This window comes from Neovison vison, chromosome 6 (assembly GCF_020171115.1).
Source record: "Neovison vison isolate M4711 chromosome 6, ASM_NN_V1, whole genome shotgun sequence".
Taxonomy (NCBI): domain Eukaryota; kingdom Metazoa; phylum Chordata; class Mammalia; order Carnivora; family Mustelidae; genus Neogale; species Neogale vison.
The window spans coordinates 218,176,504-218,298,399 of NC_058096.1; the positions used below are offsets into that span (position 1 = coordinate 218,176,504).

Here is a 121,896-nt window from a genome sequence, read left to right on the forward strand (position 1 = left end):
GCTGGATCAATGACAGCTCTAGTTTAAATGTTTTGAGGAACTGCCATTCTTTCTTGAATTGTTTAATCCCAGCGCTCAGCTGGCCGTCTGGTGACGCAGCGCTCCGCACCTCTCCCTGTGCTTATCACAAGTGCTCTCCCTCGTCCCCGTCCCGTTTTCCCCAACCCTTTCCCCCTCTTCCGCCCTACCTAGCAGTTCGTTCTCTGCAGTTAAGACTCTGCTTTTTTGTTTTTTGTAAGATTTTATTTATTTATTTATTTGACAGAGAGAGAGAGAGAGATCCCAAGTAGGCAGAGAGGCAGGCAGAGAGAGAGAGGGGGAAGCAGGCTCCCTGCTGAGCAGAAAGCCCATGTGGGGCTCGATCCCAGGACCCTGGGATCATGATCTGAGCTGAAGGTAGAGGCTTAACCCACTGAGCCACCCAGGCGCCCCTGTCAAATCCCTCCCAGGTGTTCCAAGACTCTGCTTCTTAATTCATCTCTTTCTCTTCTTTCTCCCCTTTGTTTGTTTTGTTTCTTAAATTCCACAGAGGAGTGAGATCATAGGGTACCTGTCTTCCTCTGACTGACTTCTCTCACTTCGTATTATACTCTCTAGATCCAACTGTATCATTACAAATGGCAAGATTTCATTCTTTTTGATGGCTGAGTAATATTCCTGTGTATGAGTGTGTGTCTGTGTGAGTGTGTGTGTACCCCGTCTTCTTTATCTGCTCACAGGTCGAGGGACTGGGCTGCTGCCATCTCTTGGCTCTTGTAAATAATGCCGCAGTGAACAGAAGGGTACAAATTATCCCTTTGAATCAGGGGTGCAAATGACCCCACTCTCCATTGCGGCTGCCCCAAGGCACATTCCTGCCAACAGCGCACCAGGGCTCACTTTTCCCTACATCCTCACGAGCAGCTGTTATCTCCTGTCTTTGTGGTAATGGCCATCCCAGCAGGTGTGAAGCAGTATCTCCTGGTGGTTTTGATTTGCATTTCCCTGACAGTGAGGGACCTTGAACACGTTGTCGTGTGTCTGTCAGCCATTTGGATGTCTTCTGTGAGAATACTTGCGGTTTGATAGCCAAAGGTCTCCAGACGTTGTCAAATGTCCCCTGGGTGGGAGGCATAACAGCCCCCCATGGAGAACCCCTGCTCTAGAAGTTTCCCTCCCGTCTCTTCTCCAGACATGATTCCCATCGCCAGAGCATCATTCTGATTTCCATCCCTATCCGTCCATGAGTCCTGCGTATTCGGGAACCTGTTGTGAATGGAAATATACAGCCTCCCCCTGCGTGGTCTCTGTAACTCAGTTCCTCCTCTGTGCAATAGGTTGACAACTGCCGCACCTCACAGAGACACCATGAGAACCCAGTGAACCCATCTGGTCGTGAAGGGTGGGGCTCAGAGAAAACATTGCATAAATGCTGTGGTTTCCTGTTAACACTCTTAGCCCCTGGCACCCTTCGTCCTGGTTCCCTGATGCCTGGCATACGGTGGGGTGGGGGTTGGGGGTCAGTAAACATTATCATGGCTGTTGTCACAGCCTTCAGAGTGGACAAGCTGGCATTCTCCTACACGGAAACTCCCTTCTCAGGCATCACCCACTGGTTCCTTCTTGAGCTTTCTCTACCTCCACCTTTTTTATGACATTTATGTGTGGGGCGGTGGCAGGGTAGGGGGATGGTTGGTTCTTTCTGGTCCTGGAAACCCACTCCCCCTGCTGGTGCCATGATGACACTATGGGGTTTCTTCTCCCACTTCTCTGAGTGTGACCCTTCCACCTCTGCCTTTAGCTCCCTTCCCTCTCTCTGCCCCGTTGGTCTGGACCAGGAGCCAGAGGCTATTTTGCTTGGACTCTGATCCCATGGTTCTCGCCACACACCTGCAGAAGGACAGGCAGACCTGGAGGTCTGGAGGCCTACGCCATCATTCCTAATTCTCAGGAGGTCCCACTGACGGACGAACCTTAAACACCCTCACCACAGGGAGGGGGACCTCGGATCCCACCCCATCCCTGTCATTAGCACAGGAACCACCAAGACGGGACTGGGGGGGTGGGAGGGAGGGGGAGAGACAGAACAAAGAGAAGTGAAGGTGTTTATAGTTAAGATGATTACGGTTCCACAATTAAACAATACTAATATAATCATCCTAAGCAATTAAGACTGTTTGTCGTGGGGGATGGTCAGATCCCAAATGGCATCATCCAATAGAAAGGGACCTCATGTCACCTATGTAATTTTAGGCTTCCCAGTAGTCGGGTTAAGAGAGTAAGGAGACATCAGGTGCAAGTAATTTCCATCAGATATTTTATTTATCCCAACATATCCAAATATGTATCATTTTAGTAAGTAACCAGTGTGAAAACGACCAAGGAGACGGCTTACGTTCCTTTCCCTACACTCTGTCTCCGGAATCCAGAGTGCGTTTCCAACAACAGCACATCTCATTTCAGATGCTGGGTTTTTTCCCCTGAACTACTTGATCTGCGTTGACGTTTTGTAAAATCCCGGTCGAAAGAGGACATGCACCTGCCCGAGCTGTTACAAGCCCGCTGGCAGAATTTCCACGAAAACTGAGATGAAACGGAATTAGAAATTCAGGTCCTCAGTTGCACCAGCCACCTCTCGAGTGCCCCAGAGCCACGTGTGGTTCTCTGTGGGAGGCCCGATCAGGTGGTACAGCCACGGGACCCGAACATTATCACAGAAGGTTCTGCTGGACGACAGTCTGGCTTCCCACCAGGGTTTCAGACCGGGGCACTGCTGACACTTGGGGCCGGGTAACTCCCTGTTGAGGGGGCCGTCCTGAGCCCTGTAGGGTGTCCACCAACATCCCTGCCCTCTGCCCGCTTGACACCAGTAGCCCCCTTTCCTGTCGTGACGACCAACAAGGACCCCCAACATTGTCCGTTGTCCTCTGGAGGAAGAAACCAGCCCTGGGTGAGAAGCACTGTTCTAGATCAAAGCTGAGTTCAAACCCTAGCTCAGCTCTGTGGGAGCTGAGGGACTTTGGGCAAATCCTGAAGGCTTGGTGTTCTCATGGCGCCATGGAACAGCGAACAGCGGTCCCCTTACAGAACGGCGGGGAGGGTGAGACCTGGCTTCAGCGTCCTGGTGGAGCCATGCCCGCTTCCAGTCACTTGTGTCCAGTCATACTGGGTGTCCAGTAAACAGTAAACAGTAGCTGTGATCATGCAGTGTGAACCTGAACTCGTTAGCCCCGTGTGCCCCCTGGAGAGCAGGGCAGCTCCTGGACCTTGATGACGCTCATGCGTGCTTATTGTCACATTCTAGAGCAAGAGAGTTTGAATCGCTTTTTGAAAAACATTTTATTTATTTGCCAGAGAGAGAGAGAGAGCGTGCACAAGCAGAGGGAGAAGCAGGCTCCCCGCTGAGCAGGGAGCCCAGTGCAGGGCTCTATCCCAGGACCCTGGGATCCTGACCTGAGCCGAAAGCAGACACTTAAGAGACTGAGGCGCTCAGGCACCCCCAAATTTGAATTGCTTAAAGGAGAAGGGCTTGGGGAATCCAGGGGTCTGGGAAGTGGTCCCAGCTGTGTCATGGATCTGTTGCTTTGGGGAGCGCTGTTCCCCCATCTATGAGGTGGGGGAAGCGCACACAGTGATCAGCCTCCAACAGGACCCACCTGCTTGGCCTTTGTTTCTCCAGGATAGTTTTCTTAAAGAAGGGAGGGTGTGCCTTCGTATAGAGAACCCTGAGTGGGGCTCAGGACAAAGGCCATACTCCAATTCCCCCTTCTTGCCGCCTCCGGTCTTTGCTAACCCCAGTGTCTTTTCTGCCAACCACTCCCTTCCCCTCTCGGGACCTTGCCTGGCCCAGACGATCTGCCTATCCTTCAGGTCTTAGTGTATGTGGCCCTTCCTTCAGGAAGACTTCCCTGATTGCCTGCCCCCTCCCGGTCTGAGGGTCTGAGACAGGTCTTCCCGTCAACCTCGACCCTCCTGTCGCTGCTTCAGCCCGATCACCTGTGCCTGTTTGTTGTCCATCTCGGCCAGGTGCATGGCCAGAGCAGAGCTGGGGCTCGGGGCTCATCTGTCCTAGGAGTGTGAATAGGAGCAGGGTGAGGCAACAGGAGAGTATGTTAGCAGGAAGTTACACCGAGCGTGGGAGGACCTGGGGGTTTCTGACAAGCTTGCCTTAACCCCAGGACCTTGGAGCTTGGCTCTGGGTATACAACGCAGGAGAGGAGCGCCTGGGTGGCTCAGTCGGTTAAGTGTCTGCCTTTGGCTCAGGTCATGATCTCCAGGTCCTGGGATCAAGCCCCATGTAGGCTCCCAGCTCAATGGGGAGTCTGCTTCTCTCCCTCCCCCTGCCTCTCCCCCTGCTTGTGCTCTCAAATGAATAAATAAAAATCTCAAAAAAAAAAAAAAAAAAAAGAGAGAGAGAGAGAGATGCAGGAGAGATGTGAGGCCATGTAGGGTGTCCGCTACCCCCTTCCCAGCTTCAAACCGGCCACCTGCCCGTGCCTTCCCCTGGAGGTGAGGATAAACCCCACCTGTCAGGCCGTTAGAGGCTTGAGGGGTGGGGCAGGAGGGGAGGGTCTCCGCAGGGCAAGACGAAGGAGAGTACGGGGGCGGTCACTGAGGAGCATGGCACCTAAGGAGCATTGCTCTGGTCATCTGCACTGGGCAGGTGGTGTGGGGCCGCATTTTCGGTTGTACAGCCTGAGCCCGGGGGGTAGAGGCCTGCGGAGACTACAGAGTTTTCAAGGAGGAGGCAGGATCCCCGATCCCTTTGCTGGAGCCCTTGCCAGTCCCTCATGCTCCTCCCGGCCCCCGGGCAGGGACAACGGAAGGGCTCTGCTTGGGTGTGAGCGACTGCAGACCCCAGGAGGGCCATGTGGGGCGGAGGCGGGAGGGGGCAGGGGTAGGGGCGTTGAGGGATGGGGTGGAAAGGTACAAGAGGCCCAGCCCTCCGCTCCCCTGGCAGCGGGCCGTTCCTGCGTGGGAATGCAGTCTCCTGTCCACTCCCGCACATTCCAAAGCGCCCCGAGCCAGACGTGCCTCCTCCCCCCCAGGGAGGGTCCACCCGGCTCCAGTCTGGTGGTGCCAGCCCCCTGAGAAGGAAGGTGTCTGGTACCCGTCAGGGCCTTCAGAGAACGGGATGGGTCCCTGCCCTGGGTCCCTGTCCTCTCTTCAGTCCAGAGGGACCCACAGTTGGGGGGGCGGGGGGGTGGGGGGGAGCCGTTTGGGAGCAGCCCCAGGAGCCAGGCCGGGCCGGTGGGTGGCTGTCCCCTCCTGCCCCCGCCCCAAGGGTGTCAGTCTGCAGGTGTTAGTCACTGGCTACATGGACACTGAGAAATGCCAGCTGACCTTTGCGGGCCGAGAACCACCGCTCCCCCAGGGGCGGGCCCTGCCTCTCCAGGGAAGCTCAGCAAGGCGTGTCCTCACCACCCTCCCTGGTGCCGGCAGCCGGGCTGGGTTCAGTCACTGGGACTCCTTCAGGGGGTGAGGAGCGCAGGTCGGGAGGCAGGAGCATGGGCTGGGAGGGCCCCGGGCACCCGGGCCACCCGCGCGGGCACCTGCTGCCTCTGGCTGTGAGCTTCCTCCTCCTCGTCTGTGGGCCAGGTAAGCCGGGTGGGCTGGGGCCCGGACAGGATAGGAGACGGGCAGGCGGGACAGGTGCCTCGGTCTTCCCCCACCCCCACGGCCACCTGGGAGGTCTTCTGCTTTCTGGCGAAATCCGAGGTCACAACTGGCCAGATGAGGCAGGGTTTCCTCTCCCCCCACCACCCCCGCCAGACCAAGTCACAAAACCACCGCGTCCGGGATCGCCATGGACACAGCCCGGCATTTGTTCCTTCCTGTGCCTGCCTTCTCCTCCCCTCACAGGACTGCTTCCCCTTGATGCCTTGGCTCCTGGTGCCTGGCACGCAGGTGGCAAATGAGCCCATCCCAGCGCCAGGCTTCCAGAAGCTCCAGGGTGCTGGCGGGCCAGGCAAGCGGCCGCCCAGTCACGGTCACGAGGGTCGCGAGGCTGAGCAGGAGCACTGACAGCGGGGAGTCTGCCCAGGCGGCCGGCGGCATTGGGCTTGGCAGGGGTGTCTACGGGCACGCTCAGTGGAAGAGAGGGAAGGACCGTCCTGGCCGGGAGACCTGTGTGCACAGAGGCTGGGAGGCAGCTTCTGCCAAGTGTGTTTGGGTTAGGTGGGTGTGATGTGAGCGTATTTGGGCTGCGCGATAGGGGAATGAGCAGGGCAGGGGCGGAAAGCGAAAGGCAGGCTGGTCGGTTAAGGGGAGATGGGTTCTTAGGTCCCTCAGGGAACTTTGTGGGCCTGTTGGTCATTTGGGGGGGAATTCGCTTGGGCCTTATCCCCTCGAGGAAGCCCACCGGCCTCAGGGAGAGGCAGGGGTCCAGCGTGGTGTGTTTGCCCACTGTGGGGAGAGACCAGGCCCTCTCTGTACAGAGAGAAGGTCCACAGTTCCCCACCTGTGGCCTCTGGGCTGCCCAGCCCTTTGGATTGCTTTACCGTAGCTGCTTCCTTGGGCAGAAGAGCCAAACCTCTTGGGCGTGCAAGACGTGGGAGGGGCTGTAGAGAGGGACGTCTGCCCTCTGCCAGGTACATAAGTACCTGTTCGTGTACTTGTTCCAGGAGAAAGGACTGTCCTCGATGTTTCACTGGGAAACGGGGGCCACCAGGCCATGAAGGGCAGTCGAGAGGGGCTTCCCCACCCTGGAGGGTCATGAGACCCTGGACAGTGGCTGCCTGGGAGCCGCCCTAACAGAGCTCCCAGAGCAGGTGGGGGCGGCTTCCCAGCCCCCCAGCCCTGAGTCACCGAGGCCCCGTTCTCTGGCCCCGCTCTCTGGCCCCGGGGAAGAGCTTTGTGGTTAGATGTCATTGTAAGACATCCACACAATGACCTGAATGGTGGGCGGGTTTGTACCCGGCAACCCCACCACCTCCAACCCCACAGGGCGTGTCCCCCTGAGCTGTCCCCAAAGCACGCAGCCACAAACAGAGGCTGCTTAACAGCTTTTGTCCCCCAGGCTCACTCCCAAATCTGATGCCAGGGTGCTGTTTGAGCTGTGTCCCCAGGAGTGCTGGTCACCTGGACTGTGGGTTGACACCCCTCCCCATGGTCCCATCATTTCCTGGGCCACCTCTCAGGGCCAGGATTCCCCTGGAATCGATCCAGACACCCTCCAGGACTTGTGACTTAAATGCTGGAAAAGATTCCCTTAATCCTCGGGCAGAGATGAGAAGAAATCTTAATCTAGCCCTGACAGGCTGTGTGTTCTTCGGGGGGACACTTAACCTCTCTGAGTTTCCATTTCCCCCAGGAATCATTTTTTTTTTTTAAATTCCAGAGCTGGAGGAAATCCATTCCTCACTCACCTCTCCCTCCGCCTTGGACCCCATCCGACTTTTTCCACTTTCTGTATCCCATGCTGTTTCCGTCCTTGTCCCAGTGGCTGAGACTCTCCAAGATCCCAAAGGACCTTAGTAACCTTCATTTTATACTGTGCACATCTTATGTGCTGGGGACTCCTCTCCTGGAAAAGAGGAAAGATTTGTTCGTGTTTCCCCTGAGCCTCAGAAACAGTCCCCTTTCTTCCCAGTTACTGGGTGACCTCCCCTGAAAAGGAAGGTGAGGGGTCCAGGCGGGTGAGACTGCCCTGGGCTTCTACGAGTCCAATTTGTCACTTGACATTCGCAGGGCAGCTCCCAGTGGGCAGTTTGAGCAGGTGAGTGAGCTCTTCCCACCTTCTGGGAGAGTCAAGGCCAGACCCAGTGGCCTCTACGGACCATCCCCACCCTTGACGTAGACTCCTGGCTGCCCATCCACGTTCTCTCTCCACATCTGCACGCTGTCCTGGAGGCAAATGGTGGCGATGGGTCTCAGCCTGGCCCTCGCCTTCAGCCCTGGCACGTGCACAGGCCAGTTTCCTGTCACTCAGATGTCCCCTGGGTGGGAACGAGGCAGATGAGAAGAGGGAGTTGGAGGCCGGAGTCCTATCTGGGTTCTTGACACTGCCCTCCGCTCCTTGCCCCTGGGGGATGGGTCTTCCTCATCCCAGAGTCTAAGTCGTTCCCTATATTCGGATGACAAAGATGTAGCACACCAGAGTGGCTAACAGTACGGACACCGGTGCCTGGCCAGAGAGCCTGAGTTCAAATCCACCTCTGCCACCTCCTGGACAAGCGACATAACCTCTTTAAGCCTCCAGGGTCTTATCTAGATAATATAAGAACAAATGTGCGATTGAGTAGTTGTAAAAATCTAGATTAAATTAGGAGATGTCTCCAAAATAGTGGTTCTCAACTGGGTGTGATTTTTGCCCTCTGGAGGACAATGGCGGTGTCCGGAGAGATTCTTGGTTGTCACAACTGGGAGGGCAGGGGTTGCTGACATCTGGCAGGTAAAGCCCAGGGATACTGCCAGACATCCTGTCCTTGCTTCTCCCAGGGCATCCTTTTTGCAAGAAGACTGCTCAGTGCCTGCTGTCCTCTGTGCTGGGATTCTTGCCCTGGGGGCTATGTCTTCTTGGGAATACTGGCCTTATCTCTGTCAGGGTCTCTGGAAACATTTACACATTTACGCCAGTCTCTGGCCCCTGAGACATGCCACTGAGACCCCTCTGAGCTCCATTCCCCAAAAGTGCATTCATCTCTTTAATTGCTTATGAGATGGTAACCTGATCTACTCAGTCCTAAAGGTTCTTTGCATTCTAGATCTAGCAAGCCTTCACAATCCTGACCTTTACTCTGTTTTGAGGTTTCAGTCCTTACCTATTGGAGGACAGAAAGCCAGTGTGTCACCTTGGCTTTGAACTCTGTACCAGAACCTTCTCAGAAAGAATTCTCTTTTCAGAAAAAGAGTGAGCTGATGTATGTCCCATGGCTCCTTGTATCTTCCATTGCCCCGTACAAAGACCATCCCACCAAGCTCAATGGAGGGGGGAGGAGGGGTAGCTGGTGACACTCAGGTAATGGAGAGAGGCGTCTGTACCTTGGATATGAGAAAAAAATGATCTTTTTTTATATTACCTCTGCATTTGGTCGTCGTAGAATCCTACGATGCCAGGGAGCCATGGTTGGGTGCCTTTCTATGGGTCAAACACTGTTTGCATATATTAATTAATTCGTTCCATAGTAAGAACTTCAAAGGGTGTTAGAGAGTCAGTGGGGCAACGTATGCAAAGAAAGGGCCAGGCACAGAGATCTTGACTAATTTTTTTTTAAAAGATTTTGTTTATTTATTTATTTGACAGACAGAGATCACAAGTAGGCAGAGAGGCAGGCAGAGAAAGAGGAGGAAGCAGGCTCCCCACCAAGCAGAGAGCCCGATGTCGGGCTCCATCCCAGGACCCTGGGATCATGACCTGAGCCAAAGGCAGAGGCTTTAACCCACTGAGCCACCCAGGCGCCCCTTGAATAATTTTTTGATTTCATCATGATCATCTCTATGTCCATCATCTTCTGCCCCCTCTGATGGACGTGGCCGCTTTCTGCAGGACAGATGATCTGTAGACGTATAAGGAAGCTGGAGTTGTCATTAGCTCAGCACAAGGTTTCTGTGAACGGCAGAGACTTACTGTATGAATGGACCAGGGAACTTTTACTCTCATCCCATTCCTACGATACATATGCTCGGGTTGTGCTCTCATGAGTTGAAGTCATTCGTGCAACAAATGAAGGCAAGTTACTGATGTGCAGGAGAGATGCAGATTCCAAAGGCAGTTTCTCTCCTTTAGAAGCTTCTGGTCTATTGCAGAGGCAGCTTCTACCCTTCAGAAGCTTCTGGTCTATTGCAGTATGTCACCACATAACTGAGATACAGTAGCAGTGAGGCTGAAGAGTCACACTTTGGTGCTGAGAGCAGACAAGAGGGTCCTCCCACTCAGGAAGGACTCCTTTTCCGTTCTTGGATCCAGTTTCCACTGTGACACCAGGAGGGTGTCTGAGAATTCAGTTCAATTCCGACACTATCTATCTGGAGGTAGCATCAAGATTCCTTGGGTTGAAGGCTCCGTCTACCAGACTGCCCCTTCCCCTGACACCAGATACCAGTTGTAAGCCTGGACTGTTAGCTGTGCTTCTGAACAGTCGGCTACAAATGGGAGTTTCCAACAACCCCTCCAGCTCAGGATGCCAAGTGCAAGACTAGGTAACTGACTATAAATTAGAGGTTCCCACAACCCCTCCTTGGGGGTTGCTAGAACGGCTCACAGAATTCAGAATACTAGGTTACTGGTTTCTTTCTTTCTTTTTTTTTCTTTCTTTCCTTCCTTCCTTCTTTTGATTTTATTTATTTTGGAGAGATTGCACAAGTCAGGGTGGGCGGTGTTGGGATAGGGTAGGAGAAACAGGGGAGACAGGGACACAGGGAAAAGCAGACTCCCCTCTGAGCGGGGCCCCCCCCCCATGTGGGGCTTGATCTTAGAACCCTGAAATCATGACCTGAGGCGAACCAACTGAGCAATCCACATGCCCCAGGTTACTGGTTTCTTATGTAAGGATAGAACTCAGGAACAGCCAGGTGGAGGAGATACAGAGGGCAAGGCATGGGGAGGGCTCAGACCTTGCATGCCCTCTGCAGGGCACCACACTCCCATCTCCACATGCTCCCAACCAGAAGCTCTCCCAGCCTGTCCTCCTGGGTTTCTATAGAGGCTCCATGACACAGGAATGATTAAATCATCAGCCCCTGGTAATTGAGCTCTACCTCTAACCCTCTCTCCCACCCCTTGGTATCCGTCCTCCCCACCCTCCTGTAAGCCCCCATCCTTAGGTGGTTTCCCCAAAGCCACCTCATTAACATAACAAAAGCCGCCTTTCAAACTCTCACCACTTAGGAAATTTCCAAGGGTTTTAGCAGTTCTTTGCCAGAAACCAGAACAGATACCAAATATATGCATTTCTTATTATAAAGCATGTTATCACGACTTCAAAGAAGACCTTCTAGCAGAGGAGATAATTAAGCTGTGTCTTTTTAAAATTTACATTACAGAGGGGAAAAAAATGAGCAGTGACAGTTGATGTGGAAATGTTTAGAGCAAATGGTCAAGAAATTATTCTAGAGATGTCTTTGGTGCCAAAAGGTGATTTCTTTCAAGCACAGAGACAGGACTTGTGGGCAGAAGGAGCTGCCCAGGGGTTGTGGCGGTTGGCTGATTATATACTTTCAAGTTGGGAGGGGCTTTGGGATAGAGTCAGTCTCCAAGGTTTCCAGGACTTTGAGGAAGTCATTTACTAGACTAAGTAAAATCTTAGTCATGAGATCCTTCAGATGTCCATCAATGGGCCCTATGCTTGAAAGGTGATTGCTAACATACATCTTGGCGGGGGGTAGAGATAGAGGAAGTTCCCAAAGGGACTTTTATATGTTCGAGGAGATTTACAGGTCCTGTAGGTGGGGCTAATGTTAGACTAAGATTGCCTTTTGCCCATAGCCAAGTATTAACATGGAGGCAGCTGGGATCCTAGAGGAAGGTCACTTGCCTGTTTCGAGGACTTGTCAAGGGACTGTAAGTTGTAAAGAAAAACTTTTTTAATGTTTACATTTGTGTCCATATTTAATATTTACAGCTTCTCTCTTACAAAGTTAACGATAAAGATAATCGAATTCAGTCACCATTTAAAAATAAAGTAATATACTAATCAACAACAACAACAAAAAGCAGACTAATGAAAACATTCCCTAAGACACTAAAATGATTTTTAAATGAACTAAGAAAAATCAAAAGTTGAATTACCGACATGTATCTTTCACAATACAGTTATAAATTAGAAAGTCCAGGAGTTTGTCCCAAAACAGAACCTTAATCCTCGTTTGCACAGGAGTAGCAATTTCTAGTATACAACCCCTAAAGGACATAATTATATTGAATAATGACCTTTTAAAAAATTATCATAATACCTTTTTAATTTTTTTAATTTTTAATTTAAATTCAATTTCATTAACAGTGTATTACTAGTTTCAGAGATAGAATTTAGTGACTCACCAGTTGCATATAACACCCAGAGCTCATCACATCACGCGTCCTGTTCACGCCCATCCCCCAGTGACCCCCCCCACCTCCCCTCCAGCAACCCTCAGTGTTTCCTAGAGTTAAGAGGCTGTTATGGTTTGCCCCTCTCTGTTTTCATCTTATTTTATTTTCCCTTCCCTTCCCCTATGTTCATCTGTTTTGTTTCTTAAATTGCACATATGAGTGAGAGCATATGGTATTTGTCTTGGTCTTTCTCTGATTGACTTATAAGTTGTAAGGAAATTACTTCTGTGTCCCCACATCAGTATTTATTTTCCTTCTCAGACTTTCCTGCAAATTCCAGTGGAAGGAATATGTGCATACTGTAGAACACGTAGGAAATTCAGTAAGGATCATGGGATAGAGTAGCTTGAACCGAATCTTGAGTGATGAGTAGAGATTAATCAGTGAAAGAAGAGAGTGGTAAGTACGGACAGAAGAGAGAGAGGAGTGCAGAATTATGATTTGTTTGGCTGGGGAAGGGCAAGAATGTCTCTGTGATTACCGAAGGCCATGGGAAGGATGCTGTGGGAGGTACAGGTGGGGCCAGTTTTCTGGACCTCAGCCCTCTTGACCTTTGTCATTCCCTATTCTCTGCAGGGCTGGTGTGAGCCTCTGGGGCTCGCGGCGGCATCTCTGGCCTCTGCCACTAGGTGGCAGCAGAGCACCATTTGTTGTAAAATCCCCAAAAGGTAGCACCTTGACCCAATCTTCCTGGGGAGGGGGTGGGGGTCAGACCAGGTTGAGAGCCAGTGTGAGAGGGAGACGCAAGATGGGTCATTAGGGACACAATACACTAATGGATGAGGTTTGAAGGAGGGGAATGATACAGTCAGGTTTTTATTTTAGGAAAATTCCTGTGGTTGCCCTGTCCTTTCTCTTGGGCAGATTTGTTTCTTCTCAGTCGGAAAGGTTGCCCAGTTTCCCCCCAACTTCCCATGTACACAGCAGGTCTTCTAGATGTAGGTTTGTCCGGCGGAAGAAAAGAGATCCCAGTCGGATGGCCGGTCAGAAAGAACTACAGGAAGCCCAGGGGCCCCCAGCAACCTGCTCTCAGGAGACGAGTCTTAGACCTGCCCCCGGAAGGCAAATGCTAACCCGTCCTGCCCCCTTGGGTCCCGTGCTCCTACCCTATCCCCACAGGGGCCCACGACACTGAGTGCACACGGACACACACAGGCACCTGTTTGTGATGTGAGGTTCCTGCAGGTGTGACCTCAGCAAACAAAAGTGCCCTGTCTTTTACTTCCCCAGCTGAGACCACGACCAGAACCTCCACTCCTGGAAGAGAGAACAACCTGACTGTCACCTCGGCCTCCAGCCCTGAGAGCAGGGTGACAGCAGATGCTCAGGTGTCCTTACCCCACCCAGGACACAACACCAGCACGGCTGCCCCTGGGGGCTCCGAGCACCCCACGGCACCCCTTCCCGGCACCCCAACAGCCACAGCACAGACCCAGGCAGGCTCAGTTCAGTTCACCAGTGAAGTCCGGCACACGCGGCAGGAAGAGGCAAATCCTAGAGTGGCATCAAACGTCGCGGAAACCGCTGTCAGCCCTTCTCCTGCTGTGGACGTCCCTGGGCTCCCCACTCTGAAGAGCAGCCCCCACAAAGGAACTTCACCCAGAGAAACCACGGAAGCGAGACGTGGCCCCGTCACCCATCGGCGGACTGTCCCCACTGGTATCACGGTGACAGGAAGCGGCCATGCGGGGAGCAGCTGGGCCAGGACCAGCCGCTCCCCAGAAAGCCCAGCCTCCTCTGAGACACCCGCAGGTGTGAGTCCGATGGCGAAAAGTGTCCCCGTCACCTCTGCAGCTGAGACAGGGACAGACACTAGTTCACGTACTCCAGGAGGGACACACTCGTCACCTGAGGCCTCATCTAGAGAGACTCCAGGCGCCAGGGAGCCGGCGAGCCCAGGACAGACTCTGTCCCACACTGGACGTCCCTTGGCCTCCCCTGAGCCTGGTTCTGAGGGAGACACCGCGCTGACCTCCCGTGTGCCTCTGCTGTCACCTGCTTCAGATCTGCGTGATCAAGGGTCAGGCTCCAGCACATTCTCAACGCAGAGACTTACCGCTCCCCTGATCACAGGGACCCCTTTCCTCATGACACCAAGAAATACAGCAAGTCCTGGAAAAGTCACAAGTCCGACCTCTGCCCAGGCCCATCCCTCTCCCTCGAGGGAAGGGGCTGCGGGGACGCTGCCCGCCCTCAGCACCTCCCCGGAAGCCCCAGACTCAGCCAGGACTCTGGCTTTGGAGCTGTCAGGTGGCCCCACAGCCCTCAGCACCACCAGTGTCTCCAGAGTGAAACCTTCCCTTTCTCCATCGCCCTCCTCTGCCTTGGAGACCCACACAGACTCAGCGGGCCCTGAGTTTCCTACAACTTCTTGGTCATCTCGGACCTTCCCCTTTACCTCCGTGGCAGCGAGGTCACGGACCCACACGCGCACACTTCATCATCCCACTGCCCTTCCCAACAGTGCCTGGCTGGAGACCACTCCCAGCCTTGAGACAAAGTCCCCTTTGGCACCAAGTGCCCTTCCAGCCGCTGCCACTCATCCTGCTGCGACGGGTGTGGCTCCAAGATCGAGCGTCCTAAACACCGGCTCCCTGGGCGGAATGTCTCCGAAGGAACCTTCAACGGCCACGTTCCCAACACAGAACACGAGAGGCCCAGCCGCCGTGGGTGCCGCAGCTTCCAGCGGGGTGCAACCCGCGAGGGGAGACGGCGGCGACCGAAAGTTGGGAACTACCCAGCTTCTCCCTGGAACCCCCTCCCCATCTGAGACATCCATGTCCTCCTCGCCTAGGAAGACCCCAGCCAGTACCAAGACGGGGAAGAGCCCCACCATTGCCCCGGGTACGTCAGCCCCATCAGTGGGGTCAAAAGATGGTACAGTCTCTCCATCCAGCCCCCCGCCGGCATCAGCAGACTCATGGAGCGTCAGCCTCGGAGCGCACACCCGTTCAGAGCGTCCCGGTGCAGTGGTGGAAACCGGCTCTGACCCACCCCTCACCTCCGCCTCCAGGAAGACCACCACGGCTGTATCAATAGCAAAGATGGACACGAAGGAAACGTCTGACTCTTCTGGATCACCCCCCGAGATGTCCGTTCCCGGAAAGACCAGCCCCCGTGGTACCTCCTACGTCACCCCTCTGGGTCTCAGAGCAACACAAACAGCTCATGTCACCTCCTCCCGCCCAGTGAAGGAGCTCAGAACCGTGGACACCTATGCAAAAACAGAGTCCGCCAGCCCAGTGACGCATCCTGAAAACCCCAAAACCCCAAGGCCACCTGGTCCCACCAGCCCAGCCACAATAGCAGGGACCAGCACAGACACAGCTGAACGCTCCACTGGATCCCAGGGCTCAGATCTGGCAGAAAAGTCCCCTGGATTCGGGACACAGTCAACCCCAGGACCAGCGTCTGGAGTGGCCACTGCCTCCCCTACCTCCAGAAGCAGCACCTGGGAACTGACCTCCGATGCCGCAGGTGAGTCCTTGACCCCGACGACCGGTAAGGAGAACGCAATCACTTCTTGGCTGTGGGCTCTCACTGCGTCTCTCCCTGTGGCCACGTGGCTAAGCACGCGCTCCACGGAGGACACAGCCTCGACTGCGCCTGACATCTCAAGTCCAAGTTCCTCCGAGACGTTTGCTACGTCTACCCCTGTGCCTTCCTATGAACTTTCAAGTGTGGGGGGAGACAGCAGTGCTCTCCCAGGAAAGGCTTTGACCTCTATGGGCCAGCCCCTGGGAGGGGGTACAGACACGGCCTCCCAGCAGCTCACCGTGGGCCCAGAACCAAGTGCCCCGACGTCATTGGTCTATCCATCCCCCGATATCACAACCAGAGATGTCACAACCTGGGGGACAAGAGGCAGCACCGGTGTGTCTAAATCCGGACCTCCAGACCCCCCCAGCACAGAAGCCGGGCAGAGCGGATCGCCCCCCCTCCCCGCCGCTCCAACGACAGAGCCCACCTCCCCAGCGGCACTCACCGCTTTGACATCCGAAGAGGGATTCACAGCTTCAGAGGCAGCAAGACCGGTCAGCCCCGTGTCTCGAGCTGAGACAAGCTCACCCCCACGGTGGTCTGCCGAGGCTCAGCATCTCACTGCCCGCTCCGTGGAAACCAGCGGAGGGGTGACTCGGACATCTAGCCACGGAAAAGCCACAGCCGAACTAGGAACAAGTTTAGCTGTCAAAGGGAATTCATCTCTGTCTTTAACTCCAAGCACTCCTCGAAGGCAAAGCGGCCCCTGGTCAGAATCTTCAGTGACCATAAGCAGATTGGGGCCAGGATCCTCTTCTTCAGCCTCTGCTGTGTCCCCCGAGGTGACCACTGCATTGGGCATTTCCCCCGCAATGGGGGAAACCGCTTCCTCCTCAGTGTCTGTACTGCAGGGCACGAGATCTTCCTCGTCTCCTCCAGGGGCCACATCTTCCGTGGACACTGGGGAGGACGCGGGGACAAGCTCTACCATGTCACAGTCCAGCTCATCCTCTGGATGGGGGGTCAGTTCCTCTTACACATCCCTCCCCGTTAGCAACAGCCCTGATTCTTCTGATCTGTCCCCCACAGCAGTGACCCGGGCCTCTCCCTTAGATCCCACAGCCTCAACTTGGGTCTCTTCTTCAGCATTTACCAACATTCTGGCACAGACCAGCCACCCCTCTGACAAGACTAGAAACCCAGGGCTAGAGGACAGCAGCCTCGGAGTGGAGACTGACCTGGCCAGAACCTCATCAGGACTCTTAACCTCTTCTGAAGCCGAGGCAGAGCCCCCCCGGACATCCGCCTCTGTACAGTCAGGGGCCCCGCTCCACAGAGGTGAGACTTCCAGGTCAGGAGGCACCTGTTCCTGATCCTGACAGCTTGTCCCATTTATGAGTAAGGACCGGCTGCCTCTGCCTTCTTGGAAATGGGTTTGTTTTCCTTGGTTGGTCAATGAAGATGGTAAGAAATCCCTTCCCCTTTTCTGACAGCGTACTTTACTTCTATTGCTTCAGGATTCTGGCTGCAGGGAAATGTCCAGTCTATATCTGTATCTGGTTTTCTAGTTCACTGTAGCCTGCATAAACCCAGACTGTGGGATTGCTCCTCCGTAATTCGCTTTGTAGCCATTCCTGATGCATAGCACATGTTTTAGGAAAAAAGATGTATTTATTTGAGAGAGAGAGCAGCAGCAGCGTGGGGCAGGGAGAGGGGCCGAGGAGGAGGAAGAGGAAGAGGAACAAGCAGACTGTGCAGTCACTGTAGAGCCTGACACAGGGCTTGATCTCATGACCCTGTAACAGTGGTTACAGCCTTCACTGTGGAGGCCACCAGCCTTTACATTTCAGCCTGCATTCTTCCTATGTCTGTGAGGACTGGGGCAGAATCTGGTTCCTCACAACCTCTTAGATGGAGGGAGATGAGTACTTCTCAGGATTCCTGCATGGGCACAGACTCAGCATGGTCTTCTCCCAAATGCTCTGTGATGCTACTACTGAAATCACTGGGGCTGAGTTCACTTCCTGTGACAGAGTCCCTAGCCCAGATTTACTCAGTCAGTGGGTAATACTGACATTCCCTGGTGGAACCAACATCGATCATTCTATCTCCCCTCCCATGGCAGATTCTTTACATATGACCTTCAACACACCAACAAGTCTATCTAGGACTATAGCAAACAGCTCTCTTACTCTGAATACCACAACTGCAACCTGCTGGGAAGGGTCCCCTCTGCTGAGACTTGGGGTTTTTCACTCTCTGAGATGACCACTTCTACAGAGAATTAGAGGATCCTTCATAGGCAAGACCTTCTTTTGGAGAACAGACCAAATCTCTGTCTTCCCTGGTGCCTGCCCTAAGTTCAACCTCAGTTTCTTCTGTTTCCTCCAAAGCAGAGAGATCCAGAACCCCTAATTCTCCTCCACCTGCCTCAGGACTGACACTATCCACATCAACCATAAACATTCAATTCCAGAAAACTACAGCTTCCCCAGGCACTGGCTTTCCAGATTCCTTCTGGTCCCTGAGCACTGCTGTGGAAGAAGACAGGAGAAGCATTTCTTGTGTATAGACATTTGAGGGAATGCTAGGCTGATACCTCAATCCTCTTATCCTTCAGGGACTCAGGACTCTGAGACAACCCCCACTGGGGAGCTGAGTGAGGGAACAAATGGAGCCACCACGTGGTCACTGGGTGACCCTACATCTCTGGTGACGATCATCAGCCTGGGTATGTATGATCATCTTTGTGTATTAAGCTTACCACTGGTCTCTGGAGTAAAATAATTGATTGCCTGAATCCTGTGCACTGGTACATAATCAGAACTTTCTGCTGTGGTATCCAGGGGCTATTGATAATATATTTTTTTAAATTTTGACTTACTTAATTTAAATTCAATTAATTGATATATAGTGTTTCATCAGTTTCAGATATAGAGTTCAGTGATTCATCCATTGACTATGACACCCAGTGCTCATTATTTTTTTTAATTTAATTTTATTTTACTTTTTCAGTGTTCCAAGATTCATTGTTTATGCACCACACCCAGGGCTCCATGCAATCCATGCCCTCCTTAATACCCACCACCAGGCTTACCCATCCCTCTACTCCCTCCCCTCCAAGACCCTCAGTTTGTTTCTCAGAGTCCACAGTCTCTCATCATTCATCTCCCCCTCTGATTTTCCCCCAACTCCCTTCTCCTCTCCTCCCAGTGTCCTCCATGTTATTCCTTATGCTCCACAAGCAAGTGAAACCATATGATAATTGACTCTCTCTGCTTAATTTATCTCACTCAGCATAATCTCCTCCAGTCCCATCCATGTTGATACAAAAGTTATATGCCCTCTTCAATGTCCATCATCCACTTACCTCATCTCCCTACCCACCTCCTCTCCATCAACCAATATTTTTTTTGGAGCGCTTATTGATTTCTTTCTTTTTTAAAATACTTTTTGTTTTTGTTTTAGAGACAGAGGGTGTAGGGGGAAGGGCAGAGGGAGAGAATCCTCAAGCAGGCTCCTCACTGAGCACAGAGCCTGATGTGGGGCTCCATGCCAGGACCATGAGATTGTGACCTGAGCAGAAATCAAGAGTTGGATGCTTAACCACCTGAGTCACCCAGGTGCCCTTAGATTTATTGATTTCTCATAATGAATTGCTTCTCCTTAGTAATTTGTATATTGAAGAGCCAATCTCTTCAGCCTTAGGAAGAGATACAGTGTTTCTACAAATGAGTTGAGCAATTGTGAAAGGCCTTCCTAACTCAGACACCATCATTAAAGTCAGGGATTACCATGGAAAGGGGAAGACACACTTGAGATGCCATTGGTTTACTCTGTGGGACAATTCATAGTTATAAGATGATTCTAATACTATCCACTGTTACAATATTCAGTACATGGCCTGCAGGTGAAAGGTGTTCATTTAAGGTGCTTAAGAGGATGAATACAGCTATCCTGATGCCTGAAAGCATCATTTGACATTCAATGTCATTTGACATTCAATGACATTCAATGTCAATTTGACATTGACAATAATTTTACCTTCTATGGTAGAAGGTAAAAATGTTCTGCCTTTTCCTGATGAGAGGTGAAAGAATATGCAAATACATAGGAATTAATGTGCCTTGATCTGCCTCTTCCCATAACCTGTTAAAACCAAGCCACAGAGCTTTAATTAGAATCACGATTTTGAAGTCTGGGGGATAAAGGCAGGTATTAGACTGAAATAGAATGATTGAAGGCTGGACCAAGGAGGAAAAGCAGAGCAAAAGGTGGAAGAGTTTTCCCTCATTCCCGGGTAGAATATTTACCCTCCATTAAGACATGAGATATGGTATATAGGTCTGCATGGAGGCCACACTGATATAGAAACATAGGATGCCAGAGGAAGCTCTGCAAGCCAATAGACCAAAATCATATACCAACATTAGACACAAGGATGGACAATAAGATTCCTGCCACCCAGAGGAGCAGAATATTTGCAGATTTGTAAGGAGAAAGGAAAGAGAATCAAAAGAAGAACTGCTTTTTTACTTCCTTGTAAACTTCCTAACTAAAGAGCTGTTTCAGTCACAGGCCTGTCCACCAGAAGCCCAGGAACATCTGAGGATATCATAAACCCAAGCTCCAGCGAGCCCAGCAGCAGCCACAAGACCAGAACCACTGTGGGAACTTCCTTTAGGGAGACTACAAAAGAGACTGCCTCCACAGACGTCGTGGTGGGACCTGCCACCCTTCGATCCCTGACCACAGGAAGTGGCAGCACCAGACTCCTTCACTTGCCCACACGAACTGTGGTGCCAACAGAGTCATCTAGAGAAACAGCGGTAGTTACAAATAACACCTCATACTCCCCATATCCAGCTGAAGCTCGGGCCACTACATACTCTAAGACACCAGAAGGGACAAGCCAGTCAAGAGGAACAATGTCTTTCCCCCACCCAGAGTCAACGTCCACAGGGACTGTCCAGCAAGTGAGCTCAGTCCCAACTTCTAAAACAACTGAAATGGACTTGTCCACATGGCTTGGCTCCACGGAGGGGACCACAGTGGGCACGAATTTCCCTTCCAGCAGAACTTCCACTGGCCTTCAGCACTCTGCAACAAGTTTATTTGTAACCCCCAAAGTGGCCACGAGCTCAGTGACAAAGAAATCTGAACTTGAAACCATGACAAGCATCAGTACCATGGTCACTCCTTCCATTGCCTTCAGTAAGAAGGCAGTGACGGCTGAACCACAGACCGGTGGATCCGAGGGGGAGGCTCATTCATCCACTAGCCCATGGTCAGAGCAGGCAGCTGGGTGGGACCCAACACTGAGTGCCTCCCCTGCAGACCCAGACACAGCTATTACCACCCCCCGTTCTGATAGGTCAGAAGGCTCAGCCACTATCGGCCTCATCAGCATGGCAAGAGAGAAAGCTCACTCCTCTGCATTGGCTACCTCCCCTTTCATAGGGCCCAAGTCTGAGTCCATCACAGGATTGGAGACCCCTGAAACCTCACCTCCACCTGCGGCCCTTTCTGTGACATCATCTCCTACAGAACTAACAAGCAAGGGTGGGGCCCTCGCTGTGGAGGTCATCACCTCCAGCCCCGGGGGAACAAGGTCAGTTTCAACTGTAATGCCTAGCCCAGAGAGCAAGTCCAGGACCTCAGACAGCACCCAAGCACCAGGGACCTCTCCATGGACTGTCACAGACACAGCAGCCTACTTCCATGTCACTGGTTTGCCCGGAGCCAGTTCTACAGGGACGACACTGGCTTCCTCGGCAGCGGCCATTGCAACAGCTGAACAACAGGCAAGTATGTCTGTGGGTGAGGTTTATTCATCTGCTGTCACATGGTCAGAGAAGACAACTGGGAGTGATCCGATTCATGGTGCATCTCCAGAGGCCACAGACACATGGCATCTAACCACCAGACAACGAACCACATCACCATCGGTGACCTTTAAAAGCCAAGCCACTACTGGCCTCTCCTATGGCTCGGGACGAATACTGAGCTCTTCCCCGTCTATCACATTTCCTTCGATGGGGTCTAAGGCGCTGGTGGCCATCACAAGTGTAGTAGCTGGTGATGCTGCCTCTACAACTGGACAACGATCACAAACCTCATCTCCTGCAGAAGCGAACATCACGGGTGTCACTGTAGCCCCTACTCCAGATGTCGCCACCACCATCACCACCGTGGGAAACAACTCAGTCCTGACTACCACGTCCAACCCGGAGAGGAGAGTGAGCACCCTGGTCACAGAGACCAGCATGTCTACCCAAGAGCGTCCTTCCAGCTGGTCACCTACAACTGCTTTTGTCCCAACATCAAGCTCCTGGGCCGTAACAGACACAGCTTCAATGTTGGAAGCCACAGGTTCCGCTGAAACAACTTCTGTAATGGGCACGTTATCCTTAGCATCTAGCACTGAATCAGGCTCTTTATCTACTTCCCATGGCCTTGGGACCGTCCTTGGAACCACCCTGGCCATTCCATCTCCTCATGCTTCAGCTGAAGACACAAAGTCCACAAATATGAGAACATGGCGTCCTTCAGACACAACGCCATCTATGCCCATCTCAACCACTTCTGGGATCAAGAAGATGAGCCCCTCATATCCTCATTATGTAAGCACAAGTGGGACCAATGACCATCCAAATACAAAGACTGACCCCAAAATCCCCCCTCCTATTTCTCCATCGGATTTTCAGCCTACTCTGGACTGGGCTACTGGGAAATCTGTGTCATCATCCACAGCCACTACCTCACTTCCTCAAGGGAGCACAATGCAAGAATTACCTGGGGAGAACAAGGTCAGCCCAACTACCTCACAGCTGCCAGCCGTGACAGCAGAAATTAAGAGTGGGTTCACACCTACTGAGATGGTAAGTCCTTCCAGAGTCACTTTATCAGGGAGGACAGATCTCATCAGCAAAGAAGCAGAACACAGTTCTCACCAGTTTCCTACCACAAAAGCTATAACCAGGGAAACCAAAGTGCTAATCCCTGGAGTTACATCACAGGGCACAAGGACCACGGGTGCATCAAGAGCCTCCTGGGCTGAGACTCACTCGGCTGGGACTCGGGGTTTTACACGCTCACTTGTGACCATTAGCGTGGACACAAGTTCTGAGGATGTGTCACAGACAAGCCTTTCCTCTGACCATGATAACACATCTCCTTCCCCACTGGTGGCCTTGCATGACACGATGTCACCTTCTCTAATTTCCCCCACATCACAAGCCAGGGACCTTTCTCCACCTGTTCCTGCCACATCACCTGCCACACTGGGGACCACCAGCACATTGAACACAAGCTTGGGACCTGTGACAAGTCCACATTCAGGTTTGAACAGCACCTCAGGTGACACCCAGGTAACTTCAGAAGTGTCCACTGCTACAGAGGGACTCCATCTTTCTGGGAACACAGCAGTGACCAGTGTGGGGAACATCACGACTGCACAGGAGTCCTGGACCTCTGCCCCAGTGGGATCTGAGACACCCAAAGGCACCACTGCAGTAGTCGCCTCTTTGCTCACTGGGGACCCCTCATTGTCCACACCAGAGGCTGGCCTTTCTCAAACCACAGAGTCTGAGACACAGTCAATGTCATCCCCTGGTCTGGAACCACAGGAAACCAGCACGTCCCAGCACACCACCGAGGACTCGGAGACAATGAGTGTCCTTTCACCGGCGTCAACTGATACTACTGCGGGGGACTCTAGGACCCACGTCATGTCCTCCAGCAGGACATCCATCCCTGGCACGGCTCAGTCCACGATGTCACCAGACATCTCCATAGGAATCAAGACCAGACTCTCTACCTCCTCCACCTTGACAGAGTCCACAACTATAGCCATGGTCCCCAAAACAGTTGCCCCTGGGGCTACATCACAGGACACAAGTAACACGGATGCATCAACCATGGCCTCCTGGGCTGAAAGTCACTCAGGAGGGACTCAGATTTCTGCAAGCTCAGAAGTGATCCTTGGCGTGGATACGGGTTCTGAGGTTGTGTCACGGACAAGCCCTGCCTCTGAACAAGAAAACACATCTCCATCGCCCCTGGTGACCTCACGTTCCACGACGTCGCCTTCTCTCCATTCCCCCACATCACAAGCCAGGGACATTACTCCACCTGTCCCTGCCACTTCACCAAGCACGCCTGCCAGGCTGGGGACCAGCAACGTGTTAAGCACAAGCTTAGGACTTGGGACAGGTCCACCCTCAGGTGTGAGCAGCACCTCAGGTGACAGACAGATGTATTCAGAAGTGTCTCTTGCTACAGAGGGACTCCACATTTCTGGGAACACAGCAAGGACCCACTTGGGGACCATCATGTCTACACAGGAGCCCCAGTCCTCTGCCCCAGCGAGATCAGAGACACCCAAAGGCAGCACTGCAGTAGTCACCTCTTGGCTCAGTGGGGACACCTCATTTTCCACACTGGGGGCTAGCCTTTCTGAAACCACAGAGTCTGAGACACAGTCAGCGTCATCCCCTGACCTGGAACCACGGGAAACCAGCACATCCCAGCACACCACCGTGGACTCAGAGACAATGAGTGCCCCTTCTCCAGTGTCCACTGGTACTACTGCAGAGCACTCTAGGACCCACGTCATCTCCTCCAGCAGGACATCCATCCATGGCCTTTCTCAGTCCACGATTTCACCAGACATGTCCACAGGAATTAACACCAGGCTCTCTACCTCCTCCACCTTGACAGAGTCCACAGCCCAAGCTGTGGTCCCCAAAACAGTTGTCCCTGGGACTACATCACAGAACACAAGTAACACGGATGCATCAACCACGGCCTCCTGGGCCGAAAGTCACTCAGAAGGCACTCAGGTTTCTGAAAGCTCAGAAGGGACCATTGGCGTGGATATGGGTTCTGAGATTGTGTCACGGACAAGCCCTGCCTCTGACCAGGACACCACATCTCCATCCCCCCTGGTGCCCTCACTTGCTACGACATCACCTTCTCTACATTCCCCCACATCACAAGCCAGGGACATTACTCCACCTGTCCCTGCCACTTCACCAAGCACACCTGGCGGGCTGGGGACCAGCAGTGTGTTGAGCACAAGCTTGGGACTTGGGACAAGTCCACCCTCAGGTGTGAGCAGCACCTCAGGTGACAGCTGGGTATCTTCAGAAGCATCTCCCAATACAGAGAGACTCCACCTTTCTGGGAACACAGCAGTGACCAGCTTGGGGACCATCACGTCTACACAGGAGTCCCGGTCCTTTGCCCCAGTGGGAACAGAGACACCCAAAGACACCACTGCAGTAGTCCCCTCTTCGCTCACTGGGGACACCTCATTTTCAACACCGGAGGCTGGCCTTCCTCAAACCACAGAGTCTGAGACACAGTTAATGTCATCCCCTGGCCTGGAACCATGGGAAACCAGCACGTCCCAGCACACCACCATGGACTCAGAGACAATGAGTGTCCCTTCACCAGCGTCCACTGATACTACTGCGGGGGACTCTAGGACCCACGTCATCTCGTCCAGCAAGACATCCATCCCTGGACCTTATCAGTCCACAATTTCACCAGACATGGCCACAGGAATCAACACCAGGCTCTCTACCTCCTCCACCTTGACAGAGTCCACAGCCCGAGCCGTGGTCCCCAAAACAGTTGTCCCTGGGACTACATCACAGAACACAAGTAACACGGATGCATCAACCATGGCCTCCTGGGCCGAAAGTCACTCAGCGGAGATTCAGGTTTCGGTAAGCTCAGAAGTGACCACTGGTGTGGACACAGGTTCTGAGATTGTGTCATGGACAAGCCCTGCCTTAGACCAAGTCAAAACATCTCCAACCCCCCTGGTGCCCTCACATACCACGACGTTGTCTTCTCTACATTCCCCCACATCACAAGCCAGGGACCCTACACCACCTGTCCCTGCAACTTCACCAGGCACGCATAGCACAATGGAGAACACTGGCACATTGAACACGACGTTGAGCACTGAGACAAGTCCGCCTTCAGGTGTGAGCAACACCTCAGGTGACAGCTGGGTGTCTTCAGAAGCGTCTCCCGCTACAGAAGGATTCTACCTTTCCGGGAACACAGCATTGACCAGCTTGGGGACCATCACATCTACACAGGAGTCCCAGTCCTCTGCCCCAGTGGGATCAGAGACACCCAAAGGCTCCACTGCAGTAGTCCCCTCTTCGCTCAGTGGGGACACCTCATTTTCCACACCGGAGGCTGGTCTTTCTGAAACCACAGAGTCTGAGACACGGTCAACATCATCCCAGGGCCAGGAACCATGGGAAACCAGCACATCCAGGCATATCACCGTGGACTCGGAGACAATGAGTGTCCCTTCTCCAGTGTCCACTGATACTACTGCAGAGGACGCTAGGACCCACGTCATCTCCTCCAGCAAGACATCCATCGCTGGCCCTGCTCAGTCCAAGATGTCACCAGACATCTCCACAGGAATCAACACCAGGCTCTCTACCTCCTCCATCTTGACCGAGTTCACAACTATAGCCATGGTCCCCAAAACAGTTGTCCCTGGGACTACATCACAAGACACAAGTAACACGGATGCATCAACTACGGCCTCCTGGGCCAAAAGTCACTCAGCAGGGACTCAGGTTTCTGCAAGCTCAGTAGTGACCGTTGGGTTGGACACGGGTTCTGAGGTTGTGTCACGGACAAGCCCTGCCTCTGACCAGGACACCACATCTCCATCCCCCCTTGTGCCTTCACATGCCCCGATGTCAACTTCTCTACATTCCCCCACATCACAAGCCAGAGACATTACTCCACCTGTCCCTGCCACTTCACCAAGCATGCCTGCCGGGCTGGGGACCAGCGGTGCGTTGAGCACAAGCTTGGGACTTAGGACAGGTCCACCCTCAGGTGTGAGCAGCACTTCAGGTGACAGACAGATGTATTCAGAAGTGTCTCTTGCTACAGAGGGACTCCACATTTCCGGGAGCACAGCAGTGAGCCTCTTGGGGACCATCACGTCTACACAGGAGTCCCGGTCTTCTGCCCCAGTGAGATCAGAGACACCCAAAGACAGCACTGCTTTAGTCACCTCTTGGCTCAGTGGGGACACCTCATTTTCCACACCGGGGGCAGGCCTTTCTGAAACAACGGAGTCTGAGACACGGTCAGCGTCATCCCCTGGCCTGGAACCACGGGAAACCAGCACATCACGGCACACCACCGTGGACTCAGAGACAATGAGTGTCCTTTCTCCAGTGTCCACTGGTACTACTGCAGAGGACTCTAGGACCCACGTCATCTCCTCCAGCAGGACATCCATCCATGGCCTTTCTCAGTCCACGATTTCACCAGACATGTCCACAGGAATTAACACCAGGCTCTCTACCTCCTCCACCTTGACAGAGTCCACAGCCCGAGCTGTGGTCCCCAAAACAGTTGTCCCTGGGACTACATCACAGGACACAAGTAACACGGATGCATCAACCACGGCCTCCTGGGCCGAAAGTCACTCAGCAGGCACTCAGGTGTATGCAAGCTCAGTAGTGACCATTGACATGGACACGGGTTCTGAGATTGTGTCACAGACAAGCCCTGCCTCTGACCAGGACACCACATCTCCATCCCCCCTGGTCCCCTCACGTGCCACAACATCGCCTTCTCTACATTCCCCCACATCACAAGCCAGGGACCCTACTCCACCTGTCCCTGCCACTTCACCAGGCACGCATAGCACAATGGAGACCACTGGCCGATTAAACATGACTTTGAGCACTGTGACAAGTCCACCTTCAGGTGTGAGCTTCACCTCAGGTGACAGCTGGGTGTCTTCAGAAGCATCTCCCTCTACAGAGGGACTCCACCTTTCCTGGTATACAGCAGTGACCAGCTTGGGGACCAAAACGTCAACAAAAGAGTCCCAGTCCTCTGCCCCAGCGGGATCAGAGACACTCAAAGCCACCACTGCAGTAGACCCCTCTTCACACACTAGGGATGCCTCATTTTCCACACCAGAGGCTGGCCTTTCTCAAACCACAGAGTCTGAGACACAGTCAATGTCATCCCCTGGCCTGGAACCACGGGACACCAGCACATCATGGCAAACAACCGTGGCCTCGGAGACAATGAGTGTCCCTTCTCCAGTGTCCACTGGTACTACTGCAGAGCACTCTAGGACCCACATCATCTCCTCCAGCAGGACATCCATCCCTGGCCCTGCTCAGTCCACGATGTCACCAGACAACTCCACAGGAATCAACACCAGGCTCTCTACCTCCTCCATCTTGACCAAGTCCACAACTATAGCCATGGTCCCCAAAACAGCTGTCCCTGGGGCTACATCACAGGACACAAGTAACACGGATGCATCAACCATGGCCTCCTGGGCCGAAAGTCACTCAGCAGGGACTCAGGATTCTGCAAGCTCAGTAGTGACCGTTGGGTTGGACACGGGTTCTGAGGTTGTGTCACGGACAAGCCCTGCCTCTGACCAGGACACCACATCTCCATCCCCCCTGGTGCCCTCACTTGCCACGACGTCACCTTCTCTACATTCCCCCATATCACAAGCCAGGGACATTACTCCACCTGTCTCTGCCACTTCACCAAGCATGCCTGCTGGGCTGGGAACCAGCAGGGCATTGAGCACAAGCTTGGGACTTGGGACAGGTCCACCTTCAGGTGTAAGCAGCACCTCAGGTGACAGCCTGGTGTCTTCAGAAGCGTCTCCCCCTACAACGGGACTCCACCTTTCCGGGAACACAGCAGTGACCAGCTTGGGGACCACCACATCTACACAGGAGTCCCGGTCCTCTGCCCCAGTGGGATCCGAGACACCCAAAGGCACCACTGCAGTAGTACCCTCTTTGCTCACTGGGGACCCCTCATTGTCCACACCAGAGGCTGGCCTTTCTCAAACCACAGAGTCTGAGACACAGTCAATGTCATCCCCTGGTCTGGAGCCACGGGAAACCAGCACGTCGTCCCAGCACACCACCGTGGACTCAGAGACAATGAGTGTCCCTACACCGACGTCCACTGATACTACTGCGGGGGACTCTAGGACCCATGTCATATCCTCCAGCAAGACATCCATCCCTCGCCCTGCTCAGTCCACAATGTCACCAGACATCTCCACAGGATTCAACACCAAGCTCTCTACCTCCTCCACCTTGACAGAGTCCACAGCCCGAGCCGTGGTCCCCAAAACAGTTGTCCCTGGGACTACATCACAGAACACAAGTAACACGGATGCATCAACCATGGCCTCCTGGGCCGAAAGTCACTCAGGAGGGACTCAGGTTTCGGTAAGCTCAGAAGTGACCATTGGTGTGAACACAGGTTCTGAGGTTGTGTCACGGACAAGTCCTGCCTCTGACCAAGAAAACACATCTCCATTGCCCCTGGTGACCTCACGTGCAACGACGTCGCCTTTGCTACATTCCCCCACATCACAAGCCAGGGACCCTACGCCCCATGTCCCTGCCACTTCACCAGGCACGCCTAGCACAATGGAGACCACTGGCACATTGATCATGACTTTGAGCACTGTGACAAGCCCACCTTCAGGTGTGAGCAGCACCTCAGGTGACAGCCTGGTGTCTTCAGAAGCGTCTCCCACTACAGAGGGTCTCCACATTTCCGGGAACACAGCAGTGACCAACTTGGGGAACAAAATGTCAACAAAGGAGTCCCAGTCCTCTGCCCCAGTGAGATCAGAGACACCCAAAGGCATCACTGCAGTAGTCCCCTCTTTGCTCACTGGGGACGCCTCATTTTCCACACCGGAAGCTGGCCTTGCTCAAACCACAGAGTCTGAGAAATGGTCAACATCATCCCCTGGCCTGGAGCCATGGGAAACCAGCACATCCCGGCACACCACCGTGGCCTCGGAGACAATGAGTGTCCCTTCTCCAGTGTCCACTGGTACTACTGCAGAGCACTCTAGGACCCACGTCATCTCCTCCAGCAGGACATCCATCCCTGGCCCTGCTCAGTCCACGATGTCTCCAGACATCTCCACAGGAATCAACACCAGGCTCTCTACCTCCTCCATCTTGACCGAGTCCACAACTATAGCCATGGTCCCCAAAACAGCTGTCCCTGGGACTACATCACAGGACACAAGTAACATGGATGCATCAACCACAGCCTCCTGGGCCGAACGTCACTCAGCAGGGACTGAGGTTTCTGCGCGCTCAGTAGTGAGTATGGGGGTGGACATGGGTTCTGAGGTTGTGTCACGGACAAGCCCAGCCTCTGACCAAGACAACACATCTCCATCCCTCCGGGTACCCACACGTGCCACGAAGTCGCCTTCTCTACATTCCCCCACATCACAAGCCAGGGACCCTACGCCACCTTTCCCTGCCACTTTACAAGGCATGCCGAGCACAATGGAGACCACTGGCACATTGAACACGACTTTGAGCACTGTGACAAGTCCACCTTCAGCTGTGAGCAGCAACTCAGGTTACAGCCAGATGTATTCAGAAGCGTCTCTTGCTACAGAGGGTCTCCACTTTTCTGGGAACACAGTAGTGACCAGCTCTGGGACCATCACTTCTACACAGGAGTCCCGGTCCTCTGACCCAGCGGGATCAGAGACACCCAAAGGCACCACTACAGTAGTCACCTCTTGGCTCAGTGGGGACACCTCACTTTACACACCAGAGGCTGGCCTTTCTGAAACAACAGAGTCTGAGACATGGTCAACATCATCCCCTGGCCTGGAACCATCAGAAACCAGCACATCCCGGCACACCACCATGGCCTCAGAGACAATGAGTGTCCCTTCTCCAGTGTCCACTGGTACTACTGCAGAGGACTCTAGGACCCACGTCATCTCCTCCAGCAGGACATCCATCCCTGGCCCTGCTCAGTCCACGATTTCACTAGATATGTCCACAGGAATCAATACAAGGCCCTCTACCTCCTCCACCTTGACAGAGTCCACAGCCCAAGCTGTGGTCCCCAAAACAGTTGTTCCTGGGACTACATCACAGGACACAAGTAACATGGATGCATCAACCACGGCCTCCTGGACTGAAAGTCACTCAGCAGGCACTCAGGTTTCTGCAAGCTCAGAAGGGACCATTGGCGTGGATATGGGTTCTGAGATTGTGTCACTGACAAGCCCTGCCTCTGACCAAGACACCACATCTCCATCCCCCCTGGTGCCCTCACGTGCAACGACGTCACCTTCTCTCCGTTCCCCGACATCGCAAGCCAGGGACATTACTCCACCTTTCTCTGCCACTTCACCAGGCATGCCTAGCACATTGGAGACCACTGGCACATTGAACACAACTTTGAGCACTGTGACACGTCCACCTTCAGGTGTGAGCAACATCTCAGGTGACAGCTGGGTGTCTTCAGAAGCGTCTCCCACTACAGCGGTACTCCACCTTCCCGGGAACACAGCAGTGACCAGCTTGGGGACCATCACGTCCACACAGGAGTCCCGGTCCTCTGCCCCAGTAGGATCAGAGACACCCAAAGGCACCACTGCAGTAGTCACCTCTTGGCTCAGTGGGGACACCTCACTTTCCACACCGGAGGCTGGCCTTTCTGAAACCACAGAGACTGAGCCACGGTCAACGTCATCCCCTGGCCTGGAACCATGGGAAACCAGCACATCCCGGCACACCACCATGGCCTCGGAGACAATGAGTGTCCCTTCTCCAGTGTCCACTGGTACTACTGCAGAGGACTCTAGGACCCACGTCATCTCCTCCAAGAGGACATCCATCCCTGGCCCTGCTCAGTCCACGATGTCTCCAGACATCTCCACAGGAATCAACACCAGGCTCTCTACCTCCTCCATCTTGACCAAGTCCACAACTATAGCCATGGTCCCCAAAACAGTTGTCCCTGGGACTACATCACAGGACACAAGTAACACAGATGCATCAACCACGGCCTCCTGGGCCGAAAGTCACTCAGCAGGCACTCAAGTTTCTGCAAGCTCAGAAGTGACCATTGGCATGGACACGGGTTCTGAGGTTGTGTCACGGAAAATCCCTGCCTCAGACTGGGACACCACATCTCCATCACCCTTGGTGCCCTCACTTGCCATGACATCACCTTCTCTACATTCCCCCATATCACAAGCCAGGGATGTTACTCCACCTGTCCCTGCCACTTCACCACGCACGCCTGCTGGGCTGGGGACCAGCGACGCAATGAGCACAAGCTTGGGACTTGGGACAAGTCCACCCTCAGGTGTGAGCAGCACCTCAGGTGACAACCGGGTGTCTTCAGAATCATTTCCCGCTACAAGGGGACTCCACCTTTCCGGGAACACAGCAGTGACCAGCTTGGGGACCATCACGTCTACACAGGAGTCCTGGTCCTCTGCCCCAGCAGGATCAGAGACACCCAAAGGCACCACTGCAGTAGTATCCTCTTCGCTCACAGGGGACGCCTCATTTTCCACACCAGTGGCTGCTCTTTCTGAAACCACAGAGTCTGAGACATGGTCAACATCATCCCATGGCCTGGAACCACGGGCAACCAGCACATCCCAGCACACCACTGTGGACTCAGAGACAATGAGTGTCCCGTCTCCGGTGTCCACCGGTACTACTGCAGAGGACTCTACGACCCACGTCATCTCCTCCAGCAGGACATCCATCCCTGGCCCTGCTCAGTCCACGATGTCTCCAGACATCTCCACAGGAATCAACACCAGGCTCTCTACCTCCTCCATCTTGACCGAGTCCACAACTATAGCCATGGTCCCCAAAACAGTTGTCCCTGGGACTACATCACAGGACACAAGTAACACGGATGCATCAACAATGGCCTCCTGGGTCGAAAGTCACTCAGCAGGGATACAGGTTACTGTAAGCTCAGAAGTGACCATTGGCGTGGACACGGGTTCTGAGGTTGTATCATGGGCAAGCCCTACCTCTGACTGGGACACCACATCTCCATCGCCCCTGGTGCCCTCACCTGCAACAACATCACCTTCTCTCCATTCCCCCATATCACAAGCCAGGGACATTACTCCACCTGTCCCTAACACTTCACCAGGCATGCCTAGCACAATGGAGACCACTGGCAAATTAAACATGACTTTGAGCACTGCGACAAGTCCGCCTTCAGGTGTGAGCAGCACCTCAGGTGACAGCCTGGTGTCTTCAGAAGCGTCTCCCGCTACAGAGGTACTCCACCTTCCCTGGAACACAGCAGTGACCAGCTTGGGGACCATCACGTCTACACAGGAGTCCCGGTCCTCTGCCCCAGTAGGATCAGAGACACCCAAAGGCACCACTGCAGTAGTCACCTCTTGGCTCAGTGGGGACACCTCACTTTCCACACCGGAGGCTGGCCTTTCTGAAACCACAGAGACTGAGCCACGGTCAACGTCATCCCCTGGCCTGGAACCATGGGAAACCAGCACATCCCGGCACACCACCATGGCCTCGGAGACAATGAGTGTCCCTTCTCCAGTGTCCACTGATACTACTGCAGAGGACTCTAGGACCCATGTCATCTCCTCCAAGAGGACATCCATCCCTGGCCCTGCTCAGTCCACGATGTCTCCAGACATCTCCACAGGAATCAACACCAGGCTCTCTACCTCCTCCATCTTGACCAAGTCCACAACTATAGCCATGGTCCCCAAAACAGTTGTCCCTGGGACTACATCACAGGACACAAGTAACACAGATGCATCCACCACGGCCTCCTGGGCCGAAAGTCACTCAGCAGGCACTCAAGTTTCTGCAAGCTCAGAAGTGACCATTGGCATGGACACGGGTTCTGAGGTTGTGTCACGGAAAATCCCTGCCTCAGACTGGGACACCACATCTCCATCACCCTTGGTGCCCTCACTTGCCATGACATCACCTTCTCTACATTCCCCCATATCACAAGCCAGGGATGTTACTCCACCTGTCCCTGCCACTTCACCACGCACGCCTGCTGGGCTGGGGACCAGCGACGCAATGAGCACAAGCTTGGGACTTGGGACAAGTCCACCCTCAGGTGTGAGCAGCACCTCAGGTGACAACCGGGTGTCTTCAGAATCATTTCCCGCTACAAGGGGACTCCACCTTTCCGGGAACACAGCAGTGACCAGCTTGGGGACCATCACGTCTACACAGGAGTCCTGGTCCTCTGCCCCAGCAGGATCAGAGACACCCAAAGGCACCACTGCAGTAGTATCCTCTTCGCTCACAGGGGACGCCTCATTTTCCAAACCAGTGGCTGCTCTTTCTGAAACCACAGAGTCTGAGACATGGTCAACATCATCCCATGGCCTGGAACCACGGGCAACCAGCACATCCCAGCACACCACTGTGGACTCAGAGACAATGAGTGTCCCGTCTCCGGTGTCCACCGGTACTACTGCAGAGGACTCTACGACCCACGTCATCTCCTCCAGCAGGACATCCATCCCTGGCCCTGCTCAGTCCACGATGTCTCCAGACATCTCCACAGGAATCAACACCAGGCTCTCTACCTCCTCCATCTTGACCGAGTCCACAACTATAGCCATGGTCCCCAAAACAGTTGTCCCTGGGACTACATCACAGGACACAAGTAACACGGATGCATCAACCACGGCCTCCTGGGCCGAAAGTCACTCAGCAGGCACTCAAGTTTCTGCAAGCTCAGAAGTGACCCCTGGCGTCGATACGGGTACTGAGGTCGTGTCACGGACAAGCCCTGTCTCTGACTGGGACACCACAACTCCATCGCCCCTGGTGCCCTCACCTGCCACGACATCACCTTCTCTCCATTCCCCCATATCACAAGCCAGGGACATTACTCCACCTGACCCTGCCACTTCACCAGGCATGCCTAGCACAATGGAGACCACTGGCAAATTAAACATGACTTTGAGCACTGCGACAAGTCCGCCTTCAGGTGTGAGCAGCACCTCAGGTGACAGCCTGGTGTCTTCAGAAGCGTCTCCCGCTACAGAGGTACTCCACCTTCCCTGGAACACAGCAGTGACCAGCTTGGGGACCATCACGTCCACACAGGCGTCCCGGTCCTCTGCCCCAGTAGGATCAGAGACACCCAAAGGCACCACTGCAGTAGTCACCTCTTGGCTCAGTGGGGACACCTCACTTTCCACACCGGAGGCTGGCCTTTCTGAAACCACAGAGACTGAGCCACGGTCAACGTCATCCCCTGGCCTGGAACCATGGGAAACCAGCACATCCCGGCACACCACCATGGCCTCGGAGACAATGAGTGTCCCTTCTCCAGTGTCCACTGGTACTACTGCAGAGGACTCTAGGACCCACGTCATCTCCTCCAAGAGGACATCCATCACTGGCCCTGCTCAGTCCACGATGTCTCCAGACATCTCCACAGGAATCAACACCAGGCTCTCTACCTCCTCCATCTTGACCAAGTCCACAACTATAGCCATGGTCCCCAAAACAGTTGTCCCTGGGACTACATCACAGGACACAAGTAACACAGATGCATCCACCACGGCCTCCTGGGCCGAAAGTCACTCAGCAGGCACTCAAGTTTCTGCAAGCTCAGAAGTGACCATTGGCATGGACACGGGTTCTGAGGTTGTGTCACGGAAAATCCCTGCCTCAGACTGGGACACCACATCTCCATCACCCTTGGTGCCCTCACTTGCCATGACATCACCTTCTCTACATTCCCCCATATCACAAGCCAGGGATGTTACTCCACCTGTCCCTGCCACTTCACCACGCACGCCTGCTGGGCTGGGGACCAGCGACGCAATGAGCACAAGCTTGGGACTTGGGACAAGTCCACCCTCAGGTGTGAGCAGCACCTCAGGTGACAACCGGGTGTCTTCAGAATCATTTCCCGCTACAAGGGGACTCCACCTTTCCGGGAACACAGCAGTGACCAGCTTGGGGACCATCACGTCTACACAGGAGTCCTGGTCCTCTGCCCCAGCAGGATCAGAGACACCCAAAGGCACCACTGCAGTAGTATCCTCTTCGCTCACAGGGGACGCCTCATTTTCCACACCAGTGGCTGCTCTTTCTGAAACCACAGAGTCTGAGACATGGTCAACATCATCCCATGGCCTGGAACCACGGGCAACCAGCACATCCCAGCACACCACTGTGGACTCAGAGACAATGAGTGTCCCGTCTCCGGTGTCCACCGGTACTACTGCAGAGGACTCTACGACCCACGTCATCTCCTCCAGCAGGACATCCATCCCTGGCCCTGCTCAGTCCACGATGTCTCCAGACATTTCCACAGGAATCAACACCAGGCTCTCTACCTCCTCCATCTTGACCGAGTCCACAACTATAGCCATGGTCCCCAAAACAGTTGTCCCTGGGACTACATCACAGGACACAAGTAACACGGATGCATCAACAATGGCCTCCTGGGTCGAAAGTCACTCAGCAGGGATACAGGTTACTGTAAGCTCAGAAGTGACCATTGGCGTGGACACGGGTTCTGAGGTTGTATCATGGGCAAGCCCTACCTCTGACTGGGACACCACATCTCCATCGCCCCTGGTGCCCTCACCTGCAACAACATCACCTTCTCTCCATTCCCCCATATCACAAGCCAGGGACATTACTCCACCTGTCCCTAACACTTCACCAGGCATGCCTAGCACAATGGAGACCACTGGCAAATTAAACATGACTTTGAGCACTGCGACAAGTCCGCCTTCAGGTGTGAGCAGCACCTCAGGTGACAGCCTGGTGTCTTCAGAAGCGTCTCCCGCTACAGAGGTACTCCACCTTCCCTGGAACACAGCAGTGACCAGCTTGGGGACCATCACGTCTACACAGGAGTCCCGGTCCTCTGCCCCAGTAGGATCAGAGACACCCAAAGGCACCACTGCAGTAGTCACCTCTTGGCTCAGTGGGGACACCTCACTTTCCACACCGGAGGCTGGCCTTTCTGAAACCACAGAGACTGAGCCACGGTCAACGTCATCCCCTGGCCTGGAACCATGGGAAACCAGCACATCCCGGCACACCACCATGGCCTCGGAGACAATGAGTGTCCCTTCTCCAGTGTCCACTGGTACTACTGCAGAGGACTCTAGGACCCACGTCATCTCCTCCAAGAGGACATCCATCCCTGGCCCTGCTCAGTCCACGATGTCTCCAGACATCTCCACAGGAATCAACACCAGGCTCTCTACCTCCTCCATCTTGACCAAGTCCACAACTATAGCCATGGTCCCCAAAACAGTTGTCCCTGGGACTACATCACAGGACACAAGTAACACAGATGCATCCACCACGGCCTCCTGGGCCGAAAGTCACTCAGCAGGCACTCAAGTTTCTGCAAGCTCAGAAGTGACCATTGGCATGGACACGGGTTCTGAGGTTGTGTCACGGAAAATCCCTGCCTCAGACTGGGACACCACATCTCCATCACCCTTGGTGCCCTCACTTGCCATGACATCACCTTCTCTACATTCCCCCATATCACAAGCCAGGGATGTTACTCCACCTGTCCCTGCCACTTCACCACGCACGCCTGCTGGGCTGGGGACCAGCGACGCAATGAGCACAAGCTTGGGACTTGGGACAAGTCCACCCTCAGGTGTGAGCAGCACCTCAGGTGACAACCGGGTGTCTTCAGAATCATTTCCCGCTACAAGGGGACTCCACCTTTCCGGGAACACAGCAGTGACCAGCTTGGGGACCATCACGTCTACACAGGAGTCCTGGTCCTCTGCCCCAGCAGGATCAGAGACACCCAAAGGCACCACTGCAGTAGTATCCTCTTCGCTCACAGGGGACGCCTCATTTTCCACACCAGTGGCTGCTCTTTCTGAAACTACAGAGTCTGAGACATGGTCAACATCATCCCATGGCCTGGAACCACGGGCAACCAGCACATCCCAGCACACCACTGTGGACTCAGAGACAATGAGTGTCCCGTCTCCGGTGTCCACCGGTACTACTGCAGAGGACTCTACGACCCACGTCATCTCCTCCAGCAGGACATCCATCCCTGGCCCTGCTCAGTCCACGATGTCTCCAGACATTTCCACAGGAATCAACACCAGGCTCTCTACCTCCTCCATCTTGACCGAGTCCACAACTATAGCCATGGTCCCCAAAACAGTTGTCCCTGGGACTACATCACAGGACACAAGTAACACGGATGCATCAACAATGGCCTCCTGGGTCGAAAGTCACTCAGCAGGGATACAGGTTACTGTAAGCTCAGAAGTGACCATTGGCGTGGACACGGGTTCTGAGGTTGTATCATGGGCAAGCCCTACCTCTGACTGGGACACCACATCTCCATCGCCCCTGGTGCCCTCACCTGCAACAACATCACCTTCTCTCCATTCCCCCATATCACAAGCCAGGGACATTACTCCACCTGTCCCTAACACTTCACCAGGCATGCCTAGCACAATGGAGACCACTGGCAAATTAAACATGACTTTGAGCACTGCGACAAGTCCGCCTTCAGGTGTGAGCAGCACCTCAGGTGACAGCCTGGTGTCTTCAGAAGCGTCTCCCGCTACAGAGGTACTCCACCTTCCCTGGAACACAGCAGTGACCAGCTTGGGGACCATCACGTCTACACAGGAGTCCCGGTCCTCTGCCCCAGTAGGATCAGAGACACCCAAAGGCACCACTGCAGTAGTCACCTCTTGGCTCAGTGGGGACACCTCACTTTCCACACCGGAGGCTGGCCTTTCTGAAACCACAGAGACTGAGCCACGGTCAACGTCATCCCCTGGCCTGGAACCATGGGAAACCAGCACATCCCGGCACACCACCATGGCCTCGGAGACAATGAGTGTCCCTTCTCCAGTGTCCACTGGTACTACTGCAGAGGACTCTAGGACCCACGTCATCTCCTCCAAGAGGACATCCATCCCTGGCCCTGCTCAGTCCACGATGTCTCCAGACATCTCCACAGGAATCAACACCAGGCTCTCTACCTCCTCCATCTTGACCAAGTCCACAACTATAGCCATGGTCCCCAAAACAGTTGTCCCTGGGACTACATCACAGGACACAAGTAACACAGATGCATCCACCACGGCCTCCTGGGCCGAAAGTCACTCAGCAGGCACTCAAGTTTCTGCAAGCTCAGAAGTGACCATTGGCATGGACACGGGTTCTGAGGTTGTGTCACGGAAAATCCCTGCCTCAGACTGGGACACCACATCTCCATCACCCTTGGTGCCCTCACTTGCCATGACATCACCTTCTCTACATTCCCCCATATCACAAGCCAGGGATGTTACTCCACCTGTCCCTGCCACTTCACCACGCACGCCTGCTGGGCTGGGGACCAGCGACGCAATGAGCACAAGCTTGGGACTTGGGACAAGTCCACCCTCAGGTGTGAGCAGCACCTCAGGTGACAACCGGGTGTCTTCAGAATCATTTCCCGCTACAAGGGGACTCCACCTTTCCGGGAACACAGCAGTGACCAGCTTGGGGACCATCACGTCTACACAGGAGTCCTGGTCCTCTGCCCCAGCAGGATCAGAGACACCCAAAGGCACCACTGCAGTAGTATCCTCTTCGCTCACAGGGGACGCCTCATTTTCCACACCAGTGGCTGCTCTTTCTGAAACCACAGAGTCTGAGACATGGTCAACATCATCCCATGGCCTGGAACCACGGGCAACCAGCACATCCCAGCACACCACTGTGGACTCAGAGACAATGAGTGTCCCGTCTCCGGTGTCCACCGGTACTACTGCAGAGGACTCTACGACCCACGTCATCTCCTCCAGCAGGACATCCATCCCTGGCCCTGCTCAGTCCACGATGTCTCCAGACATCTCCACAGGAATCAACACCAGGCTCTCTACCTCCTCCATCTTGACCGAGTCCACAACTATAGCCATGGTCCCCAAAACAGTTGTCCCTGGGACTACATCACAGGACACAAGTAACACGGATGCATCAACCACGGCCTCCTGGGCCGAAAGTCACTCAGCAGGCACTCAAGTTTCTGCAAGCTCAGAAGTGACCCCTGGCGTCGATACGGGTTCTGAGGTCGTGTCACGGACAAGCCCTGTCTCTGACTGGGACACCACAACTCCATCGCCCCTGGTGCCCTCACCTGCCACGACATCACCTTCTCTCCATTCCCCCATATCACAAGCCAGGGACATTACTCCACCTGTCCCTAACACTTCACCAGGTATGCCTAGCACAATGGAGACCACTGGCAAATTAAACATGACTTTGAGCACTGCGACAAGTCCGCCTTCAGGTGTGAGCAGCACCTCAGGTGACAGCCTGGTGTCTTCAGAAGCGTCTCCCGCTACAGAGGTACTCCACCTTCCCTGGAACACAGCAGTGACCAGCTTGGGGACCATCACGTCCACACAGGCGTCCCGGTCCTCTGCCCCAGTAGGATCAGAGACACCCAAAGGCACCACTGCAGTAGTCACCTCTTGGCTCAGTGGGGACACCTCACTTTCCACACCGGAGGCTGGCCTTTCTGAAACCACAGAGACTGAGCCACGGTCAACGTCATCCCCTGGCCTGGAACCATGGGAAACCAGCACATCCCGGCACACCACCATGGCCTCGGAGACAATGAGTGTCCCTTCTCCAGTGTCCACTGGTACTACTGCAGAGGACTCTAGGACCCACGTCATCTCCTCCAAGAGGACATCCATCACTGGCCCTGCTCAGTCCACGATGTCTCCAGACATCTCCACAGGAATCAACACCAGGCTCTCTACCTCCTCCATCTTGACCAAGTCCACAACTATAGCCATGGTCCCCAAAACAGTTGTCCCTGGGACTACATCACAGGACACAAGTAACACGAATGCATCAACCATGGCCTCCTGGGCTGAAAGTCACTCAGCAGGCACTCAAGTTTCTGCAAGCTCAGAAGTGACCATTGGCATGGACACGGGTTCTGAGGTTGTGTCACGGACAATCCCTGCCTCAGACCGGGACACCACATCTCCATCCCCCCTGGTGCCCTCACTTGCCACGACATCACCTTCTCTACATTCCCCCATACAAGCCAGGGACGTTACTCCACCTGTCCCTGCCACTTCACCACACACGCCTGCTGGGCTGGGGACCAGTGACGCAATGAGCACAAGCTTGGGACTTGGGACACGTCCACCCTCAGGTGTGAGCAGCACCTCAGGTGACAACTGGGTGTCTTCAGAATCATTTCCCGCTACAAGGGGACTCCACCTTTCCGGGAACACAGCAGTGACCAGCTTGGGGACCATCACGTCTACACAGGAGTCCTGGTCCTCTGCCCCAGCAGGATCAGAGACACCCAAAGGCACCACTGCAGTAGTCCCCTCTTTGCTCACAGGGGACGCCTCATTTTCCACACCAGTGGCTGCTCTTTCTGAAACCACAGAGTCTGAGACATGGTCAACATCATCCCATGGCCTGGAACCACGGGCAACCAGCACATCCCAGCACACCACTGTGGACTCAGAGACAATGAGTGTCCCGTCTCCGGTGTCCACCGGTACTACTGCAGAGGACTCTACGACCCACGTCATCTCCTCCAGCAGGACATCCATCCCTGGCCCTGCTCAGTCCACGATGTCTCCAGACATCTCCACAGGAATCAACACCAGGCTCTCTACCTCCTCCATTTTGACCGAGTCCACAACTATAGCCATGGTCCCCAAAACAGTTGTCCCTGGGACTACATCACAGGACACAAGTAACACGGATTCATCAACCACGGCCTCCTGGGCCGAAAGTCACTCAGCAGGCACTCAGGTTTCTGCAAGCTCAGAAGTGACCCCTGGCGTCGATACGGGTTCTGAGGTCGTGTCACGGACAAGCCCTGTCTCTGACTGGGACACCACATCTCCATTCCCCCTGGAACCCTCGAGTGCCATGACGTCATCCTCTCTACTTTCCCCCACTTCACAAGCCATGTACCTTTCTCCACCCTTCCCTGCTACCTCTCCTGGCACACCTGGTTCTCTGGCGACCCCTGGCACATTGAGCACTGGTTTGGGACCTGTGACAAGTCGAACTTCAGGTTTGAGCAGGACATCAGGTGACATCCAGGTAATCTCAGAAGTGTCTGCCACTACAAAGGGACTCTACCTTTCTGGGAACACAACAGTAACAAACATGGGGGCAATCATGTCTGCACAGGAGTCCCAGTCTTTTACCCCATCAGGCTCAGAGACACCAAAAAGCACCACTGCAGTTGTCACCTCTCCTCTCAGTGGGGACACCTCGTTTTCCACTCCAATGTCTGACCTTTCTGAAACCACAGAGTTTAGGACACAGTCAACGTCTTTCTTTGGCCCACAACCACGGGATACCAGCACCTCCTGGCACACCTACATGGACTCAGGGAAAAAGACTGTTCCTTCTATAGTGATCACTGACACTACCATGGAGGCCTCCAGGACCAGCATCATCTCCTCCAGCAGGACATCCATCCCTGGACCTTCTCAGTCCATCTCAGATATCCCCACAGGAATCAACACCAGGTTTTCTACCTCTACCCTAGGTGTTGAACCTGGGACAATCAGCTTCATTACTCCTAAAGGTACCCTTTGATCTATGTCATAGAATATTCTTATCTTGGGTGCATTAACCAGTGTTCTGAATAGAGCCATTAGGTTTATCACAGGGTTCATGACCACTAACATCATAAATGTTTGCAAAGAGTTAACATGTGCTAGTTTTTTTTTTCTTTCTGCAAACTTTTCTCTTTGTTTTTTTTTATTTTTTAATTTCCTATTTATTTTTTGTATTTTTTATTATTTTTTAAATTTAATTTTATTTTTTCAGTATTCTAAGATTCATTTTTATACACCACACTCAGTGCTCCATGTAGTACATGTCCTCCTTAGTACCCACCACCAGGCTCACCTAACCCCCACCCCCTCCCCTCTAAAACCTCAGTTTGTTTCTCAGAGTCCACAATCTCTCATCATTCATCTCCCCCTCAAGTTTCTCCCAATTCAGTTTTCCTCTCCTTTTCCTAATGTCCTCCGTGTTATCTCTTATGGTCCACAAGTACGTGAAACCATCTGGTAATTGACTCTCTCTGCTTGACTTACTTCACTCAGCATAATCTCCTCCAGTCCTGTCTATGTTGATACAAAAGTTGGGTATTCGTCCTTTCTGATGGAAGCATAATACTCCATTGTATACATGGACCAATCTTCTTTTTTTTTTTTTCCAATCTTCTTTATCTACTCATCCGTTGAAGGGCATCTTGGCTCTTTCCACAGTTTGGCTATTGTGGCCATTGCTGCTATGAACATTGAGGTGCATTGGGCCTTCTTTTCACTCATACATATCTTTGGGGGTAAATACCCAGTAGTGCAATTGCCAGGTCATAGGGTTGCTCTATTTTTAATTTTTTGAGAACTCTCCACACTGTTTTCCAAAGTAGCTGCACCAACTTGCATTCCCACCAACAGTGTAAGAGGGTTCCCCTTTCTCCACATCCTCTCCAATACTAGTTTCCTGTCTTGTTGATTTTGTCTATTGTAACTGATGTAAGGTGGTATCTCCATGTGGTTTTGATTTGAGTCTCCCTGATGGCTAATGCTGATGAACATTTTTTCATGTGTCTGTTAGCCATTTGTATGTCTTCTTTGGAGAAGTGTCTGTTCGTTTCTTCCGCCCATTTTTTTGATGTGATTATCTGTTTTTTGAGTGTTGAGTTTGAGGAGTTCTTTATAGATCTTGGGTATCAGCCCTTTGCCTATACTGCCATTTGTGAATATCTTCTCCCTCTTTGGGAGAAGATTGTCTCTTTGTTTTGTTGACTGCTTCCTTTGATGTGCAGATGCTTTTGATCTTGATGAATTCCTAAAAGCTCATTTTCACTTTTGTTTCCTTTGCCTTTGGAATTGCTGTGGCTGATGTCAAAGACATTACTGTCTATGTTCTCCTCTAGGATTTTGATAGATTCCTCCCTCACATTGAGATCTTTTATCCAGTTCGAGTTTTTATTTTTGTGTATAGTGTAAGAGAATGGTCAGGTTTCATTCAACTATACATAGCTGTCCAATTTTCCCAGCTCCATTTATTGAAGAGACTGTCTTTTCTACTGGATAATTTTTCCTTCTTTCTCAAAGATTATTTGACCATAAAGTTGTGAGTCCATATCTGGGCTCTCTACTCTATTCCACTGGTCTTATGTGTCTGTTTTTGTGCCAGTACCATGCTGTCTTGGTGATCACAGCTTTGTAGTAAAGCTTGAAATCAGGCAACGTGATGCCTCCAGTTTTGTTTTCCTTTTTCAACATTTCCTTAGCAATTCAGGATCTCTCTGCCCTTCATTTTTCTGACAGTGATGCCTTCCACAAACTTACTCTCTTTTGATTCCTTCTCGGCATAAGTTATTAAACACCTTTCCCATTCCTGACCTCATTTCTCATCTCTGTCCCCATAAAGCTCAGTTTTTTCTTTGTTATATAGTCTTTGAAACCACAGTCATTTTTCCTCTACTTTTCTAACAGTGGCATCCTTTGATGTTAGTGCAGATAAAAAGAGTGTGAAATTTTTCATGTATGTATTTGTAAGTAATGCACAGAATAGCTCTTGTATGTATGAGGCACCTTCCTCTGTCCCCATTCACTGTGACCCATGCAGAGCTTCTTATCCAATGAATACTATCTATTCCATGGAGGTGACCCCTATTTTCACTTCAGTACCTGTCTTCTTTGACCCTAAAACTTTGTGACAGGGCAACTTTCCCATCTCTCTTCTAGAGGACTAGAGGCATTCACATCCCTGGACTCTCATCCAGCCACTCCCACAAGCACACTTTTATCTCTTCTGCCCATTCATGCTTTCAAATATTCCAAGACTGATGTCACTTCTTCTCTGAAAATGTGAGTTTCAGACCAGCATTTGTCTTAGCAGTGTGCTGAAATTTCAATGGAAACCTTCTCTCCCTGTTGTGCTTCTCTCTTTTGCAGGGTCTGCTGGCAGAAACTCCTTCCCAGAACCCAGGCTTTCCCTGTCTGTATCAGAAAAGACTTCTCACCTGAGTACAGTAATGCTGTCCTCAGCTGAGACCATTTCAACTGACACATGGGTGCCTTCTTTGTCTACAGCTTCATCTGGAGTTCCAGGAGCCAGCTCAGCCACCTTCTCAACCAGTCCCTATTGGAGGACAGAACCAGGCCCTGGAGATGCTATGCCCACCATTGCGGAGAACCTGCCTTCATCAGCTTCAATACCATTCCCCTCTTCGACCTTCACTACTGCTTACTCTTCAACCAACCCAGCCCCCCATGGGATTACTTCCTCACTTGTTACCCAACGTATGGGGGGCACCAACACTGGGGCAGAGAGGAGCACTGCCAAAGGACCCTTGGTTGTGGCCAGTACTTTGGAGACATGGACTGAGCCACTCAGGACATCTTTATCATCCATTATGGATACCAGAATGACAGAGCATACTCACTTGGGAACAGTGACACATGCCTCTCAACTTCCTTCACAATCAACACAGTTGACAAGTAAGGTCCCATAGCTCCTGTACTCCCATTATTAGTGGCTCATAGGAAATTACTCTTTTCCTGAGAAACATAAAGAAGTTAATTAGGAGTTTATGATTGCACAGAAATTCTTTTAGCAAATGTTTGTTGCTCTAGCCTCAGTTCTAGGCATTGGACTAGGCATTGGGGAAACAAAGATAAATAAGCAAGTAGATGATTCCAGTACCATGATAGATGTTCTAATGTTACTATGATTATGCCAGTGATAATGCTAATGACAACAGACTTTTTCTAGGGCACTTATTCTCTGTTAAGTGGTGTTCTATTAAGTTATTTAATCCTCATTGAAGCACAATTTGAAGAAGGGATGATAATTTTAATGATGATGATGAAGGGATGATTATTATTAAGCCCATTTTACAGATTAGTAAGCTGAGACACAGAGGGTTAAGTAATTTACTCAAGATAATAGAGTTAATATGTGGTAAGAATTCAGACTATGTGGCACTAGAAATCTGTGCTCTTAGTTAGGCTAAGTAGGAGTGGTCAGAGAGGAAGGAGAAAAAGCAAGAGATTCTGGCATCACAAAAGCTGTAGGAGGAGAGAGCTTTAGGAAAGAAAATGGTCAGTTCCATCAAATGATACTAATAGTCAAATTGAAGTAAGGTGAGTCCTTTGACAACATGTGGGCCCTCAGGAAGGGAGGGAGTATACATTGAAAAGAACTAAAACTACAGCCTAATTACACATAGATACAGGGGAGATACCCACTTTGAACTGAGTGTGTTTTTATATTGAGGACAGAGTCAAAAGCAAGGGGAAAGTGAAAGAAAAAGATGAGCAAAGAAAAATGATGGCACAAAGTACCTGTGGGATGTGGGAAGGGCTGGGGGCCTAGAGGGAGGCACATCACCTCCAAGAGATCCATAGATGAGGAAGGGAACCTCTTGAGGATTTCATTCCTCTGAAAAGTTGAATTTGCCCCCAGCTTTTGTTTGGGAGACAAGTGCAGAGAAGTCCTCTAACTCGTTTAGCACCTGCTTTGCTAGCCAGTATCTATAGGAAGATGACTTGGTTATCTCTCAATTCACAATAAAATTAGACACATTAATAGGTATTGATCCATGTCTTAACCTGTGGCTTAGTAGTTGAGTCATGGGTGTTCCATAAACAAGTGATGTGCAAGAGAATAAGAAAGTAGAAGTGTGCTTGGATGGGATAAAGAAAGAATGGAAAGACAGATAAATGAAAGAAGAGAGAGCAAATGTGTAGAAGGGAAGATGGATTTAGAGAAAGGAGGAAGGAAGGATGGATGGATGGATGGGTAGATATAGGGATGGATGGAAGGGAAGATGAATAGATCTACAGGTGGACGAGTGGGTCAATGGACACAGGTGGCCATTTGTGGCTCAGAGCCCTGGATCCATCCCATACAGCTGGACTTGAAAAGAATTGAGTTGTATAGTCAATTAAGTGGATCCATTTGGACAGTACTCTTCTGGGTGAGATGAATTAACCCAGGTCTCTTTTCCACCCTCACCTGTAGGGACAGATGGCATTGTGGAGCCGATCACAAAGAAGCCCAATGAGGCAGCCCATGGAGGAGCCACAGGACCAGCCCATGTCTCTGTGACACTCACATCATCTGCTAGTCCAAAAGGTAGGCTCAACTTTGCTTACTTCCCAGTAGTCTCACTTGAGGACTTACTTCCTCTTCCAGGGAGAGAAACTGTTCGTTTCTTTAGAGGAAGAACCATGTGGGGTGTCCGTGGGCTTCCTGTCTTAGCTGGGTCTTTGTCTAATGGTTACCAAGTGGATGTGACCACTTTTCTTTTCCTCATAACATGCAGAGTGAGTTTAGTTCAGGGTTGGCTTTGTCGGTTCCACAAATAGGACCAAGTTTAACTTAACTCTGAAAATGCTTATTAATCACTTTCTCTGTGTTAGAGACTGTATAAGCAGAGGATGCACAAATGAAAATACTTGGGCACTGTATCCATGAAGCTCTCAGACCAGCAGGGAAGCAACAAATGAACAGAATAACTATGATGCAACTTTAAACATATGCAATGAAGATGTATTTGAACTATAGAAGGAAGGCTTAATGAGGAAGATGATATCTGAATCGGGTTTGAAAGGAGGACTAGGGATTTACCAGAAAGACAGAGGGAGTTGATGAAGACATTCTGGATAGAAAGAACAACCACGTACAAAGGCACAGAGAGGGGGTAAAACTGGAACTATTTGGGAGATACAAATAACTTGCCATTGCTAAAATATGAGGGAGAAGGATGGGGTGCTAGGAAATGATACTGGAGACATGGGCAGAAAACAACATTCAGGAAACCTAAGGCTTGGTAATGCTTGGATATCCTTTAGCAAAAGGACAAAGAATTTTGAGGCAAAACATAAATCGATCAATCAATCAATTAATCAATAGGGTTGGCAGACTTGTTGCTCCTTCCTAAAAAAACATAATATGCATAAGCATATTAAAGACTCTGAGAAATCCTACTGTAAAACTATTAGTTTAACTTTATTCCAACCCAGAGTTTTATACAATTGTTTGGCTGCCATAACCTTTCTCTCTAAAGGCATCTGCTAACATTTCTCAGTGTGCTTATTCTGCCTGAGAGTTTAAGAGGTACAGGTATAGATAGCAAGGGGTTCTCCTCACTGTGGAGTTAACAGGTAAAGCTCCCCATACCCATTAATTTATTCCCAAGATTTTTGGAGCTCAGACTATTATACATTTTGGGAGTTTTCTGCAACATGCAGATTTTAGACAGAGTTAACCCCTACCCCACAACCAGGTAGGTGATTAGTCATATCCTGTGACCCAGCCATCTTTGGTTCAATCCCCCAGAAGCAGACTTGAGTTAAGGGTATGGGGCAAATAGTTTGTCTCAGGTGGGGGATGGTCCCAGGAAGCACTGGAGAAGACAAGGAAAGGAAATCAATGCAAATTGTATCTATGGGCAACAGCGTCAGTCCCACTGGGAAGCTCTGGGAGACAGCATAGAACATGTCAGTGTTGGGCACCTGGGTGGCTCAGTTGGTTAAGCATCTGCCTTCGGCTCAGGTCATGATCTCAAGGTCCTGGGATGGAGGCTTGCATTGAGCTCTCTGCTCAGTGGGGAGTCTGCTTCTCCCTCTCCCTCTGTGCTTTCTCTCAAATAAATAAAATCTTTAGTGTTGTTCTATCTGAGGAGTAAAGTAGATGGGACATTTTTTTATCCAACTCTCTTCTATTGTTGGCTGTAGGACGTTTAATAACCCTCAACACTTTCAGCCTACCCTCTTCCCCTGCCACAGGCTAAGTGAAAGCCCTTAGGTATGGGGTTATAGGGGCCGCATCAGGACCCCCACTGGGGTCATGATATGGGATATAAGTAGGGCATGGATAGGGTTGGCTACATCAGTTCACCAGGAAATGAATCACTGGGTTTCAGGTGGCGACCAATATCTAGATGGCTAACAGTCCTCATTGACTCCTTTCTACACAGAGCAGGGTTTCTCAGCCTCAGCCCTGTCAGGCAAATAATTTCTTGTGGACTGTCCTGTGTACTATAGGATGCTTAGCAGCATCTTGGCCTCTACCCACCAGATGCCAGTAGCACCGCACATACACACACACACACACAGTTACAATGAACAAAAATGGTATGTGCTTTTGGGTAAATTGGAAGGGGAGGCGAACCATGAGAGACTATGGACTCTGAAAAACAATCTGAGGGGTTTGAAGTGGCGGGGGGGTGGGAGGTTGGGGTACCAGGTGGTGGGTATTATAGAGGGCACGGCTTGCATGGAGCACTGGGTGTGGTGAAAAAATAATGAATACTGTTTTTCTGAAAATAAATAAATTGGAAAAAAAGATAAAACATAGACATATGCAAAAAAAAAAAATGTCTCCCAACATTTCCAGGTATCTGCTGGGAGCAAAATCACCCCAGGTTGAGAACCTGAACTAGGAAACTTTTGTTTGAACTTCTCTCCAGATGGATATTTTCTCCTTACATCAGTCTCTTTTTATCCTGGCCCCCACAAAATCCTGAGATTCCATTAGGGAGTGATATATTACAGTGCTGGAGAGCATTGGTTTAGTAAGACAGAATGATGTTCAGATTTTCACACAAGCAGTCAGTAGTGTGTGCCCTTGGCATATAAAGATCTCTGAGCGTCTGTCTTTCTCTTCTATGAAACCACAAGAATAATATAATGTACATTCAATGTTCTGGTGAGGATCAAAGAGATAAATCATGCTAGGTGCTTGTAGATGTCCCTCCTCCCCCTCCTCTCTCTTCCACTCCTCATTGCCAGATACATATAAAGCATTTCAGTATGTCCATTCTTGGAAATGTGAGAGTTTGGGATAGTCTTAGCAAAAGAGGGACATCACTCCCCCATCAGAGTCTAAATCCCCTTTATTTTATCCCTGGATCAAGTGCCAGTGGGCTTTGGGGTCTTTATAAAGAAGTCTCCAGGTGGTTCTCCCTCCTTTCTGGGGACCATTTTTTTTTTTTACTTTTTTTTTTTCCCAATTTATTTATTTTCAGAAAAACAGTATTCATTATTTTTTCACCACACCCAGTGCTCCATGCAAGCCGTGCCCTCTATAATACCCACCACCTGGTACCCCAACCTCCCACCCCCCCGCCACTTCAAACCCCTCAGACTGTTTTTCAGAGTCCATAGTCTCTCATGGTTCACCTCCCCTTCCAATTTACCCAAATTCCCTACTCCTCTCTAACGCCCCTTGTCCTCCATGCTATTGGTTATGCTCCACAAATGAGTGAAACCATATGATAATTGACTCTCTCTGCTTGACTGATTTCACTCAGCATAATCTCTTCCAGTCCCGTCCATGTTGCTACAAAAGTTGGATATTCGTCCTTTCTGATGGAGGCATAATACTCCATAGTGTATATGGACCACATCTTCCTTATCCATTCATCCGTTGAAGGGCATCTTGGTTCTTTCCATAGTTTGGCGACTGTGGCCACTGCTGCTATAAACATTGGGGTACAGATGGCCCTTCTTTTCACGACATCTGTATCTTTGGGGTAAATACCCAGGAGTGCAATTGCAGGGTCGTAGGGAAGCTCTATTTTTAATTTCTTGAGGAATCTCCACACTGTTCTCCAAAGAGGCTGCACCAACTTGCATTCCCACCAACAGTGTAAGAGGGTTCTGGGGACCATTTTTTAAAAGGGTAATGTGTTTTATTTACCATTACTTGAACCTCCAGTCAGTAGTTGCTTCTCAGCCAATGCAAGTTTACTCATTTTCAGAGTCTGAATTCCAGGGACCTTGGCCAGCTTTAATCCTGGTCTAGCGTGGTTCCTGACAAATATGACTCAGCAAACACTTATTTTGTAGTGGAAATACAAAAAGGGAGTAGTAGTAGTAGAAACAGTAGTAATAACTCCAGTGACAGTAGGTAAAAGTAGCAGTAGTAACAGTAGCAGTAACAATGGTCCTGGGTGGGAAGAGCAGTAATGGTAGGTATTAGCAGTGACAGTAGTAATGGCAGTAACAGCAGGTAATAGTAGAAGTAGCGGTGGTAGTATATTGCAAGCCAGGAGGCACTGGGTTTGGTGCATTATTATCAGCATTCTGAGATAGCCACTGTGCTTATACCTACTTCACAGATGAGAATATGGAAATCTAGGTTTGGTAACACATCCAGTTAGCATAGGAGCCAGAAGCTAAGTGCAGGTCTACCTTCTTCTTAAGAGCCCAGGCTCTTAAGCACAATGACACATGATCTCTCTTAAGCCCGCAGAGACCTGTCTCTGTATACATCCATCCATGTAACCACTCATTCACACTCAACAAATATTTGTGGCCACCTACTATATGCCAAGCAGTCTTCTGGCTAGTAATAGCTGTTACCAAGCAGACTGTGAGGCGTGCTATGGTGCAGATCCAGACAGTAGGGTAAGGAAATATTGAGAAGGGAGAGATGAATTCTGACATGGATTTGTGAAAGTTGATTTGAGTTAGGGTTTCTAGAAGGGCGGAATGTAAGGAATCTGCTGAAAGATGGACAAGGCAGACAGAGAAAACAGCCTGAACAAAGGCTTAGTTAGAGGCTATAGAGTACAGACAATGTTTGGGAATAGGGAATGGTTAAGAATTCACAGAGTTACTGCACAAGAGGAGAAGGGGAAGGTGCAAGAAGGTCAATGACAATTCCTCTTCCCATCTCAGAAGCATTACATGCATATCTCAGGTAGAGACATTTCTCTCCCTTTCCTCATTTGGAGAAAAAAATAAGCCCTTGCCAGTCCAATAAGCGGCAATCATTTTGTCCAAACTGTTTGTTCATCCCCCAATTCACAGGACCACCAACAGAGTGGACAGAAATCACAGAAATCACAGCTCTGAAGACCACCTCTACAGCAACTTTGACCACTACAGTCTCTACTCCCACTTCCGGAATGCTGACTCTCCTCAGGACATCAGGTGAAATGGCCAGCACAAGCATAAGAGGAATGATCTTTACAACCCCAGATGTTTCCCCTGATGTTCTAGAGATGACAGTCTCACTGGCCACCACACCTGGAGCAGATACCAGCACAGAGCTTCCCAGGACAACTTCATCTGTTTTCAATAGAGGGTCAGAAACCACACCCTCACTGGTCCCTAGTTCTGGGGCAAAGAATAGTCCCGCTGTTCCAACTCTGACTGTCTTCCCTAGTGTACCAGAAATGGGAACCTCGCTGGTAACAAGTCCTGGGGCAGAGACAAGTATGGTCATTTCAACTCTAACTGATTCCCAAGATGAACCAGAGACCTCTGCCTCATGGGTCACCCATCCTGTGGTGCAGAGAAGTTCATCCACTCCAACTCCAAATGTCTTCCCTGGTGAGCCAGGGCTGGTGACCTCACTGGATGCTAGTTTTGCAGCAGAGACCAGCCCAGCTGGTCAAACTCTGACTATTTCTCCTGGTAAGCCAGATAGAACAGTCTCATTGATTACACATCCTGAGTCACAGACTGGATCAGCCATTCCAACTCCAACCATCTCCCCTAGTGTAAAAGGGGTAGAAATCTCACCAGTCACCAATTCTGAGGCAGAAGACAGTACAGCATTTATAACTCTGACTGATGAACTAGAGGCAACAGCCTCACAGGTCACCCATGCTGGAACAGAAGCCTTTTCCACTGTTGGAGCTTTGACTGTTTCCCCTGGTGAGCCAAATTCAAGAGCTCCATGGGCTCATTCCACAGAGAACAGCACACCTGTTTCCAGAATAACTCCGGATTTTTCTCAAAGTGAACTAGACACCACACTCTCAACGGCCACCACTCCTAGGGCAGAAGCTAGTTCAGTCACTCCAACAATCACTGTCTCACCTGGTGTACCAGATATGGTGACCTCACAGGTCACTAGTTCTGGGACAGATGCCAGTACAACCTCTTTGACTCTGACTGAATCCCTGCATGAATCAGATACAACAGTCACTTATCCTGCAACATCCAGCCCAACAGTTCCTGGGACAACCCCCCATGTTTCCCATAGGGAATCAGACAGCATGCCCTCAACAGCCACCAGCCTTGAGACAGAAACCAGTTCAGCTGCTCCAACTATACCTATCTCCCCTGGTGTACCAGACATGGTGACTTCACAGGCCACTAGTTCTGGGACAGGTGCCAGTACGGTTCCTTCACCTCTGACTCTTTCTGCTGGCAAACCAGTAAGCACAGTCTCATGGGTTAATCATGATGGAGCACAAACCAGTTTTTCCATCTCAACTCCAACTGTCTCCCCTGCTATATCAGAGGTGGGGACCTCAATGGTCACTAGTTCTGGGGCAGAGACCAGTGCAACTTTTCTAACTCTTACTGATTCCTTGCATGATTCCGAGACAACAGCCTTATGGGTCACTCATTCTGCAAAGACCGGCACATCTGTTTCCAGAATAACTCCACACGGTGAATCAGACATCTCATCCTCAACAGCTACCACTCCAGGAGCAGAGATCAGTTCACCTTCAGCTACAACTGTCTCACCCACTGTGCCAGGATTGGTGACTTTATTGGCTACCAGTTCTGAGGCAGAAGCCAATACAACTCTCTCAACTCTGACTGATTCACTGCATGAACTGGAGACCACAGCCTCATGGGTCACCCATTCTGAGAAAAAAGCCAGTTCAGCTTCTCCATCTCTTTCTGTTTCCCCTGGGGAGCCAGAAACAGCAGTCTCATTGGTCACCCATTCTGCAGAGACCAGTTCAGCTATTCCCAAGGCAACCCCCAGTTTTCCCCATACTGAGTCAGGGACCACACACTCAATAGCTACCAGTTCTGGGGCACAGACAATTTCAGCAATTCTAACTCCAGCAGGCTCCCCTGGTATATCAGGGGTGGAAATCTCACTGATTACAAGTTCTGAGGCAGAGACCAGTATAACTCTCACTGTTTCTCCAGGTCAACTGGAGACCACAGCCTCATTGGTCACCCATTCTGAGAAAGAAGCCAGTTCAGCTGCTCCTACTCTTACTATTTCCCCTGAGGAGCCAGAAACAGCAGTCTCATTGATCACCCACCCTGGAGAGACCAGTCCTACAGTTCCAAGGACAATACCCAGTGTTTCCCATAGTGAATCGTATACCACACCCTTAGTGGCCACCAGCCATGGGGCAGAAGTCAGTTCTGTTGTTCCAACTCCAACTGTTTCCCCTGGTATACCAGATATGGTGACCTCACAGGTCACTAGTGCTGAGAAAGAGGCAAGTATGGCTATCTCAACTCTGAATCTTTCTCCTATGGAGTCAGTGACCACAGCCATGATGGTTACTCATTCTGAGGCACAGACCAGTTCAGCCATTCCAGCTCCAACTGTCTCCTCTACTGTGCCAGAGCTGGTGACCTCAATGGTCACCAGTACTGGGGAAGAAGCCAGTACAAGTTTTACAACTCTGACTGTTTCTCCAGATCAACTGGAGACCACAGCTTCATGGGTCACCCATTCTGGGACAGAAGCCAATTCAGCTGCTCCAACTCAGACTGATTTTACACATAAGCCAGATATAACAGTCTCATTGGTCACCCATTCTGCAGAGACCAGCCCAAACACCTCTGTCCCCACAACACCTCTTGTTTTTTCCAAAAGTGAACCAGATACCACACACTCAATAGCCACCAGTCTTGGGGCAGAAGTCAGTTCAGTTGTTCCAAGTCCAACCATCTCCCCTGGTGTACCAGATATGATGACCTCCCAGGCCCCTAGTTCTGAGACAGATGCTGATATGACTATTCCAAGTCTGGCTCTTTCTCCTAGTGAACCAGAAACCACAGCCTTATTGGTCACCCAGTACAGTACAAAGACAATCACGAATTTTCCTAGTTCAACTGCTTTTCCTCACTTACCAGAGACCATAGCCTCACTATCCATCCGGCCTCAGCTGGAGATTAGTGCAGCTCTTCCAACTCAGACTGTTTCCCCCAGTCCAGCAGAAATAACATCCTTCACCACGCCTGTGACCAAGACCAGTGGAGGTGATCTAGGTCCAACTATCTCACTTGGTGTTCCTGCGGAAACAGCCTCACCCTCCATCCATCCTGGCACAGACATCGGCACAGCTATTTCAACCTCAACTCTTTCCCCCATTTTACTGGTGACCACAGGCTCACTGGCCTCCAGCCCTGCATCAGATGCCAGCACCAGTATCCCAACTTTGACTCCTGGTGTTCTTGGGCCTGTCAGTACCCCTGCAACCACTGGTGAAACCTCACCACCTGTGACTTCAGTTGGATTCCCTGAATTGTCCAAAACTATGACTCTGATAGCATCAGAGACCCCAACACCACCAAAAACTGGTCACAAAGAAGGACTGAGTTCAACCACTGTCCTGAAAACTACAACCCTTGATACCACCAATGTAGCTGCTACAGGTTCAGGCCCCATCATGGCAGAGAACACAACCACCTTCAGTACATCAGCAGGAAGTCCTTTTGTCCCTGAGACCTCACCTGGGACATCCACCATGACCTCTCTCAGTGTGACTTCAGAAACAGGTAAGAATGACTTTTTTTTTTTACTGTGGTAAAATATATATATATATATATATATATATATATATATATTATAAATAATAAAATTTATAAAATAAAATTAGCTACTCTGAATGTACAGCTCAGTGGCATTAATTACATTCACAGTGTTGTATAAATATTATCCTATCTCTCTCCAAAACGTTTTTTCACCCCAGACAGGATCTGTGTACCCATTAGACTTTAGCTTTCCTTCCCCACTCCTCTCAGCCCCTGGTAACTCTAATTCACTTCTGTTGTCAGTTTGCCTATTTTAGGTATCTCGTATATGTGGAATCACATAGTGTGTGTGTGTGTGTGTGTGTGTGTGGCTTATTTCACTGAGTACAATGTCATCATGTCATAGTGTGTATCAGAAATCAGAACTTCATTTCTGTTTACAGATGAATGATACTCCATTGTATGGATGGACCACATTTTATCTGTTCATCTGTTGATGGACACTCAGACTGTTTCCACCTTTTGGCTACTACAGATAATGCTGCTGTGAATGTGGGTGTGCATGTATCTGAGTCCCTGTTTCCAGTTCTTTGGGGTGCATACCTAGAGAAAGAACTGCTCAGTCATGTGATGTACTAGTTCATTAGGGCAACAGTAATGAACTTCCAAACACTGGGTACCTTGAACAATAGAAATGTATCAGTTCTGGAGGCTGGAGGGAACCCTGGGAGAATGTGTAGAACAGGAACTCTGGAGTCATCCTCTCTGCAGGGTGAGGGGGGCGCTAATAAGGGAGCTGGGGTATTTACCCACCAACTCCCATCAATCATTGCTAGTGGGGGCACTCCCTGGGCCTGTTCATTCCCCCAGGTTGAAGAGAGGCAGGTACTACTGTGTACTGAAATGGTAAGAGCGAAGGGGAAGTGGGAGTAGGATGACCAACTCATCTTGGTTTTCCCAAGACTGTGTCACTTTTCCACCTGGATGTCGGTATCCCAGGAACTCATGTCATACTGGGAAAAATGGGATGGTTGCTCACCCTATGTGGGAGGGTCTTGAACAGCAGGCCAGTCTAGGCCAAACCCCAGCTCTGTGCTGGAGTTAACATGTGCCCTTGGAGCCTTCCCTCCCTCCCCCAGTCCAGGCCTGACTTAGGACTGGGCTCATTTTCTCTTCCTACCACCACAGCTGCAGTTCCTATCTTGATGCCTTTTACTGTCAACTTCACCATCACCAACCTGTACTACACAGAGGACATGGAAAACTCAGGCTCTGAGACATTCAATGCTACTGAGAGAAACCTGCAGCACCTGGTGAGAGCCTCCTGCCAATGCTCACCTTGTCCCAAGCCTGCCACACCCCAAAGTCTTGGCCCTCCAGCTCATCACCCTCTCTTTTGTTCCCAGCTCAGGACTTTGTTCAAAAACAGCAGCATTGGTTCCCTCTATGCTGGCTGCAGGCTGACCTTGCTCAGGTAAGGCGTCCTCCAGAGCACCTACAGAAACCCAGTTCTCTCTCTTCTTGCTCCCTCATATCCCAGTCAACCACAGCCTTGGGCCTTTCCCAAGACGCAGCATATCAAGGTGAATCCAAAGTGTCTGGGTTTGAACCCTTGCTCTCCCATTTGCTAGGTCTGTGATCTTGGGCAAGTTGCATAACCTCTCTGTTCTTCAATCACTTTATCTACAAAGTAGTGGTAATTCTAGTACCTTCCTGTTGGGGTTATTAATCATTCATCACAATGCCTGGCCAATTGGGAACACTCAATGGGATCTCATAGTATTAGCCAGTGTAGTATCTTTGCCAACAACGTCCCCAGAATCTCTGACACTCTCCCTGCCCCAGCTCCTATCTACCCTATTGGGGACAAACTCTGGACACTGGAGTTCTGCAGTATATTCCTTGAAAAGAGATAGGGACCTTCCCAGAGGATGTTCCGTAGAACCAAAGGGGGAAAAAAACCAAGTGTTGTTTTTAGGATATATTGCAATTTTAAAAGCCCTAAATAGACCTGAACCTACAGAAATGGCCTGTTTTCTCCTCTCTGCCTGTTCCCATTTGGTGTCCTCTGAGGTCAGTGGGCTCAGAATTCTTTCCTTACATGTCACAACTCTATGACCTCTTCTTGGGATACTGCATCCAGCCAGTGCCGGTCATCCTGCCAGAGAGGTGGGTCCTCTACTCACATGGCTTCACGAGAAGAGGTTCCTGGAATGTTGTAGACCAAACCCATCCTAAATGAGCTCCACCCACCACACCTGCCCCCATCTCCCCACGAAAGGGGGGAATCAATAAGAATATTACCCATATGATAACGCCTCCCCCAAATCTAAGTGATGTACGTGTTTTCATCCATTTCATCTTTACAACAACATGAGTATTATCCCACATTGTAAAAACAGAACACTGGGGCTCAGAGTAGTTTCCTTGAGAGGAGCTGGGATTTGAACCCAGAGGTTCTAGTTTTTGAGTCTGTCCTGTTAACCACAATACGGTGGTGCTCAAAGTCACTGGGCTCAAATGTTACTTACATCCTTAAAAGGACTCAGAGCTCCAATGAGCCTTTGGACTTGAGGGTTATATCTGCTCGTATTTACTGAATTACAAATTAAAACAAATGTTATAAATATGTACTCATTAATTTATTCAAAGTAATGAATCTGTCACATGTTAACACAAATAACATAGTTTTTAGGAACAATAGCAGTATCCCCACCCCACAAAAAAGCACAATAAGAAGGGAGCCACTGTTCATATTTTTTGCAAATATTTTTAATGTCTGGTTTAGGAAAAGACAGTAGGATATCTACTTCTGCATTTAATATTTATAGTATCTCACTTTGTGGCCTCTGAAGAACATTTCACAGTATACTCCTGAGAGAATAAAAGTTACAATAATGTCCCTGGGCCACAGTTTGAGAACTATGCTTTGAATAGCATGGACAATAGCAAGAATTCCCAGGCAAAGGAAGAAGAGGGTCTTTCTTCCTGTAAGGTCCCTGCTTTGGGTCCATCACTGTAGGTTCAGCTTAAATTCAGAAGAACAGTATTTTTGAGGGGTTCCTGGGTGGCTCAGTGGGTTGAGCCTCTGCCTTTGGCCTAGGTCGTGATCTCAGGGTCCTGGGATCGAGCCCCCTATTGGGCTCTCTGCTCAGCAGGCTCTCTGCTCCTCCCGCCCCTGCCTACCTCTCTGCCTATTTGAGATCTCTCTCTCTCTCTCTCTCTCTCTCTCTGTCAAATGAATAAATAAAATCTTTAAAAATTTTTTTTAATTTTTTAAGTATTTTTGAACCACATTGTCCCTTCTCACCTCTTAATTCATTTTCTCTGTTTTTTTTTTCTTTTTTCTAAACTTGGTCACCTACTCCAAAGGTGCTCTCAAGGGGTTGACCTCAGCCTTGGGATCCACCAACTTGAAACAAAGTCTTCCCTTCAGGCTCCATGATGGTTCTTGCACAATGTCACAAGTGCCTCACTCACCTCCTCCAATGTCTTCTGTCCTTTGCTGTTCCCTTCCACATGCCACCTGGGCTCAGGATTCTCATTTCCTCCCTGGGAGCTCCACACTCCCAATCTTATGGCCCAAGCAGGACTCAGCTCCTGGAGAGGACGCTATCTGTACTTACGTTCTTGGGTGGATAGGGACTGTACAAGGGGCTGGCACTTGAAACAATGAGCATGAACCAATTAATAAAAAGTTTGGGAAATGAAAGAAGAAACTTAGGTGCAGAGTAGCCCTGGAGAACACTTAAGGTTGGGAGGTCTGGATCCCCAAATAAAAGAGAAAAAGATATTTTTGAGACAACAGATGAAACCTCAAGAAGACCGCTAACATAAATACCAAGGGGTACAATCATCAAGAGTGACCGGCCCTCAAGTGTTTTGGAACATCCCTATTCCCGTGTCCTTCCTTCCCCAGGGCTGAAAAGCATGGAACAAGCACCAGAATGGATGCAGTCTGCACCTACCACCCAGATCCCACAGGCTTTAGGCTGGACAGAGAGCGGCTGTACTGGGAGCTAAGTCAGCAGACCCATGGTGTCGCTCTGCTGGGCCCTTACACCCTGGACAGGGACAGTCTCTGTGTCAATGGTGAGTACCTCCATTGCTATTGGAGTCTCCTCCTGAGCCCCAGATGGGATCTCCTTGAAGTGAAATTTCTCAGGACTTGTGTTCATAATTTTGGGCCAACCTAAAATTTTCGTAGGGAAATTCTCTTCCATCAGAACACTGACAAAGCAACCTTCCTTCCTCCCATCCTTCCTTCCTTCCTTCCTTCCTTCCTTCCTTCATTCATTCATTCTTCCCCTTCCTCATCCTCTTCTCCTTCCCTTTCTTCTTCTTCCCCTTCTTCCTCCCCTCCTCCGCCTTCTTCTTCCTCTTCCTTTTCCTCTCCTTCCCCTTCCCTTCTCCTCCTCCTCCTTCCTCTTCTCCTTTCCTTTTCTTTTTCTTTCTTTCTTCCTTTCTTTCTTTCTTATAAAACTAATATTTATTCTGTACCCTGTCACTTTAAATATTAGAAACTTTGAGAATGAAAAGGTTTGGGTAAGGGGTGGAAATTCTTTGGAACCTTCTTCTTTCAGATGATTTACAATACAGAGCATACTTTTTTCTATGCCAGGGTGAATTGTCATATTACTTTCTAAGTTTTGATCTGATTCTAGCATTTTACCCTGTGTGCTTTCACTATGGTAAATGATCTCTGAAAATTTCATTAATGTGAAGTTTTATTGCTGATGTCACTTCCTTTGCCTATCCTCACCTTTTCTGTTACAAGCCTTCTCATGAATGCTGATAAATTTGTCTTCACTACATTCCACGGTCAGTTAATTTGTCTCTAAGTTCTACTAGTATTTTCTTTAATTTTTAATGTTTAAATTTCTTTTCAGTGTACCAGAATTCATTGCTTATGCACCACACCCAGTGCTCCATGTAATACGTGTCTTCCATAATACCCACCACCTGGATCACCCAACTTCCCAACCCCCCCTGCCCCTTCAAAACCCTCAGATTGTTTTTCAGAGTCCATAGTCCCTTATGGTTCATCTTCCCCTCCAATTTCCCCCCAACTACCTACTAGTATTTATTTTTAACTTATTTAAGTTTTTTTTTTAATTCCAGTTAGTTAACAGACAGTGTTTTATTAGTTTCAAGTGTACAGGATAGTGATTCAACACTTTCATACAACACCTAATGCTCACAGGACAACTTCCAAGGTCTAAAAATAAAGGCTTCCTGCATAGTCTTCTTCACTGCAGTGACCTTTCACAGAAATCCAACTGAAGCATGAGGCCATCAGGGAAGGAAGAGAGTAAAGCAAGCCTACAGTGTCTGTTGGAGTTTCACTCCTCCCCAACAGGCAACGAGTTCCCAAGGTGGTGACTGATTTGCTTCTCTCTGTTACGATAGTCTGTGGCCCTTCACTCATCCTCCAGAGGCCAGCCAGACTGTACCCCACCTAAGAATCAAACAACAGATGTTAGCAATGTTTTTAGCAATAAATCCCTCAACAATGCTCTTAGCAACAAGCCCACAGTAACACCTATACTAAAGGCTAATATTTGTTGAGGGATGCCTGTGATCCCGAACGTTGTATATATTATGTTTTGCAAATCCTGTCCAACACTCTATGATGTATTATGTATATTTTGTGTATTTTACAGAGGAGCAAGCAAGGCTCAAGCAGGGAAATCTACTTTTCCAAGATAAGACAGTTAATAGGAGTGTTAGCAAGAGAACTCAAACCCTAATTTGGCTCTAAGGCCCCCAAGAGGCCCCTTCACTACTAGGCTACACTGAAGATGAACCCAGCTAGAACAAGCCTCAAATCTCAGGATGGAAAGGCATATCTAGAAGCCCCTAATACAAGAATTTAAACTAATGCTTAATTAATTATGTCTCCACTACATTGCCTTTGACATTGTCTTTCTATCTGGATTAAAACCTTTCTTATATTCCAATAGTCCTCAAGAATTACTTAAAGCTGTAGCTGACAGTGTAGGTTTGGGTGATTTATAGGTCTTTCTTTAAGCCTTGGTCCTGTTTTTTTGCTCATCCTGTGGCCTTGGGCAAGCCATGCAACCTCTCTAGGCTTCAATTGTCTATTTTTAGAATGGAATTTTTAAAAAACTTCATTTAAGATTATTGTAAAGGTCAAATGAGATAAAAAAAAAAAACTGGAATAATCTAAGTAAACCACAGGGCTCTTTCTACTAGGTCCAGTCTCAAAGAACAGTTTCATTTGAAGAAACACAATCATACCACCAAATATAAAATAGGTCTAAGTTTTACTTGCATTCCTAACGAAGCATCAAAGAGGAGCCAGTCCATGATCCAAAGCCATACTTATTTAAACCCTCTTTTCCCCAATTCCCTCTCCCTCTCCAACTTTATACTCTCTGGTTGACTCCCACCTCTACCTGTCTGCCTCACTCTCTCACGCTTGTGATCTCAGTTCAACATTACAGAAGTCCAGGAACTACGTCAAAGATCATGCTGTCTCTGAAGAGTGGGGTAGTAGGAAAAACTCAGAGACCAAGGAAAAAGTTATATTTAATTGGTGAAGAAAACACAAATAAGGCTGGAAACACTCTCATAAAGTTTTTGTTGCTATACTCATTTGGCGAGGTTGATATTGTCCCAGGCCCCTAGTGAACCCCCATAAGATGGTATTTTGATCATCGTCTTTGCAGTTGATGATCTTGAGGACAACACAGATGTGAGCACTGAAGTATGAGATAGTTAACTCATAATGAGTTGATGAGTCCCAGAGAAAGCACTCGAAAAGATTTGTGTTGTGTGTTTCAAGTCATACCCCTCACATTTTTCTTAGCCTTTTCCCATCAGCTTACTCTTCCTCTCTGGCTCTCTCCGCAGGTTATAACCCTCAGTACTGGATCCCCACCACCAGCCGTAAGTCATGAGGGCCCAGGTGTCCCTGAACCCCTGGGACACTTCCTCCCTACACTGGATCCCGGGGACTGGGGTGGAAGTACCCACCACCCCCAGGTTCTCAGCCCCAGAGCAGCTCCAGTCCACCCATTAGAGATGCCAGCCCCTGTCAACAGCCCTGTCCTCTCATCATCTCACTCCTTCATGATTGGGCCCAATAATGTACATTCATGCTGTATTCTTTCATTCCCTCAGCTCCGATGACTCCTACATTCTCTCCAGGACTTCCTACTTCTCTACCTCCCGCCCCCAGCTCTACAGGTAGGAGTCTAACCTCTGAGTCCCAGGAAGCTTCAACTCCTGTTATGGTTGGGAAATGCCTGTGTCATCTGGACCCTTCTGCCCATGCAGCCCCAGCCTGTCCCACTGTCTCGCTTGCTCTCTCATCTCTGGTCGCACCAGCCTCATTTCTGTTCTTCCAGGGACCAAGCATCCTTCCATCCTCAGGGCCTTTGCTCTCATTGTAATGGCAACTCAGCTCTGTTCCTGATTTCTCTATGTCCTTCAGATTCAGGATGGCCAACCTTTTGCTCAGACCTCTTCCTATAGAGTAGCATTTCCCCCACATAGATGGGGAAATTCCACACATAGATGGGATCTAATCTCTATTCTATATCTATGATCACTTCCTTCATGGAAATAACTACTGTTTGGATTTCTTGGCTGCTCAAGGGTTTGTGGCCCAAGGTTTGAGCACAAAAGTCTTGGCCCCTCTTCTTCCCACCAAAATGTCGATGACAGGTTAGCCTTTGGCCACTCTGAGATGAGCAGATTGAGGTTTCCTTTTGAACTGACATGACACAGCTAACATGGAACTCTCCTCCCTTGGCTAACTGAGGATGGAAGGTATCCCAGATAGGATATCTCAGGCTTCACCTACTAGATACTATGGACAGAGAGACGGCACTAGTCTCCTCCTTCTAATGTACAGGTCAGGTCTAAGACTGTGATGGGTCTCCCCTTTCTCTCCCTCCAGCTGCAGGTGTGGGTCCTGAACTGGTGCCATTCACCCTCAACTTCACCATCACCAACCTGCTCTGCACCCCAGACATGAGGCGCCCAGGCTCCATTAAGTTCAACTCCACTGAGAGGGCCCTGAATCACCTGGTAAGCCCGACAGTGCCTTCCCCGGCCTGCCTTGTCCTTACCCTGCCCCGCCCCCCGCCCAGTCATCTCAGGCCCTCCTGCTCACCTCTCTCTTCTTCCTCCCCAGCTTGGTCCCTTGTTCAAGAACACCAGTATCGGCCTACTGTACTCTGGTTGCAGACTGACCTTGCTCAGGTGAGACTTCCCTCCCTTAAAACATGAAGGCTTGCACTGTCACAGGCAAGTTCACCTGAAGGAAAAGACCTGAACATAGCAACTAGAAGAATCATAAATGACTGGGGCCTTCCAGGAATTCAGGTGGGCGGCATGCCCTCTGCCTGAGTGTATCAGAGAGGGCTTCCTGAAAGAGGTGGCTGTCAAGTAAAGGTCTTAAATTACTTGGAGAAGCGGAGCCATGGAACATTCATATTCATTGGCCAGAAAGGGCAGACCTGACTCATGGGACAGACATGAAATGAGGTACCTCAGGTCTTGCCCTATGACAGGTGCTAAGGGCACCAACGTCACAGGCCCTTCCTTCAAGGTACCCAAAATATAGGGAGGACGGCAGCCATATGGGCTTAAAACCATAATAGGAACAGGATTAGTACAATGATAAAGCACTATGTGGAGGTCATAGGAACCTGCAGTCTGGACTTTTAGCTCATTGTGAGGGAGCTGAGTGGAGACAGTCTAGAGAAGGTAATGCCTGAGCTGAATGAGCACTGCCAGAGGAAACTTTAGCAAAGGTATTTCAAGGGGTGGCATCTCTCTCAGATCTGTGGTCAACCATGGAGTTGTGAGCAGAGCTTTGACGTGATGTCATTTATTTTAAGTAGTGCATTGGTAGATACAGGAATGAGAAAATTTGATGTGAGGATGGGACAAGAGGTGGGGAAACCAGTGAGATGTTGAACTGGACCTGGATGTTGCTTGAATGCGGGGGGTGGGGGGGACCAAGGACAGGGGAAGGTCCAAGATGTTTCCACATGTTTGGCTCCACATGTTTGGCTCATCCTAGATGAAAAGGTCCCAGAAAAGAATGCATATGAGGAACCAGACAAGACCCAGTTAAAAAAAATCATCAAACCAAGGCTAGGGCCAGGGGCAGCAAGCTGAAGGTGAGAGATGAATGAAGCACATAAGTCTCTCACATCTCAGGAGGCCTCTATTCTCATGTCCCACCACCCTAGGACTGAGAAGGATGGAGCAGCAACTGGAGTGGATGCCATCTGCACCTACCTTCCTTACCCTATGGGCCCCAGACTGAACAGAGAAGAATTATACCAGGAGCTGAGTCAGTTGACCCACAGTGTCACGCGGCTGGGCACCTACACCCTGGACAGAGACAGTCTCTATGTCAATGGTGAGTGTCTGTGCTGCAGCTGGGGTCTCCAGTCCCACGCTTCCTTATACCGGTACACCATATACTGTGCTGATTCTGCTCCCCGGGGGATATTGGCGATGTCTGGAGATATTGATATTGGCATGTCACAATTGGAGTGGTACCAGGGACATCTAGTGGGTAGAGACCAGGGGTGCTGCGAAACATCCCAGAATACATAACACAGCCCTCCACCATGAAGAATTAATGGAGCCAAATTGTCTGTAATGCTGAGTTTGAGAAATTGCTGTGTACAAATGTATATATAGTTCTGATGCAAACCTAGCCTTTCTTTTTTTTTTAATATTTTATTTATTTTTTTATTTGACAGACAGAGATCACAAGTAGGCAGAGAGAGAGGAAAGGAAGCAGGCTCTTTGCTGAGCAGAGAGCCCGATGCAGGGCTCGATCCCAGGACCCTGGGATCATGACCTGAGCCAAAGGCAGAGGCTTAAACCACTGAGCCACCCAGGTGCCCCAACAAACCTAGCCTTTCCTTGGGGACTCATTTTTTAATGCTTAACACACCCTGAGAAGCTGATTTTCTTTCTCTTTTCACCTCCTGGTTGACATCTTTCTTCCTCCTTATTTCCACTGCTTCCCAGAGGAGCCTAACTGGAGTGTGCAGACTCCAAGGAAAGAAGTGGGTGGTGCATGGGGAGATGGAGAGGAGAAGGGAGTGGAGGGAAATAGGAGGAGGAGATGAGCCATGAGAGACTATGGACTCTGAAAAACAATCTGAGGGTTTTGAAGGGACGGGGAGGTGGGAAGTTGGGTGAGCCCAGTGGTGGGTATTATGGAGGGCACATTTTGCGTAGAACACTGGGTGTGGTGCATAAACAATAAATTCTGGTACACTGAAAAGAAATTTTAAAAATTAAAAATTAAAAAAAAAAAGAAGTGGGTGAAGCAGAACTCTGTGGCTAAGGTTTCTGAATGGGCAGCTGGGGACCATGCTGGCCCTCACCCATGTCATTCTCTCCATCGACAGCCAATGTTCTGAGTTCCCACAGGCCAGTCAGAGCTATACACACTTCATGAGATAACATCATCCTGAGCACGTACTCCATGAGTAATAACCACGTATACACGACATCATGGGCCACAATGCTCTAAGAACAATGCTAACAGTGAGAACAGTAACTGTAATTGTGGCCAGTTGTTTTGTTTTTTTTTTTTAAAGATTTTATTTATCCACCTGACAGAGAGCTATCACAAGTAGGCAGAGAGGCAGGCAGAGAGAGAGGAGGAAGCAGGCTCCCTGCCGAGCAGAGAGCCCAATGCGGGACTCGATCCCAGGACCCTGAGACCATGACCTGAGCCGAAGGCAGCGGCTTAACCCACTGAGCCACCCAGGCGCCCCCAGTTCTTTTGTTTTTAAAAATGATTCTACTTATTTATTTGACACAGAGAGAGAGAGAGAGCACAAGCAGGAGAGCAGCAGGCAGAGTGAGAAGGAAAAGCAGGGATCCAGAAGTGGGGCTCGATTCCAGGACCCTGAGATCATGACCTGAGCCGAAGGCAGAGGTTTAACCCATTGAGCCACCCAGGTGCCCCAGTTGTGGCTAATTCTTACCAGAACATTCTTATGTGCCAGGAATTATGATAAAATCTTCATTTGTATTATCTCCTATTAATCTTACCCAAACCCCTATGAGTTTTTTTAGCCATTTTTGCTGAGAGAGCCATCTTGCATTCAGACAGGAAGTCATTTGCCTGAGATAATTTAGCCATCATGCATGAGAGAGTCAAGATTCAAACAGCCCCAGGATTGAATCTATATTCCAAGTTCTTAGCCCCAAGGCAACACTGCAGACCAGGCAGATAGAGAAAGCCTCCAATCTCAGAACAGTAAAGGACATGAATGATCTCTAGCCTAACAATCTAACCTAATGCTTGATTAGTTATTTCTCCTCTGTATCAACGTGGAGATTTCCTTAAAGCAATGGTTAACAGTGTGACAATCGGTGAGTGACAGATCTCTGTTTTACGTGACATTGGACATGCTTTGCAACCTCTAAAGGCTTTAATATCACATTTTCAGAATGGAACAAATACACATACCATGCAGAGTTGTCCTGGTGGCCAAACGAGAGAGCTCAGGAATAACCCAAGTAAATCACAGGGTCCCTCTGGGTCCGGTCTTTCTCCCACCACTCACAAAGCATCCAAGGAGATGACCATGACTCAGAGAAACACTCATGAAAAATTCTCTTTTCCCCAATTCTTTTCAGACTCCAATTTTTATACCATCCATCTGTCCTCCAATTCTCTTCTCATGTTCATTCTCCTAGTCCATTTCCAAAGTTCCTCTAATATTGCAAATCACACATACATTCCCCCTCCTCCATCTTGTTCCCCTCCACAGACCACCCTCTCAACCTGCCACAACTTTATCACTTCTACATCAGACACACAAAAGAAAACCCAGAAACTAAGCTAGAAAGACAAAGTCATATTATCATAAAATTTTGTGAAGGGCGGGAAGCTGAGAGAGCAAGGATTAAGTTATTTTTGTGGATTGAGAGGACATGGATAAGACTTGGAACATACTTGTTTGTAAATTTGCCCCATTTCCTTGTTGTGTGTTGTTTAGTGTTATTTCTGGTGCGTAGTACATTCCCAATAAACAGGGACAGCTCTACTATTGTATTTTTCTTTTGGCAATAATAACAGTGATGATGTTCATCATTATTTGCAAAGGACAAAGCACATAAGGGCACGGAATAAAATGTAGCCATTATTGTTCATTTATAAATCTCAGCAAGTTTGTTAATGAATTTTATCTCTAGGTCTACCTTCTACCCCCTTCTTAACTCTTACCCATTATAACAGCCCTTTACTCCTTTCTACAGGTTATAACCATCGGTACTGGATCCCTACCACCAGCAGTGAGTATTCAAGACTGTGAAATTTCAGTGCCCCGTGGACCCTTATTCCCCAAAGCACATTCTTCTGGAAAGAAGCTGCCAGTGCTCCCTCCCTAAGTGTCCAGCCATAGACTCAGAGGAGCCCCCAACCCACCCAGGGTTTTGCTCTGAGTCCAAACAGAAGCCCAAATTCTAATTAACAGCTTCTGTCCACATTCCTTCAGGATGAGACTTAATTTTTCCCATGTTCTTTTTTCTCAGCTCCAGTGACTTCCACATTCTCTCCCGAATCTTCCACAGCTCTGTCCCCCATCCTCAGCTCTACAGGTAGGCGTCTGCTCTCTGGGACCTGTGAAACTTCAATTCTACATGGTCTGGTTGCCCTCAGCCACCTGGCCTCAGCCTGTTCTACTCACCGTCTCTCTCAGTCTCTAAGCTTTGGCCACATCATCAGACACTTGTCTGTTCTTCTAGTGTCCTAACCTCTGTATGGACTTTCTACTAGCCCTTCCCGGGGATCACTCTCAGGATTGTGGTGAGGGTAAACTGAGATAAAGTGCGTGGTACAAAGGCTAGCACATAATTAGTATTCTTCAGATGAAATTTGTAAAGGGTATAGTCACTCAAACCTGTGGCCTTTTGATTCTTCATACCCTAACTCCAGGATGACCATATAGGGTTTTTTGGTGTGTTTGTTTCATTGGTTTGGGGGACACTTTTGACAAAGAAAGGGGAGGTTGAAATTAATATTTACATGAGAGCCATATGACTGTCCAGGGGACACCGGGAGATGTGATCAGTCCACCTATACTCCAGTCTCTAAAGATGGCTTAATGGAGCTAAGGCAGGAATCACTCACACAGGGAACAGGCTTGACCACTCAGGCTGCCGCACATTCTCTCATGGCAAAATCAGAAGAGATGGAGAGGAGAAGGGAGTTGAGGGAAATCGGAGGGGGAGACGAACCATGAGAGACTGTGGACTCTGAGAAACAGTCTGAGGGTTTTGAAGGGGCAGGGGGGTGGGAGGTGGGGTGATCCTGGTGGTGGGTATTAAGGAGGGCACGGATTGCATGGAGCACTGGGAGTGCTGCATAAATGATGAATTCTGGAACACTGAAAAATTAAAATAAATAAATAAATAAAAGTTTAAAAAAAAAAAGAAGACTGTGCAAGATCCCCACCCCCAGGGGGCAGCAGAGTGACTTTGCTCCTTTCCTCCCCACCCCCCACCCAAAATGTCTACCAAAGGTTTGCCTTTAGAAACATCAAGTGGAAAAAAGCATCCATCCCGTAGAGAGGCCCCTCCCCATCTGTAAGTCTGGCTGGATGCAAGGCTGACACAGATGGGGTGATAACCCTGGATCTGCCACTTACAGTCATCCCATCCAGAGGTCAGAGTGAACCCGCTCTCTCCCTTTCTGGCTGCAGGTGTGAGCCTGTCTCTGGTGCCCTTCACCCTCAACTTCACCATCACCAGCCTGCGCTACACAGAGGACATGGGATCCCCAGGATCTCAGCTATTCAATTCCACAGAGAGGACCTTGAATCGTCTGGTGAAAGTCCCTCCAATGCCTACCCTCCAGTGCCCACTTTTGTTCTGCCCAGCCCCTCGGCCCGTCTACTGACCCGCACATCTTTCATCCCCAGCTCAAACCCTTGTTCCAGAACAGCAGTATTGGGCCTCTCTATTATGGCTGCAGGTTGACGTTGCTCAGGTGAGAACTCCAGGGTCCACATGCAGGCAATGTGCAGGGGGTTGGGGGGCACCATGAGCTGAGCCACCATCCCAGGGATAGCTTGACCCATCTGTGTCACATTGTATTTCTAACCAGAAAATGCAGGATCCTCTCAGACTCTCCTTCCCAGGTGACAAGGTTGAACTTTTCAGAAAGACCATCCTTCTGGGACCCATCAAGAAAACAACTAGTCAGTCATGCTGGCTTTACCACAAGAGAGCCCTAGTTTTCAGTCAGGAGTGATTTCCCTCCCAGGGTGGCAATGTCTGGAGACATTATCTGTTGTCACACCTCAAGGGTGGGAGTTGCTACTGACATCTATTGAATGGCGTCAGGGATGCTGCTTAAGATTCTGCAAGGTGGAGGACAGTCTCCCAGGGCTAAGATTGATCTGACCCAAAATATGTATAATGCCAAGGTTGAGAAACCTTGCTCTAGGAGATGCATGATTCTCTCTCCTGCTTATGTCACATTTTAGCTAATGATTGACTTGCCCTGAATACCTAGCCAGCCCTCCCTTGTACTGTCCCCTGGCAATGACCAAGTCCTACTTTCTGACCTCTCAGAGGTAGACTTGGGATCACTGAGTAGTATGTACAGTGGTTATATAGTTTTAGCTAGAGTCTGACAAGCCTAGCTCCCCTACTTCAAGGCTGTGTGACCCCTTCAAGTTACTTAACATCTCTGTGCCTAGCCTCCTCACCTATCAATTGGAGTGTCTCAGTTTGCTTCCTTGCACAACAAATTTAGTCGGTGATTCTTCTGGGTGGTGATTTGTTCTCGGTTCTGCTGGGAGATTCTCCTGTCTAAGCTGGCTCACCTGATCTCAGACAAGGCTTATTCCTGCACCTGCTGTCAGCTGCTGGCTGGGATACCTTGGCTCTCCCCCATGTTGTCTCATCCTCCATCAGGCTAGCTTGGGCTCATTCACATGCTCAGAGTTCCCAGAGCAGCAAAAAATGACAAGCTCTTTTGCGCACATGCTTTCCAAGCCTCTGCTTGCATCAGTTTTGTGAATGTCCATTGGCCAGTGCCAGTCCTGTGGCCAAGTCCAGATTCAAGAGGTGGAGAAACAGACTCCACTTCTGATTGAAGAATTTGTGGCCAGTTCTGTGGGCGTAATGAGGATCAAAATGGAAGGTGCTTAGCAAAGGAACTAACATATAGAGAACATGTAGTGAATTATTCATGACCTTTCCTAGACCAAAGTGCTGAGAATAACCCCCACATGTACACTCGGGTCACCTTAGCTCTTGTGTGAGATCTTCCAGTCACTGGCCTTTTGTCTGAGGATGGAATGCCCTCAGCTCCAAAGACGCACTATCCACCATGATGCTGTGCCTTCCCTTTCCACTGGCCGTGAGATCTCTCTGGCTCTGGGATGCCGCTTAGGCTCATACCCATCTCCACCCTAGGCTGGCTGCTTGGACTCACTGTTTCTTTCAAAAGGCTCAGTCTCTCTCACTGCAAGGTCCATTCACACCAAAACTTTGGACCTATTAATGCCTAATAAAAATAGCTGTCTTTTCTTGAGCACTCACTAGTGCTATGAGGTCTGTCCTGGTCATTTGATAGATGAAAAAAATGAGACCCAGAGAGGATGAGAGACTTACTCAGAGTCACCCAGCAACTGAACAGCAGAGCTGGGACTTAAGCAACTTGACATTGCTTTTTTTTTTTTTTTTCGCCTTGTCTGAGTCTCCTCCGTCATGCACCTGTTGTTAGTGGATATGTTGCCTTTTTATGATTTTCATCTCAGATCTCAGCACAAACATCGGCATTTGGAGATGCTGCGTCCTCTGTGCTCTGGGACCTTGGTTGTCCTATTCATTTCCAAACCCCCCTCCATACCAAGGCCATTCCAGGTTGCCCACCGGTCCTCCAGCTTTCACTGTCCCCTCCCTCAGGGAGGCTTTTCAGGGCCCTTGTCTGGAATTCCCACCTTCTCTTTCCCATGTCATTCCCTGCCCAGGCCTGAGAAAAAGGGAGCAGCTACCGGAGTTGATGCTGTTTGTACTTACCATCCTGACCCTGCGGGCCCTAAGCTAGACAGAGAGAAGCTGTACTGGGAGCTGAGCCAGCAGACCCATGGTGTCACCCAGCTAGGCTCCTTCACCCTGGACAAGAACAGCCTCTATGTCAATGGTGAGCAACCTTTTTGTAACCACGAGTTGAAGCAGAGAATCTGCCCCCAGGAAAGGATGTGGACTCTCCACTTGTCCCTAGGGCCTGTCGTATGTATCATTTCCCAAGGACCACCATAGGCCCTCCAGTTTGCAAACCCCCTCCTTCCCTTTGTATCCCTGCATTTCAGGGCTGTGATTTCTGGGCCACAAAGTCTTTATCTAGACTGATGAAAGAGGATATCCCTTTGGCTGAAATCAATGACAATTCAAGCATCTGGCCATCTTTCTTCTTGTCAATATCTCAAAATCCCTTCGGGACCCTGAAAAGCACAGTTGGCAAACCCCTTTCTAGAAGCACTGGTATATTTATCTTCCCAAATAAATTGTAAGCTCATGAAGACAGGGGACTGGATCTTTGATTTCTCAGCCTTTTAGGAAGAAGATAAGAGTTACCCCTGAATCACAATTGTTGATCTGTGTAGACTTGAAGTCTTTGTTGGGGGTAGGGGCTGGTGGGATTTAGGCTATATCTTGGACCTCCCTCCCATGCCTGCATTCCAGTTCTGTCTCCTTTTCTCATTTCAGGTTACAACCACTGGACCTCGGCCCCCACACCCAGTGGTGAGTACCCACAGCCCTAATGACCATATGATCTGGGCTCCTGGTGAACAACCACTGACCCCCTACCCCAGGGCCTGCGACAGAGAAGAAGCCAGGAGACATAGCAGTCTTACCCAGTTCCTCCTACATTCAGTGGCTATAGATGGATAAGAAGGACACCCCACTCAGAATCGCCATTCTTACTCCAGACTGTTTATCCTTAGCTGCCGTGACCCCCGTGCTTTTTCCAAGGACCTCGGTGGTGCCAACCCACTTCTCCAGCTACACAGGTAGGCAACTTGTCTCTCCAGCTCCTTGTAGGGAAGCTCTAAGCTAAATCGGGAAGTTATAGAGAAAAGCTGCAGTGAGGGAATCTGGAGCCGCCATGGGCTCCCCTTGTCTGAACTCCTCAAAAGCAGAGACTGTGTCCTCCTCATCTGTCCAGCTGTGTCAACCTCGGACAATTGCCTGACCCTCTCAGTGTCTCAGTGTCTTTACTTACCAAATGGAATAATCATACTTTACAAGGTCGCTGTGAAGGTTGAATGAAAACGTTTGGAAGCACACATCCCTGGAGCTAGCAGGGAATACAGTATGACAGATACTGTCATACTGGGCATATGACAGGACATGGGACCTGGGCCAGGCAGAGTAGGGAAGGTGCTCTGCCAGGTGAGGTCCCTCCCCTCACCGAGTTCCAGTATATTGAGAGACTAGAACTGAATATGCAGTTACAGTTAATGATAAAAGATAACCATGTTATTCAGCACCTAGACATGCCACACTGCGTAGTATTCTTTTTAATTTTTTTAATTTTCCATTTCATATTTGTGATAAATACAGATTCATTGGAAACTGCAAAATATAGTACTGAGTTCCCTGTAGGCTTCACCCAGTTTCTCCTCAGTGCTTAGCATCTTACATAACTATAGTATCATATCAAAACCCGGAAATTAAATGTGAAAACCCACAGACCTCAGATTTCAGACCCACAGACCTCAGATTTCAGAAGTTACTGGTTTTACGTGGACACGAGTGGGCGTGCGCATGCACATGCGTGCGCTTGTATGGTTCTGCGGCATTTTATTACACAGGCAGATTTTTGTAAGCATCACTGCAGTCAAGGTACAGAGCAGTTCTATCACTGCAAAGATCTTTTACCACTACACCCACCCACCCTCACCCTGGCAACCACTAATCTGTTATTTTGGGAATGTTGTGTCAATGGCATCATATAGCCGGTGACCTTTGGGGACTGGCTTTTTTCACCCAGCACAGTGCCCTTAAAACATACTAACTCTTTTTTTAACAAGCAGCCAGTTAACCTTTAGAATTTCTCTACAAAGTAAGCTATTCCCCCGTTTTATAGTTGAGGAAATGAAGGTATGAAGAAATGAAGAGTGGTCCCCTCTTATCCATGGGGGATTTGTTCCCAGATCCCCAGTGGATACCCGAAACCATGGAAAGTACGGGCCCCTATATGTACATGTGTTTTCCTATGCATACATGCCTATGATAAAGTTTAATTTATAAACTAGGCACAGGAAGGGATTAAAGCAATAACTTATAATAAAATAAAACAGTTGGGTGCTTGGATGGCTTAGTGGGTTAAGCCTCTGCCTTCGGCTCAGGTCATGATCTCAGGGTCCTGGGATCAAGTTCTGCATCGGACTCCCTACTCAGTGGGGAGTCTGCTTCCCTCTCTCTCTGACTGCCTCTCTGCCTACTTGTGATCTCTGTCAAATAAATAAATAAAATATTTTAAAAATAGAACAATTATAACAATATACTGTCATAAAGGTTATGCAAATGTGGTCTCTCTCAAAATACCTAATTGTGCTGTACTCACCCTTCTTCTTGTGATGACGGGAGATGATGAAAGGCCTAGGATAGGAGATGCAGTGAGATGAATGGCGTAGTGTTAGGCTGCTACTGATCTCCTGATGATGCCTCATAAGGAGGACCATCTGCTTCAAGGCTGTGGTTGACCCCAGATAATTGAAACCATGGAAAATGAAGCTACAGTTAAAGGGGACTACCATACAGACAGGTTTAGTGTCCATGGTCACGTCTCCTGGGGAGAGGACAGACCGAATTTGTAACCTCACTATAGTGTGGTCTCTGCATGGTCTCTGTGAAAGGTCAAGTCCTGAGAGTTATGGGGTGGGCGGGGTAGGGTAGGTTGAGCAGAAGACAGGAGACCTCCTTTAAGAATTGCTGTTTGACTCATATTTAAAAAAAGAATGTTTCTTCTGTGTTGGATGGGACTGAACTGATTTTTTTTCCTTTTCTTTCCCCCCCTAATCTATGAGATGGCTCCAATCCTATTACTTTTAACCTCTCAAGCAGAGGCTATCAAGGGCCAGTCTAGAGCCTCACCAGGGCCCAAGACCTCAAACCCCGCCACCTACCCTGGCCCACATCCAGACTCAAGAGCCCCATGACCTGCATTTTGACCCAATTGCTGAATTAAACAATTTTTATGCATAACATAGAATTTACCATTTTAACCACTGTTAAGTGTACAATTTAGTGATATTCCCAATGTCATGCCACTCACCACTATCCATTCTCAGGAATTCTTCATTAACCCCAAACAGAAACTGTGTTCCCATTGAACACTAACTCCTTATAACCCCTACCCCCAGGCCCTGGTTACCTCTAGTCTACTTTCTTTTTCCACGAATTTGCCTATTTTAAGTGCCCCCTGGAAGTGGAACCATGTGATATTGGTCCTCCTGTGTTTGTTTTATTTCACTTAGTATAATATTTTCACAGTTCATCCGTGATGTAGCAGGTGTCAGAGTTTCCCTCATGTTTATGGCTGACTATTATTCTACTGCATGTATATGCCGTAGAATATGTTTATCCATTCCTCTGCTGATGGGCTCAGGTTGTTTCTGCCTTTTGGCTATTGTGAAGGATGCTGTTGTGAACATTTTTTATTCAAGGATCTGAGTCCCTGTTTTCAGTTCTTTTGAGTCTATACCTAGGAGCAAAATTGCTAGGTCATATGATAATCCCATATTTAATATTTTGAGGAACAACCAGACTGTCTTCCATAGCAGCTCTACCAGCCTTCCTACCAACAATGCACGAGGATTCCAATTTCTGCACATCTTTGCCAATATTTATTTTTGCCTGCCTGCCTTCCTTCATTCTTTCTCTTTCTGTAATAGCCTAATAGCTATCCCAATAGATGTGCATGCTTTGCATTTAATAGCATCTGGCTTTGCTCTTTATCTGGCATCTGTCTTTGGTCCTAAGGCAGCTGGCCTATGTGCCTACTCTGAACCCCTGCTTCCCAATATCTGGGTCCTCCATCCCTGTCCCCAGAAGTTGTCTTAGAGGCCAGCCCCAGCCTGACTCAGGCATGGCCTCCTTTTCCCTTCCCCTGCTACAGCAACGGTTCCTTTCCTGGTGCCATTCACCCTCAACTTCACCATAACCAACCTGCACTACGAAGAGAGCATGCAGCATCCAGGCTCTTGGAAATTCAACTCCACGGAGAAGATCCTGCAGGGTTTAGTAAGAGCCCCGCCCACCTGTGCCAGCCCCGCCCCACATCACCCCACCCCGCCCACCAGTGCCAGCCCCGCACCTCACTTCTGCCCCCACCCATGCCCATATCACTTCCGTCCCATTCACTTCACCAATACCCCAGTTCCCTGTGGCCTCCCTCAAGGGTTCCTTCTCACCACCCCTCTCCTTTCTCATAGCTCAAACTCCTGTTCAGGAATAGCAGTCTGGGATTCCTCTATTCAGGCTGTAGATTGGCTTCCCTCAGGTGAGTCTCTCTCCCCAAGAACACAGCCCAGCAGGTGTATGGGATCTTCATCTATGGGCTCCCTGATTTCATCCATACTTGAGGCAACTACCGCCCATGGGTACCACATACCATTATCAACAATAACAACCCCAACCTCTAACAATTCCTAAGATCCAAGGCACTGGGCTAGTATCTTCCATTTCACCCTGCCAGCCCTCAGGACAGCCTCGTGGAGCAGGAACCAAAGGTGCGACAGGCTCAGAGGGCCTGCATTGTGGGTTCTAGAGCCCAAGTCCTAGCTCCTAAGCAGCACTGCCTCCTCTGCCTCATTATGACCTGGCAGCATGTGGAAATCACCTATCTGGCAACCTCTAAGAGGGAAGAATCAAAGAGGGAAGGAAAGCAAGCACACTGTTGCAGAGCGAACGTGGGCTCCTAGATAGCTCAGACTCATGGGAGGTCTGACCTGCCCTGAAATGGCTCAGGCTTGTGGAGGACGCCATCCCTTGGGTGCAGCTGGGGTTGGGGGAGGCAGGTGGTTGACACCGCTCCATACCTGGCATTCTCACCTCCCACATCTCTCTAGAATCTCTAAGTCTGGCTCTCCTCACACTCCCGTTGATCACAGGCATCTACCTCCAGCTCTCCTTCCGTCCTGGGGGAAGAGCGGGCTGAAGAGCCTAGTGGCCAAGAGCCTTGGGGAAGCCAGAGTGGAGCTCAAATTCCAGCTCTGTCATTTGCTGAGATCCTGGGCAGGTGTCTGAACCTTGCTGTGCCCCATGCCTCTGTGTGTTATGTATATGATTTATTGGGCCCATACATAACATATGCACATGAACATATGTGTGTATATAGAGAGAAAGATTTGACCCTTGGGTTGCGTGGGTTTGAACGGCATGGGTCCACGTATGCATGGATTTTGTTTTGATAAATATAGTGCAGTGCTATGAATGTATTTTCTCTCGTGATTCTCTTAACATTTGTCTAGCTTACTTTATTGTAAGAAAGCAGTATATAATACTTATACCATAAAAAATATGTTAATTGTGTTATCAGTAAGGCTTCTGGTCAACTATTAGTAGTTAAGTTTTGAGGAAGTCAAAAGTTATATAGAGATTTTCAACTGTGTTGGGTGTTGGTACTCTTCACCTCCATATTGTTCAAAAGTTAACTGTATACATACACACACATATACAGAGAGAGAGAGAGAAAGAATAGGTACAATTCTATAGTATATCTTATATCTATACCTTGTGTGTGTGTGTATATATATATATATAAAATATATACAACTATAATAGTATACATTATACCTATATATAATACATATAACTATAATATATATGCCTATATATAATATATATTATGTATATAGATATAATAAGTATAATATATAATTATACCTATACTTAATACATAGGTATATATTGCACATATGTTATATATAGACATAATATGTGTAATATGTTATATGTAGGTATAATATCTAATATATATGACATGTATAGGTATAATTCCTAATATATATTATATATTATATAATATACATATTACCTAAGTATAGATAATATGATATACAGGTATAATACATAATTATACCTATACTTTATATACAGGTTTATGTTATATATGTTATATTTGTTACATATTGGTATAATAGGTATATCATGTATAGGTATAATATCTTTTATATATGATATATAGAGATATGAACCCAATATATATTATCTATTCTATATATTAGGAATAGGTACAAAAGGTATAACATATAATAATAAATAAAACAAAATAAATATGTAACAAGCCTATGTCATATACTTACATGTTAAATAGACCATTGTATTATATAATGTCTAATTGCATTGTGTATGATATATAGTGTGATGGGTATAGTGACATCTGTGGGAGTTGAGCAATACAGCCCACAGGGATGCTCTGAGGGTTAGGTTCTGCGATCATGAGTACAAAGTTCTGGGCCAGCTGCGTGCTCAGAATTTAACAAGGGATGGTTGTTATTATACGAGACATTCTATCCATGGCCCTGAAGTGTGGGAGCACCTTTCTTTCCATATCTCTCAGGAGTGTATGGCTAGGTGGGCATGTAGGTGGGTCAGTGTCCTGTGGCCAGAGCTGGTGCTGAGACATGGACAGGTCACACTTTCAGACAGACCCACCCAAAGGGCCTATGTGTCTCTCCAGCCATTTAGTCTGTTGAGTCTTTAGAAATGCCCCAGCCCTGCATCTAGACTCCGTGACTTTAGCTTTTTGATCTCACTATTTGAAAACCCCAACTCTCTACAGGAAAATGTCACCAAATCATGCTGCAGTCCCTGTCCTGGGGCCACCAACACCCATTGCAGCACCTTGTTGTGCCTATCAAGACCTGTGACGGAATGTGGCTGTTATGGCTGCAGGTGGCACCTTCCAGGATTGCTCACCCCATCAACATATCCTCTGTGTTCTGCCACACACCAGGGCTCTCAGAGGCTCCTCTCCCACGCATGCAGGAGGCTAGCTGTTTATGGAGGGTGTATCCCTCATGGTGGCAGCTTCTGTTAACTAGGGTTTCCCAAGTTTCTGCCTTAGGGGCTGGCAAGAAGAGAGAGGGAAGGACCAATAGAGAGAGAGTTAGACCAACTATGTGATGATTCTTACCTAGGCCTGAGAAGGATGGGGCAGCCACCAGAGTGGATGCCATGTGTACGCATCGCCCCGACCCTGAAGGCCTGGGACTCGACAGAGAGCAGCTGTACTGGGAGCTGAGCCAGCTGACCCATGGCATTGCCCTGCTGGGCCCCTACACCCTGGACAGGAACAGTCTCTATGTCAATGGTGAGCAACCGTGATGTGGTCAGAGTCGCTTCTCCCTCCTTGGGCAGCCTCTGTCCTTTGGCTTGAGAAGGCATTCCCTGTGGGGCCCTTCAGGGCTTGGCCCCATGCACTCTGTGTGCTAATTCATGGTTTCCTCTTCTTCTTGGACTGACTTCATCCTCAGAGCCTTCCTTCCCAACAGGTGCTGATGGAGAAGATGATAGCTAGAACCCCCTCCACTGCTCCAGGGTAGTCCTGCCTCTTGTTTGGTCCTCCACCTCTTCCTTAGCCCTTATCTACAACACCCTCTCCCTCTCCCTACAGGTTTCACCCATCAGAGCTCTGCACCCATCACCAACAGTGAGTATTCAACTATGATCCAGGGCCCCTCAACACACAGGGCAGGCAAAGCATTGATGCCTCCTTATGCCTGGTTATGTCACCTCGAGGAGGGACAGAGCTCCTGGGAGGCCATAAGTTATTTACTATCCTCTCTGCCCCAGTTCCAAAGGGAATCTCAGTTCAAGCCCCACATGAAAGCCTAGTAAGTAGTCTCTCTTGTTGGCATTTCCACCATGTGATTGCCTTTCTCCTTTCACTGATGAGAGCTTTTCCTCAGCTCCAGGGACCTCCACAGTGCACCTGGGAACCTCTGGGACTCCATCTTCCTTTCCCAGCACCAGCCCCATGGGTAAGTACCAGTTAATGGCACATCTGTTAGAAGAGACCTGAGGAGTGTAAACACATTCAACATTATTCATTCAAATAAAGATGGAAAGTCATAGTAAATCTAGCGATAATGAGTCAGTCAACAACCTTCATTGAGCATCTACTCTGCGCCCGGCCCTGGGGAATATAACAGGGAACACAAAATAGAAAAAAAAAGTCATTGCCTTCATAAAGCTATATATAATGACGACTATGATGATGTTGATGATGGTGGTAATGGTGGTGATGATGATAATGATCATGGTGGTGATGGTGGTAGTGGTGATGATAATGGTGATGGTGGTGATGGTAGTGATGGTGGTGATGGTGGTGATGATGATGATGGTAGCGGTGGTGATGATGATGATGATGGTGATGGTGGTAATGATAATGGTACTGGTAGTGATGGTGATGGTATGACAGTGGTGCTGGTGGTGATGATGATGGTGATGGTGATGATGGTGGTGGTGGTAGTGATGGTGGTGGTGGTGATGATGATGATGGTGATGATGGTGCTGGTGGCAGTAATGATGATGGCAGTGGCGGTAATGATGATGGTGATGATGGTGCTGGTGGTAGTGATGGTGGTGGTGGTGATGATGATGATGGTGATGATGTAGTGGTGGTGTTGATGATGATGGTGGTGATGATAATGATGGTGATGATGATAGTGGTGATGGTGATGGTGATGGTGATGATGATGATAATAGTGACAGTGATGGTGATGATAATAAAGGTGTCATTAGGTTATTTGTGCTTAGTAAGTCCATAAGTGTGTGGATTTTCTCAGGATTAGGAGGAATGAAATATACTTTCTTGTAATATGTGAAAATATTCCCTCCTTGTCCTTGTTCAAATCTTTTTTTTTAAAAGATTTTATTTATTTATTTGACAGGCAGAGATCACAAGTAGGCAGAGAGGCAGGCAGAGAGAGAGAGGAGGAAGCAGGCTCCCTGCTGAGCAGAGAGCCCTATGCGGGGCTCCATCCCAGGACCCTGGGATCATGACCTGAGCTGAAGGCAGAGGCCTTAACCCACTGAGCCACCCAGGCGCCCCCTTGTTCAAATCTTTAATGACTCTCAGATTATGTCCAGGACAAATATATGACATCTGTGCCATCACTCCCCAACCCTTCATCCATGACAGACATCACTAAATGGTAATAGCCTCCATTCTTTCTGAGTTCAAAGCAGCTTGAGAATCCTTACCAAAGAAATACCCTAGGCAGTTGCTACCAATTCAGTTGAAGTTGCCAAGGGATTGTGGAACAGAACTCAAGGAAACTAGGTTCCTTGATGGGTGGAAGGCTCTCTGGTTTTCCTGGAAGGCATTCATGAGTTGGGAGACTCTGCTCAAGCTCAGCTGGGTCATGACTCAAGCTCAGCTTGGTCAAGCCTGTTCACATCTCCTCCTGACCAGTGGTGTCCAGGAAAAGTCAGAAGCGAGTTTGGCCTGCAGAGGAAGTGTACGTTCACAGCTCTTCTGGGCATTCACTGAGGGATCAAACACTCGAAGAAGAGGAGGGTCGCAGGTGGCAGAGAGAGTCTGTGGACGACCTGGTAGAGAATTCCTCCCAGGTCTCGGTGGAATTTTCTGGACTTTGTCTACTGGGTCTGCAATTTGAGGGTGCTCTCTAAATGCAGCTAACATAAATAGATTCATAGACACCCAAGGAACCCCATATTTTTGCCACTCCCTTCCTTCCCCCGTCCTTACAACTCCATACTTTCTCTTCCTGTCATTCTGCAGGTTACACCCATCAGGTCCTGACCTCCAGCCCCAGCAGTGAGTAGTAATTTGGACCCTAGCATTGCTCTGCCTTGGGGCCCATCTCTCCTGCTCGCAATACCTACCCCATGTCCCCAGGGACACAAGGAGCCTGGAAAGCTCCAGGGTTTCCCCCATCTTCACTCCCAGGATCAGAAAAGACAAGCCTGGCATAGGCCTGAGGAGAGTCTTATGGACCCACAATGGGCCCTATGTCATTGGGGAGGCCCTCCCTCCTGCCATATTTGCCTCACTGTGTGTGGTTTTTTTTTCACCAGCCTCTACCATATCCCCAGCAACCTCAGTGACCTCCATCCCTGCCCCCACAGGTAGGAGCTTCCTCTCTGTCATTCCTCTCTTGCAAAGGTCTTCTGCACTTGGCCAGTGGGAGGTATCACATGGAGTACCATGCCCATTCATTCATTCATTCATCCTTTCACTCAAGAAGCATTCATTTACCCCTTACTAGGTGAAGGGCCCTGGTAAGGCAGCAGTGAACAGAATAGAAAGGACCCTAGTCTTTGATGGGTTTCCAGCAAGAAAGAGAATAAGTACTTGAGTTACAATCAGCATGATTGTGGGGTGAGTTCTGCAGGTGTGGCAAAGGGGGTCCTCTCTCCTGAGTACTTGCTTTTCATTTCCAAGAAAGAAGGGAGCAGAGTGAGCTACATGTGTACCTGAAAATGCCCTCTTACAAGTCCCTGTTAGAGACTCCGATTGGGCAGACTCTGATTGAGCCAAGGGATAACTTCCCATTCTTGGCATCTCAGTGGCCCAAGGTAGATTTTGATATCACCTACTGACCCTACTGAGGGTCCTGGATGACCCATCATTACTAATGCTGTCTTACTTGAGCCTCTAGTTACTCAGCGGCGAAGGCCTCTTAAAGGTGTTTTGACCACTGACCACTCAGGCCAGAGTGAACAGGTCACTGTGTGGACCCGCCCTTAGTGCTTGGGTAGATGGGTTAGGAGCACAGACTCCGTGACCACAACACCCAGGTTTGAACTGTGCTCTGCCCTTTATAGACTGTGTGACTGCAGGCAGATTCTTTAACCATCCTTGGGCTCAGTATTTACATCTGTGAAATGGGGATAAGAATACTATCTCCCTCTGAAGGGTTTACCTCAAGGCTTAAATGGGTTAAAATTTAAGTGAAGCACTTAAAACAGGGCCTGGCCCAAACAAATACAAGCAATGTATTTCTTCAAATAAATCTTTAAAAATCAGTAAATAATTGGATCTCACAGAAATAATTTGAGATTAAAAAAAAAACCCTCAGGAACAGGGGATATCTGTCAAGAACTTTAGCCAACTGCTAAGGCTACGTAAGGCTGTGTAAGGCTGCATTTACCTCCATTGTGTAATTTTCCACACTTATCCCCAGAGCCCCTCACGTAATGCTAATGTCTGGGATCTCCTTCCTATGGAAACTGTCCATCTGGGAGGAAACCCCTCGCCAGTGCTTGAAGAGACAGATGTGGGCTGACCCACACTTGGGCTCTCTGGTGTCTTCCTCCTGCTCCCACTGCAGCCACTGGTCTTGCCCTGGTGCCGTTTACTCTCAACTTCACCATCACTAACCTGCAGCACCAGGAAGGTATGAGTCACCCTGGTTCCTGGAGGTTCAACAGCACCGAGAGAAACCTGCAGCGACTGGTGAGTGTCCCGCCCACAGCACGCCTGCCTTGTCCACTGAAACACCACCTCCCGGCTCTCTGCCAAGACCCCACCTACCTCACCTGTGCTGCCTCATTCAAGCCCCACCCCCTGGCACCAGCCTCACCCATCTCATGTCCACCCTGCTCTCCACCCCTCAGACTTTCTACTCACTTCCCTCTCCTTCACAGCTCGGACCCTTGTTCAAGAACACCAATGTGGGCCCCCTCTACTCAGGCTGCAGGCTGACCTTGCTCAGGTGAGTCCTTGCAATCCCAGGCCAGGACCACCTCAAGGGCTCCCAGACCCCAAGGGTTCCCTCTGCTTCCTTCCTTCTCTGTCCATGTTCTCAGAAGAGGTGGAATTCGGGAAGCACTGGCTCCAGGACCAAGGCCTCTTTGATTGCAACCTCCCCCAACCCCACCAACTGTCCCCATATTCTAGGGAGCCCCTCAGCAGGATATGACCCTAGGCTACTCATCCTTCCAAACTCCCTCCTGCCTCCCTTTGACCAAAGAGGGCATTTCTTTTAGGTTTTCAGTTCTGTCCCCAGGATTCCTCTCAAGACAAGCATGCCTTTTCCACCTGCTTTAATCCCAGATCCCAGCTCTTCACCTGTCTCAAGTAGGAGCTCCCCTGTCCCCCAGCTTGCAGGTTTCAGACCTGCAATTTAATAAAAATCCTCCCCGCCACTGACTGTGTGCACAGCCCCAGGCTGGCCAGAGGTGGGTGCCAGCCTTCTCGCTTGCCTTGGCCCCTTCCTGTCCTTCCCCAGAGGTGCCAGGTGCCCTGCCTGGGAACTCCATCTATTGTTACCCCTACCCACCCACCCACCCCCAGGCCCGAGAAGGATGGGGCGGCCACTGGAGTGGATGCCATCTGCACCCACCGCCCTGACCCCGTGGGCCCTGGGCTGGACAGAGAGCGGCTGTACCAGGAGCTGAGCCAGCTGACCCGCGGCGTCACCAGGCTGGGTCCCTACACCCTGGACCCGGACAGTCTCTACATCAATGGTAGGGATTGCCATCTGTGTCCACCTTTCAACAGTCCCCACATCCTCCCCTCCATTCCTCCATCTCACTCATTACTTGCCCTCCTCACCCTTTCTCCCTCTACCTGTGCAGGTTACACCCGTGAAACCCAGGCTACCACCCCCAGTGGTGAGTGTCCAGAGGCTTCCGAATTCTCTACAACCCTGTGGTTCCCTCTGCAACCCTAGAATGGAAGCGGCCAGGAGCCAGCTGCCTGCCCTCCGCACCCCTGCTCCACCCCCAGCTTAGGGTGAACAGGGACCTATGCCCAAGAAACTGCCTGGCATGACCACCCCCTTGCTGGTATCCCGAGGGTGAGGGATCCCCACCCCCAAGCTCTTCGGTTTTTTCTCTCCAGCTTCTATGGTGGCCACAGTTTCTGCAGGGGTACCAGCCTCCTTCTCCAGTCCCACAGGTAGGCATTCTGTCCTCTGAAGAGGCTCCCAACTACTCCTGCTGGGCCCTAATCCCAGGACATGGGAAGAGAAGTAGAATGGGTGGCATCTCTTGGGGGAGGCCAAGGCCAACTTTTGAGAATCTGCTCCAATCCCACTCCCAGCACTGGGAGTCCTGAGCCATTCTCTGTAACCTGTCTGAAACCTATAGGTGACCCCTGACTTCCCAATCATCCTGTAGCCCATGGAAAGTAGATACAGATTGGTTCACTGGGAATAGATTGGTCCAGTGGCCAGTTTGCCAAAGCCAACTCAGTAAAGGATCGATTCTTCTTCAGTGTCCCCAGTTAACTGATTTACCAACCGCTTGTTTTAAGGAAGAGTCTCTGTGAATATATTCAATAGATACAACTTTATTCTTCTTATAACATCTTTATGACTTTGTTCCCTATGAATATACATCATCTCCCTGACCAGAGTCAATGCATATAATCATTTCATTTTAGTGGCATTTTAAGGAATTTTTTAAATTTAATTTTATTTTTCAGTGTTCCAAGATTCATTATTTATCTGTCAAAGTCTAGGGACCATGGGGTCATTTCCACTTTTCATGAATATTTTGTGTGTGTTTGTCCCCCCCCCACCCCTTTTTATTATGAAAACTGTCAAAAGTAGCAGAAACTTTGAAAAAATAGTACGAGGAACATCCATCTCTCCACCACAGTGGTTGACCTTCTATCTTTCTTGCTTGTACATAGTTCTGTTATGATACGGCATGGATGTCCCCAAACTATGCTATACAAAATCATACACTGGAGAAAAGCATAGGGCTGAGGCTGGGGCTCAACACCCAAAAACCTTGTCAGTGACATAAAAAAAAAAAAACAGACATCTAATAAAACAGCACAGTTTTACTTACGTTAAATGGTTAAGAAATACAACATAAATTACTGCAGTCAATATAGCGCTTTTCCCAGAAAGAGACCTGACATTTGTTGTAGAAGTAGTAGTCATATCAGCAAACAGATTGAAGCTGGTGAGTAATTGTGAAGTTCAGGAGAGTTGCCTGAAATCCTACAGAAACTGGGAACCCAAGGTGGGTAAGGGTAACCCCCTAACATCTCAGGGGTGTGATTAAGCCGGTAGAGGGTTGAGCTGTGTGTGTGCATTTTGTGTATGCCCACAGGGCTAGGTTCAGCTGGGTTCTGGGTTTAACTGGTGTTCCTTTTGTGTGTCTTGCAGACAAAATTACACATGCCCAAACGGGAAATTTACATAATGCTCCCTTTGTTCCCTAATGTCTCAGTGACCCTGAAGAATTGCGTTTTCATAACAAGCATTATGGCAGAACTGACTATAGAAAGCGGTAGACATAATTGTTTTCCTGAACCATAGGAAACTTGCAAATATCACGATGCTTCACTATTAAGGATTTCAGCAAGAACTCACAAAATCAGGACATTGCCTAATGTAACTGTAGTAGCATTACCATGCTTCAAAAAATAAGAATAATTTGGTCATCTAGCATGCAGTTCATATTCATACTTTCCCCAATGTCTCCCTTGTATAGGTGGCTTTTTTCAAACCAGGATTTAGTCAAGCTTTCCATATTGATTAGGTGATTGTCTTTTTAGTGTCTGAATTTAGAATAATGCCACATACCACCCTGTTTTTATTAGGACATTGATTTTTTTAAAATTATTATTTATTTATTTATTTTCAGAAAAACAGTATTCATTATTTTTTCACCACACCCAGTGCTCCATGCAAGCCGTGCCCTCTATAATACCCACCACCTGGTTGGTGGGAATGCAAGTTGGTGCAGCCTCTTTGGAGAACAGTGTGGAGATTCCTCAAGAAATTAAAAATAGAGCTTCCCTATGACCCTGCAATTGCACTCCTGGGTATTTACCCCAAAGACACAGATGTCGTGAAAAGAAGGGCCATCTGTATCCCAATGTTTATAGCAGCAATGGCCACAGTCGCCAAACTATGGAAAGAACCAAGATGCCCTTCAACGGAGGACATTGATTTTTAAAGACAACAGTATAGAAGCCGATTTTGCCTGCTTACTTTAAATATACTTTTGAGTTAGAATATTCTTTTTTATTTCTACTTTTATTTTATTTTAATTCAACTAATTAACCTATAGTGTATTATTAGTTTCCGAGGTAAAATTCAGTGACTCCTCAGTTACATGCAACACCCAGTGCTCACTAAGTCCTGTACCCTCCTTAATGCCCGTCACCCAGGGACCGCATCTCCCCACCCTCTTCCCCAACTCCCCTCCTGCAACCTTCAGTTTGTTTCCTAGAGTTAAGAGTCTCTTATGGTTTGTCTCCCTCTCTGATTTTGTCTTGTATAAGAGTATTCTTGAGGGGTGCCTGGGTGGCTCAGTGGGTTAAAGCCCCTGCCTTCGGCTCAGGTCATGATCTCAGGGTCCTGGAATCGAGTCCCACATCGGGCTCTCTGCTCCGCGGGGAGCCTGCTTCCTCCTCTCTCTCTCTGCCTGCCTCTCTGCCTACTCGTGATCTCTCTCTATCAAATAAATAAATAAAATCTTTAAAAAAAAAAAAGAATATTCTTGAAAGGAATTATTCACAAAGTAACTCCTATTAAATGAATACATTGGGGGGAAAATTGTTAGTGGGCAAATTGTTCCTGAGGCAAATTTTCAAATTCGGCATTGAAGACTGAACCTGTCTGGGGAGGGGGGGGGTCTTCAAAGAGGCCCTGGTAGGTGGGAGAAACTGGCCAAGCCAAGATAGTCTTATGGTCCTGAGCTATGGGTTTCTCACCTATTCTTCCAGTCCAACCCCAAGTAGGGGTTTTGAGGGATTTCTGGGGCGGGGGGATCCCTACTCAAAAGGGGAGAAGGGCAAGGGGACTCCAGGGGAAGGGAGTGGTCAGAGAAGACATCCTCCTGTCTAGGAGCAATGGGGGCTCCCTGCTCAGTGGGGAGCCTGCTTCTCCCTCTGCCCCTCCCCCCTCTTCCTCTTGTGCATTCTCTTGCTTGCTCACTCTCTCTTAAATAAGTAAATAAATCTTTAAAAAACACAGACACACACACACACCTGGATATAAAAATTTGAGTTTGTGGACTCTGAGAAACAAACAGCATTTTGGAGGGGAGGGGATGGGAGGATGGGTGAGCCTGGTGGTGGGTATTAAGGAGGGCACGGATTGCATGGAGCACTGGGTGTGATGCATGAACAATGAATCTTGAAACACTGGAAACAGAAAATAAAATTTAAAAATAAATTTAAAAAAATAAAAAGATATATGGCAGCTGGGGAAAAAAAAAAAATTGAGTTTTGTCCTGGCAGGCTTTTGAGCTCACGGGTCCCAGCCCACTGTGAAGAATTAACTTACCCTCCATGAGCCCATAGGCAGATACCATGTCTGGCTCTTTATGTAACACCCAGACACCAGCATCTTCTGTTTCCCTATGTGGCCAAAGCCAGAGACCATGGGTGACAGAACAAACCACTACCTCCACTCCCCACCCCCCACCCCGCACCTCCAGGCTCAGATGGGACTCCAGGGAGTCCCAGGAGAGGGCAGTCTCTCCTTGGTATCACCAAGATGATGGGGTCCTCTGAGCAGGCTGGGCTTGTGTCCCGGGGGCCTTTGCTCCACTTCTGGTCCAGGCCTGACTCAGGGCATGGCCTCTTTTTCCTCCTGCCCCCCTGCAGCTGCTGGCCCTGCCCCGGTGCCCTTCACTCTCAACTTCACCATCATCAACCTGCATTACACGAAGGCCATGCGCCCGGGCTCTGCGAAGTTCAACTCCACGGAGTCAGTCCTACAACGCCTGGTGAGAGCCCTGTTCTAGCCATCCCTCTTCTCCGACTCCCTCCCCACCCTCTCTGAGTTTCCTTAATACCCTTTTGGAGGATACAGAGGGCTTAAAGACAAGACTGTTTCTGGGTTCAAAACTTGGAACTGCCACAGGCCAGGGACGTCCCTTTGGAGTCATGATCTTGCCTTTTCGGTACCATTTCCTCCTCTGTACACTGAGGCAAGAGAAGCCTTGATCCCAAAGGGTTCTTCTGAGAATTCCGTGTCATACTGAGATGATTGGGGAACTGCTGTTTTATCTGAAAATCTCGTGGTTTTGGTGGTTGCTTTTCCACTTCTTTTTCATTCACCTGCTTCCTCCTCCTCAGCTCAAGCCCTTGTTTGCCAACAGCAGCATTGGGTCACTCTACACTGGCTGCAGAGTGACCACACTAAGGTGAGACATCCTCTTTGTCTGGCGTTAGGAGGTGCAGGCAGGTGTGGGCTCATTGGGTTGGACTGGCCAGGGGCCTGGACTAGGGAAGCAAGCGAGATGCCTAGAGCAGAGAATTAAAGGAACCGCTCACCCTCCGGGTTAGCCCTGCCTCTGCACAGCCCCGAGAGTAAGGACTCCCTTAGATACCATATCCAGGCACCTTGCTGGCCTCACACAGTTCCCAGCTCTGGTGCCAGTCCCCTGCGCTCCCCTCTCTAGGTTATCTTAAGCCCAGTCAGAGAATCAGGCTTAGGAGACCTGAATAGGGCCATACACAGACAGGAAAGGATGCGTCAGCGGGTAGCACAGGGCATTTTTTTTTTTTGTAAGAGCCTTCTTGGCAGTCCAAGGACTATTGTTTTGGCATCCAGGTGACAGTTAATGTGCAAAGAAATATAATCTTAATGGAGGTTGCTGGAGGGGAGGTGGAGTGGGCAAATGGGCTCACTGGGGGATGGGCATTAAGGAGGACCCAGGATGGGATGAGCACTGGGTGTTACATGCAACTGATGAATCACTAATTCTACCCTGAACCTAGTAATATGCTATATGTTAACTTTAACTTAAATATAAACAATTAAATTTTTAAAAAGGGAAAAAGTGACCTCAGTGGATAGACGCCTTACATGTCTTAGGTCCCAAAAGATAAGCAATATCTCTTATAAGAGTCCTGACCAGTTAAGGGGTTTACCGTACCAAAGGAAGCCCAAAGCTAGAGCCTCCTGCAAGGTATTCTTGTCCATTTTCCACCCTCCCAGAAAAGACGCAGTCATCAACAAGGGGTCATTTTCACCATAAGCAACATCACCAGGCAGCACAAATGGCATCGCACCTTTATCAAGTTTCTAGGAGACCAGAGCTGGAAGCAGCTTGGCTCAAGGTCACTTACAAGGTCACTGCTGATCGTGCAAGGGATACTCTGTTTCTCCCCAGTAATACCCTTGGCAGTGCGACCTACTGGATCCCCCAGGTTTTCCTTTCAGGTTTTAATTTTTCCTGCCTCCTTCCCCCAGATACCTGGGAATACAGGAAGCAGGTGGGCTGTGGGTGGGGGTCTTTGCTATGCAGCATCTCATGCTCAGGTGCTCAGGTCCAAAAATCAGGTTGGATCAGCTTTTCAAGAGCTGATGAATCTGCAGAGCTGTTCCCCAGTGCTAGGGACTGTCAGTGTTTGGCTCCGTGAATATTTGTTTTATTAAATAGTTAGTCACACTAAGTGAGTCAGGCACACTTACGTGGATTATTTGGTAAGTGACAGAGCGAAGGTTTCAACTGGTGGTCATCTGACTTTGGAATACCCACTCTGGTCCTTTGTTGCACAAGGATGCCCCTTCTCTTAGGAGCAGCACATGTCTGGACCAGGAGAGCAGATAAGCAGGCATTCATATAAGTGGGCTGATGAAAGGATGTCCTGGCAGGGATGTCCCTCAGTCCTGTTCCCATACCCATGTCCTTCTCCCCCCAGGCCTGAAAAGAGTGGAACAGCCACTGGAGTGGACGCTGTCTGCACCTACCAACCTGACCCCTCGGGTCTCCAGCTGGACAGGGAGCGGCTCTACTGGGAGCTTAGCCACCAGACCCATGGTGTCACTCAGCTTGGTTCCTACATCCTGGACAGGGACAGTCTCTATGTCAATGGTGAGCATCTGGTGGTGACAGGGGTCTTGTCCTGCACCCCAGATGTATTATTCTCTTGATGCTCTGAGCTCTGGACAGAGGGATACATCCATGTCTGCCTCTAGACTTTTCTCTCCTCATTCTTCCTCTTCTTGTGAGATCCCCCTTCCCCACCAAGGGCTACATCACCCACAGGGAGGTGGGAGATCAGAGAAATGTTATAGGAGTCACCACCCACTCTCAGGCAGGGAGAGGACCTCCTGAGGGCAACTGTTGTTCCACCCATGGCCCAGCCCCTTCATCCCCCGCTTAAGCCTCTCAAACATCCCACCTCCCTTTTATCCACCCCCTGTAGGTTACACCAGACCACCACCGACCTCCATCCCCAGTGGTAAGTGCTCACTTCCTGGGTGGCTCCATGCCCCCCATACCTCGTGGGAACAGCTGCTCCCTCTGCCCTAAGTCCAGGGCTTCCGGGAGGAAGGGAGCCTTAGCCTCCTAGTCACCTGCCTTCCCCCACCTCTGCCTTCCGTGACTCTGGCTGGGCATCAAGCACCCCTGCCTCTGGCATCTCCAAGGAGACGGGGCCTCATCTCTCTTCCTCTTCCTCCCTCCCTTCCTTCTCTTCCTCATCTCTTCTGTTGCTTCCTCCTCAGTTCCCGTGACTTCCACGCCCTCAGGGACCTCGGCAGCTCCAATCTCCTTCTCCAGCTCCACAGGTAAGAGCCTTCTCTCCGTGGCTCCCTCCTTTCCATACACACACACACACACACCTCTGTGCTTTGCAGTGAGAAGGGAAAGAGAGTTCGCACATGCAGCTCAAAGCAAAGGGATGGCGTAGAGGAGGAGATCCTCCGATCAGGCCCTCGTCACTGACCAGTCCAGCTCCATTCCTAGGTTTGGGGAGCTCTGTGACTAGCTTTTCCCTTCCAAGCTGAAGCAGTGACTCCTTTTAATGCCTCCTTTGCTTTCTGTGAAGGTTTTATATCAGCTAGGTTTACCGTGTAACAGACAACCCTCACATTAAGACAATCGTCTACTGCTGCTCACTAGCATATAGGTCAGCGGGGCGGTTCCTCTGGTCTGAACCAGCCTCCCTTGTGTGTCTGCAGTCACCTGGAGCTTAGCTAGGTGACTCTGCACTGGAAGAGGCCTGACTGATGGCTGGGGTGCCTCCGTCTCCTTCCAGTGGCCTCTCCCCATCCTGCAAACTAGCTCTGGCTCCTTCATTTGCTGGTCATGGGCTTCCTAGATGCAGGAGAGGGCAAGCCTCTGTGCACAGGCACTTCCCAAGTTTCTGCTTGCATCACATTTCTCTTGTCGCATTGGCCAAAGCAAGTCAGGGCCAAGCCAGAGTCAGGAGGTAGAGAAACAGACTCATGGAAGGGGCTATGAGACACACCAAGGGTGCAGGTCCACAGAGGTAAAGAATTTGTGGTCACATTTATAGGCTACCCTGGGTGGCCTGCCAGGGACCAAATTGTGACCCTGTTGGCTTTAGGGACCCATGGGGTCAGTTAGTGAGATTAGATGCAGTGATACATTCTGGAACAATTTTCAAAGCTTTAACTTCTGCTCGAATGGAATGGATATAATCAAAGGCAACTCCAGGACTACTTCCCCAAGGGCAGAGACTAAAGCAGAGGAAGCCGGTGTAAGGAACAGTGAGAACAGTATTGACTGACCATGTGTCACAGCCTCCCAAACACCCTGCTTCACACATATGGTCTTCGACCCCAGCAGATGGACACTGTTCTTTCTCTGTGGGGCTCCATGTGGGGCTGGGTGTTTTTCTAAGGTCACACAGCCAGTGGATGGGCAGGACTTAAGTTTAAGTCATTCAAACTCTAGAATCTGAACTTCTGCCCCAAAATAGCTGTGTGGCATTGGGGAAGTGACTTGACTTCTCTGAAACTTACTTTCAGCCTCTGTCATTTAGAGTAAAAGGATTCACTTCCAGGGTTTGTTTGAGGATATGAGATACTATATGGAAAATTCTTTTTTTTTAAGATTTTATTTATTTATCTGTCAGAGAGGGAGAGTGGTGTGCGGGAGCACAAGTAGGCAGAGCAGTAGGCAGAGGCAGAGAGAGAAGCAGACTCCCCACTGAGCAAGGAGCCCGATGCAGGACTCGATCCCAGGACCCCAGGATCATGACCTGAGCCGAAGGCAACAGCTTAACCAACTGAGCCACCTAGGTGTCCCTAGATGGAAAGTTCTTAGCACAGAATAAGCTCTTACCAAAAATCAGGTCTTACTATTACTGCTATTTTTAGTGTCATTATTAATATCATTACTGTTAGCAGAATAACAAAATCAAGTTTCCCTTTGGGGCAGAGATATTTTGAGCTCTCGCACCAGATGTGAGTACACTGGGCACCAGGGATGTGGAGCCAGGCTCTACCCCACCATCCCTAAATCCAGCTGAGGCAGTGACTCAGGGCATGGCTTCTCTCCCAACCTCACTGCAGTCTCTGGCCCTGACCTGGTTCCATTCACCCTTAACTTCACCATCACCAACCTGCGCTACACGGAGGACATGCAGCTTGTGGGCTCTGCCAAGTTCAATGAAACAGAGATGATCTTGCAGAGCCTGGTGAGAGCCCCACCCACCTCATCCCTCCACCACCCACGGATGTCCACCTAGCCACTGGTGCCAGCCCCACCTGCCTCTCCCATGCCCCACCCACCTCCCCTATGCCCCACCCACCTCTCCCTACCTCCCAACTGATGCCAGCCCCACCCAGCTCACCCCAACCCTGCCCTTGTCCAGGTCAGTCCTTTACTCACCTCCCTCTCCTCAACAGCTCAGACCCTTATTCAAGAAAACCAGTGTCGGCCCCCTCTACTCTGGCTGCAGACTGACCTCGCTCAGGTGGGACCCCCAGGAGATGGCCCTGTGAGGCACAGTGGATGTTCTTACCATGGTCCTTTAGGGCTGGGTCCTCCCTTTGGCCTCAGCCCTTTCCAACTCCCAGCCTGGCATAGCCACTGTCCTTTGGGTTATGGGCCCCCAGGCCCTGCTCTGGACTTTTCCATCGTTCTGAGCCTCAGATCTCCCATGCAATATTTTGTAGGAACAAAATGACAGGACATAGCAACTGGAAAGTATGTTTCAAAGCCCTTTATAAAGGGCTGAACCTCCACAAAGGATGCAATCCCCAGTCCAGTGTACCTCCAACCCCACAACGCATGTAAATATTTCTGAAGGTGAACACACAGCAAGTACTTAGCACGTGTCAGACATCAGGGTTCTTGTTGTATGGTCATTATTGACATTCTGGGCCAGATAGTTACTGTTATAGGTGGTCGTTCCCTGCACAATATAATATTTAGCTACATCTTGGCCACTAGATCCATTCCTGTAGCATCCCAGCCTCCAAAGTTCTGACAACAAAATCTATCACCAGGCATTGCCGAATGTCTCCTGAGATGCAGAGCCCCAGGTTAGAGTCACTGGGTGAAATGCGTCCTGTCCATCATCTCCCTAGACTCACTTACCATCACTACTATTATCCCTATTTTGCCGAGTAGTCAAGGCACAAACAGGTTAAGGAACTTTCCCAGAGCTGATGGCTGCCAAATGGTGGAGCCAGGATTCAAGCCCAGTCTCCCTAGAGTCTATGCCTTTTCCCACTAAGCTTGCTTTGCTTCTTTTCTCTGGGAAGAACCATAGGATCTCTCCCCTCCCCCATTAACCCAGCCTTCAAATCCCTGCTCCCTTCAGTGCAGAGACTCGGCCCCCCCTTTACCGAGTGATAGGGCTTCTCAACATGCATGGGCTTTTCCATTCCGAGGTCCCCTGGAGGGTTTAGCTTCATTGGGCATCTCCCTAGGACATTTCTATGCCTCCAAAAATAGAATCGGAGAAAGGATTCCTTTCCTGTGGTGCTAGAATAGAGAGGGATGGAATGAAGCCCTCTTTCTTAGAACCTAGCCCAGGTTGCTGATGCACCCACAGTAGAAGTAGTCTCTTCACTCCCCTTGCCTGGATTTCCACAAATTTCCTTTCCATCCACAAACATTGCTTGAGCGCCTACTGTATCCAAGCTTTGTGCTGAGCTCCAAAATCTCCATGGAGGTCAAGAGCATAGACTCTGCCATCAAGAAGAGTGCCTTATATTAATTATATGAAAACATGTGCAAACACATTTGTACACATTAATTATATGTGAATTATGTAATTATATGTAAATGTATAATTAATGCTATACTATTTTATTTATAAAATAGTGACAGACACTCCCCTAGCCCTTAGGGATGCACCAGATACTATTGTAAGCATTATACTAATATCAACAGACTTAAACCTTAAATCTCACACTTGGGTGCCATGATTATACCCATTTTTGAGGTGATAAACTGAGGCCCAGAGAGACTGTTGAAGGGTTGGGATATGGGTAGTGTAGGGGGTCTAGGAGGAACTGAAGTGGCAGCTCATACCTAGAGAGGAGGACGCTGTGGCCTGGAGACACAGCTCTGGGCCAGGAGGACTGATTTGGGGGAGCCCTCTCCCCAAATCAGTCCTCCTGGCCCAGAGCTGTGGAGAACCTCGGGGTAGCGAATACGCAGAGCAGAAATGCTCACCTGCAAGGAGGGAGGCAGAGGGATGCGCAGGGCCGGCGGTGGGTGCGGGGAAGTGGGTGTTGTGAGGGGCACAGCCCGGGTTCCCCCACAGGCAGTAGGGAGCCAGAGGATTTCAGCAAATTCCTCACAAGGGAACATTCCCATTTTAAGTGAGACTCGGTGCCGAGATGACAGTGGATCGTGAAGCGCAGGGAGGCCCGGGCTCAGCAGGCGTTTTCAAAATGTGGAGCAAATTCCCTCAGCGGTGGGTGGCGCGTCTCCAGGACCCGTCCACAGGGACCCCACTATGTCCTAGCTTTCCCCAGGGTACCCCCCGAATGGTGCCCCTCGAGAACGCTCTGCAGATGGATCTTAATTATCCGCCCCACTGGGTCCTGCCCTCCCCAGGCCCCAGAAGGCTGGAGCAGCCACCCGCGTGAACGCCGTCTGCTTCCGCCGCCCCGACCCCACCGGCCTCGCGCTGGACAGAGAGCGGCTGTACTGGGAGCTGAGCCGGCTGACCCATGGCGTCACCAGGCTGGGCCACTACACCTTGGATGAGGACAGTCTCTGTGTCAGTGGTGAGCAGCGGCCCCTGCACTCTGCTGAGCTGTCAAGCTCAAGGTCCATCCCTCCATCCACCCCCACCCCTGTCTTCTTTATTTTCCTTTTGCACCTCAGCACCTCCCCTCTCTCCTGTCCTCTCTCCGCAGGCTACACCCACCAGACACCGGTAACTGCCACCAGTGGTGAGTACACATGAGGTCTTCAGACTCTCCCCCGCCCCCAACGAGGGAAGGAAGCAGCAGACCACCTCCAGCTGTCGGGGAGGGCAGGGGCCGGGGATGCAGACTGGGAGTTCACTGCAGTACGATTCAGCTGAGCATCACCTCTGTGCTGTTGGCTGAACACAGAGAAATGGCCACCACGTGGGGGTCGAGGGATGGAAGAGAATACCAGAAGGCAGGCTTTGAATAAATAAGAATTTTAATTAGTAGATTGTCTCCTGTCCTGCCCACCTTCACCTGCTGCGTGTGACGGTCTCAGGTTGTCCTCATGGGTGGTTCTGGCACTAGGTCCCCAAGGACCCTCAACACTTGCTATGGTCTCCGGTGAGATAGCTGCGGGTCCCAGGCCCTGCCCCCGTACCCATCCCAGGCCTGACTCATCTCCTCTCCCTCCTCTGCTGCAGCCCCCGGACGACCGCTGGTGCCATTCACTCTCAACTTCACTGTCACCAACCTCCACTATACCGAGGACATGCAGCCTCCAGGCTCCCAGAAATTTAACAGCACAGAGAAGTCCCTGCAGCTCCAGGCGAGAGCCCCGCCCACCTCCTCCCTGCCAGCCCCGCCCCCTAGCCTTATACTGCCTACGGATGGGAGGCCACCCCTATTCCAGCCCAGACCTTAGGAGCTAGCCCCTCCCACCTCACTCTTGCCCCACCCACCGATGTCTGTCCAGTCCCTGCGTCTCAATTCACTTACTTACTTCCCTTGTTTTCACCCATAGCTCGGACCCTTGTTCAAGAACACCAGTGTGGGCCCCCTCTACTCAGGCTGCAGGCTGACCTTGCTCAGGTGAGTCCTTGCTATCCCAGGCTCCCTCCTGCCTCCCTTTGACCAAAGAGGGCATTTCTTTTAGGTTTTCAGTTCTGTCCCCAGGATTCCTCTCAAGACAAGCATGCCTTTTCCACCTGCTTTAATCCCAGATCCCAGATCCCAGCTCTTCACCTGTCTCAAATAGGGGCTCTCCTATCCCCCAGCTTGCAGATTTCAGACCTGCAATTTAATAAAAAAAAATCCTCCCCGCCACTGACTGTGTGCACAGCCCCAGGCTGGCCAGAGATGGGTGCCAGCCTTCTTACTTGCCTTGGCCCCTTCCTGTCCTTCCCCAGAGGTGCCAGTCGCCCTGCTTGGGAACTCCATCTATTGTTACCCCTACCCACCCACCCCCCCAGGCCCAAGAAGGATGGGACGGCCACCAGAGTGGATGCCATCTGCGCGCACCGCCCTGACCCCGTGGGCCCTGGGCTGGACAGAGAGCGGCTGTACCAGGAGCTGAGCCAGCTGACCCGCGGCGTCACCAGGCTGGGTCCCTACACCCTGGACCCGGACAGTCTCTACATCAATGGTAGGGATTGCCATCTGTGTCCACCTTTCAACAGTCCCCACATCCTCCCCTCCATTCCTCCATCTCACTCATTACTTGCCCTCCTCACCCTTTCTCCCTCTACCTGTGCAGGTTACACCCACCAAACCCAGGCTACCACCCCCAGCGGTGAGTAACCAGAGGCTTCCGAATTCTCTACAACCCTGTGGTTCCCTCTGCAACCCTAGAACAGAAGTGGCCAGGAGCCACACCCCTGCTCCACCCCCAGCCTTGGGTGAACCCATTAAAGCCCCAGACATAGGCGCTGGTCCCTGGCATCTGCAGGATGGCAAGGTCCCCACCCCGAGTACTGGTTTGCTGCCAGCTTCTACGATGACAGAGTGCACATCATTGGTGGGGTCCGTGTTGGGCTGTGGGCCTCCCCTGTGCCGAGAGGGCTTCTACTGCAGCAGGATTCTGCATGAGTTCAGATCTCCACTGGGGGTTCACATTTCCAAGTTCTGTAAGCAGGTCCTTTGTCTGTCTGGAGATGGGAGTGGAGCAGACCTGGATCCCTTTCCAGTGCATAATCATCTTCCTTTTAAATAATTGCAGCTGTGATGATGTAGCGGCCATCTTTCCAGCAGCCCAAGTTGCCTCTTCATTGAGGACGTCTCCCTTCCCCTCCTCACTGTCACTCCCTCTCTTCACAGGTTACACCCATCCAGCTTCAGCCACCACCCCCAACAGTGAGTATTTCAGACCTCTGTGTGCCTGGGACCACCACCCTTTCCCTAAAGATAGGAACTGCTCAACCAGAAAGGCCTTCCCTCCTAATCACCCACTTCTGGGTGGGAAGGAGTCCAGAGGATGTTAATGGAAGTGCGGGCTGAACTGGAGGTCACAGGACCCACCCCGCCCTGCCCGCACAACACACCCGAGGATGATGCCCTGACTCCAGGCTGAATGGGGCATAGGGCCAGGCACACGGTTTGTGACGTGAGCTGCCACCATGGCCATCATTCCCTTATAGGTGTAACCCACCCTTGATTTCACCCCCTGTGTTCTTTTCCCTCTGTTGCTGTGACCTCTGCAACCTTCCCCCTGTCCTCTCTGCCCTATCCCTCAAGTTCGCAAGTAGGAAGGTCCTACTGGTACCAAAATCATATCTACAAAATCATCCATTCAAGATCTCTTCTTCCCTCATTATTGCTTACTTAGTTTCCCTGAGGAAACTCATCCATTTCTGTGGGTTTCAGGGACTACATAACAGCTCAAGGTCTAGCTGCTCAGAATCCTAATCCTGAGCCCAGCACACTCTACACAGCAGCTCCTCACCCTTGGTCCACCCACCTCCTGGACATCATCTGACCCCTCAGTCTCTGACCCTAAAGTCACCATCTTCTCCCAAACTTGCTCCTTTTCCTTATCACCAAAGGCAAGGACACGGGTGCCAACCTTCACCCTCCTTCCCACTCACCTCCCATCTGTCCATCACCAAATCATCTCTTCTCCCTTCATAATATCCCGCCAAGTCTTTTCACTGAATCTGTGTTATTGGGCCTTTATTCAGGCCACTGGCATTTTTCGCTAGGACTGGTGCAGTAGCCTCTACTCTGCCCTCCTATAGTCCTCTGCACAGCAGCTGCCAACGGCCCTCCCAGTGTACTTCTGTCTATGTAATTCCTGTCTTATTGACAGTCTTTGGATGACTCCGCCTTATCTACAAGTCATGTCCAAATCCCTGAGTTGTATAGTCACTGCCCCCCTTTTGGGGCTCATATCTATACTTCCACAAGGCCATAATGAAAACATTCAAGTCCCTTGAGGGCAACTGCACAGTCTCCTGTCAGGCTTATACCCAGACTGATTCTTTTGCTTGAGCACTCTGCCACTTGCTCAGCCTCTGTTCACCTACCTCTTACTCGTGCTTTCAATCATACCTGAAAAGATGCTTCCTCCTGGAAGCTGTCCTTGGTCTTTGGTTGGGTGCCTCTCTGGGACTGAAAACCTTCCTGGCTCCCCTGCAGCATAATGGTCTGGCCACGCTCCTGACCACAATATTAGAAGACTGTGCCCTATTCACCCTTGGACCCCCAGAGCCCAGCACAGGGCTTCACACACGTTAGATACCCAATACACATTGGCTGAATGAATGAGTGCAAGTCCCCAGTGTCTTAAAACTCCTACAACATTCTCTCCTTCAGCTTCTGCAGTCTGTGACTATACTTGGGTCCCTTGCTGGTGCTCCACTGTTAGAATTCCAGGCACCCTTGGTCCTTACTATGGTCCAAACTGGACATTTTTCTCTTCTTCCCCCACTGCAGCCACTGGGCCCACTCTGGTGTCCTTCACCCTGAACTTCACCATCACCAACCTGCACTATACTCAAGACATGGGGCACCCAGCTTCTTCCAAGTTCAACTCCATGGAGAGGATCCTCCAGCACCGGGTGAGAGCCCCCTGACGACCACCATCAGCCCCGCCACATGCCTGCTCGTGTAGCCCTTCAGCCCTTCTGCTCATGTCCCTTTCTTTCCCCACCAGCTCAGGCTTTTGTTCAGTAAGACCACTATCGGGCCCCTCTACACTGGCTGCAGACTGGCCTCGCTCAGGTGAGACCCCCAGATGGAGGGATGCATTGGGTCCAGTGGGCCCTCATGTATTGGACAGTGGGGCATCGCTGGCCTCCAGCACCCGCCGTAACATCTTCTTGTGTTCTTCATGCCTAGATGGTGGGAATGTTCAGGTCTTAGAAATGAGGTGTCGTGTTTGTCCTTACGGAATCCAGAGATGATCATTTGTTTTAGATGAAAGCTTTCCTCTTGGAAGAAGCACTATCTCTTGTCTTCAAGTGTTAAAGTCTTAAAGTGTCTTGTCTTAAAGTGTATTCTGTTCTTAGTTGCAAGGGGGTTGTCTCAGATGAGAGACCCTTTGGAGAGCCCCACTGGAATTGAGCCAGCCTCTCAGCCTCCCGCCTTCAGCTCTCTTGCTTTCCACATCTAGAAAGACCCCTCCTCAGTACTCCACATTCCCATGTCCTTCCTTCCCCAGGCTTGAGAAGGGCGGAGCAGCCACCGGAGTGGACATCCTCTGCACCATCCGCTCTGATTCCGCAGACCCCAGGCTGGACAGGGAGCAGCTGTACTGGGAGCTGAGCCGTGAGACCTATGGCATCACCCAACTGGGGCCCTTCACCCTAGACAGGGACAGCCTATATGTCAACGGTGAGGGACTGTGTTCCAGGCAGGGTCTCTCTCCTGGGAGAGTTTTGTGTTTCTCTAAAAGGATCTGTGGTCTATCTCCTTCTTCTCTGGTCTTGGTTCAGTCTTCATTCCAATGACGTAACCATGGGTGCTAGCCATCTACAGTCTCCTTGCCTGGATACCTCCTCCCCAAACATCCCTCCACTGCCTCATCCCCTCTGCTTTTCCTACAAAGTCCCTCTAAATCCTACCTTTCCCTTAATCCTTTATGTTCACCCTGACTCTGGCTCAGCTCCTCTGGCTTTCTCTCTGCAGGTTACACCTATGGAACCATAATACCGACTACCACTAGTGAGTATTCCTGGCCCTGGTTTCCTGGGTCCCATCCCCACTCTGTTCTCCTTTACCTCCTGTCTTCAGTGAGGGAAAGACCTGGGAGGGCCCCTCACTCCCCACTCCTCCCTCTGGGTTCTGGTGGAGAGTCCCAGCCCAGGGCAAGAGCATCTCACACACAGGCCCGTCCTCCCGCCATTCTGACCTTCGCGTGGTTATCCCTCAGATTCTTCTAAAACTCTGCCCTTGTACTTCTCTTATCCTTCCACTCACCTCTCTGTCTCTTGTTCTGAGAGTGTCTCAACATCAGGGTTGCACCATTTGTTGGGTTTTTGGTGAACATGTATTGAACTTGGTGCCTTCCGGGAACCATGCTATGTACGTTACGTACTGTCTTGATCAGCTCTGGCTGCCAAAGCAAACTACCACAGTCCAGGTGGCTCAGATGACCAACACATATATTCTCACAGTGCTGGAGGCCAGAAGTCCAGATCAAGGTGCCAACAGGGTTGGTTGCTCTGAAACCTCTCTCCTTGGCAAGCAGGTGGCTTCCACTTGCTGCCTCTTGGCATGTCATTCCTTTGCCTGCACATTCCCGGTGTCCCTCTGTGTCCTAATCTCCTTTTCTTATACCGATAGCAGCCAGACTGGACTAGGGCCCACCCCAAAAGCCTCATTTTAACCCAGTTACCTCTCTAAAGGCCCTATCTCCAAATACAGTCACCTACCGAGGTACTAGGGATTAGAACTTCTTGAATTTGTGTGTGTGTGTGTGTGTGTGTGTGTGTGTATACAGGAAGGGCAGGAGACACAATTCATCCAAAAACACATGCTCTTTATCCTTTAGTTCTCCTCGCTACAACCATGTGACTCAGCTCCATTTTACAGATGAGTAAACTCGGGCTGGGAGAGGCTGCCAAGTCATACAGCAAATACATAATAGAACCAAGAGTTCCTATGACTCAAAAAACTCACAGTCTCACTTCTCCATCAGTTAATTTCTTTAAAAAGATATGCTGATTTTTGGTGTACACCTCTTATGTTCAAGTTCATCCCCAACAAACCCTGGAATGAGGACCTTGTAGCTCTTTCAAGAATTAATTGCCCCTGCATTCGAGGTGTGTTTTTGGAGCCCTCTCAAACTCTCTTCTTGGGTCCATCTCTGGTCTGTTACACCACAGCATCCTCCCTCGCTCCTTCCAATGTCACTGCGGGGTCTGGGCTCCTCAGGTGCAATGACAACCTGATAAGAGGAAAAATAAGTTAAAGTCAGTTGGATTGACTGTGTTTTGTTGCTCAGTATCCACTCCTTGGAATAGTTCCTGAAGCATTATAGGATCAATTCAATGTACATGGAGAAAAGACAAGGATGGATGGATGGATGGATGGATGGGAGGGAAGGAGGAAGAAGTGATGAGTGGGAGGGGGGACAGAAGATGGATGGGCAGATGGAAGGAAGAAAAGATGAATGGAGGGGGGAAAGGAGGAAGAGAAAATGTCTAAATACATGGAAGGAATAGATATGAAAGAAAGGAAAGATGGATGGATGAATGGAAGAAAAGAAAGCGTAGAGGAAGGAAGCAAGGAAAGGTGGATAGATGGAAGAAGGTGGGGATAGAAGGAAGGACAGACAAAAGGATGCATAGAAAGAAGTGTGAATGGAGAAAAAGGAAGGAAGAGAAGGAATGAGGCAGGAAGGAATGATGTGTGCAAGGATGGTGGGTGGATGGAAGGATGGATGGATGGATGTCATGGATACATGGATGGATGGATGGGAGGGTGGGTTGGTGGATGGAGACATGGAGGATGGATGGATAGAAGGATGAGTGGTTGGATGGGAGGCTGGGTAGACAGATGATAGAAGAAAGGAAGAAGGGGTAGAGGGAGAGAGAAGAAAAGATGAATAGATGGAAGGAAGAAAGAATGAATGCATGGATGAATAGAAAGAAAGATGGAAGGAAAAAAGGAAGGTTAGACAGAAGGAGCTTGGAAGGAGTAGTGAACAGAAGAGAGGGAGGGAAGAGGTAAGTTTTTCTTCCAAAGGTTTGTCCTGCTTATCCATTCTAGAGCCAGGCCACTGGGCCTCTGGTCTCACTTGTATCATATGTTCATTTATTACACTTCCCCTGGGGTCTACTCAGGTCACCCCAACTATTGAACACTGAGCCAGCTGCATGTGTCTCAGCAGGAGCATGTGTCTTCACAGGGGAGGTCATGAGCAAGGACTCTGGCTTTGGAGAACCTGGTCCAGACCCAGACTCTCCCTCTCCAGTCATGTAACCCTGGGCAGAGGACCATTTCTGTACTGTGGTTCCTCCTCTGTTTAGTGTGGGTGGTTCTAGCACCCAGCTACTTACCCAGGTAAAAAGCTCCATATGTAGTGAGTGATCAGAAAGTATTTGCTTATTTGTTTTATATAATGAATATTTATATAGTGTTTACCCTATGCCCAGCACTGTGCTTAGGCACTTTACAGAATTCAACTTGTTCAAACCTCATTACAGATTTTGAATTAGGAATCATTATCTTACAGATGAGTAAATCAATGTACAGGGAGATTGGTTACATCTCCTAGTTGGATTTTTTTTTTTGCAATGCATAGAAGTTTGACATATCTGGGTGTAAGAGAGAAACAGAGAAGAAAAGAGAGACAGAGGCACAGAGAGATAAAGAGTTAGAGATGGGGGAGCAGAGAGCATATGGAGGACAATGTGTGGGGTTTTCCCCGGTTCTACATCAGTATGGTAAGTTGGAGCCTTTCCTTTCTTGGAAGAACAAAGCCTCTAGTGTTTCCACAGAGCCCCTCCACTCCTACACCTGGGTGGGAATACCATCTCCAGCCCCCAAATCCTTACACCTGTCCTTGCTTGCTGCTGGAGTTGTCCCCATTAACAAGCGACCCTCAGGTTTATGGATGGAGGACAAGAGGCCCTTGGAAGCCCCATCATGGGTGGATGTTGGGCGCCCCAACGTCCCCATAAGCCTTGGCCCTCTCTGCCCCTGTCACAGCTGGGGAGGTCAGTGAGGAGCCATTCACACTGAACTTTACCATCGACAACCTGCGCTACTCAGCGGATATGGGCCACCCCGGCTCCCTCAAGTTCAACATCACAGACAGCCTCATGCAGCACCTGGTAAGAGACCAGCTTTCCCGTGACTCCTCCTCGGGGCTGTCACTGGGTCTGACCACACTGGCCCTCTCCTTCCTCTCCAGCTTGGCCCATTGTTCCAGAGGAGCAGCTTAGGAGCCCGATATGCAGGCTGCAAAGTCACCTCACTAAGGTGAGAACCCCCCTCCCACCCACCATAACCCCCTGTGGAAGGACAGGATTTCTGACTGTGGAGGCCACTGCCAGTTGTAGCAGACTGTCTTGGAGGGTCCTTGTTGGCATCCATGTCTTCATGTTACATTATTGTTAAAATTGTAACAAAATACATATAGACATAAAATTAGCCATTTCACTATTTTCAAGCATACATTTCGGTGACATCTGTTATGGGCACGATGCTATGCACCCATCGTCCTACTCTTTCTGAAACTCTTCATCAGGCCATTACTTGCACTTTTCTGGGTTGGTGTGGGTTCTGTGGGGGTTTACAAAGTATTTCTCCAGTTGTGCTCGCTTCGGCAGCACATATACAAAGTATTTCTCCAGCTGTGTTCTCAGTCCACTGTCATCAGTGGTACAGCTCCCCTGAGGCAGGCAGTGGGCACCAGAGTGACAGCACAGGCACTGTCCCTGCACTCATCTAGTGGAGGAAGAAGAATCTAAGCAAGAGAATAAAATATCTTAAATGGTTTTAAATATAGTAAGGTGATGCAGAAATGCAGAAAGATGGAAAAGCAGCTTTACCTAGGGCACAGGATAGTTCATGGAGGTGATTTCTGAACAGTGTCCCAGGTGGAAAAGGATTTGGCCGTGAAAACTGTTCCATGTGGAGGAAGCAGCATGGGCAAAGGTCCTGAGGTAGGAAGGAGCTTAGCATATTCACAGAACAGCAAGGAGGCTGGTGTGGCTGGAACAGAGAGAGAGAGGGACAGAGAGAAAGAAGGTGTTTTCCAGACAGCAGCTGGGGAGCACCAAGGTCCACACCATGTAGAATCTTGGCAGGAATGGATTCTTTTTTAATTGTGATAAAAGACACACAACAGAAAATTTACCATCTGAATCATTTTTAAGTGTCCGGTTCAGTAGTGTTAAGTGTGTTCACATTATTGTGCCACCGGTCTCCAAAACTTGCAAAAACTGAAAGTCTGTACCCATTAAACAATGGCCCCCTGTTTCCCTCTACTCCCAGATGTTAGCCATTACTATTCTACTTTTCATCTCCATGAATCTGACCACTCTGGATATCTCACACAAGTGAAATCATATGGTATTTGCATTTTTGTGTCTGTCTTACTTCACTAAACATAAAGTCCTCGAGGTCCATCCACATTGTGGCCAGTGTCAGCATTTCCCTCACTTTTAAAGCTGAATCATATTCCATCGTATGGATATATCCTATTTTGTCCATCCATTCATAAGAACTTTGGTTTTTGCATGGAACAGGCAATGGGCAAAGTGCTGGGAGTTCAGCACAATGGTGAGCTAAATTGTCCCATTACTTGACTTCATGGAGGCCACTGTCTTGAGGGAACAGGAACAAATAATATAGGTTCACACTGGGGGCCATCAGAGGTGTGATGGGGGAAGCATGGTGTCCTGTGGCAACTAGGATCCTCTCCTGACTCTGCCTGGGAGGGATCTTGGAGAACGAGGAGGTGTCTAAGTTGACAGCTGAAGGATGACCAGGAAATTATTAGAGAGTAAGGAGAGAAGGGGAGAGACCTCCAGACAGAAGGCACTGCATGTGCAAAGATCCTGGGGTGAGAGAGTGTGGCCAGGTGGAGAAACTGTGAATGGTTCAGTAAGGCTGGAACACAGGACATGAGGTGTGCAGCGACCACAGGTGAAGAGGTACCACGTGGGCTGCACTCCCTACACATCAATCTCTCCTTGCTCAGGTCTGTGAAGAATGGTGCCAAAACAAGGGTGGACATCCTCTGCACCTACCGGCAGCCCCCCAGCAGCCCAGGTCTGCCTGCCAAGCAGGTGTTCCATGAGCTGAGCCGGCAGACCCGCGGCATTACCCGGCTGGGTCCCTATTCTCTGGACAAGGACAGCCTCTACCTCAATGGTGAGCGGTTCTCAGCAGCCCCCACCCCGCAACTGCTTCCATACCCCTGTCCCACAGGTCAGGAAACCTAGGGGAAACCTTGAGACAAATTCAGGTGTGAATCTCAACTCTACACTGACCCCTACCCTCCAACACTCACTCTGTGAGGCTGTCCCTGATCACACCTTTCTACAGATGAAGACATGGAGGCTCTGAAAAGTTAAGTAATTTGCCCAAGTGGTGCAGCTAGAGAACGACAGAGCCAGGCCTGAGCCCCAGAAGTTAGCATCCAACACTGTGCTTGACCCTATGCTTTTAACTCCTGAAAGATGATTCCAGGGGAGGTGTGGGAAAAGAATATCCACATCTGTCTTCCCTCCCAGCTTCTTACCCTAGACCAGGGATGGGCTTCTCTCCTGGGTGGGGCCCTAATGCCAGGAAATGAGGTAGGCACTCTGGACATTTGTGGGGTCCAAGGTTTGGACATGCTGGGCATCTTCCTAGAAGCCAGGAAGGGACAGTATTTAAGAAGGTGACCCCTCTCTGGGGTTCTGAGAGGCAGAGCATGGAATGTGGTGTGGTTTATTAGAATAATTCAGCTTCTCTCCTCTCTGTCCCCAGCTTGGAAATGATATTTGGCAAATCATACTTTCTTATCCCCATTGCCACATCAGGTGGACAGGGAGACATCCTGGCCCTTTATGACTCCCATTTGAGCAAAGAGGGAGATGTACAGAGAAGGAAAGCGACCTACCCATGCCACTAGTCAGTCTGGGTCTTGATGTTGTGAGTTCACATCTGTTCTCTTCACCTTGGCCCTTGCAGGGGCAAGTTTAGGATATTTCCCTCCTGTAAAATAAGCTTCATTTTGCTCACTCAGCCAGCAGTCCCCAGAATCTGCTATAAGCCAGGCCTTGTGCTTGGCACCAGGGACACAGGCCACATGGGCAACCTGTCCTAATGTGAGCTCCAAAGGGACAGAGATATTTTGTTCAGTGATATATTCTCCAAATGTAATAGAACTTGGTGCATAGTAGGTTCTCAATAAATAGTTGTTGGTTGGAGGGATAGATTGGAGGGAGGGTGGAAGGGTAGATATTGGGGCAGATATATATGTGGGGGAATAAATGTGTGAACATAAATGTGATGAGGGTCTCTTAGGGGCATGCTGGAGAGGTGGATGGGAAGGGTCATCTCTACCTGGAAGATCAGGAATACCTTAATGATGGAGATGACATTTGAGTCTGATCTTGGAAAATGCATAGATGCTTACCTGGTACACAGAGGGAAAGGCCAGCAGGAGCCCCACGTGGACAAAGGCATGGAATATCTGTGATTGTGCTGCCATCTCCCCTTACGTGTGACATTTTTGTTTCCAGGTTATAATGAACGTGGTCCAGATGAGCCTCCTACAAGTATGTATCTTTGCAACCAGTACCCATATCAGCCTCTACGGGTCTTGAGCCAAACTTTTCTCCTCACTAATAAAGGGAGCTTGCCCAATCTCAGGCTGCTTTCCTGAGTGTGGCCAGGGGTCAGTGGGAAGAAGCATGCTAAGTCATTGGTCTCTTCTGGGCCTGCAGCCATGGTATTGGCTTTCTAAACTTTCCATAGCCTTTTGGGTTGGAGGAAGAAATTTGAACAAACGTTTCCTACAGGGATGCTGGGTTGAGGTCAGTTGATGAGTCCATGCCTCCTGAAAACAAGATCTCCTACAAGGGCCACAGAAGGGACCTCAATGTCAAGATGCAACTGTAGTGGCCACTCAGTGGTTTGGCCAAATTTGCCTGTTCAGTTGTCCAATGGTCCCTTCATCTATCTTTTAATTCATCCATTCTCCCATTCTCAAGTTATCTCTTCTCTCAGACTTCTCCATTCTTCCTTCCCTCTATCCATCTTTTCTTCCTTCTTTCCCTTTGTCCATCCAAACTTTCATTCATTCTTCCTTTCTTCAATTCATCCATCCATCCTTCCTTCCCTCCCTCTCTCTCTTCTTTCATCCAGCCATCCATCAATTCATCCATCCATCCTTCTATCTCTCCTTCTTGCATCCATCCATGCTTCATTCCTTCTCTCCTTTGTCCATCCTTCCATCCATCCAACTTTCATTCTTTACTTCTTCCCATCCATCTGTCCATCCATCCAGCCTCTGCCTATTCACTTGCTTGTCTTTTCCTCCTTTTTCCCTTCCATCCATCTCTCCAACTTTTCTTCCTGTGTTTATTCTTTCTTTCTTTCTTTCTGACCCTTCGTTTGTTCATTATTCCTCTGTCCATCCAGGTATCCCCCCTGTCTGTCCACTTTCCATTCATCTCCCTGTCCTCTTGCTTAATCTCTCTCATTAGCCTACCCTTACTTTCTTGAGTTTATTTCACTCGTGGGCTCATTCACCCCTCTGCTCACACAATCCCTCCTTCCCTTACTCTCATTGATGACATACCTGTGAATGCTTGTCCTGGGGCAACCACTGCTAAAGCCCAGGCAAGCTTTGGGGAATTTCTCCCACTGTGTGGGGACTCTGTTCCTTCCTGATGACTTCCCTTTCCACAGCTCCTGAGGCAGCCACCACATTCCTGCCTCGTTCATCATCACCTACACAACCAGAAGCCACCACAGGTATCTGGAAGATCCCTTTTCCTTCCCAAGAAAAGCTCTGTTCTACCAGTCAGTTGTAAAATTCTGGTGTAGGACAGTCATGTCAATTTCAAAGATTATACTGACAATTCAGTCTAATGCATTCCCTATGGAGCCACTAGTTTTGTGAGATCAGCAGACCATTATAACAACAATGTGAGGTATTTTGGGGAAAGGCACCTAGTATAATTTTGGGGGGAAGTCTTTCTGGAGAAAGTTTCAGCCAAAATGAGAGTTTAAGAATGAGGAGGTGTCATCCAGGAAAATAAGGGATGAAGAGTTTTCCTGATATAGGAGATTTGATGAGCAAAGTCTCAGTGGCCAGAAACAGCATAGTGTATGGAGAGAATTGAGAGGGATTTGGTTTACATAAAGCATAAATCTGAACCTACAGTAGATGGATATGTGAAGCTGAAAGGATCCCAAGAACCATTTGGAAGAACCTTGAGTGCCAGGTCAAGAAGTTTGAACTTGACACTGAAGGCCAAAGGAAGCCATGGGTAGTGGTGACTATACTGAAATTTTTTACTTAAGGAATTTCTTCTAGTTTTCAGTGTAGAGAACATTCTTTAGAGAAGGCATCCAGTAAGTCTGCTGGGGTGTTGGTCCAAGTGAGAGAAGAAAAGGCTTGAGCTGGAAGAGGATAGAGAGGATGTATATGAGGACCACTCTGCAAGTGGTATTGGGGTTACTTGAAGGAGAAGGAGGAGGAACCGAGCGACATGATGGTTTTGAATTGGGTGACCAGATAGTGGGTGGTGGTGCCACTGGAAGAGAAGATGACAGAGTACAATGAATGTAGGACTCTGATGTGGTCTCAGGCCAACTCTCAGAAGTAGCCATCTCTCCCCTCTCTTCTTGTAGCTATGGGATACAACTTGAAGACCCTTACACTCAACTTCACCATCTCGCACCTCCAGTATTCAGGGGACATGAGCAATGGCTCAGCTATGTTCAACTCCACCAAGAGGACCCTACAGCGCCTGGTGAGACCGTGGTCCCAGAAGTTCCTAGTGGGATCAATTCAACCCAGCCCTTGCCCCACTTTTGCCTCTCCTGTTCATCCTCCTCCCTCTTCCTCCCCAGCTTGGATCCTTGTTCCAGAAGAGCAGTTTGGGCCCCTTCTACTCAGATTGCAGACTAATCTCCCTCAGGTAGGACTCTTTTTCTGAGCATTTGCCAGTAGTGACCATTTTGGTGACCAACCCTTCCAGTCTTCCCACTGATTTCCCATTTGTTACCCCCCTCCTTGTGATCCCCATAGTGAGGTTTCAGGACCTCCCTTTAGAGTCCCCACATCCCTCTCTCCCCAGACCTGAGAAGGATGGGCCAGCTACCCATGTTGATGCCATCTGCACCTACCGCCATGACTCCATGGGCCATCGACTTGACAGAGAGCAGCTTTACTGGGAGCTGTACCAGCTGACCCATGGTGTCACCCAGATGGGCTACTATACCCTGGTCCATGACAGCCTCTTTGTCAATGGTGAGTGATTTATAGCAATCGTTATTGGTCCCCATTCTACTTTATTTCCTCTTTAACAAGTCAGCCCAAGTTTTGATGAGGCAATACCCTCCCCAAACTCTCCATGGAAAAAGTCTCTCCTGTTATTTTAGGTAAATAGCATGAAATTCTTTGACAAATTAATATAATGGATCCTAATTTGAACCCCGAGTGTCTGACTCATGGGATCTCTCGGGACAGGAGTTCTACAGTGTGAGGCCCCTCTATGTCAGTGGTTCTAACCTAGAGACAATTCTGCCCCTCAGGAGACCCTTGGCAATGACTGGAGACATTTTGGTTGCCACAAGTGGGGAAGAGTGCTACCGGCATCTAGTGGCTAGAGCCCAAGGGTGTTGCTAATGTCCTCCAACGAACAAGAGATCCTCTCCACCAAGACTTACATAGCCCCAAATATCAGTAGTTCCGAGGATGAGAAACCCTGCTCTCCATGGTCCTATGGTTCATAGATGGGCACCAGACCAACTAATCATACTTCACCACAATTGTTTAATTATCCAACTCTATGAAATTAAGGTCTTGTAATGTGTCACTACAGCCTCAGTTCTTTAGTTAGTATATCCTCATACCCAGTGAATGAGTAAATGAGTGAACCATTGGGAGAAGAGTATCTCAGCCCCATATTTGAGGATCTAGTGAAGTTTACATTCACCCCTTCAACAAACACATTTACATTACCATTCTGTCCCAAGCCATGTGCTAGGTACAGGGATAGAACACACAAGTTCTCTCCCTGAAAAATCTCATAACCAAGAGAACTGAATATTACTTAGGGACACACCAAAAAGGCAGAGACCGTTATTAACAGGGTGCCATGGAAACACAGAGCGGGGACAATTCAGGGAAGGCTTCCTAGAAGAAGATATTATGTACCCAGTACTATACTAGGCCCTGGAACATGGCAAGAACAAGACAGAGAGATCCCTGCTCTCCTGGAGTTCCATCTCATTGGGGTTCTGAAACATGAGTAGTTTTCCAGGAAAAGCAGAGGATTGAAAAACATTCTAGAAAGTAAAAACTCGCACTGGGAGAATCCCTGTAAAATTCCAGTTTTCCCCATTGTGGGGTGACTTTCCATTTGGAGGTCCCCAGCATGTGGGCCTATGTTTGGCTGAATCTGACAGTAGGCACTATGCCTCTCTCTGTGCTAATGGCTAAGAGTCTCCTCCTCTCGTTGGCTCCAGGCTATGCACCCCAGAGTTTATCTACCCAGAGGGAGTATCAGCTAAATTTCCGCATCATCAACTGGAACCTCAGCAACCCAGACCCCACATCCTTGGAGTACACAGCCCTATGGAGGGACATCCAGGACAAGGTAGTGTCTCTCTCACCAGTCCTGTCTCTCCTTGCCCTGGGTGCCCCTGTCATTCCTCTGATTCACATATATTAAGTGATTATTTCAATTTTGCCCTTTGCCTATGTGTTTTGAGTTCTCTCAGTTTCCAAAGGTGGTGCTCTGGCTGCCTTCCCCATTTTCCAGATGGGCAAACTGAGGCTTAAAAGGGGGAGTGGTGTGCCTAAGGTCACACAGCCAGGATACAAACTCAGAGCTCCTTTGCTCCAAGGCCTGTGTTCTTTCACTGGCTGCAGTAGCCCCCTCAAGCCCCAGGAGGCCTCCATCTCACCCACTGCCCCACCCTTTATTCTAGGTCACCAAACTCTACAGAGGCAGCCAGCTACAAGACATATTCCACTCCTGCCTGGTCACCAATTTGACGTAAGTTGAGGAGGTTGGAAGTGCTGGCTGAGCTGGCAGCTTGCAGCTCTGAGCTTCCATCCTGGCACAGTCTTTGAGATGAAAGTCACTGACAAGCTCCCCATGCTCCCCCACATCCCTGTCAGCCATTTCTACCATCTCCTTCCATAGGACTTTGGGGAGGGGTAAGGGAAGGATTAACTCACGGGGCCACCAACACTAGCATCCACCACCTTCTCCTCTTTGAGATGCTTTCAACAAAGATAAGCCCAATAATAACATTTCCTGTGGCCCTACCCCTGCTGAGCACTTTCATGCATGGTCATCTCATGGGATTCTCATGCAGCCCCTGTGAGATGGATACTATTGTGACCATCCCCATTGTTCAGATGGGGAAGCTGAGGCTTGGAGAAGAAAAGTAAACAGCTCAAGAATTGCCCAAATTTGGTTGGAACCCAGGTCTGTGAAGAATGAGTGGAAGAACTGAGACACTGGGGAACAGGAGGATCATGGGACACAGTGCCAACTTTGAGTGTTTCCAGACTTCAGTTCTTTTGTCTTTAAGATGGGGATAATTATAATGATAACTTCCACCAGAGTGATGGTGAGGGAATGTTTAAGTCACTTCCTAGAGGTGCTCCATAGATGTTCATTATTTTTATAGTTATTTGTTCTATTCCCAACTTGTGGAAACCTTGTGTTTTTCGTCAGGGTGTCTTCTCTAGCTTGGGAGATAATCTCTCACCTCTTGCCTTTAGGTCTTTGGGCCTATTAAACAAGAACTCAGGAGACACTGCTGGTGTTGAGTGATAGCTGAATTCCGTGGTCTCTGTCTCTAGGTTGGGCTCCATGTTGGTCACCGTCCAGGTACTGTTCTCTTCCAATGTGGACCCCAGCGTGGTGAAGAAAGTCTTTCTGGACAAGACCCTGAACGTCTCATCCCACTGGCTAGGGGCCACCTATCAGCTAACGGACCTTCATGTGACAGGTGCAAGATTGGGGGTTGATTTCATGGCTTGAAGAGATGGGGTTATGAGGAAGGAAGGACGGGGCTTCTCAGGAGCAGTAGAATGGATGGAGGCTCTGGAGGGGAAAGGGGGACTTTCTGGAGGCCCATGTTGATGACCCATGACATTGGATCATCCAGCAGAAAGTAGGAAGAAAACGTGCAGCAATTGCACCCAAGGAAATGATTATTTTTACTCATAAATCTTTCCAACCCAAAATGTGGAGTATCCTGAGTTGCTTTCTTAGGCCCTCTGGCTATGACTCATACACTGATTGATTGAAGGACACATTCATTCATTCAACAAGTATGTCATGAAAGTAAATAGGCATCGATGATGCACTGTGGAAACTGCTAGAGAGAATTTCAAGAACCTGAGGGAACCCCAAGGAGGAACACACAGCCCATCTTGAAAGTTTTCTGGAGGAAGTAATGAACAAACTGAGATGTGATGGTGAACATGACCTAGCCAATGGGAAGAGTTAGGGAGTCGAGTTACATGTGTTTATATCCTAGAAGACAGAACATTTGGGGAGGCTCTAAGGAGTTTGGTGTGGCTGGAGCAAACACTTTGACATGGGAGAAGTGGCGGGTAAAGCTATAGAAGCAGGCAGGGACTTTCTTGCGCACTGGAATGGTTTGCAGAGGAATATAACAGAATTCTGCTTTAGAAAGCTCATCCTCTAGGTGTCGTATAGAGAGTGGATTGGAAAGGGGAGAAGACCAGAGGCAGCGAGACACATTAGGAACTTAGGTCAACAAAGGTGTATGACAGATGTCCCCTAGGGTGATCAGCACCTGCACTTGCCTTCTGTGCCCCAGAAGGGCCCAATCTCCTCATCCCCACATACTAGTGAGCTCTCATAATACTTGGGGGAGAGTTGGTAGATAGAGAGATCAATGGATACAAAGTGGCTGGGTGGAGGCCTTATGTAACATGTCTTTAAAAAAATCCAGCTCAGGGACGCCTGAGTGGCTCAGTGGGTTAAGCCGCTGCCTTCAGCTCAGGTCATGATCCCAGGGTTCTGGGATCAAGTCCCACATCGGGCTCCTTGCTCGGCAGGGAGCCTGCCTCTCCCTCTGCCTCTGCCTGCCTCTCTGTCTGCTTGTGCTCACTTGCTCTCTCTCCCTCTGTCTCTGACAAATAAATAAATAAAATCTTAAAAAAAAAAAAAATCCAGCTCAGGTCACATTGCCAGGAATAAGTAGACTAGCTGGAATGACTTTTTTGCTAAAATCTTCTCCTGATTGGGACTATTATACCTTCTTTTTATTACAGAAGTGGAGCCACCAGCTCATCTTCCAACAGACATACCAACAAGCAGTCCCAGCCCTGACCACTTCCAGCTGAATTTCACTGTCACCAACCTACTCTATTCCCAGGACATAGCCCAGCCAGGCACCACCAAACACCAGCAGAACAAGAGAAGTATTGAGAATGCGGTGAGAATCCACTCCATTCCCATGTAGAGACAGACCTATGGACACTGGGTAGTCAGAGGGTGATTTTCCATAATAATTTCATAACAATTCATGAAGAGAGGTTCTTATGCCCATTTGCAAATTAAGAAACAGATTAAGATTTAAATTAACAGATTAACAGATTAAAATTAACAGATTAACATATTAACAGATTAAAATTAAGGCCCAGAGAGTTTCAGTAGCTAGTCCAGGGTCCTGTAGCTAAGGCATACTCTGGAATGGGATGTCCTTTGGTACACTTATCTGGGCTAGTGTTTGTTGAGATAAGAAAAAATAGATGGGAAAGAATAGAAGGGGAGTATGCTCAGTGGCTAAAAATTCTGCTGCCACTTGGCCTGGGATGGTGATCAAAGGAACATTGCCCTATCTTTCAGCTCAACCAGGTCTTCCGAAACAGCAGCATCAAGAGTTTTTTCTCTGGCTGTCAAGTTTTAGCATTCAGGTGAGTTCCACCTCAAGATCTAATCACTCTGGAGACTCCTGATGTCCTTTAAGTAAAAGTGTCCCTCATTGTCATGGTCCCAGTTCTAGCTCTTATGGAAGATAGCCCTGGGAGTATTGAACTGTTACCTAAAAACCAACTTATTCCTAAACCAGTGAACCCAACTGGCTCAGAAATTCAAGAAAGCCAGAGTAGACTTCAGTAGACCTGGAGGCACCTGATATTGGGGCCATGGGATGTGGAGTAGAGCATCCATGCCTTAAGAAATTAGCCATTGAAGTCAGGATCCATAGAAGATGGGGGTGGCTAGAACCAGATGACTTAGAATCCAGCAGTCAGATTATACTGCTCAGTAGTGTAGCCACTAGTCAAAAGAGCCAATCCAAACTTCTCATATATCTACTGAGATAGGATCACATAGAAAATAGACCCCTTCAAAGAACACAATTTAGTGCTTTATTTGTAGAGTAGTACAATCATCCCACTATCTAATGGTGGAATTTTTTAAAATTATGTTCAGTTAGCCACCGACTAGTACATCATTAGTTTTTGATGTAGATGTGATATAGGGTGTGGAATGTTCTTTAAAAAAAATCCTGTGCCCATTAGCAGTTGATTCCTACTCTTCCTTAATCCACATCCCCTAGCAAACAATAATCTACTTTCTGTCTGTCTGGATTTGCCTATTCTGAACATCCCATATTAATGAATTCAAATACTATGGGGCCTTTTGTGACCAACTTCTTTCCCTGAGCATAATGTTTTCAAGACCATCCATGTTGTAACACGTATAAGTACTTCATTCCTTTTTTTATGACGAAATAATATCTGTTGTATAGCTCTACTACTTTAAAAAAACTTTTATTTAAATTCAATTTAATTCTACTCTCTGTTCAATCAGTTTGACTCTTTTAGATTCCTCATATAAACATACACTGTATTTATTATTAGTTTAAGAGGTAGAATTTAGTGATTCATGAGTTGCACATAACACCCAATGCTCATTGCATCACATGCCTTCCTTCATGCCCATCCCGCAATTACCCCATCCCCTGCCCCAGCAACCCTCAGTTTGTCTCCTGGAGTTAAGGGTCTCTTACAGAGGCAAACCGTAAGAAGGTAAACCACTTTCCATTTATCCATTCATTCACTGATGAGCCTTGGGTTATCTCCACTTTTTTGTCTATTATGAATAATGTTGCTATGATCATTTCTGTGTAAGTTTTTGTATCAGCTTGTGTTTTCAGTTCTCTTGGGCATGTACATAGGACTGGTATTGTATGGTCATATGGTAATTCCAGGCTAACTTTTTGAGGAACTACTGAACTGTTTGCCACAGAGGTTCTACCATTTCCCACTCCCATAAGCAATGTATGAGTTCCAAACTATCCAGATCCTCACCAACAATTGTTATTATCCCTTTTTTTACTATAGTCATCCCAGTGGATGTGAAATGGTATCTCACTGATGTTCCAATTTGCATTTTCCTAACAATTAGTGATGTTGAACTTTTTAAAATTTTTTTTATTTCTTTTCAGTGTACCAGAATTCATTGTTTATGCATCACACACAGTGCTCCATGCAATACCTGCCCTCCATAATACCTACCGCCAGGCTCACCCAATCTCCCATCCCCCACCCCTTCAAAACCCTCAGATTGTTTTTCAGAGTCCATAGTCTCTCATGGTTCATCTCCCCTTCCAATTTCCCCCAACTCCCTTCTCCTCTCCATCTCCCCATATCCTCCGTGTTATTTCCTATGCTCCACAAATAAGTGAAACCATATGATAATTGACTCTCTCTGCTTGACTTATTTCACTCAGCATAATCTCCTCCAGTCCCATCCATGTTGCTACAAAAGTTGGGTATTCATCCTTTCTGATGGAGGCATAATACTCCATAGTGTATATGGACCACATCTTCCTTATCCATTCGTCCGCTGAAGGGCATCTTGGTTCTTTCCACAGTTTGGCGACCGTGGCCATTGCTGTTATAAACATTGGGGTACAGATGGCCCTTCTTTTCACTACATCTGTATTTTGAGGGTAAATACCCAGTAGTGCAATTGCAGGGTCATAGGGAAGCTCTATTTTTAATTTCTTGAGGAATCTCCACACTGTTCTCCAAAGAGGCTGCACCAACTTGCATTCCCACCAACAGTGTAAGAGGGTCCCCCTTTCTCCACATCCTCTCCAACACACATTGTTTACTGTCTTGTTAATTTTGGCCATAAATCAAAACCACATTGAGATACCACCTTACACCAGTTAGAATGGCCAAAATTAACAAGACAGTAAACATTTTTTTTAGTACTGATTGGTTATTTCCTATCTTCTTTGCAGAAATTTCTATTTAAGTCCTTTTCCCAGTTTCACACTGATTTTTTTTTTATTGTTGAGTTATCACCATTTTTGTGTATCCTGGATACTAGATCCTTGTCAGTTATATGATTTGCAAATATGTTCTCTATTTGTCACGCTGCCTTTTCACCTTCTAGGTACTACCCTTTGAAACACATCTTTAATTTTCATTTCATCTTTAATTTTGATGACTCTCAATTTATCAATTTTTTCTTTGGTTGTTTGTGATTTTAGTCCCAAATCAAAGAAACCATTGCCTAATCCAAATTGACAAAGATTTACACCCAGCATTTTTTTCCTAAGAGTTTTATAATTTTATCTCTTATATTTAGACATTTGATTTATTTTGCTAATTTTTGTTTCTGTTGTGAGGTTCGAGTCCAACTTCATTCTTTAGTTTGTGGATATCTAATTGTATCAGTACCGATTTGTTAACTAGGCTATTCTTTCCCTGTTATCTCTGCACCCTTGTTGAAAATCAGTTGTCCATGATTGCATGAGTTTGTTTATTTATGGATTTTCAAGGGTAGTTTTTAATGGCTCATCAGTTGCATATAACACCCAGTGCTCATTACATCAAGTGTCCTCCTTTTTTTTTTTTAAAGATTTTATTTATTTATTTGACAGAGAGAGATTACAAGTAGGCAGAGAGGCAGGCAGAGAGAGAGAGGAGGAAGCAGGCTCCCTGCTGAGCAGAGAGCCCGATATGGGACTCGATCCCAGGACCCCGAGATCATGACCCGAGCCGAAGGCAGCGGCTCAACCCAATGCCCATCATCCATTTACCTGATCCCCCCCGACCCACTTCCCCTTATTTTTTATTTTTTTGGAAGGATACACTTTCAGAGTTCTCGGCCATTTTTTCTGACATCCATTTTTTTCTTAACTAACCGATCCTCAGATTGTTACAAGCCTTTGGTTAATTTCTAGACTTCTGAAAAAGTTGATTTTGACCATTCTTGCCAGTGTTCTCAATGATTTTATGGATTTTTGGAAGTCCTTACAGCAAACATTTATTTTTTTTTAAATATTTTATTTGTTTATTTGACAGACAGAGATCACAAGTAGACAGAGAGAGAGAGAGGGAAGCAGGCTCCCTGCTGAGCAGAGAGCCCGATGCGGGACTCGATCCCAGGACCCTGAGATCATGACCTGAGCCGAAGGCAGCGGCTTAACCCACTGAGCCACCCAGGCGCCCTACAGCAAACATTTCAAAAATGTTCTCCCCTTGGCTTTTTATTTATAACCTAATTAAATTAACCAAAATAAGACATTCATTTCTTCACCCACACTAGCATATTTTAAGTGCTGAACAACAAAATGGGGCTAATAATGACTGTATTTTGACATTGCAGATACTAATGTTTGTATCATTGCAGAAGGTTCTTTTGGATAGGACCTAGAAGCAGGAACCTGAAGCAAGGTAGAATTCAAGGTAGTCTTGTTCATCCCTTTTGCCCTTCCAGGTCTGTCCCACACAGCAGCCACACTGGGGTGGATTCGCTGTGTAACTTTTCACCATTGGCTCGGAAACTGAACAGAGTTGCCATTTATTTGGAATTCCTGAGGCTGACCAATAATGGCACCCAGCTGCAGAACTTTACCCTGGACAGAAACAGTGTCCTTGTGGATGGTAAGGCTTCTTGGTCATTGGGGCAGGAGTTTAGGGGTCCAACCTCCACATGTGGGGTCTTTCCTGGGAATCTAGAGACCTGGGGTTGAGTCAGTGTTAAACATTTTTAGGCTTATGGGATATGGCATATTCCCCTGGGCTTTATCCACCATTGAGGGAGAGGAAGGGATACCCAGTGGGATATTGGAGACACTTGCCTTCTCAGAGATAGCTCTGTGACCTCAGGCAGGTCACTTCCCCTCTCTGTAATTCTGTTTCTCATCCCTGTACTAAAAGTCACTTGCCCAGTGGTCAGTGAGGGATTCTAGCTCTGAGTTGTGCTGTATAAAAAGAGAACCTATGTAAGAATGGACCTGACTTGGCCCACAGGTTGTACTTTGCCAAGTTCTGCTCTGGATCCGCACCATGCAGTAGAACTTTCTGCAATAATGGAATGTTCTCTATCTGTGCTGTCCAGCACAATGGCTGCATGTGACTATTGTATACTTAAAATCTGGCTATTGTGGCTGGCTTTTATAGTTACTGATTTTTAATGTTACCAAGGAACCAGAGTTTTTAGTTTGAGTTGATTAAAATTATTTTTAATTTAAGAAGCTACTTGTAGCTGCTCTGTATTGGACAGCACATCTATAAGAAGTTGGCTGGGGAGGAGCCATCCAGTAGGGTGACCTGAAACTCTCTCCCATGCCCAGTGGGTGCTATGTGTCCCTACTTTTGTGGGGTTTATGCTGCAGTTACAATGACAAAAATAGACAATTGGAAAGTATTATTTGGTGTGAAATAATTCATACTTGGAAGTGGTCATCACAGAAGCTTTCCTGGAAAGAAGTTACATTGTAGGTGAATCCTGGAAAATGAGTATAAAACAACTTAGTAAAGGAGAGGGGTGAATGTGTTTCTGGGCAGGGAAGAGAGCATTTGAGTGGGAATTTACAAATTTAGAGACATCTCTTGGTCTTGCCAGCTATGATAACCCATTCTCCCCAAAACCATCATAAGATGGCACAGCCCAATTTCAGCCCTCCTTGCCCAGAGGTATGAATTTGATTAATTTATTACACTCCTTGGATTATGTAGCAAAGTGTCCTCATTTTTTAGAGAAAAATGGGTGAACATTATGATTTCTAATTCAATATTTCAGGGAAAATACGAATGAAGCAAGGGTGGCAAGTGCTAACAATTTATACATTGGATGAAATATTGTTTTAACTGGGTGAAATATGCATTGTTAAATCTAGATGATGCATGTTTACGATATTCTATTTTTCTGTATATTTGAAAAGTCTTATTTAAGAAGCATAAAAACAAAATTTAAAAAGCACAAAACACGCTCACATGCATTCTCCATTTCATTCATTTCCAGGGTATTCTCCCAACAGAAATGATGTCTTGACTGAGAATTCTGGTAAGTCTCAAAGAAGTCCCAGCCCAGGATGGGGAAGAAATGTCTTGATGCTATACTTAACGAAAACCATGTGCCCAGAGTCTTGATAATGGTGAAAGCTGGACAACCCATGTCAGGGATTGTTAGGCACAGTTCAGGGAAAGCAGGAGCTTCTAGGGGAATGACAGGAGGTGACTCACACCAGCACTTGTCTCCCCAGACCTCCCCTACTGGGCCATCATCCTTATCTGCTTGGCAGGACTCCTGGTACTCATCACATGCCTGATCTGCTGCTTCCTGGTAAGTAAGGAGGGTTGCTTGTCTTTTTACTATTAGGTTGTAAGAGTTCTTTATGCTTTATAGATATATGTCCTTTGCTGGGAATATGTTTTGTGAATATCTCTCATAGTCTGTGTGTGTTTTGCTTTTTCCTTTTTTAAAGAATTTTTTAAAGATTTATTTATTGGAGAGAGAGGGAATGAGCAGAGGGGCAGAGGGAGACAGAGAGAGAGAGACTCCTCAAGCAGACTCCCCAAAGAGTGTGGAGCCTGACAGGGGGCTCCATCCCAGGACCCTGAGATCATGACCTGAGCTGGAGTCAAGAGTCGGCCTCTTAACTGACTGAGTCACCCAGTGCCCCTTGCTTTGTCCTTCTCTTGAACAACATAAGTCTCAAGGAAACATAAGTGAAAGTCATAATGAGATACTATGACACATGAGGACGGCTAAAATTGAAAAGATTGACTCTCACAAGTGGTGAAAAAGATTAGGAACTACTAGAACTCTCAGAGAATGCTGGTAAGAAATAGCTTGGATGCATTTTTATTATTTTTTTTATTTTCAGCATAACAGTATTCATTATTTTTGCACCACACCCAGTGCATTTTTAAAGGTTGCATATACCTACCCAGCCATTCCACTCTTAAGAATTCATGCAAGAGAAGTAACATTAAATTAAATTAAATAGTTAAATTAAATAAAATTAGAATAGACTAGAATCTATACAAAGACTTGTACACAAATGTTAATAATAACTTTATTTTACCAGCCAAAAACTGGAAACAATCCAGAGGTCCATCAACAGATGAATGAATCAACAAAGCCTGGTCTAGCTCCACAGTGGAATACTAATTCAGGAATAAAAAGAAATGAATGACAAATACATGCACTGACATGCATAAATCTCAAAATAATAATGTGGAGTGAAAGAAGCTAGATAACAATGAGTACATAGTGTATGATCCTGTTTATAAACAAATTACAGAAGACAAGCTAATCTACAGGGATATCAATCAGATTAGTGGTTCCCTGGGAACGAGAATGTTTTTGCAAATGGCAGGGAAGGAGGAATTACAAAGGAGCAAGAGGACACTTTGGGGGATGACGAGCTTTCCTTGTCTTGACTGTGGTGATGGTTCACAAAGTTATATTCAAAACTTGTCAAATCATTTGCTTTACATGCATACAGCTCACTGTACACCAGTTAAACCTCGGTTAAGTAGAGGGTGCCTGTGTGGAGGGAGGGAAGGAGAGGATATGAAGGGGTATCAGAGAAAAGGGTAGAAAAACAGAGTTGAAGGGAAGAGAGAAGAGAAAGAGATAAAAGGACGAGGCATGCCTGAGAGAAAATGAAGTAGAAAAAGGTTGAGACACACACAGAAGGCACCAGGCATCTGTGGCTTTGGCCACCCTCATCCCTGAGGTCCCAGGCCATTCTTACACCCTCCTCTTGCCCTCACAGGTCACCGTCTGCCGGCGGAAGAAGGAGGGAGGCTACCAGGTTCAGCAGCACAGCCTGGGCTATTACCTGCCTCACCTGGACCTGAGGAAGTTGCAGTGAAAGCTCTGCCTGGGAGCTCCCAACAGGAATAACCTCATTGGGATAGGAATAAACCACATTGGTTGGACACAGTCTCTGGGCCCTTCTTGACTTGGCCTCTGACTGGTTCACAGGGGACCAAGATGAAAGGTTTTCCCCTTCACTGACCCCTGAAGGGCAGCTGCAGTTCTGTCTTTTGGTTTCACACCATTTCCTCCCTCAGAGGCATCAGAACTGGCAAGAGACCCAGACATTGTCATCATGTAAAATCAACATTCCACCTCAATCCAAAGTTTCTCTTCCTAGAAACCTTGGAGCATGCCTCCCCTTGGCTCTGTGCCAACCACCACACCCATCTCCATTCCTCCATATTTCCCCACTCCCAATGTTCTCCTGACACTGTCTCATTCTCGGAAGCTCGGGTTCACCAGGACTTCCAGACCAGTCTGCCTCAGGGGCTCCTCTCCCCTCATGAGTCCTCCAAAATGGGAAATGGTCCAAGAAGGAATGAGTGAGTCAGGAATGACTGTGCAATCAACATTGGGACTTGGAGCCGAAATGACCAGGTATCTGGGAAGCCTCAGTCCCAGAGAAATCTCAAGGCTCGAGAGACATGGTTTCTGCTTTGGATATAAAGTTAAATAACACTCAGTGGGAAAGAAAAAAATCTGAGGAAAAAGCTAGACAGTCTTTCTTTATCTTTCTCTGTGCTGACTCCAACTAGATAGAGCAGGGTTGCCCCCAGCAAGCAGCCCCAGATGAGCAAGGCGTGAGGCAAGCTGTGATGTCTGTCCTGCTTTGGATTTGCGGGACTAATTGGCATGATCTCTACACCTTTTGCAGACAACCACAGCTGAAGACACCCAAGGGCAGAGAAGTTGCGGCAATGCCACCCTTTCAAACTTAATTGGTGTGAGAGT

The 121,896-nt window shown here is 49.1% G+C and overlaps 6 protein-coding genes across 6 annotated transcripts; all 6 read left to right on the plus strand.

The window, feature by feature from the left end:
* Window positions 1-22,025: 22,025 nt before the first annotated feature.
* On the plus strand, window positions 22,026-31,916 carry LOC122910253 (mucin-16-like). Its single transcript, XM_044254908.1, has 6 exons — window positions 22,026-22,110; window positions 22,195-22,296; window positions 24,412-24,598; window positions 29,840-29,913; window positions 30,797-31,613; window positions 31,721-31,916. Exons 1-6 carry the CDS (start codon window positions 22,026-22,028, stop codon window positions 31,914-31,916), a joined length of 1,461 nt encoding a protein of 486 aa, XP_044110843.1.
* A 2,362-nt stretch (window positions 31,917-34,278) lies between these two features.
* Window positions 34,279-37,814, plus strand: LOC122910254 (mucin-16-like). Its single transcript, XM_044254909.1, has 3 exons — window positions 34,279-34,894; window positions 37,235-37,427; window positions 37,805-37,814. The coding sequence occupies exons 1-3, from the start codon at window positions 34,279-34,281 to the stop codon at window positions 37,812-37,814; spliced, it is 819 nt and encodes a 272-aa protein (XP_044110844.1).
* A 4-nt stretch (window positions 37,815-37,818) lies between these two features.
* On the plus strand, window positions 37,819-38,996 carry LOC122910255 (mucin-16-like). The gene is made up of 2 exons (XM_044254911.1): window positions 37,819-38,546; window positions 38,801-38,996. Exons 1-2 carry the CDS (start codon window positions 37,819-37,821, stop codon window positions 38,994-38,996), a joined length of 924 nt encoding a protein of 307 aa, XP_044110846.1.
* Window positions 38,997-39,588: 592 nt separating this feature from the next.
* LOC122910256 (mucin-16-like) lies at window positions 39,589-48,176 on the plus strand. The gene is made up of 2 exons (XM_044254912.1): window positions 39,589-40,416; window positions 48,168-48,176. The coding sequence occupies exons 1-2, from the start codon at window positions 39,589-39,591 to the stop codon at window positions 48,174-48,176; spliced, it is 837 nt and encodes a 278-aa protein (XP_044110847.1).
* A 2,593-nt stretch (window positions 48,177-50,769) lies between these two features.
* Window positions 50,770-53,871, plus strand: LOC122910257 (mucin-16-like). The gene is made up of 4 exons (XM_044254913.1): window positions 50,770-50,792; window positions 51,198-51,320; window positions 51,757-52,793; window positions 53,675-53,871. Exons 1-4 carry the CDS (start codon window positions 50,770-50,772, stop codon window positions 53,869-53,871), a joined length of 1,380 nt encoding a protein of 459 aa, XP_044110848.1.
* On the plus strand, window positions 53,825-121,114 carry MUC16 (mucin 16, cell surface associated). The gene is made up of 56 exons (XM_044254303.1): window positions 53,825-54,878; window positions 56,043-56,167; window positions 56,261-56,328; window positions 58,774-58,946; window positions 61,731-61,766; window positions 62,001-62,066; window positions 62,782-62,912; window positions 63,019-63,086; window positions 64,085-64,257; window positions 67,131-67,166; window positions 67,407-67,449; window positions 68,446-68,459; window positions 68,576-68,700; window positions 68,795-68,862; window positions 70,856-71,028; window positions 71,595-71,630; window positions 75,013-75,137; window positions 75,329-75,396; window positions 78,038-78,210; window positions 78,514-78,549; window positions 78,809-78,880; window positions 82,199-82,323; window positions 82,515-82,582; window positions 83,164-83,336; window positions 83,448-83,483; window positions 83,713-83,769; window positions 87,445-87,566; window positions 87,919-87,986; window positions 89,491-89,663; window positions 89,998-90,033; window positions 90,299-90,361; window positions 92,114-92,238; window positions 92,450-92,517; window positions 94,617-94,789; window positions 94,922-94,957; window positions 95,401-95,525; window positions 95,721-95,788; window positions 96,169-96,341; window positions 99,821-99,856; window positions 102,848-102,972; window positions 103,053-103,120; window positions 104,847-105,019; window positions 106,378-106,413; window positions 107,549-107,614; window positions 108,497-108,618; window positions 108,719-108,786; window positions 108,946-109,118; window positions 110,339-110,469; window positions 110,804-110,871; window positions 111,690-111,838; window positions 113,136-113,299; window positions 113,713-113,780; window positions 117,607-117,773; window positions 119,137-119,178; window positions 119,378-119,457; window positions 120,899-121,114. The coding sequence occupies exons 1-56, from the start codon at window positions 54,068-54,070 to the stop codon at window positions 120,995-120,997; spliced, it is 6,144 nt and encodes a 2,047-aa protein (XP_044110238.1). The 5' UTR covers window positions 53,825-54,067; the 3' UTR covers window positions 120,998-121,114.
* Window positions 121,115-121,896: the final 782 nt, after the last annotated feature.

Excerpts from the sequence above, each read along its gene's own strand:
- LOC122910253 (XM_044254908.1), top strand. The coding sequence starts at position 22,026 with ATGGCGTCCTTCAGACACAACGCCATCTATGCCCATCTCAACCACTTC. Across the intron at positions 22,111-22,194 it reads GCCCCTCATATCCTCATTAT|CCTACTCTGGACTGGGCTAC; the intron begins GTAAGCACAAGT and ends TCGGATTTTCAG. Across the intron at positions 29,914-30,796 it reads TGACAAGTCCACCTTCAGCT|GTGTGAGCAACATCTCAGGT; the intron begins GTGAGCAGCAAC and ends GTCCACCTTCAG.
- LOC122910254 (XM_044254909.1), top strand. The coding sequence starts at position 34,279 with ATGGAGACCACTGGCAAATTAAACATGACTTTGAGCACTGCGACAAGT. Across the intron at positions 34,895-37,234 it reads GACTACATCACAGGACACAA|AGTCTGAGACATGGTCAACA; the intron begins GTAACACAGATG and ends CTGAAACTACAG.
- LOC122910255 (XM_044254911.1), top strand. The coding sequence starts at position 37,819 with ATGGAGACCACTGGCAAATTAAACATGACTTTGAGCACTGCGACAAGT. Across the intron at positions 38,547-38,800 it reads GACACGGGTTCTGAGGTTGT|AATCATTTCCCGCTACAAGG; the intron begins GTCACGGAAAAT and ends GGGTGTCTTCAG.
- LOC122910256 (XM_044254912.1), top strand. The coding sequence starts at position 39,589 with ATGGAGACCACTGGCAAATTAAACATGACTTTGAGCACTGCGACAAGT.
- LOC122910257 (XM_044254913.1), top strand. The coding sequence starts at position 50,770 with ATGGTGCAGATCCAGACAGTAGG. Across the intron at positions 51,321-51,756 it reads GACTCTCCTCAGGACATCAG|TTTTGCAGCAGAGACCAGCC; the intron begins GTGAAATGGCCA and ends ACTGGATGCTAG. Across the intron at positions 52,794-53,674 it reads TTCCAGAATAACTCCACACG|ACCAGTTCAGCCATTCCAGC; the intron begins GTGAATCAGACA and ends TCTGAGGCACAG.
- MUC16 (XM_044254303.1), top strand. The coding sequence starts at position 54,068 with ATGATGACCTCCCAGGCCCCTAGTTCTGAGACAGATGCTGATATGACT. Across the intron at positions 61,767-62,000 it reads CTGGATCCCCACCACCAGCC|CTCCGATGACTCCTACATTC; the intron begins GTAAGTCATGAG and ends TCATTCCCTCAG. Across the intron at positions 78,211-78,513 it reads GAACAGTCTCTATGTCAATG|GTTTCACCCATCAGAGCTCT; the intron begins GTGAGCAACCGT and ends CTCTCCCTACAG.